Source organism: Emydura macquarii, unplaced genomic scaffold (genome assembly GCF_026122565.2).
Source record: "Emydura macquarii macquarii isolate MOO-44397 ecotype Brisbane River unplaced genomic scaffold, CSIRO-AGI_Emac_v2 contig_2636, whole genome shotgun sequence".
Lineage (NCBI taxonomy): Eukaryota > Metazoa > Chordata > Testudines > Chelidae > Emydura > Emydura macquarii.
In genome coordinates, this window is record NW_027132773.1 from 10681488 (window position 1) to 10825666 (window position 144179).

Here is a 144179-nt window from a genome sequence, read left to right on the forward strand (position 1 = left end):
AAAATGGGTGCAATTGGTGAAGCAATGTAACTTGTGCCAGTTTGGTACGCAGCGAGTATGCAAAATAAGAGCAATTCACCCACAGAGTGGCCCAAAGGGGAGGAGGTAGCAGTAAAAGCAACTAATGCAGACTGCACAATAACTTACTCCTGCTAACACATAGCTGCTCAAAGCATAAGCTCTAGACCCCACTGCCTTGCCTACAATAGGATTTAAGCACATTAGCTAACACTTTAGCTAACATTTAAAAATATACCCCTTCCTCTACCATAGGGATGGTCTAATATGATGCCACATCCTCCCCATGGCTTATAAATTCAACTCAACAGCTGAATGCCCAAGCAGTTTGGATTTATGTCAGTGCTGCACCTGGCCTTGTGGAAGCAATCGCATAGATGGGGTTACTGGCATTTGTTTGACTGTGTTGTCAGCCTGCTCAGTACAGGGCTAGTCAACACGGTGGTAAAAATGGCTAAACTAGTCCTCTACTGTTACAACCACCATGGAGCTATACTGGTGTTTAAGAGCAACTGTGTGAAAAACATTTTTAAAAAAAAGCTAGTGCAGACTTGGGATGTAAACATTTGATTAATTTTCATTCTAAAAATAGAATATTTAAACGATTAAATGTGTTGGGGGGGGGGGGGGCGGGGGAAGCCATGCTGGACTGCCAAGCGAGAGCTCCCTAGCTGTGGCTCCCCCTTGCCACCGGTGCAGTCTTAGCTGGGCAGCTCTCACTCGTGGGGAGCTGAGCTGAGCCCAGTTGCGGCTCCCCTCCCAGCCCCTCGTGCTGCGCTCTGCGCCTCCCCACAAGCAAGAGGTGCCCCGCTGCTCTCGCTTGTGAGGGGCCAAGCCCAGCTGCTGCTCCCCTCCCCTGCCCCAGTTTAAATGGTAATCAGCTGTTTAAAACGTTTATACAGCTGATTACCGTTTAAACGTTTAGGCTTTTACAACCCTAGTACAGACAAGGTCTGTGCCTGAAATGGCCAGAGAATCTTTTATCCTTCAAGCCTCCATGTTCTCCTGTGTTGGGTTAGAGAGGCATAAGAGAGTTAAGTGGCTTGAGGTTTGAATGGATGGTAGGGAGAGGAAGAGTTCATGAGTTCATTAAGATCTGTAGATTGTTTTATTTTATGTACATGCCTAGGCACATTTTTTCATAGTCAAATATATACCCCACCCTCATCCAGAGGAGTACTGGAGTAACAAACTATAATTCATAATATAGTTCCAGATAGAGGCTAAATCTGGACTAGCAGAACTCCCAAGAGGGGATCTAAAGGCTGAATTACCTGGAAGTAGGGAGCGCATTGTAGACTGATCCTGAAGAAATCAATGGGAGTTTTGGAATAAACTGAATCCCAGATTATCATAAGAGCTTAACTTGTAAAAAAAAAAAAAAGAAGCCTAAATCAGACGTTTTTCTGAAAGCATAATGATTTCCTCCATCCTTACCACAGCTCTGCTGTTGAAAAGGAGGAATTCCATCATCCAGAGAATTTAGAAATGAAGTGGATATTTCTCAATAGCAGTGACATAACTTAATGAGAAGAACGCGAAAAAGAGCTGTAATATGGAAAACAGACAATGTTGATAGTTTAAACATGGTACTTGGTGGTAGCACTATTGTTCTGCTTCTAAAAAAAGGCAACACATATGACGACACTGAATACATTTTAAAATAAACTTTATTCAAATGATAAATATAAACAAATATCTTAATGTTCAGAAACGAAGAGCAAATGTCCCTAGTAAAAAATACAAAATGTACATTCCTATGCATCAAGTCGTATCGATTTATGAAGAACAAGAATTTTTAAAATATTGGTATTGTTATGTAGTATATAAAGTTGCTCAGATAGTGTATTAGAGGGACAAGGTGGGTGGATAATATCTTACTGAACCAACTTCTGTTGGTGAAAAAGACAAGCTTTCGAGCTTACACAGAGCTCTTTGTCAGATGTGACTTCAGTGGATTTATACCAAAAATGATTCTGGCCCACAGTGGATGATGATGTCACAGTTTGTGATCTACAGCATCACAAGTGAAAAAACCTAATTATATTTTCAAGCAAATTCTAATTTTCCTTTTAAAAGGCTAGTGAAATATTCTCTGAATGATCTAATTTCTAAAAGAGTTACAAATACTGTTTTCCCCTTCCTGAATGTTTCACTCTTATGATTGTTCAAAGAGGTCTAGTAATCCCATCTTTATCAGGTGTAGACAGAATCTATGTAAGCTGCCTGGAATGTTAAGGATCTTTTTATGTAAGATATTCTTTATTAAGGCACCATACTTTTATCTTCACTCTCTGTAATTCAGAATTGTGCTTAAAATAAGACTATATATATATGTGATATAACAGGCCACTCCTGGCATAATGCTATCCTGAAGAAGGAACAATTGCCAGACGTAGATTAAAACTACTTGGCTCAGGAGAATAATGCTAGGGGCAGCAAAAGGAAGAGCTAATACATGCTCTTGGGTATACAGGGATGAGGTTCAATCCACTCTACTGTAAAAGAGTCTTTAAGATTAACATGGATTTTTTTTTAATCATGATCACTGATGAGTGTGGCACGGGGGGGGAGGGAGTGGTGGCTCAGGCTAGCCGCCAACCTCCTGATAGGTATTCACGTGGCTAGCCTGCTGTGGCCACACTGCTATTTTTAGTTTACTAGTTTGAGCAGAGCTAGCATGTGTCTGTCTTCCCATGCTGGGAATCGCACCTCCCAGCTACTGTGCTGACACATACTATTCTGTGGTGGATTGGATTTAGGGTATCACCGTAGGTCCAGCCCTACATTCCTTGCACAATGAAAACTATGACTGAAGTGAATGGAGTTTTGGTTGTGAAAGAAATATAAAAGTGAGCCCTCTGTGCGTATTGATTTAATCTGTGTCAAGAATTTAAACTCTCACTGCTGTTACAGATAAGAAGCCTCCAAGAGCATACAGGTTCAAAACAGAATGGGCAAAGTGAACTACTGAATGTACATCAACTGGGTTAAAGACACATCACCTGTTTCTCCTCTCATGCATACTGCTGTAAAAAGTCAGTGAATCGCCACTGACTTTATGCAGGTATCAATGAGAGGAGAATCAGGCTTGCAGTGCTTCCTCTCATTGTGATTCAAGTCCATTCTTATCACATTGATTGAAATATCTTGTTATCTATGTAATTCCCACTATGGATATCTTAGCTTGTATAGCACATTGCAGTGCTTATCATGGCAACAGTAATGGCTGAACAACATGTTTAGTTGTTTGTCATCTTTTCTTCTTCCATCTCCTTCTGATTTTGGCTTTTCCTCTTAGCTTAATTATATAGCCAGTGATTGAATTATCCAGTGACAGCTGCTTCGAATGATCACAATTCATTAAATGGCAGCTGTGTTGTTTTTAATACAAATGATTTGGTTCCTGAGGTTTTGTGCAAATTGAACAGCAGATAAAATAACCAATGGCTGAATTAAATAAAAGACACTCTGCTGCATTTCAGAATTAATCTGCCCCTTGTTAAGAGGCAACAGTTTACAGAAAACATGATGCATTTTTTTTCTGTCCAGCTAAAACCATTAAAGAAATAATTTCACTTTTTCTAGGTGATAGAGCTCTATTGGGTCTGATAGGTTTGTATTTTCCAGTCCTTGCCTCTCTAACCAATGATGTATCATACATAGGCAACATTTAGAAGAAACTATTTACTAAAGGGAGTTAATCCCCAACTTTTGATTAGCCAGTAGTAATATTTTGGCAGAGCTAAATTGGTTAAGTACTGTAAAATTCTTATTCTAATTTAGGTCGGAAAGTATCTGCTCCTTTCAAGATTCTGTCAGCTAATTTCCCCATATTTTTTTTCACAACTTTGAGATGATTCTCATGCAGGAGTGTCTGTGTTAAGTATTTCTCTCGCTTGATCTTGCTTTTCGTCTTTTGTGATACATCCGGGATTGCGTATGAAACAATAAACTTCACACAGTATATGACATGCTAGGGAAGGTGAAAATCAAGAATGTCAGTCATGCAGAATAGGACATTACTATTACTAACTAGGAGTTGAAAGCCCGTGCTGTCGCACAGGTGTAATGCATAAAGTCACGCATGTTGAAAAAAAAAAAAGCCAAAAATGACTGAGAACTTAAAAATTGGATTATAACAGACCACAAATCCATTGATGATTGAACCTGGTAATATTCTGAACAAAAAGATCTCCCAATCATGCTTGTAGCTGAGTTCATTGCTGCACACTGACTCAACAGATATTCTAGGCTTCAGGGTGATGTTTGGGCTAATTGTGTGTGCTGGCTGTATTGTAATGTGGGTGGCTGTGTTGATTTGCGTATAAATTGCATTGTGCTGGGAGTGTTGTGTGGATTTGTACAGAAAGCAAATGAGGGGTGGGTGCTGTGTGTGTTTGGGGTTATTGTGTATGCTGGTTGTGTTGCTGTGTGGGTAGCTGTGTTGATTTGTGTCTAGAGGAACTGTGCTGGGAAAGTGGTCTTGATTGTGTGGGTGGTCAATAAGGGTGTGTGCTGTGATGTGGCATTTGGGCCAAGTAATCCACCATCTGTGCAGTCTCTCTCTCATACAACCAACAAAATTGTTGCATGCAGATTAGCTGAGAGTAAAGGTGGTGAATGGTTGAGTTATCTCTACTATCACAATGTTTGAGGCCTCTTGGCATGGCATAGATACATGCCCTACTGTAGTTGTACACAAGCATGGGCACAATTTGTAAAGTCAAAATGGCTGAGACCTTAAAAACTGGATGGTAACAGACCACAAATTGATCATTCAACCTGGTAATGTTCGGAACATAAAGAAACCCCCAAAGATGTTTGTAGCTATTTCCACTGCTTCATGCTGATTGTACTGACATAATAGGCTTCAGAGTGACACACACAGTGACATTCTTCCAATCTTATTATGCAGAAAAAATATTACATTATCTCTAAGGATTATGACTGTATTTTGTACCACAGTAGCTAAATGTCCCAATGAAAACAGTACTCGAGAAAGGAGCAGTGTCCTATGAAGAATTAGTTGTCTGAAGACAAGACAGAGCCAGGAACTCCTAATTTCTTGGAACTTCCTGGCTCTGACAATGACTTCTCCTGTTACCTGATGACTTCCTTTCTGGGACTGACCTCTCCCCTGCATCTGAAACCATCTGGACTGAGTCTCTCTCTTCCTTAACTATTGGAGCTGGTTCAGATTTGTCCAGATGACTCCAGGACTTGGCCACATCTCTTCTGACCTCTTACTTGGACGCTGACCCCATAACCATGGAAGTCAGTCTTTCTGGTGACTTCAGTGGGCTTTGGATCAGGCCCTTGATGAATTTCATACTGAATGAATCAACTAGTGTGCTCCTCCCACAACCCTGAACTGCTTCCTAACTCTCCAGATGCTTCCTAACTAGCTGCAAAAGCCTCCACCTTTTCCCAGGTAACTTCCACCATGCAGTACTTCCAAAGCTGTATGGAAACACAAGTTTCTTATTAGTAGATTAATTAGAAATTCTGTAATGGCAGTGTGTTATTCTACTATATATGGAACCTGAGAAGGCCACCCAATTAATGTAGCTGGGGTACGCTAGGAGGCAGGTCAGTCCCAAAAAGGAAATCATCATGTAATACATTTTCCATTCTGGATCCTGCCCTCTCCCTGAGATATTTGGGATGTGATGGGCATTAAGGAAAATTAGAAGGGTGGGAGAGATAAATAGAAAATAATGTTACCTCTTCCCTAAACTTAATAATGTTAGGCTATTTTGAAGCCATTGCTTGGAACAACTTCTTTTTGAAGGATTCTTATGCAGAAAAATAAAGGCCAAACCTGTACTGCTTTGCTGAAGTGTTGATGAATGACTAGGTAGCAGCTTAACAGATCTGCTGTGGCAGCCAATGTCCTTTCTGCCCAGGATGCTATCATGGAGTGTGTTGAATGGACTCTGATCTCTTATTATTTATTATTTGTATTGTGGAAGTACCTAAAAGTATCAACATGCAAGGCACGAAGGCATGAATGCCAGAGGCATAACAAAAAAAGTTAAAAAAAACTTGCCTGGAAGTTTTACAATAAGTGAATGATGAGACAATGGGTGGATACAACAGACAGGGAGCTGGCATGCACAGAGTAGTGGGAGGACAATTATGCTTAGTGTAAGTAAGCAGCAGTCACTGCACACCAGGTGCCTATCATTGGGCAGGTGTTTTGGCAAAGACTGTAGTGAAAGGGCAGAAGGAGCCAAATCCCAGAGCTGCAAGAACCAGTCTGAATTGCCTCCAGTATCCAGGGAGGCACAGCCCAATTGTCTTGCATTGCGGTAGAGGTCAGAATCCAGAAGTCATTCAACCTCTCTGATCAGAACACCCATTTTAAAAATTGGGATAATAATGCTTACTTATCTACTATATCAGACAGCGCATTATGTGGATTAATGTCTATCTGTAAATTGCTTGGTAGATGAAACATACTCTATAAATTACTATTACTACTAATGTCTTCATTGCCTTTGCTTTTAACTCCTTATCCATCAGATTTGCAGCTCATGATTTTATCACAAGTCTCAGGATATTTATGTTTTTCTTAATCACAGAACTCCAAAAGCTGGGGATTTATGTGAGAATCTTTGCTTTCCGTCTAGTTAAAAAAAAAAAAAATTCCAGCCCTCATGATTACAGATAAAAGCTTGAAAATGTGAAACCTAAAGGCTCAAAACCCAGACAGAAAATAAAAATAACCCTATGTATATTTTTAAAAAAAATCTCATGATTTTTTTCAAGTCATTTGCATGGATTTCTGGGGGCAGGACTCATGATTTTTGAATGCCTGAGGTATGCAATGCTACATTAGCTTCACACTTGAGGACCATGCAACTTCTCTTCTGCTCCTTTCCCATCTAGAACTGAAGATGCCTGGTACAATGCAGCAGAGCAGCTCTTTTGTCCCTATTATAAATTTAGTTCTGGATTTGGGCATTTTGCTATGCTCCATGTAATGGAGGATAATGTGGCTATATTGCTTTTTACCCAACAGGGATCATTCAAAGGCTAATATTTACCACTGATTATTTTTACACAGACAATTCTGTGTGTGTGTATGTGCGTATGGGTACATACACACACTCAAGTTGATCTAACAACTATATACATACATTTATTAGAGCAATTTTTCCCCCTCTTCTGATGTACAAAATTTCTCTGAAGGTATTTTAAATTCCCAAACTAAGGAGCTACTAAATACCTAGGGTCAGATCTTCCACTAGTGTAAATTGGTATAGTTTTGTTGATTTTAAATGAAGATTTGCCGATTTAGTCTAGCTAAGGATAGGGCCCAGAATATTCAACACTGTTCACAAAACAAAATGAATAATAACTTTGAATGGAGAACATAATTAATTGCAAACTGAAGTTTTTTTTTGTCGAGAGGAAAACTCAAAACGATTAAAAAAAAAAATCAAGACCTTATATACTGACCTCCATGACAATGATGAAAGCCAACTTGGCTGCAATCACATGCCAGTAATATATGTTGTGTTCATACTGATGTTGGTGCCCAGGAGGGTATCGGAAATCACGATATCTAAAGACAGTTTAGGAAAGCCAAGAAATAATTTCAGCAACCTCTGCAGTAATGCACTATGGCCAGGGGATGGAGCAATATATGTCCCATTTAACAGCCTATAGCTGTATACAACTAAAATGGGTAAATTTTACATCTACGGAATAAGCTAAATTTATTGAAATACATTTTTCTCCACTATACCAAAAACGTGTTTAAATCACCTTTGTATTATTTTGAATAATGCATTATTAATTATTGGGGGAAACAAAATGAATCAAAGATTTAGAAAACTTGATGTTTTACTTTCTGCCTGTTCTTGAGGTTAGTTATGCCTTCAAATTATTAAAGAGATTTTTACAAACAAAATTGGGATATTTTCTTACCTTTTCCTTTCCAACAACAACAATAATTATCTCACACTTGCCTGCATGTTGTTTGGTTGCCAAACCAAGGTAATGAAACTGGCTTGCTTTCATTTTTGAAGTCCGATATATCGAAGACGGAAAGTGTACTGTTGATATACCCCTTCATGGTGTAAGTGCTGTGATCCCCATAGGGAGGGACTGAAAAGGACCAGTAATAAACCAAACGAGGAATCATGTCAGATGTAAAAGCAATTATCATTGCCTGTATTTTAGAAGAGGAAGACAAAAAGGGAGCAGTATTTAACTGGCAGCCTTAATATATATATAACTTTTCCACGTACTTTAGATTTCAAGAAATATGCATTACTGCACTAAAATCAGAGAGTTTGCACTTTTCTGTTCAGTGGTTCTCTCTGCAAATAAATATTCAGAGGCATAAAACAATCTCTCTGGAATGTGCACTCTATATAGTTTCTAAATTACACCAGTTGTGCTGGATGCCTTCAATAAGTTGTGCAGTTAATGTTTTTTTCTTATGGCCACTCTCACCAGGTCAGCAACCAAACTAAACATATAGTTCCACTTCAGTCCATGTTTCCTCTTGAGACCTGCTCTCCACATAGTAATTAAACAACAACTGCCTGATGAATTTCAAGTAAAATGACACATACTAAGAAGTCTACCATTACAAAGAAATTAAATATCACAAGGAACATAATCAAAGATAATTCAAACCTAAGATGCTATAGATCATTCACCTATAACCCCCAAAACATTCCTGAGGGAGTCATACCCAGCCCAAATTCACTTCTGTGGCTGCTGGCTCAGAAATTCCAGGTGTCAACAGATGTGGAAACTGCTTCTGATGCCAAGACAGTATTTCCCCTTTTGCTTGCTGCTGCTTAATACCAGTTCACATATTACATGGCCTCCTTTTGCTATCCTGTCTGAAGAGTACCCATACCCCACTCAGTCTGACTGCCATTAATTATATGTGGGAATCAGGCCTGGGTGTTTTTTTGCAGAGGGGGGAGGCGATGGGGTTAAATGGTGATTCACAAAGACCTCCTCTTCTGGAAGAGTCACAGATTCCAAGGCCAGAAGGGGCCATTGTGATCATCCAGTCTGACCTCCTGTTCAACACAGGCCATTGAACTTCCTAAAAATAATTCCTGTAGTGTATCTTTTAGAAAAACATCCAATCTTGATTTAAAAATGGTCAGTGATGTCGAATCCACCGCAACCCTTGGTAAATTGTTCAATGGTTAACTACCCTCACTGTCAAAAATGTACGCCTTATTTCCAGTCTGAATTTGTCTAGCTTCAACTTCTAGCTATTGGCTAGTGTTATACCTTTCTCTGCTAGATGGAAAAGCCCTTTGTTAAATACTTGTTCCCAATGTAGACACTTACAGACTCTGATCAAATCACCCATAAACTTTTCTTAGTTCAGCTAAATAGATCAAGCTCCTCGAGTGTATCACTGTAAGGCAGGTTTTCTGGTCCTTTTCTCATGCCGGTGACTCTCCTCTGAGCCCTCTTCAATTTATCAACATCCTTCTTGAATTGTGGGCACCAGAGTTGGACACAGGATTCCAGCAGAAGTCAAGTCAGTGCCAAACACAGAGGTAAAATAACCTCTCTCCTCCTACCTGAGATTCTCCTGATTCCAAAACGCCACATTTGGAGCTCATGTTCAGCTGATTATCCACCCACCACGACCCCCAAATCTTTAGCTGGTTTCATCCTAGCTAATCAGTTCTCCTCCTTGCCTGCCTGATATTCAAAGGGTTGCTCTGTGAAGGAGGATCTCCATTGTTAAACGCTGCAACTGAGTGACTAGGCACAGGGCCAGATTAACAACTGGGCACAAAAGGTTTATGCCCAGCACCTCCAGTTCTGGCTGACATCTTGTGCTCCAGAATCTAAAAGCCAAAAAAGTCGCTTGTGCTTATGGCAATGACTAAAATCTTGACAATGTGAACGGAGTAGTTGAAAGAGAATGGGGGCCAACTAGGGAGACTGAAACACAGAGTGGGAAACACAGAGAGGGTATGAAAGCCATAGGAAAAGGGGTGGAATTGAGAGACCTGGAGCAATTAAGATATAGGGGCAGAGGCAAGATTTAACAAAATCGATAAAGGGAGTGATGAAAAATGGACAGAAAAGAAATAAGGAACAGTGATTACAGAAGATGAAAAATGGAAGGAGAGAGAAGGCAATACAGCAATGGAAAGAATAAGGGAAAATGTATAACTTCAAAGTTGGTAAAACTGTATTCTACTCACATTCATGATAGCTTTCGTTTTTAGGGGTGACTTTCAGGATGCAATTATATTTAATATACATAATTCCTCACCTTTGCAGGAGGGATGCCAAAAATTCTTTACTTAGGAGCAGCAGTGCACCTAAGGGAAGTCTTGATTTGAAGACATTTGCAAGGGATGCAAAACTGTCTGTGTCTGGGGAGATAGAAGACTATGGTCATCCCTGCCGTATGTTGGGTAATACTTAGGGTGACCATGTTTCCCTAAACTGAAAACGGGACACGTGGGATTAGCCTGAGCCTCACCCCGCCCAAATGTTCCTCCACACCCCCGATTGAGCCAAGCAGCAGAGAAGGTGAAGAAGAATGGGTATGGCCTGGGATCTGGGCAGCAAAGAAGTGAGGCTGACTATTGGCAAAGCAGCCCAGGGTCCCACGGTAGTAACATCGGAATCTCTGACATTGCCAGCCAGGTGGCGGAGAGACAGTGGGGGTATTACCTTCTCCATCCGCTGCTCTCACTGAGGGTTTTGCCTAAAGTCAGGACTTCAAAAGAGGAGGAATCCCTTCCCTAATTCACAATACCTATCACTCTTTGTTGCCAGGGAGGGGGCAGGAAACTGACAGACCCCAGATCTGAATCCTCAATTACTGAGGGGCTTTGGAAGAAGGACCCCTCCCACCTGAGGTGTTAGGGGCATCTGAGAGCTGTACAGAGCTCTGAGAAATCACAAGTACCATCCCCTACCCAGGCTCCTTGCCCCTCACTAACAATATGCTCCACAGCCTCAGATGGGCAGTCCCAGGCTGAAGAGGCTCTGGTAGCTGAACACCCCTCACACCCAAGAGCTCCTGGCTCCTTTCCATCAGGAATTGTTATTATTATGGTGGGAGGCATCAGGTAGCCCTGATTGCTACACAGGCTGACAGGTTCTTTGTCTTAGCATGCGAGCAAATGTTCAGTCTTTGGCAGATGAACATGTCACTGTGAGTTCAGTGATGCACTTGTCCTGGGAGAGAAGCTGTGGCTGACAGCAGAGTTTGCAATGCTTTATTCTCTGTATACGGATGCTATTCCTGGGAACCAGGCATTGGTTTGTGCTGAGATTTCTGGAAGATGGGATTGCCCATGTGCTATTTGCCTTTGTTCTAGGACTGGCGTATTTGTGTAAATAAAGCAAATCCCATTTAGATTTAAATTACACTCTGTTCACTGATTTCTCCTTCACCGGGAAGCCCACCTACAAGACCCAGGCCATCTCTTGCTCAGCAGCTGGGCAACACTGGCATGAGGAGGATAATATAATAATCAAGGTATTGTTAGTTATTATTTTAACAGTGCACATGAGAATGTGATAAATGATGTGCTCCCTGTCTCTTAGAGAAGAGAAAATAATCACAGACATATCCCTCTGAAAGCAGGGGGAGAGCACCAATGAATTTATGAAATTATTCAGCGAGGCAAGTGCCTGGCATAAAGGAAACCCCTGTGCAAGCCCCCTTGGCGGAGAGGGGGATCTGTGATGTGTTCAGCACTGAAAATCCATGCTCACAGCACTGGAGGGATCAGCCCAAGGGTGATGCAACAAATGGAGCTGGGCAGATTTGGGAGCTGGGAATCTGTCTCCTTGAAGTTATTTCCCCTGCAGGCCTTTTTCAATGTCTCTCTGTCTCCTCTTTCCCTCTCTAACCCCTTCCCTTCTTGCTGGGAGACTTGATCCATGTCCCATTCCCATTTTTTCTGGAGCTCCTCCTAATGGGAGCGAAAACTTGCGTGTGCCAGTGAGGGCAGCAGCTCTGGGAGTCACAGACAAAGGAGGAGCAGAGATGGGCTGAGGAGGGGTCGTTTGTGCACAGTCACTTTCCTGCACATCCCCAGCACTTTCTCTGAGCTCTGTCTCGATTACTGGGAGTCCCCAGCTCAGCAGATGGTGTCAACAGAGCCCAGGGCTGCCCTAGCAGAATGAATCCCCGGGCAGCAGACCCTGCTCTCCAGCTACACGGAGGCAGCGCTGCATCTCCACTGCCGCTGGCTGACAGCGCTGCCTGCATAAGTCAGGGACAAATGCCCCATTTTGGCAAAAAAGTATGAACAGCTGGGACAGAGCTGAAAAAGGGGACTGTCCCAGCCAAAACAGGACGTATGGTCACCCCCGTAATCCTTTATTCCCCAAAAAGGCCCACTGCAAAAAAACTTGATGATCAAGGTGGCAAAATCGAGAGTCAGACCCTGGTCCCAACTGGACAAAACTCCCATTGATTTCAGTGGCAGCAAGATTTGGCCCTAAAAACCGGATTTCAAGTGTTAGTATTTTTTGATGCTTTGAAGTGTAGCTGAGAAAACTCTCATTCATTTGGCTGACAAGAAGGAAAGTGGAGGCAGCTGACAGGTAAAAGAATCTTGTTTTACGTTTTTGAGGATAAATAACTAATTAAGAAGGATTTTTGTAATGTATTCTGGCAAAAATTAAATGTCGGGTATGTCCTTTTAAAAACCATTTTCAAGAAGTAGCCACTAGTCTGCTATGAAACTGTACATTGTTTAAATTTACACTAAGATTAGTTGTTTTTAGCATACAAATTGTCTCCAAAGGGTAAAGTTAGAACAAAAATACATGATACTAACAGATTTTCTAGTTGCAGGGGGAAAAATATCTGACAGGTACATTACCCAGTTTGTAACTGAAGTAAAAGAACAGAAGTTTTAATTAAATATAATTTTATAATATTCATTAGAAAATATGGCTTAGACAGTGGAAGACCACAAACTAGCTGAAGGAAAGCATAAGGAAAGGTAAAAAAAACCCAACCCTTTTTTCCCTTTGAAGCAAACCAATTTGCTGCTTCTCCTAAGCACCAAAATATTTTGGGATACAGTATTTACATAGTTTAATGGCTCTTTTTTACTTAAATTTTTTTTGCAAGGCCCAATTTTCACATAATCATAAATCTGAAACATTCAGTTTCACTTTTCCCCCTCCTTCAGAATGATCTCCAGATGTGTTGTAGAGCACTGTAAGGGCAGAAACATGAAAGCTAATTCTATTATGTTGTCTAAAAGGAAACTCCCCTTCCCTCCTGAATTGTGAGCTGCTTTTTAGAGTATCACACTAGAAAAGTACAAACCGATAGTGTTCTCTATTTCCCAAGCTACACTGAACACAATTTTCCATTTATACCAAAACAAACTGAAATCAGTCTTCAAATCAACAACAGATGCTCTGGCATGGTACAATAACAGTTCTGCTGCTTGAACTGCAAGTCCCAAGACTGATAGTTTTATACAAAAGTTTCTTGTAGCCTTGCAGGTGCTGCAAAGATAATATATGCAGTGGAAGAATATATGATGCCTTAGGCTATAACAGCTAATCAGCAGTAGCAAAACCAACAGTTGAGCGGAGAAGAGGAGATACAGATTCTGTATATCAAGGTAAATCGATCAGGTGGGATGAAGAGATGGTGAGGGAAAGTTCACATGTGTATATGTAGGAGCCTGGACCTCAAACAACAAAACAAAAGAAAACAACAAAAAGTTCCTTCTAATATTTAGGCTATCGTGTATAGCACCATATACTGGTGCTCAGCTTTCATCCAAAATGAATCTTGAGTGCCTTGTATTATTAGAACTACAGCGGTCGGGTGAGTATGGGCCCAATCAAAACTAAATTCCCCTCCTCCCCCCCCGCTAAGGGGGCGAAGCCACTGAACCCAGGCTACTGGTGATTTCCAGGGACAACAAAAGAGAAAACAGGCTTGGTAGTGAGGTCAAAGGTTAATAATGAGGGATCCAGAGGAGGACACTGAACAGAGAACTCCCCAGATAGCACCCACTGCTCCTCAAAGGTATCTAAGGAGTCAGTGAACACTGCCTAGAAGAACTCTGCCTGGAGGCATGAATGGACAAGGGAACAGGAATAAGCCCCACTGTCGCAGGGCACTACCCCATCCAGCTTCCTCCTTCTGGAGTGATGTATGTCTTGGCCAGCGCCAGGAAAGGTTGACGAGGAGGTCTCACAACTTTGTGGGGCCACGGGCGATGTGTATGAATCAGGAGGTGTGGGGAGAAGTGCAGCCAGAACCTCAGTAGGAGGTTTTGGAGGAGCCAGAAGAAGGGTCTGCAATCTGATGCACCCTGAGTAGATGTGTGCCAGGGTCTCCCTCTCACTGCAGAAAGGACAGGGGTGGGGGGAGTTTATGAACTGTAACATGTACACACCCACACTCGTGACTCTGGGAAGGAGCCGTCAACTAATATCCCCAGTTGGTCGTGGGACCAGACTGGAGTACAGTCTAGTCCACCGGGGGTCCTCGCAGGTCCTGCCACTTGGCGTTGGGGCAGGACACGAGAGCAAGGATGTGGATGTTCTGAAGCTTGAATGAGCAGATGTTTCCTGGATGTGGTTCGGAGGCAGACTGGCTGGATATCAGGTGGCATGTTGGGGGTAACTGAGGAGGCTCACAGGGCAGGGACCTGATGATAAGATCTGGAGGGCTAAAGGTGAGAGGTGGGCAGGGAGCACCCTCCTACAGGACCTGCTTGTGGAATGCAAGAGAAGCAGGAGGCAAGGCTGTCCTCACCTCCTGGAGCACATGACGAAGGACATGTGGGATTGAAAACTACATGTGCTAGCCAAGTGCCGTGGGGACCACCCGGTCCCTCTGATCTTAGTCCAGAAGGTCTCCAACTCTGATGGTACCAGCCAGGACCATCTTCCCGGATGCCAGGGAGACTCTGCCACCCGTACATATAGATGGGGGTTGGGTAGCAGGGGTTCTGCGAGGAGGTCCTCCTCCTAGGCGGCCGCTATGGACCTTGTTGCACAGACTAGCGTCTAGATTCTAAGGCGGTCCTGGCAAAAGACCCGGCAGCTCAGAAAGGTCTCGGGGGAGACCTCTTGGGTGGAGGTAAATATGTTGTCATTTGTATTGGAGCCCTCAGACGTGGTGGAGGAAGGCATGTGCCAGTATGTTCCATGTCAGACTACCTGCACTGTAAAGGAGTCTCTGTACAACCTGAAGGCAGAAGGCGTGAACCCAGCAGTGGGAGGCTTAGGCCCCCGCAGAGACCCACTGCAGCCCCAGCTAGAAAACTTTTATGATCTTCTTCTGTAAGCTGGCCAGTGTTCCCGGGAGCAGGCTCAGGGAATTGAACTGGTGCCAGAACATGGACAGGACCATCTGGTTGAGCACGTGTGCCTTCGCTTTAAGGGAACAGCACCGAAGCAGCCTTGTCCACCTCTGCAACTGGTCAGCTGTGATGTGCAGCTTTTTCTATTTGAGCAGTTTCTTTCTTTGCTCTTATTCAAAGTTCTGCCAGTTTCTCTTCATGTTCGAATTGCTGCTTATTTTTTACTGCTAGCGTTCTCACTATTTCTGCTTCAATCCCTGTTTCAAGGGCAGGTGATGACAGATCTTTTGTCCTCTGATCGCTGGCTATTAATGGGTTTTTGGGATCTTGATCTGTGTTTTTCTTCTTAAAAGATAATGCCCTTTGTAAGCACAAGTCTTCAAGGGATTTTCTATCAAGATCTGCATATGTTCTCCTTTCACCCATTTTAACTCATTTTTAATCCTTAAGTTCTTGAATGTCAAAATCAATTTTGACAAGCGTGGGGTTATGATCCAAAACTCAGTTATGCTGTGGTAATGTGTATCCTAGCCAGACTATGCCACTATGATGTTGGCCTCCAGGGAAGCCATGCTTAGATAGCTTAAACAGGGCAAACTGCAAAGAATGAGGCAGGGAAAGCCCTAAATACTGGTGGTTTTTCTTCCATAAAATATACCAAGCCAGCAACAAACAGGTTCTGATGACCTCACTGGTCATTCAATAGACAAAACACAGTTCCCTTAAAACTATCCAGCTCTTTGGCTAGCACCCAGACAGCCAAGTCAAATATGATGGGAATTACTGAAAATCTTTATCTATCATATGTAAAAAAAGTTCTACCAATCCCAAAGGATCGGACACATTACCAAACAGGTCAATGAATAGTTCAGATCTTACCCAAATACACGCTTAAAGCCAATGCTTATTAACTAAACTAACATTTATTAAAAAAAAGACAAGAGAGTAATGGTTAAAAAGTCAGTATACGTACACAGATGAAAATAAAGCTCTTAGGTCAGTTTAAAAGTAGAGATGATAACTGAATTGCAAAGTTCTTAAATTGCAAAGTCTCTGAAATTACCCAAACAGCTTGGAGGTCATCAGTCCTTGTTTAGTTCTAGAGGGGTAGCCATGTTAGTCTGTATACAGCAAAAACAACGAGAGTTCTGTGGCACTTTAAAGACTAACAAATTTAATTTTTGTAGGCATAAGCTTTCGTGAGACTCAGCTCACTTCGTCAGATGCAGAGGTAGAATGATACAGTAAACAGGAAACACTAATATGCCATCATGTGCCAGCAATGCCCCTCTACAATGTACAGTGGCCAAACTGGACTATCACTACGCAAAAGGATAAATGGACACAAATCAGACATAAAAAATAATAATATCCATATACCAGTGGGAGAACACTTTAATCTCCCAGGGCGCACTGTCACAGACCTGAAAGTCGTCGTACTTCTCCAAAAAAACTCCAAAAACAGACTTCAAAGAGAAACTGCTGAGTTAGAAATGATCTGCAAACTTGACACATTCAAACTGGGTTTAAACAGAGATTTGGAATGGCTCTCTCATTACAAGAGGTAATTGCTTTGCTCACCCATTCTCACCTCCTACTCAATGACTGTCATTAGCCCTCAAGTACCCAGCTTTCATCCACCTCCCCCATTGTTCTCTATGCACTTGTATATCTATGTTTCCTATTTACTGTATCATTCTACCTCTGCATCTGACGAAGTGAGCTGAGTCTCACGAAAGCTTATGCCTAGAAAAATTAAATTTGTTAGTCTTTAAAGTGCCCTCGGAACTCTCGTAGTTCTTGTTTAGAGATTCTTTGTTAGTATCATCTCCTATGTCCTGTGCACACCGGTAACTAGTTACATTAGCACACGTTAATTGGCCATTTACAACCATTTACAGGTATTTTCCACTTAAACTTCAAAGAGAAATACAAACAATAGTATTGTTACATTCAAAGCTCCATCTAAATGTTCAAATGTTCCATTTGAACTCTTAATCAATAGACAGTGATAGACAGGAAAGCAGTTTATCTACATTGCTAACCTCTAACAAGAGATATGTAAACAATATCAAACAACTACCAACAATACACTTGCATATCAAAGCTCTAGTCTACTTATAAGGAATGACCCTCACTACCATTGTATTTTCCTATGATATAGCCCCCTCTTCTGAGTTGTGGAGGGAAGAGATACAGAGCAAAATTAGTTCTTTGGGTCACTCTTCTATAAAACCTAAAACCAGAATACTCTAATAACTTTTTGATAGAGTTATGCGCTAAAAGAAATCCAGACATACTAAGGTATCGAAATGCATAGTTACATCATCAAAACAACCTTAACTCTGACCTGTAGAGATACCATACAGTAGCCATAAAGATTATGATTAAGACAATTTAATGTTTGGGCTCCTAGAGCAACTTAAACAATTTTTTAAAGATGCACTAGACCTTTTTTTCCCATGATGTCATTACCGGGAAGAGTTAAAGTTGTTTGCGTGTCCTAACTGTGCGATAACATGTTTGGATTTCTTTTAGTACATAACTTTATCAGGGTCACAAGTGTTTTATTTTTAGGTATTGTAGCAGAGTGACTCAAAAGAAGTTACTAATATGTACTCAGAACTTTAACTCTAGCTTAATAGAGCTATTTTTGTCTGGGAATTTTTCTGTTTTTTATTGATGTTATTAAGAACTTTGTACATGAACACTAAACAAGTAAAAAAAAAAAGGTACCATGAAATATGTATAATGATTTGAAGATATGTACTGTCAACTTTGAATAATTTTTATGTTAACTTTTAGCACCAGTTTCACTGGTATATTCTAGCTGCTTTACACCACTCTGGAGCAGTCCAAACCAGCCAGAGTTTACTGACCACCTAGACTGGATTTACAGTTGCTTTGTATTACTTGAGCAGCACTAAGCAACTTGAGTGTTTCTCTCTATTTCCTGTCTTCCATATTCCCTCGTGAATCCCCCCTCACTCCAAATTCCCTTGCTGTTTGCACCCCACTTTATATTCCTCCATGCATGTGCATACACATGCACAGAAGTAATAACCATTTTTTGCTATTTGTCATAACTGAAAAATGTATCTGTCAGCAGAGGCTGACAAAACCTTCTCCTTTAGAGAAACTCACCACGAACTGCCCTCTTTCCAAATGGCTGCCACGTCTGATTGTTCACTCAACAGCAATGAAGCCAAGCTGCCCTCTGGGGAGATGACAGCACTATATGAAGTCAGAAGATGCAGACTAACACTGTGAGAAGCAGGTTAATGGAGAAAGGGGCTATCTTTGCTAAGGGCAGTCTGAGGACAATGGAAGATGGTGGCCATTTTGAGAAGGACATATTAACTGAGTACACTCCGTGGCTCAGTCCTACTGAGGGGGAAAAAGGCAGCCACTTTGAAAGATGGCAGTTGGTGGAAATTTCTGAAGGATAAGATTATATGTTAGCTTCTGCTACAGAACAAACTATTGTGTACTTCATAATGGCAAAAAAGACCATTAACTTTTTCCAACATAACCTATGCATAAGATTTCAGGATGATTTAACTATATGGGAAGTTTGAAGAGTCTGTACTTGATTCATAAGATCATTTGGGGGGAAAAAAAATCGGAAACCAAGTGTTAAATATCTTAATGGACTCATTTTTAAAATTAATTTTAACTCAGACCTATTAATGGATTTACTTGCAATTCTCTTTGAGGCTACATTGTATTTTTCATATCTGACAAACAAGTTGAATCTCTGCTTTAAGTGCACAGCTGCTTAGATATGGAGCCATGACTACAATAAATACAATAATAATTAATAAAGTTTAATTACACACGAATTTCTTCACAATCCATTAAATTACCTGAAAATTCTCAGAAATTTCATTCTATATACAGTGAGTGCTGTAAGATATAGGGGGATACACTGTATTCTTCGTACATAATGGAAGGCTGAGCACAGAATTTTATCAAGGATGTCACATTGTGAGAAGTGAAACTTTGTTAATTTAGGCCTAGGATTTTTGAAAGCACCTAAATGACTTTGGAGTCAAAGTCTCATTTTCATTAGAGACTTAGGATGCAAGATATTTAGGCTCCTAAAGGCCTGTGTCACTTTTAAAAATGGGATTTAAGATCCTAAATTATTTAGGTGTTTTTGAAAATGTTACCTCTAGTCAGTCCAGCGTGATACATATTAATAATGTGTCACATCCTCATTTGACTAGAACATTTAGACCCTGTCTACACTTACCTGTGAGATTCAGTGGCAGTCGATGGGAGTTATGCAAAGTACGCAAAAAACTTGCGTAACTCCCATTGACTGCTGAGCTTCTCTTCTGTGCTCTGTCTTCACTGCGCTGCGCTACTTGTGTAGCTGGTCTTAATGCGTCAATTTCTGGATCGACTGAGCAGGTCTGCACTAACTGCTCAGTTGATCCAGAGAAATCGATCTGACGGCAGTGAATTTGCCGCCGTCAGTGTAGCTGTAGCCTTAGAGTATATCATTTTTTATAATTTTATGGTCATACTTACATTGGTCACCACGGCCAGCATTGCTATTCCTTGCATAATTGGCTGCCACGCTCCTATATCTTGCGCTTTCTGTGGCACCATGCGTCTGAACTGGGTTGTAATCTTCCAGGCATCAACTCGTATTTCCAACAAATTATTAACTAGAGCCAGAAGAGGAGCCAGCGGGAATGATGCCACAAATAAAGTGACAAATCCAAACTGTATAACTGCCAATGGGAATGTAACATACATTGGTGATGTTTTAACTCTAATGTGTATATATTTACCCACACCATAAGAGAGACAGGAATGCATGTTTTAATGGTTAATCAGAGACTGTCTCTCTCAAATAGCAGACTTTGTGTGAACATACATGCAGAAAGCACGCGAGGTGCACCAAAAAAAAAAAAAAAAAAAAGCCATAACACATACATATGAACTATTCTGAATATTTAAATATCTCCTTCTTTTATATGCCTATTTACCTTGCAGGCTTGTAAATGTAATTATTAATCCAGTGCTATGGCGTAAAGCTTCAATTAAGAATCACATTGTTGATGTTTGGGTGCTGAAATAAGTACGATTACAATACTATTAAAGTATGACTGGTGGCAAAGAAATTAAAGTTTTGACAACTTCCAAAAAGCAAAAACTAGAAAAAGTGGCAGTAATTCTACAGAAAACTGGTCTAGGAACCTGATGCTGCAGTGCTGGAGTAGAAGATGACAGTGTTCTGGCCCCTGACTACGGTAAGAAGTGAAGAGGTGACATATCTATTCATACAATCCCTAGCTACAAAAGCGATGTCCTCATTGGTTGTAAACTGGGTTGTCGTTTATTTGATTTAGACTAACAAAAATTTCTACCTTTGTTCATTTCACACAAGTTTTAATCTTTATAACATGTTTACACTATCTATTAAATCATCAGACATTATTTATCTGAATACTTTTTAAAAAAAACACCTTTGGATCCAGAAAATATTTCATATGCATCAGAAATACACTGCTGACTTACCCATTTCAAGATACTCATAAAACAATCCAAGTTTTCCAACAGGTTGCAGATGGTAGTCCTGTTCCCAGCGTGGGATAACCTTTTCTGTTCTAGCAGCTGAGCAACATCTTCCGATTAGATTCTTAACCCAGCTATCAATCAGGAGAAAAGTGATGACTCATATTGTTAGTCTACCTGTCAAAGGCTGAGCTATTGCAAAGATCTTGCTCTGGTTCCATAGCCAAGTTTGAAAATTAGTTCTTGATAATAATTGAACTACTGAAACTCCTCCTTAATACAAACAATGTGTCTGATTCGCTCTTGCCCTCTACTGTTTGCAGTCATTTACAGCAATGCAAAGTGGGTGTGCAACACTAACATTCTGATTTGTTAGCATTTCACACCCACTTTGCACTGGTGTAAAGGACTGTATCAGGTGAAAAGGCAACAGAAAATCAGGCCCAATATGTTCCTCAGACTGGACAGTTTTTAATCCCTCCTTCCCAAAAGCTCTTGGTCCACATGCCACAATTTAGGAAAATTAATGTTGCAGTTATAACTATTTCCATCTGTTACCTTAGAATAAAGAGCAGCAGCAGATGAATTTTTAAGGGAAGGAAGTTATTGTTTGCACTTAACTGTCCTTCATAATAAGGGAAGAGAAACTCTTCATTTGTAATAAGAGAAATGCAAAATGAATTATCAGCCAAATGCTTTTAAAAATTTGCATGAGGCATCAGTTTTACTAAAGATGTGTTATTTCTTAAAATATATGAGAAGAATTACTTTTTCAATATTTTTCCAAATTTCTAATCAATCAGACTTCTAACGCACCCCTCACCATGGTATCTTGGCTTAAAGTAGTCCTTAAATATATCCTGAAAAATAGATGCACTGAGACTGAATCTGGAACCGTTTAATATCAAGTAAAATGTGATACTCTTTCTTTATACACTATTCATTCCCCTTTCTTATCTTACTTACAGTTTTTGGGCCCAGTCATTGTAAATAGGAGTTCAATGGAAGCACGATTTTGGCCTTTTCTCTTTTCCTCCTTTTCTAGGTCTCCTTTCCCGTATTTGTGTTTTAGGTCACTCCTTATTTCCAATCCCCTTCTCCACATTTTCCTCCAGGTCATCTCCTCTTACACTTCACTCCTGCCCACCAGCCACCTGTCATCAAGGCCCAAAATCTACACTCCCTAATAATGTTGTCAATATTTTGAGTGTTATCTTGTCAGCTTTACTTGTCAGACAGCATGCTCTCTGTCTCTTAATCTTTGTCCTTCATTGCCTTTAAGCCATGTATTGTTGTAGCCAGTGTGTATTGCTTGTGTCTGACTCAGATTGCAAGATGTCTGAGTCTGGCATAATTTTTTCCTGTATTTGTATAGCCCTGAGCAATCCATCGGTGCTCAATAAATAAGAAAAGTCTGTGATGCATATCCAATTCATTGCATACTCCACTGGCTCCTCTGAATCGCCATATGTAGACACATCTGAGTCTTGACTATTCAACTTTTCTCATCCTAAAGCATCAGTAATGCTTGTTACATTACTGTTGCAACGATTAAAAATATCAGAATTGGGTGGATCTAGTCCTTTAAGTGAAAGCAATATCAGGCCACATTAACAGTTGATCTGGGAAGGAAGCATGAATTTAGGGCATGACTACTGGTTGCAAGTGGTGATATAGTGTGCATGGTGATGGACAGACATAATAATGGGAAGAACAGATAATTAGCTAAGCAAACTGGGACAATCACTTGCATAAATAAAATCAAGTAGCACAATTAGACTTCTTGGCTGTCAGCCTGAAGCAGTAAAATCTGACTCCTGTGATAATATTTTTTAATCCACAGATGTAAATACACAAAATCAGGCCTGCTGATTTCTAAGGGACAGATTCTGCTTTTAGTTACAACAATGTATACTTGGAGTAAGTCCCCTGAAGGCAGTGGAGTTACTCTGGGTTTACACTAGTGTAAATGAGAAAAGGATTTGACCCTAGTTTCTAGAGCTCCCATCTCCAGTTTTCAAAATAATTGTTATGATTTATTATTGTGCATACTTAATAGGTGAAGAAATAGAAGTTTCCATTACAACGCCATCAGATATGTATTTAAATGAGTTTGTGCTGGTTCCCTCTCTTACACATCTTCATTCGCTATACCTTTTCCAGCTTTCTGTACCTAGATCACTCCCTGTGTCCTGACGAGCGCAATGCTATTTAATAACTTTGTGTAAGTTCCACATAAGACATACAGCCTCTGGTTTTACTGCATCATCTACATTAAACATTACCTTTTGGGAATGTCTGTCATGTGAACAGAGCTGAATATCAAAATACAACTACAAAAATATTTATAAAAAATAAAAGACATTTTAAATACTTGTTCTGTGGAAAGTCTGACATATAACAGTAAATATTAAACTGCGGTATGCTATTTTAAGAAATAATGAGTTAGGCAGAAAGTGTCAGATTAGCCTCGCTTTGGTTGACTCAGTTTTGGGCCCTCAACTTGAGACATGTTGGGCCTGATCTTCAGAAATGTTGAGCATCCACAACCTGAACTGAAGTCAGTGGGAACTGGGGATAGATAGTACCTTTGAAGAATCAGGCCCAAGGTATTTCAAACTGGCACCCAAAAACGGCATCCAAGTTGGAGACCATGGAAAATTTTGGCCTTCTTCTGTTGGTGCCTGAGCATATACTCCTACTGAAATCTAAATGCCCAAATGCCCACTTACTTCAAACACGAGAAGGAGCAGGGACTTAGCCTTCAAATATTTGACATTTTTGTTTCATTAGGTCACTTTTAAAAAACATTATGTACTTACGGAAGAAGCACTTCTTGAATGTTATTCCAAATTGCTTTACCTCCCATGATTATTGTTAGCTGAGTTGTAAGTTCAAGGAGACATCCACCCGGATCACACTAAAGGTTGGGAGAGGTATGAAAATTGCTTGAAGTTGTATAACTCTTCAGGCAAGATTAAAGTGTTTTTGATAAAACACATTCTAAATATTTTAAAATTAAGTTATTTAAACCTTAAAAATAATCCAAGAAGACAAGTAAGACAAATCCCTTTGATAATTTAGACAAAAGGTCCAATAGACCAAATCTGACACTGCTATCAGTGGGCAGGATGCCAGTGAAGTCAATGGAACAATGGTCCAGATCATACAGCCTGTTTGCATTGCACTGCCATTGCACTGCCACTCCTCTAGTGGAGGAGGATCCCATGGATGTTGCAGAGATGATGCTGTGGATGTTATGCCACCTCCTCTCTGCTGCTGATATAGGTGATGTGCATGGGAAAGTGAGTGTGGCTGGATCTTTGTTATGCCATAATGGTCTCTTGTGAGTCAATGACAACCTAAGCAACTTTATGAAACCTTGAAGCTACTCTAAATTATGCTAAGGTGCTGGCCCAGCACATAGTTGGCCTGGAACTGGGGGAGTGCAAAGACTACTTTTGAATTCCCCCTTCTGTGCTGTGCACTTCTTGGCAATAGATGAAGATCTAGGACTTGTCTACACTCAAAATGCTACAGTGGTTCTCCCGTTGGCATAGGTAATCCATCTCCCTGAGAAGCAGTAGCTATGTCGAAGGAAGAATTCTTCTGTTGACCAAGCGCTGTCTACACCAGCTATTAGATCAGCTCAATTACATTGCACAGAGGTGTGGACTTTTCACACCCCTGAGCAAAGTAGCTGGACTTGACCTACATTTTTATCATATACCAGGCCCATGGCTAATATCTCATATTGTTAATTAAGAAATAAAGATACACTATAGTGGATTCTTACCTCTTCATTTCTGTATTTTCCTAACCAATAAACTGGATCCCCAGGGAATCCTACAAATTTACCCTTAAAGAAAGCAATGTAGAAACATGAAGAATAATAGTTGACAAACTGGAATAAGAACATCTTCATGGTCAGACTGTTTTCATAATCAGTTTGCGTCCTTGGTAACTCTGTAGTTTAAAAAACCCCAAAAAAACAAAAAGAAAAAGAAAATGAATATTTGAACAGCTTTAGTGCCTCAGTCAAAATCGTGAATGTGCCTTGCATGCTTGAATAGAATTCACATCGTAGTTGAAATTGTTTAGAGTCCCCTAATACATTGTAGCCATTATGCTAATTATAAGACAGTTGTAAAGAGGAAAGAATTTGTTCTTTGACACTAAAAGAAAAAGAGCAACAAAATTCTCTATTGCTCTCATAGAAAGAAAAAAATGCTAGCAGACTCAATAAATAACAAACATAACACTTTGAACTGAAGGAAATAAACAATATTAAAATACCACTACTTTACACATCTAAAGTAGAATAACTACTTTAATGTAGATAGCCAGGATGGAAAGAATAGTAATATTCGTGAACGTTTATCTACTTACTAATGAGAGAAAAGCCTCTAGCATTGGATCAGTGACCCTATTACATTTATTTACAAAAAAAGGGCTGTTCTCTCCATAAACAATAGCTAATGTACTTGAATGTGTTATGCAGTACTGATCTGTTTTCATAAAGCCTGGATATTATAGTAATCTTCCTTGTTTTGTCTGTTTCACAAATGCAAAGCTGTAAACAATTGATCTTTCATGCTGGCTATACAAGAATTTCTTAGGCAAGAAGTAAAATATATTTCTTTGATAAAAGTGAAAATCTGTATTTGAAAAATTCTAGAAGTCATTGAATGCTATAGAAGGAAAATTCTGAAATATTTGGTATAGATATTCATTTACTGGGGTCCTTATTATAAGAATTATGTTATTTCCTCTTATAGTTTGTAGCTAAAGTTCTATTTTAGCTATAGCATAAACCTACCAAAGTCAGTAATCATGATTGCCACCTTTTCATAGATGATGTTCAGAATCATGATAATTATAAAACTGATGATTGAAGCAGTTACTGAAGTGGCTGCCTGGGGAGTCAGGTACTTCTGGATTGCTTCTCTTCCACTAATGTGCCGTGGCAGTGTTGCAGAAAACACAAGGAAAACTGAGAGTCTGTAGATGATGATTCCAATAATGGAAGCAATGATCAAAAGAATCTGAAAATAGAGTACAATATATATATAGGTATAAAATCATATGGTTTGGGAAAAACAGTGGTCTGAAATATACATTAAAAAGGGCAAAGTCAAACTGATTGGACCTTCTTTCTCCCTATTCCATAATAAGAGAGCAAGGGGATGCTCTGTGAAGATAAAGCATGGTAAATTTAGAACCCATAAAAGAGAAGACTACTATATTGCAGCATACAGTCAACCTGTGAAAAAAGGATGGAATAATTTTATGACCAGTAATAATGTTTGTAGCTATGCAAGCTAAGATAATGACAAAAAGTAATCAAATCTCATGCCTTGGGGCATATGATGGACACTTCCTGGGGTTAGGAAAGAATCTTTTCTTCCCAGCATCCCATGTAGAGCATTGCACAATTGTCAGGATGCATTCTGGAGGAAAAACACTGTACATGAGCTAGGTATTATTGTTATTAAGGATTGTGGCCAAAAAAAAGCAACTGCCCCTCAAGAGAAACAGACAATTTTAAACAGTCATATGTTCTGCATTGGTTGAAATACTACTTTCATGTTCAGTATTCTTTGCCCTTGTTTTTTGTCATCTCTGCTTCTTTTTCTATTTTTATCTCATATTAGCTTTTTATTTAGATTGTAAGTTCTTCAGGAGAGCGAGTTTCTCTTCCTACATGTCCGTAAAGTGACATTCATTCACCGCCCTCCCCACTATAGACATCATAACATAATAATAATCCAAATCATAATACATGTTACAAGATTCTCCCAGGATTCTGAAGCCAGCCAGCCAGTTATTTATTTTCTTCATTGTGCTCCAGACATGGAAACCCAGAGCATAGTCTCTTCCATGCTCGGTAGCCAGCATTCTCTACAGTCCCTTTGCTCTAGCATCACTTCCCCTTATTTGTGATGGTTTTCTGGCTACAGATGTTGTACAGCCTCTGGGAACATGCAATATATTAGAGCCCCGAGCTTTTAGAGATGGCCTCTGTGGCCTGCCCACTATGTTACGTATTGTTTCATGGATGGCTGGACTTCTTTCAATTTGAGTTTTAATTAAAATAGCAACATTGGGAAAATCAAAGAGCTTCCAGCTTTGCTCTTTTAAGTGAAATGAAAAAGTTGAAAGGGGCCCAGTCATCTATGACATGATACTGAACAGAATGGCTGGAACAACAAGCATGAAAGAAACTGGGAAGGAGGGGGGAAGTGCAACCAGGTCTGTCCCCAAACTAATCCATTGTTTCCAGCAAAATATGTGTCTGAAAATACTGATGGAGGAAACAGTGGACCACATTTTCAAACATAGCTCACAAGTTGTAGCTACAAAATATGCATAAGTATAAACTCGTATGCATGAGTATCTGTTTAGCATGTACAAATGTATGTTTGGTGTATGCAGTTATGTGTTTGGACATGCGTGCAGATGCTTTTTGGGTCCAACCTAAACATCCATATTTGAAAATTCAGACCAGCCTGTCACTTTATTGACTCATAAATAGCTTAGTTTTCATGAAGCTATTATTTGTCAAGAGAAGTACATTATATTAAAGAGTAAGACAACAGAATTTTACCCAGAATAAGACTGCACTTGTACAGAAGGCCATCCGTACACACTTTCCACAGGCAGTGTATGGCATGTGCTCTTCTTGCTGGAAAGAGAGTTGATTTAGAAGGGGATTAATCATACATTTGCTCTTCTTTTAAATATATTTTTTCATGTGATCTGTGAAGCACTTTGCTATGTTTAGGGCAGAAGAATGTGAATCGAGACTTCTGGTTTCTAGTCCCAGAGTTGACATCTTTGCCATATCCCCCTGGCAATTCATGTGGGCCCAACACTTTAAAAAAAAAAAAAAAAAAAAAGAGTCCACTGATTTTGGGTGTCTCAGTTTTCGGGTGCTCAGCTTGAGAAATGTGGGGCCTGACGATCAGAAGTGCTGAGCACCCATTGCTCTCATCAGATGGATTAGTGGGTGCTCAGCACTTCTGGAAGTCAGATCCCTATGTGCCTGAGATTTGGCATCCAAAAACTGTCCTCCAAAATTAGTGGGCACTTTGAAAATTTAGGCCTCAATCTCTTTGTCTCTTAGTTTACCTCCCTCTAAAATGGAGGTGATGACTACCTCACCCGGGTAATGAGGCTTAACTGATGTTTTAAAACAGGGGTTCTCAAACTTTTTTTGCTGGGACCCCCCTTTGAAACTATTTCAGGCTGTGATGACCCCCCCAAAAAAGTGATGACCTCCCCGCCATGCCATCCTTACTGGCATGTACGGGGGCTGATAGCTCGCAACCCCCCCATAATAACCTCATGACCCCTTGAGGGGTCACAATCCCCAGTTTGAGAGCCCCTGTTTTAAAAGATTTTTGAGACCCTCAGTTGAAAGGTCTATATAATGGCAAAAATATTTTTTAGCAAAATCTTCATCATCTAAAAATGCCTTAAGAATTGTTTAGAATTATCCTTGTGCAGCAAAGATAAATTTAAATTTTACAAGCTTATTAATAAAACCAGGTATACTACAGCACAAGATTATAATACAGAAGGGGCCACTTAGGGTAGATTTTTAACCCTATCAATCTAGTTTTGGAAGTCTTCAGTCCTCTATTATAAACATTGATATAGTATGGCTAGAACATGAAAGCAAAGCAAATGATCAGCTAAACGTTTCACATTTTAGCCTGATACAGATTGTTGCATGCTAGGCCTGTAACTTATTAGATCATCATATCGGATCAGATCCTGAGCTGGTACAAACTGATGTAGCTTCACTGACTTCAATGGAGCAATGCTGATTTATCTCAGTTGAAGATCTAGCCCATCACTTTCATGAGGTCTTTGTTTGAATTTCTCATTTTGATCGTTTTCAGTATGATCAATTCTAAAAACATTCCTTACCTGTGTGATTTCATTTGTTACTACATGAGTGCATCGCGCTTCATATTCTGGACGTACATGTTCTTCCTGCTCTAAGAATTCAACAGTGTCCCATTCATATTCCAGTTCAGCTTGCCGTCGCTTCCAAAACTCCAGAAACAAAGTCACTAACCAAAGGATAAAAAAATTGAGCTATATCACGTGTGCCCTGTGCAGCTTTTGAAATTCTATGCTGTAACATGTGGATCGTTAATTTTCTATATCATTTTTTGCAGACACGGAATAAAACCCTTACTGGCTCAGGGAGAAAATAACAGGATCTATTTCTTTACCTAATTACTGCTTTAATGATGTAGGTACTTTTATGATATCATCCTGTGGATTCTTTATACTAAAGAATGAATCAGAGTTTATTTTCCTTTCTGAAACTGTAGAGAGTATGAACAATTTGGATTTTATATTGCAGGGTGGTTTTTGAAAGCAGATTGTTTGGTTAATTGAAGAAAAATAATGTTGGAGAGTTACAGATGTTTTAAAATAAAACCTCAGTGGATAGAAAATTGCCATAGGGAAAAGGCTAATGCCCATTTATTATAAGCGATACAATTAGTGGCACAACTACTAAAGGTTTTACAGAATCAGTTATGGTCAATTCACCAAAATCAAGCATGCAATAAACAGAAAAACTCTAAGGGGCAGCTTGAGAGAGGCTGTTGCATGAGCGCAGCCATGGAAGGAAGGCTCTTATCTTTACATGACTACACAAGGGCCTCTCACACAGCCAGTCCCTGTGCTCCTTGCACCCTGGGGAGCACAGAGACTTCTTGTTCCAAGCAGGAAGCCAAAAAAGGGGTGTGCAAGGCCCTGACATTCAGCCTGCAAAGCAAGGCAGGTGGACCAAGGGAGAGCAAGCTCCTCCCTCCCAACATCTGGCCTCTGGTCTGGTCCCCAGCATAAATTAGAGCATTCTACAGGTGCTCCAATAAGCACCAGCTGCAAAAGGTTCTCAAGGACTGTTCAAGTAGCTGGGAATTATTGGAGTGCAGGGTCGTCCTGGCCTTGTGACATGCTCCTCCCCCTGCCACAATCCCTGCGCTAGGAGCCAGGAAGGGAGTGTAGCCCGGGGATGCCATGATGGCTCTGTCACTGAGGGAGCTACTTACACAGAAGGAACCCTCCAGCTGGGATAACTTTATAGCTGTTTTGTACCACGAAGGCTTAGAGAACGGCAGATTCTACTGTCTGTATTTAATTTAACTTTTCTTTCATTTATTCTAAGTAGGCATTTTCTAGTGGTTAAAACAACTGACTGGGAGTCTGGAGATCTGGGTTTTAATCCTGTCTGTAATTTAGTAGTCCATACCTACTTCTCAGGAGATATTGTGAAGCTTAATTAATTCATATTTTGTAGCGCTTTGAGATCTTTGAAAGGAACGTGCTACAGAAGTACAGTTATTAACAAGTATATCAATGGTAGCAATGCAATCATAGGGCTAAAAGTGTATAATTCCTTAAATTATTTGGACCAGTCGATCTACAAAAGTATTACAATTCAATGAAAATTACAGCTGAAATGGCATCAGGCCCATGGGTCACTTGGACTCAGTACAATTTTGATGGAATTGCTATAATACAATTCACCTCCTCATGTAGTGGGTTTATGATGAGAATATTAAATAGACCCTTGTAGGCATTATTGTAACTATGCAGTTTAACTTTCTATTTATCATTTTTGGAACAATGCTTCACAACAGAAAATCACAATTTTTAATTAAGAGGCAAATTATAAATAAGTTAACTATTGGGACAGCAGAAAAAAAGATCAAATTAACATCAAACTGTTCTAATCTTTGATTTAGGGAATTTCCTGCTGGTATCTGGAGTATAGTATACCTTTGAAAGTTCTTAAAAGAATCATATTTAACTTAATTATTTTAAAGAAATAGTTACTTTAAAGCACTTTATATTGAGTTAATTATCCAAAGATCAAGGTACAACATGTTTTATAATAACAAGCATATTAACCTTTCCTTATCAACCTGACATAGTGCTCTAAAACGTTACAGTAGTTGTCTTCTGTACATTACCCTTCATGCAGCACTACCAATAACATAAAACTTACTTCTGTGACTTTGTTGACTAACTTCCTAGTCAATTACTTTTTAATCACCAACAAGTTACTACTCTCGTTAAGTGATATAGTTAAATCCAATTAGCTACCTTGCTAATATGGACAATCCAGCAAAGGCTCAAAATGGGGGGAGGGGATTCCTCAGGTCCCTCCCTCAGGTCCCTCCCTCAGCCATTGACCAATGTTGATACTACTAATTCACAGTCCCCATCTCTCTGGTGGGAGGGGAAGTGGGAGGAGTCCCGGACCTGGCTCTCCACTTCCCTGAATCGTGGGCTCCCATTTCACACTGCCTTCTCCATCACATCCATTTCCAGACTTGCTCTGGAAGAAGAGATGTTGGCTTGGTGATGACATGGTTGGCATTGTGAAGTGGGGGGATAGGGGAATGGGAGGGGAACCCCATAAACATGTGCACACCTCCTGGAAAGCAACACATGTGTAAAGCAGAATCCTGCCAATGAGGAAATTGGGAATGTAGCAAATACTGTGATCTTTGCTACTTGGCAGGTAACCTGGGCTCCCTTCTTAAGAAAATTCTGATTGTGCCCCTACTGTCCAGTGAAACAAGACACTTGCTAGAAAAATAAACTTTGCCTTGTCCATTGAATCCAGTACAGAATAGAATCAGTCAATGATTAAAGTGACATTTACTCTCCCATGAGATGTCCCTAGTGATTATAACTGCTGCATGTTTAGCAAATCAATTACATAAATGAAGAAGGAAAGAAATAATTACTAAAGTGTATAATAAATGGCTCTATTTTTCCCATGACCTCCTCAGTCACACAGCTGTTGGAATAGACAGCTCCAAGATTCCTTGGAGAAAAACATTTCCTTTGCCAGACATGCTTAAGAACATGGCTCCTGCTGGCTTAACATTGGGCAGTCTAATCCCTTCTTCTTACTTTTCTCCAAGTCTGAAAGGATGAAGCAAACACTGAAAAGCAACTTTCCTATCTGCTCTTGGAAATTCTAAAATCTGTCCCCTAATAATGCTAAAAAGAATTACTGTACATGCTTAATTTTGTGTGTATGACTTCTCTACTATAATATTGCTGAAGACTAGAAATGGAAATAATAGTACATTTAGATACACTTTTTCGCTGATGCCTTAAGTTTAGCCAAAATTAGATGACAAAACTGTAGACAAAATGCAAAATCTTGAAATCAACTTACCCCATATTCCCATAAATACGGCAAATACTAGCGTTCCGAAGCTATCAAATATACACAGTTTCTGTAAAGAATTAAAAAATAAAGGCTTTAGCGATAATGGATCAGTAATTTTTCTACATGGGACAAGAACAGAAGTTGATTGTTGCTCATTTTGATTTTAGTTTTGAGCTTTTATGTGGTTTAATAAACAATCTCTACCTTTTCTCCTAGTACAGGAAAAGGGTACACAAATGCTGTAGTATCAATGTTCCACCAATTTACTGTACTGGAAGAGGAGAGCCAGTATGTGAGTGTGAGGAATTTCAGTTGACATGACACACATACATTGTATTTCTCTCTCTCTCTCTCTCTCTCTCTCTCTCTCTCTCTCTCTCTCACACACACACACACACACACACACACAGAGCAAATGAACACGTAATTCTGATGAACAAGAAGTGACATGAAAAACATCAACCTATTTAATAAGAGAACAGTTCTGATATGGTAACTATGCCATTTCCTTTTTCACATGTTTCTCTCTTGTGCCCTTCATACTGTTGTGCTGAAGAAATAGTAATCTTGCCTGGCTGTCGTCGTGGGGGACCTGTGGAGATCGCTGATTATGGCTGCCATCGCCTCGAAGCGAGGTTGTGGGAGGAAGGCTCTGGCCTGGATGGTGTCCAGGGTGGCCCTGATAAAGTCTATGCGCTGCACTGGGGTGAGGGTGAACTTCTGCTCGTTTATGAGCAGCCCCAGTCTGGTGCATGTCGTGCAGGTGAGTGCCAGGCTGTTCCTCACGCTGGCCCTGGACCTGCCCCGGATCAGCCAATCATCCAGGTAGGGGAAGATCTGGACCCCTCTGCAGCGCAGGTGAGCCGCCACTACCGCCATGCATTTTGTGAACACCCTGGGGGCGGACGAGAGGCCAAAGGGCAGGGCTGAGAACTGGTAATGGGAACCAGCTACCATGAACCTGAGGAACTGTCTGTGACCGGGAAGGATAGAAATATGAAAATAAGCATCCTTTAAGTCGAGGGCAGCGTACCAGTCCTCTGGATCTAGAGCAGGAATGATGGAGGCTCGGGAAACCATACGGAACCTGAGGTATCTAATGAATTTGTTCAGACGGCGGAGGTCTAATATGGGTCTCAGGCCCCCCTTTGCCTTGGGGATGAGGAAATAATGTGAGTAAAAACCCTTTCCCCTTTCCCGTGGAGGAACCTCTTCCACGGCTCCAAGGCGGAGGAGGGAATCCACCTCCTGTACACTGGTGGCGGAATAACACTGCTGTTACTTTACCCCATGGATGGTGTAGAAGAAAATACAAAGGCTATTGCAAATGAACTTAGAAAAACCCACTTCTGTAGAATGTAAATGGCACGTTACCTTTGAGGATTCACAGGTAATAGTGAGGTTCCAGTATGTACATTCCTGATCACACTGAGGGCACATTATGATGTTGCCGCCTATGTTGGGATCACACACTTCTTGGCTAAAAATAAAATCAATCAATCAATCATACAAGCACGAAACTCAAGCTATCTTTAATGCTTGTAGAGGGTGTGATAACTCAGTGAAATAAGGAATAAGTTGCTAAGTGCACAGCTTTCAGACAATGTGCACTTCCACTCTTAGTCTTCAATATACTGCAAATTAGATTATGTGGAATGGAAGGAATTATATCCCATTGCTCTTGGTGCTATTCTCTAAAACAAATCATATTAAGAACAAGATTTATAAAATCCCACTCTTCACATTTTAAGGGTTTCAGGATAACTCTTTTACCTGATATACGATAGGCAAATCCACCCCACAGTGTTCAGTTTGAGCATGGTAGTAGGGGAGGTCTGAGGGTGGAAAAGGGAGGAATTCTCTTCAGGCCATGGAATGGCTGCAGCCAAAATGGAGCAGAACGGAGCAGCCAAAATGACTGAAGGGGTTCGGATCTGCATAAGTGCAGATCCAGTAACCCCTTCCCCACCACTGTCTCTCTGCAGGGTGTAAAGGGGGAGCAGAAGTTTCCCCTGTGCTGCTGTTCTGCCTGTTCTCCTATAGAAGAAGGGGAACGAAGGGCTTGAGTTCCAAGCAGGGCCTTTTAACAGGCCCTCCACGCATATGTGAACTTCACCCTATGATAAAGTTTTTGCTCTCCCTTAGGGAGTAACAAACATAAATGGACATGTTATAGTAACTTGTGCTGAAGTTTTGATTTTTTACTGCTTTCTTTATATTTTTACATTATATGTAGATTCACATAGAAATGTCAAATTATAAAGAATGAAAAAGCAAAATTTTAAATACAAGTCATTGTAATATTTCATGTCAGTCTATTACTTTTTTGCCCTGTACATTATTACATCTTTAACTTCAGATCCAAGCCAGTTGCTATTCTTAGTCTCTGTATTTGTTTTTCCATTAACTTGGTTTTGTTCGCACAGGGATTGATCTACCACTCAGTAAAGTCAATGGGAATCATTTAATTGATTGACTAAGTATTGGATCAGGTCCTTAGCAAGCCCTTTCCATCCATGGTAGTTGAGTTTCCAAAAATATAATAACGATTTGATTCTGTGTCAGATACCATGCTGTATTCTTTATTTTCTCCCCAGGATTTATTGTCATTTTCTTTCTCTATTTTTAATTTCCTTTTATGTATTCTTTATTTTGAAAACAGAAAACTGATTTATATTTTGGGTGCCCTTTTAATGTTCTAGTTGCTTTAATCATTTTGCTCATCTGCCCTTTTTGTTCCATGTACTTTTTATTTGACATAAATGTGGACATTGTGATTTGTAAAGCCTTTGGGCCACAATATGCCATGAGTTTTATAGCAGAACTCCCCACTGATTTCAATAGGGAGTTGTGCTTAAAAGCTGATGGTATGATATGGCTCTTTGTTTGCTTACAATATGTCAGGGAGGAGAGGAAGGACAGTGAGTAGAGGAGGGAACATGCACAACGAGAAAGGAGAATGCAAGGGAAGTAGAAGCAATAAGGGAGCTTAGGAGGATTTTCATGTCCCTTGGGCTAGAAGGCCCAGTAATGTTCTTGTAGCCCTGATATATGCTTGTCATTTCCTTTTTCAGTGTTCATTCACTAATACCATGAATTAAAACATGGGATTACTATCAAGATTCACATTTTTTATGCCTAGCAAACTCTACGCTCTTTGTGAGTATTCAGAACTGTGTCTATATGAAAATACATTTGAACTGTCCATTCGGTACCTCCACGTGCAGTTGTCCTTTGTTATGTATCCATACAAAAAACAGGCAAGTCCTACTATTGCTGCTATGATCAGCATCTGAGTGTAAAAACCAAGCCAAGCAAAATATATCCCAATTTTCTCTCCATAATATTTCCTGTGGGGAGAAAAATATTTGAAAATGCAAAGAAATCCACATTTCTTTCTCAGACTGCTGTCTATTCCAAATAATTAGGGCTAGACTCTATCTTCATATTTTTATGGCTTACACTGTGTGACAGCAGAAGTACAACAGCTAACCGTTTCTGTGAATTTGCACAATTTTATACGTTTGCATGTGATGACTGCTTCTCACTGAAGCACAGTTTTGATTGATTACATAGGCATGTGCCTGTATCTTATAAAGTCAAAACCAGAGCCTGCTCAAATGTGTGTGCAGATATGGGCATACGTATCTACAATTAGAATCAAGCCATGAATCTTCAATGTACCAAAAAGTGAAAATGTTATGTGAATTCCTAGGTCCTTCAGAATTGTACTGATCACATGCGTACCCCACCTGACAAGATCCAATGGCTGCAGTTTGTAAATACTTCGAGGGTGAGCCCATTCCTTGTAAAGAAGATACCGTTCATTAGGGCAGTTGAGGTCCTCTGACCTGTGGTTGAATCTAGACTGCAAAAGAGAATGAATATGGAAACACTGTCCCATTAAAATAACCACTTACAGTACCCAATCTTTATGGGCAGCTGAACCAGTTAACATGAGTAGACTGTAACTGTACCAACCAGTGCCACTGTGGCCCCATTGGCAGTGTGAAATCTGATCCCTGAGGAGCTACATTTGTGAGATTAGTGTCCGGAGTAATCTATTAGCCCAAGCTCCATTGCAGTTTACAAAAAGGAGTAGGAAGCAAGCAAGCAGTGACAGCACAGAGGCTTATCATTAAGGCCCCAATCTTGCAAATAGTTATGAACACACACAACTTTAATTATGTGAGTCATCTCATTGAAAATAATGGGGCTTAGTCATGTGCTGAAAGTTAAACATGCATGTAAGTATTTGCAGGCGTGGGGCCTAGGATTGGGAGAATAAATAGAAAAGGATCAATTCTAATTAAAGAAAGAGACTAAATTAAAATAGACTTTAAGTACCTCTAATATACTATCAAGTGCTTTGCTTCAGGACAATGGTGTAGTACAATGAAGGCTGAAAACTCTGGAGAATAAATTCAGAACTTCTAGCATCTGTTTTAGATTTAAAAGAAGGTACAGAAGGAGATAACCCTTCATTTCTTTGCTAGTTTGGTTGAAAACTTATTTGGTGAAAATGTGAACCTATATTAAGAATGTAATGGATTTTTCCAGTCTCATTTTATAGGGCAACAAGAAAGGCAAGGAGAAAGAACATTTGGTTTTCCCTTTTGGAGAGTGGAAGTGGTGCATCCTGGGAGTTTCTGGCCAGGGTACATCATAGAAGATATAGTCTGGCTGGGGCACCTGGCCTATTGAAGAGAATAAAGATGTGAAGCAACTGAACTACATTCAACTCCCATCAGGCACCTCGGCTGCATTTCCAGATCAAAATATTTCAGTTTCTGGGTGTTTGGTTTTTCAAAGAAAAATGGAAATCTTCTGTGAAAAGACACTTTTTGTGAAAAATTCTGTTTACTCAAAAAATCAATAGTCCTCTGAAAAAGAGTATTGAAGGAAAATTTTCTTCCAGCCGTTCTTTCCAGATATGGCAGTCAGTGAACAAATATAATCAATGCCCACACATATTTTGCTATAGGAATCATACATAAGTCTTCAATCAGCATGCAAATTTATTCCCAACTAAGATACCTGTTCCAAGCATTGAACTTACATCGTGAAGAGGAAATGCTGCCCTGTAAATCCCTGAGTCCAGGAGTTTGTTAATACCAAACTTTTTCACATTGTCTCTTATTGCATATTCCACACGGGAAAGAATAAAGTAAACCTGAAAAATACAAAACGTCCTGGATCTCTTGCAATTTGTAAATAAGCAATGTAAACTCTAAGTTTGTCACCACAGAATCATAAAAGTTAAAGAGGGATAAGTTCTCTGAGTGAAATTCACTGTACAAAGCCACTGCCCTATTTAAGTCCCACTTAATTTCTATTTTGGGGCATAAGTGGAACCCAAATTGGACAAAGATTTGGAATTTCACCCTATTAGATTATCCAGTCAATCTCCACTCAATGGAGGATTGTTCCCTACAGTACATTTCTAATGTTTTAGGATGGTTGTTTGTTATTGGGGATGGTGATTGTGTTGCTGTGATCGAAAAAAGAGAAATAAATAAATTTCTTTGTGTGGGTTTAAAGACAGAAAAATAGACTAAATCTTCATATTGACTTACAATTCGGCTTCTGGTTGCAGGGTTGAAGAAGATATCTTTATCTTGAGTGTAAAAATCAGCCAAACGGGCCTTTTCAAATGGGGCAGTGAAAAATTCTTGCTCTGGTTTGATGATATTTTCATCCACTCGGAAGAATCTACTAAACCAGCTGAAAGCTGAATCTCGGGTTTTCAGGTCATTGGGTTGCAGAGGCAATTTGATGTGCATAACCTCGGCATATGTGCATAACACTTCCCAAGGTGCGTGCACTTTTACAAAAATAATTTTTTCATCTAAGACCTAAAGTGAAAGAATATTAAAAAAATGAATGCATAAAAAATGAAAGCTCTTCATAATACTTTTAAGCAACACAGATTTTCCCTTCTCTTTAAAACCCTTAGAAGACCAATTCTTTATCCATTTTAGTGAACATCTCATTAACTTCTTTAAAGGCACCGAAGGGAGGTGAGAACTCTCTGGAGAGAATGGCATTTTAAAAAGATCACTGAACTGTTGCTTTCATGGTAATGCCTCTGCAAAATATTTTACAAAGCAATTTAAGTTTTAAAACATCTTACCTATATGGGTTTCTTAGTGCTGTTTATAAATCTGGTCTTAAGAAGCTCATTTAGAAAAATTTTGAACCATGAGCATTGGAGGATTACCAAAACCTGCACAAATTTACAATGTACAATTTGCAAGTGGCAATATATCCATGTTGGATTTCCACCTAACAGTTCTTCTTGTTGCATGCTGAGGTGCATGCTATGGTCAGAGGGCCAAATCATGTGCTGGGATGCACAAGCAGAGCTTCCACTGCAGATTTCTATCTAATCAAAAGCTGAAAGATGTGGATTTTGAACCCAATATGGGAGGAAGTGGCAGAGAGCCTCCCTGTTCTGGAGCTCATTACATTACAAAATAATAATACAAATACGTTGGGCTAGATTCTGTGCTGCATCTCCTGGGAGCCACAGCACAGAAAATGCAGCCCAGGAAGAAAGGAGGGGAAGATCCATCTTTGTGCTGGCTAGATTCTGGGCTACTGTGAGGGCTAATGTGGCCCCTAGTGTAAATGAGAACAACTCCAGGGGGTACTTCATCTTGTAGCAGCCTGTCCAGGGTTGACTACAGGCTGGTCTGTAGCCCAAAATCTCCATAGTGCTGAGTGCTACAGCTACTTCTGCTATGCTGGGGCTTGCAAGGGGCATCAGCTTCAGGTCACTTATGTCAGCTCTATGGCTGCTCTTTCATTAGGTGAATTCTTCCAAACCCCTGGTGTCTCATTTACAATTCCTATATGCCCTGGGGAAGAAGTGGCCCTTTGGAATGTTTATAGGGCTTCATGTTTTCAAAGTGCTGAACAAACTTTAACTATTTAATCTTCCCAACCCCTCTGTGAAGTACGGAAGTGCTACCTCCACTTTGCAGAGGAAGAAACAGACACAAAGCTTAAGTGGCTTTGCCCAAGGCCACAGAGTATGACTACAACACAGAGATTCCTGGCTCCCAGACAAAGAGTAGGGAAAGAAGCAGCAGGGGGAACTTTTCTTGACCCCAAAATCCTGATCTCATAGGACAAAATAGGGGGAAGAAGCTTACAGTGCATTCCTGGACTTCATTTCCTTTTCCATATGGAGCCAAAGTCTGCCTCCAGATACAACAATTCACACAAAGGAAAGGATACTCACCGATCTTGTTGCTTCCAGTTGCAAGCCATTGCTTATCAGATTAGACTCATATGCTAGCCTCTTCCTCTGTTAAAATCAATTGCAAATAGTACATCTTTGTTTGCTGATTTGTGTCATTTATATAAAGCGGCGCACATAAAATAAAGGAATAGGTTTGTCCAACAAAAGTGAAGAATCACCCAGCTGATGAGACGTTATCCTCAATAGCTGCATTATAGTTGCTATGGCAGCCAGTGTTCTATTAATCATTAATCTTATCATTTTTTCTAAAAGGAATAACACTTTAAAATGCAGTTATGTGGAATACCTGCTCTCTTGGATTGCTGAAGGCACTTGATCTTTAGCCCATGTTTTACAATTACAGGTGGGCTGAGCCATGAGTTCAGGTCTTTATCTGTCTCTAGCATTTTAGTCTGATGCATTACAAAGATGAGTCAGCCCCAAATTTTGTCTCTGTGACAACAATCATCAACTTTGGTGTTCTCCTCCTCCTTTTCTCATCTAATTTAACCACTGAGGGAATCCTTCCAGTAGCTTGTGATACCCACTGGCAAATATTCTTCACCTCCAAAATCTTGCCATGGCAACCTATATCCACTTCCCTGCTAATAGTCTGCAATTCATCTCTCTATCACAATAATCATATAAACTTACTTTATGATTCTAACTAAATCCTCACCCACCTCACAATCCATAAATGCACCATACTAAAAATAAAAAGCTGAAGACAGGAGCCGCTGTTGGGTTTGTGATGTTGTCCCAGCAGTCCTCAGTGTTCCTAAGTGGGGGGTAAAGCCTGATTTCATAGCCTTCCCTCATGTAACAAAAGAGTTGGAGGACGGGGCAGCCACAGACCCCAGGACGTGTACAGTGACAGCAATTTGTTGAAGTCCATGAGTAATGTTAACTTCACTCACACAGTGTATCTCACTTGGCAATCTATCCAGAGGTTCAAAAATCTGAAATCTGTCTCTGATGCTCAACTCTCCTCTCTAGCCCTCCTAAAAATAGGCTGACTTTAATTTGGTCTACCTCACATCAACAAATCTCTTTGTGAGTTTTGTATTTTTACTAGATAGTTTAAAAGTTGATGTGAAGTAGACCAAATTAAAGCTACTTGAAGCCCACTAGATAACTCTTCTATGAGCAGTTTGTTCATCTAATTGATCACACATTCTAAGTGAAGATCCATATTTAGTTTTCCAGGTTATTAAGTGCAAAAGGCTGTTTTCATACTCTGGACCATTGTGTTAGTTGTTTGTATTCCTCTGTGTTTAAGGACTTCAATCTCAAAGCCACATGAGCATGGAATTCTCATACAAGAACAGCCTAGATCCACCTACTCAGATACCCTGCACCCAGCTCCGTACTTAAGGTCCAGTCCTGCTCCAACCATCATTGGCAAAACTCTCATTGACTAAAGTGGAAGCAGAATCAGCACCTTGATAAGAACATGGGAGGGAATTGACATGCTAGCTCAGACCCAACATCCACCAGGTATCTTGTCTCTGACGGGGGCAGTACCAGATACTTCAGAGGAAGGCCTCAGAACCCCACAGTGGTTTGATGTAGGGATAATCTGCATTCAGTTTAGGTCTCATCCTAATCTCTAATACTTAGAGATAGGCTTAAACCTTGAAGTTTAAAATCCCTTCCAAACTGTTTGTTAGCATTAACTGTGATAACTCCAGATATTCTTGACAGCTCTATAAATAGCCAATCCTTTTTAAGAACTTGTTAAATTCTTGACCTCAACAATTTCTTGTGGTAACACATTCTACAGTTTAATCACACATGTGAAAAAAGGATTTCCTTTTATTGGTTTCGAATTTCCCACTTTTTAAAATTTAATTGAATATTCAGTCCTTTGTTCTTGTGTTATGAGACAAGGAGCACAGAAGAAGAACTATGGTCTTTATGCAATTTATTATTTTAATCTTTTTATCATGTCTCATCTTAGTCATATTTCTTCTTGATGCCTGCTGTCATTCACTTAATACATGAGGCACATAGACAGACAGCCTTTTAATTTTTTTCTAGATAATGTAAATGTTGATACTGTGCTTATTTCCATGTGCCTAATTCTTTTTAAAAAAATCTTGGTAAGCAGTTTTCTTCAATAATAATAATAATAATATCATGGCAATGAGGTCCACAAGTTAATTTGGTCCTCAGAACACTAGAGGGAGATCTCAATCAGTCAGCAAAAAACCATGGGCTCATCAAGCCTAAGAGTCCCTCCTGGTAGTCGGGTGGAGGGGAATAGAAGAGACAACCTTCCAATCCCAGTATTGCCCAGTATCATGATTTTATTAGGAGTCATGCGATATTTGGGGCTTTTCTTAAAGCTGCTGCTTCTGGCATCAAGAAAGTCTCTACTTCTATTTTTTTCTTTAAAAAATTAAGTTTCTATTGCTCATGGTTGCTCATAAACCTGAAGGCAAGAAAGAAAAAGAAAAAAGAAAAAAAGAAACCATATATTTGTATATATATATAGAGAGAGTAAGTTTTAAGCCAATCTCATGATTTCTTCAGGCCTGACTCATGATTTTTGAACACTTGGGATTGGCAACACTGTGACCACCCTGCCTTTCAATGATGGCTGTTAATAATTGTACTTGGAAAGAAACTAGTTCTGGACCCACCTTCCCATAAAGCTTATAATTCCTGATTTCTCTCCTGCCCTAGTACAAATCGGGCTGCCACATTAATAGAGACCTTATTTCCATGAGTTCCTCTCTACCCTCAGCCCTGCCAAACAAATCTCTCCAGCAATCTGCAGGGCAGGTGTGGTTACCCTCCTCCCTTAACTTAATGGGCTCTTTCATCTTTCTTACCTCACTGCAAGATAGGTTACCTTGGCACACAACCAGTTTATGTAGCTTGCTGTCTTTTGCAGACTCAAGTAATGGCATAAAATATCCTATTTGTTTTCAGTGTTTATTTTAATAACACAGATATTCTTTTTATTCAGGCATGACACATTCAAAAACAATAGAAGTAGTGTTGGTTTTTCAAATTGTTCAAACCAGTTTTCTGTTTGTTAGGTAGCTAAATGAAATTAGATTAGTTATATTTGATTAGTAGGAACAACTCAGAAAAAGATTGTTTAATTATGAAAACAAACCTCTCATATCCTGCTAATCTAAAGTTCTCTGTAAACCTTTCTGTAGAAATTGCTGAGTACCAAATATTTTCTGTGGGTTCTTTCTTTTTGTCTGGCTAAAGATTTAAAAAAAAAATTTTTTTTTACCAAGTATGGATTGTTTTATCTTCATTGGCTATCATGTTCAGAAACTAACTCCCACTGAAGTCAATGAGAATATTTCAGTGTAATTCAATAGATGCTAGAGTGGGACTAAAACCACATTACCTGTTAATTTATTCTGAATTTACCTTTCTATTGCTGCTTCATTAATTTTCAACTACAAGCTATTTAAGGATCCCAGCTGCGGAAAAAAAATGGCATATTGGAACATTTACTGAAAGTCTAGTGACTTGTATCTAACCTCTATAGTGACAATAGCCCATTGGGACTAAATTGAGCACATCAGTTGTGAAGATTTAAATTCATACTTCATGGGAGAAATTTTAATTTCAGACATGGTTAGCACACCCTCCGATACCTTGTAAAATTTATTTGAAATGCACTCCTCGCATTGGAGTTTGGAATCTAGCCCTAAATTGTTTTGATTTTCCAAAGTACATGCAATGTTAGCTTTGGTAAACTTCAAAGGACTCAGAGTTCAAGGTCAGATGCTTATATGAAGTTTCTCAATCCCTTCTGAGTCTGATAAATTTGTATGGAAATCTTATGAGAACAGGCTTCTTTCACAATATTTCAGCATTTCTGGCCTTTGTCTCAACTTATACCACAAAGACAGATGCCGCTTAGGAAGGTGAACTGTGATGGGGCAATCACCCCACATTAGCTATGTAGAGGTTAATATAGGCAAGAGAGACCAATTAGCTATAGGCTGCACCTGGAGGGGAGCTAGAATGCAATAAGGCTTAACTGGGGAAGAATTTCACTGGGCAGAAACAAGCATGGCTTCTATAAAGCCAGGGAGCTGGCAACACTTCCATTCCCTGATACCGGATGGTAGGAGCCTGGAATAGGCAAGGTAGGAAACAGTCTAGGGAAGATGCAGCAAGGGCTGGGAGAATAAAGACCTGAGCTGTTGGATTGAGAGTTCCTGGATTGGAACCTGCTGTAGATGGTGGGTCCAGGTTTCCCCCAAGTCAGTGCAGGAGTGGCATGTTCCTGGGTTAGTGTTCTTCTTATATTGTATCTGGTTGCTACTACAGGACAGACCCAACAAAGGAAACAACAGAACACCACTGGCCATTACATACAGCCCCCAGCTAAAATCTCTCCAACACATCATTAAGGATCTACAACCTATCTGAGCAGATGATTCCTCACTCGTTCAAGCCATGGGAGGCAGACCTATCCTTGCCTCCAGACAGCCCCCAACCTGAAGCAAATACTCACCAGCAACCGTACACCATACAACAAGAACACTAACCCAGGAACCTATCCCTGCAACAAACCCCGTTGCCAGCTCTGCCTGCACATCAACTCTAGTGACACCATCACAGGTCCTAACCACATCAGCCACACCATAAGGAGCTCATTCACCTGCACATCTACTAATGTAATATATGTCATCATGTGCCAGCAATGCCCCTCTGCCATGTACATTGGCCAAACCGAACTGTCACTACGCAAAAGAATAAATGGACACAAATCAGACATAAAAAATGGTAACATCCATAAACCAGTCGGAGAGCACTTCAATCTCCCAGGACACTCTGTAGCTGACTTGAAAGTTGCCATACTTAAACAAAAAAACTTCAAAAACAGACTGCAGCGAGAAACTGCAGAGCTGGAACTCGTATGCAAACTTGACACAATCAAACTGCGTCTGAATAGGGACTTGGAATGGTTATCTCATTACAAGAAGTAATTGTCACTGTTCACACATTCTCACCTTCTAATCAATGGTTGTGGATAGGCCTCATCTACTCTAACTGAATGGACTTTGCTAACTCCTACCCTTCCCCATTGTTGTTCCTTACCCTTGGATGTATATATATACCACTTTTCTGATTTCTATTTCTTGCATCTGATGAAGTGGGTTGCAGCCCACGAAAGCTTATGTCTGCAGAAATTAAATTTGTTAGTCTTTAAAGTGCTACAGGACTCCTGTTGTTTCTGCTGTATACAGACTAACATGGCTACCCCTCTGTATCTTAAGTATGTCACTCAGGGGTGTAGATTTTTTAATTTTCTAGTGTAGACCAGTCCTTAGTGAGAGTTTATTGGGCCCAGCCGAGCTCATTGGGTTACTAGGTGCCCATGCCCAGAGCCAGCTGACTTCCTGAAAAAACTCTGCTTTTCCAATTAACTGAATCCCACTCCGTGGTGTAGCCAGATTTTGCAACCGGGGAGCAATGGGTCTTAGGTGATGACTCCATCTGCCCTCTTGTCCCCTCCATGTTGAGTGAAAGTTTCTGGGTATCACTCCAAAAGTCATGCTAGGGTGTAAGAGAAGCTGACCCAGCCTGTGGGGGGGAGATGTCCCCAACATGAGGCTGAGGGGGTATGCAGTACAAGGATGGAAAAATGTGGGAGGGATATTACAGGGGAACTGAGTCTGGATACGGAGTGGGGATGGGGCTAGAACCCAGGGGGAGATACAGGAAAAATGGGACATGGGGTTCAAGATGCAGTGGGGGATAAATGAGTTGGGGGAAACCAGGACATGGGGGGAGATGGGACTGCAGGGGTTTGGGACTGAATCACCCCTGTATTCATTCACTACACACTATTGTAGTAGTCTTTATATAAAATATGCTTTGTGAGGTATCATCTGAAAACCAATAACTTATTGATCATGAATATTCTCGTGTGATGTATGTACATGACAGGTATTAAGAGTTATGAATATATGCCGGAATTATAACTAAAGTGTGTGTGTGAACCAGGTACATCAGGAGGAGTTGTTAAACAGGCCTATACTAAACAAAGGAATGTGTTTACCTCAATTTACATATAAGCAGTAAACAGGGTCAGCAAGACAACAGCGGTAGGAGACAGCAGGAGACAGAACAATTTGCTTTTCAGAAAACACAGCCTATGAGGAGAGAGCATGGAGCTTCCTTCATCACCAAAATCCATGTCACCTTCCTTCCTGTTTGAATAAACTTTCTTTTGAGGTGTAACCTTCAGAAGAATCTACTTCAAAGGTTCACTGGATTATAAATGAATTTGGAGTCTCTGCACCTTTCTCTCTCTTTCAACTCAGAAAACAGAGGCACCAGCACCTGTGGGCCCATGGGAGAGACCCTGACAAAGAAAAGAGTCAGTTATCATCTTGCTGGACAACTGTGGTTGAGAAAGGCCTTTTTGAACAAAAGCCTTGAACCAAAATTTGCTAGATTAAGTTTTAGACTTGTGGATGTGTGTTTTCACTTTTATTGGCTTGTAACCATTTCCAACTTCATCTCATATACTTGAATTCTCTTAAAAATCTTATCTTCCTTTGTTAATAAACGTGTTTTGTCTTTAATCTAAAACAATCCAGTGCTGTGTTTAAACTGAACTGTTTGGTAACTCCAGTTAAAATAACAAACTGTTGAATACTGACTCTTTACAGGAGCATTGAACCTTAATATCTGAACTGTACAGGAGCAGGCTGGATATTACAGCACAAATGTTTTGGGAAAATCCTGGACTGGAAGTGTGTTGGGGTCACCCTGCAAGTGGTAACCAAGACTGGTAGAAACTGTGAGGCTGTAGCCAGGCTGCTGGCGTCAGAGTTGCTGAACCTGGACTGACTAGCATATAGATATGCAGGGTGTGACCTGCAGGCCGTTTGACGGGTTGTGAAGGCCCCAGGTTGGGAACTATATCAGCACAGCATTGAGGCACCCAAGGTTACAGGGCAGGCAGTGACAACTCCTCACTGGTCTGAATTGCACCCCACAATGTAACAGGAGGATTAGGAAAACAGGAGGCAGGGAACAGGTCACAGGACAGATGGGGTGGGGGAATAGGACACGGGACAGATGGGGCAGGATGCTAGAGAAGGGGGCCAGATATAGTGGGGCAGGACCCTGGGGGTTTGGAGGACTGGGGAAGGGAACAGATGAAGTGGGAGATAGGATGGGGAGGGCAGAGCCCTGGGTGGCAGATGGGCTAGGACATCAGGGGGAAGGGAGATGGAAGGGTGAGGGTTAGGATCCTGGGGGAACAGGACATAGGGGTCGGAGAGGGGCTGGAGGATGAGGGCAGGGTGTGCCACTTATCTGGTCATCCTCTCATGCTTGGGTTCCTCCATGGAGAGGCTGACAGGGGCCAGGCCAGGCTGTGGGCTACCCCCAGGCTGCTCCCACTGGCCCAGGCCTTCCAGCTGTATGGTCTATGCTGGAGGCCTCTGTATGTGTGTGTTAACATATGCTTGCCTATGCCTAGAGTGACCTCTGGTACCCCTCCTTTTGTCAACTGCATAATACACTTGAAAAGGTGCCAGAGATACACAAAGGCTGCTGCGGGGCAGGGGGCCTCATTAGCACTGCTACTAATCCTATGCCTGCAATTCTAGCTGCCTTTCAACACCTTTGATTCACAACTCAAACCTCCCCTCCTCCTGCCTCCACCTCTTTCTCTGCACAGGATCTTGCTGATTTATTACAAGAGAAAATTAACAAAATGTGACATGATCTTCTCCCTCCCTTTGGCTTGCCAGACATTTCCCCTTACAATTCTCTCCTCCTCCTCCCTGGTCATAGCTGCAGAAGTTTCTCATATGTTTTCCTCCTGTAACACCTCCACTTGCCCCAGTGATCCCACCCCATCTCATCCAATCCACTGATCTCCCTTGCATCAGGCACTGTAAAAACACAGAGCAAAACACTGGTCCCTGCTCAAATGAGCAGAAACAACAGATGGATCCAGAGACTGACGGGGAAGTACAAGGAAACAATGAGACAATATTGGTCGGTAGGATGGACAGTGATCTGAGCACACCAGCAGCCTACTTATTAAGTTTTTTGTAGGATTCATGGTAAAGAAGAGTTTTAAGGAGGGTTTCAAAAGAAGATAATGAATTCATTTTGTGGATGTTTACGAGGCGCTTCTGCCAGGCATGAGGGGCAGCCTGGGAGAAAGCATAAAGGTATTTGTTTGAAATGGGCAATGGAGGGTGTTATAAGACAAGAGAACTATTATTTAAATTGTAAGCTCTTTGGGTCGGGGCTGTCTCTTTCTTCTATTTTTTTACAAGGTGGTCCGTGACTGGGACTCCTAGGTGCTACAATAATATAAATAATTAATAATAAATTAATGTAATGGTGGTCCTGGAAATCAATTTCCTCTCACTGAACAGGAATTTATGCTCCGACACTCACATTTTTAGAAGTGTCCACTAATTTTGGTACCCAACCTGAGACACCTATGGTCTGATTTTCCAAAGTCAATAGCGATTGAGTGCTCCACACCTCTGAATATCAGGTTGAAGTAGTCAAGATGGACACTCAAAATCAGTGGGCACTTCTGAATATTTGGATCCTAACTCTCATTAATTGTAATGAGTCAATGGCCTAATTTCTGCCCTGACTTACATGTCACACAGTAGGGTTGTATGGAGTGCAATTCTGGCCAGAATTTGTCCCAATAGGTATTATCTTTACCTATCAAGGAGGAAATCCTGTTTCCTCTGAAGTCAATAGGAGTTTTGCCATTGTCTTCAATGAGACCAGAATACACCTCTTTGGATCTATTACTCTTCAATAAACCAGAGTTCTAAAGTTCTGTGCACAATAAACCTCTGGCTAATAGGTATATAAAACTGCCAGGAGAGTCAAAGAAAGAGTGGTACAAACAAGGAAACTTTCAGTTTTAAGCACCTTGAATTACACAATGTGTTGGATATAAAGTTTGGCTTTTTTCAGTTTATTATTGATCAGGGACAGACAGTGAAGTATGCAGTTTTTAAAGTTGATTGTAAATGACAACATTTCCCATTTTGGTTACTTGTAATAGTATTTCATAATAAAAGTGGTAGTCAATTTGCCCCAAAAGAAAATATAGCCAAATAAGCAATAGTGCCTGTAAAAGACAACATAAAGATTAGAGATTACTCCAAGGCAAATAAAATCTTTACACAAAGTACTTCCACACCTTCCCGGGAATTCTGATAGGCCAAAATGTTAATTCTGTCATTACATTTTCTATTTATTAGTATTTTTCAAGGCTGAAAAATTGCAAAACAAATATATGTCACCTTCCTTTCCACCTCTTAATTACAGGAGGTTTTGTTTTATTTTTCCCCTTTCTCTTATCATTTACTCTAACTACCTTTATTTCTTTGCTTCTTCTCTATCTCTCTTCTCTTCCTAGTAGCAGGGTGCAGTAAGACCCAGAGCAAATCCAGTGCATTACTTGGAAGGAAACACAGGAAGTTTTACATATCTATACATCATTTGCTTATAAAATGAAGTGGTGAAACAGGCTTTGGCCTCAATAGTCTGCATTAAGCAGGTGCCCTGAAATGAAAACAAGCATCTATGCACTGGAGAAACTTTTGAAAACTGGGTTTTAATAGTGCACATTTCAGCAGAGATTTTTTTATAATAACCCTAAAACCATCTAATAAACAAGTGAGGTCTAATTGCAAAGCGTGAACAGCAAAGTTGATGAGGGAGGGACAACACAAGCAAATCCTGCCTTTATCTAAGGAGCAAATGTACTTGGAGCTGGCCCTCATCTACTCTATCATCAAAAAGGCAGAAAACTCACATCTTCAATGCTCCCAGAATCCTGTTTCTTGATTAACAGATAAGGAAAGTGAATTATTAAATCCATGACAGCAGTATTTGAAGTGTCTTTCAATATTTAGGGAAAGGAATCAATATTTCTGAATTTTACTACAGGATTCGGGTCACATTGAATGACTCACTTCCTCTGACTCAATGGTACAAAAACCTTCCAGATTAAAAGGGAGACATTAGCCCATTTTTCTGTACCCTCTTCCTTAACCTTTCACTGTCCTCTGGCTCTTTCCTTTCACTTGTCCATCATTTTGTACGTATCACCCCCATCTTTGAATCCCTTTACTGGTTCTCCATCCACAACTACATCAAATGCTTATTTTTATCAAATTCAAGCTCTTTGTTCTGGCTTTCAAGACCCTGCAGAATTCTGGCTCTCCCTACTTCTTCATCCTTGTCTCTTTTTGTGTCACCACGCATCTCCTCACCTCTACTGATAATGCCCATCTCCACATGTTTGTCCTCACCTCATATAACATCTCTGGGCCTTCACACTGTCCCTATTCAAAGACCACTACACTCTCCACATTCAAATCTCTCCTGGACACCCACTTCTGCTGAGACTCCTGCAAAAACCTAGCAGACTTATATTGGCAGAGTTGATAAGTAATTGGAAATAGTTTATATATGTCATGGAAAATACACCCTCCACACGCCCTTGTATTATTGCATCATAAAATTATCAAAAGATGGTTAGTCTCTACCTTGGCCACTTGTATCCCACTACCCTCTCTGTATCCCACTACCCTCTCTGTATCCCACTACCCTCTCCTATGGATCCTGGTCCTGCAATTCATAGTATGTCAGTTGGGCTCCACGGGGGCACAGCAGTCTGTACACAAGCAACAAATGACAGGATACAGGCCTTAGGTTGTAAGCCATTGGGGACAGGGACAGCACCTTCTCCTATGGATGGAAAGCACCTAGCATAATACTGATAACCTTACTGGTCTCATAATGCAAGGGTTATTTTTATCCACATAATTAAATAATAATAATGTATTGCACACATTTAACTTTCATCATTATTTGGAAAAGACACTCACTTTAAGAAAATACATTGGGGCTATGATAAAAAATTACAGACATAATCATAAAAATATAATTGATACAACAGTGTTTCCAAAAGGGCAGCTTTTTGTTTTTAATTACCTCTCCATTTCATTTTATTTTTGGTACTTGTGACCACGTGTGAAGCTATATCCACTCACTGTTGTACTCTATTAAACACCACTAATGACATTCCTTATGGCTGCCTCAGCGATGCCAACTACAATACTGTGCAATGAATATTAACCCATCTAGCTACAAGGCATTTTACTCCCACTCCTCGTTTCCCCTTAGGCAAGTCATTATTCATAAACCTGCTGCTTTTGGTATCGTGTTGTATCCTTGCCCATCTCCAACAAAGTCTTTTGGAACTCAAAGATTTAAGAGAGAAATGTTGCTGAGACACAAGAGTGAAGTACTGTGTTCAAGTGCAAGTTTAGGGATGTCTACATAATCCTAAAATTAAAGTGACAATATCAAGGAGTCCAGGATTAAAATGTGACCTACAATGCCTATGCACTGTAATAATATGGCTGAGAACGTTTTCTTGGTTCTTGATATCTTTATCAACAAAATCTGCAGTTCAAAATACTGAAGTAATTAAATAGCAATGTTTGACCTTTCTCTGTAGCAATTCAATAGGCCTATTCCTACTGTAGCACTAACAAGAAACCGATGTGAATAAGAAGCTGACATATTGCAGGGAATCTTGGTGGAGGAAGCTGTTGGGGGTACATGGGAGAAGAAAGTACGGGGGAAATAGTATTGCTGGAGGAGGGATCCAGAGAGAAATGAGTGGGGAAGATATGGTGTCACTGGAGAGAGAGAGAGAGAGTGTGTGTGTGTGTGTGTCTGAGAAACAGGTGTTCTGGAAAAGGCATGTGGAGGGGGAGCAGGGTATATAAAAATGAATGGAACAGATGAGAGCAGGGGATTGAAGGCAAAATGGGAGGAGGGTGATGACCCCTCCACACTTCATCCTTAGCACCTTTGTATTCTGCCTAATCCCTTTCTTATGTGCATAAATGAAATGCCGAAAACTTTATCTATATTAAGGTCATACACCTTAAAAATAGGTCGATGTTGGAGTTCATTGAAAAATAGGATGAATTTTTCAATTAATGTTTTAATGAAAAATTTGTTCTTTTTTTCCTGTTGAAAACTTTTGGAATTTGAAACTCTGACCAGCTCTTGCTGGGGCAAAGGACTGTGAGGGGAGAAGATGTAGGTTGTAGCAATCTGCTCTCTTTCTTCAAGCCCCTATTCTAGTCAAGATTATTCTTTTTAACACCCTATTTCTCCCTGGTGCAGAAAAGAGCAACAAGGATGATTAAGGGCCAGGAAAAGCTCTCATATAAAGAAAGTTTAAAAAGATTGGGGTTATTACCTTAGAAAGGAGATGAATAAGAGGATCATTATATATGTATATTAAATGATATCAAGAAGGAACTTCTGTTCTCCTTGTCTCATAACACAAGAAGAAGGGGAAATTAAATGATGGGAAATTCAGAATTGATAAAAGGAAATACTTTTTCCACACGAGGTGTAATTGGACTGTGGGATTCAGTGCCAAAGGAAGTCATTGAGGCCAAGAAACTGACAAGATTCAAATAGGGTTGGGGTATTTATATAGTTATCAAGAACACATACAGTTGTTATAATTATTTAAAAAAACTTTGGGAGGGATATTAAACCTTGTGCTCTAGGGTTTAAGCCAGTCTCTAACTCTCAGAAACCAAGCTTAGACCTATATTGGGAGGAGATTATTCCACAACTGCTTACTGCAGGGTTCTTATACCTTCCTCTGACACGTAGTTCTGGCCACTGTCAGAGGCAGGATACTGGACCAGATGGACCTTGGGTCTGATCCAGTCTGGCAATTGCTATGTTTCTATGTTCCTCCTCCCACCCACTCTGAACACTCATGTTTTTCCTACAGCTCTCAGCAATAATCTCTTTCTTTCCCACTCTTCTCCATACTCCCTAAACTGCACTCAAAATTATCCCCTCCTCCATAACCCTCCAAATCCTGGTCCCCCTACTATGGAACTTCAGAACACCCCAGTTCCCTGCCAATCATCTACTATCCCCAGTGATCCTTCCTATGTATCGAGTCAGTGATGATGCCCCAGAGCATTCCAGGTGCTGATGCTTTCCTCCTAGAAATCTAATCCCGTGAAGCGCACAGAAGGATCATCAACTGCAAGCGTGGCCCCAAGCTCTGAACCACCTGGAAGCTGAATGCCTTGAAACTCACCACTAAGCTCACAGTTTATGATCATCCTCCACACTGAAGGCCAGATCCTTGGCCCCACGTCTGGTTGCTTTGTGCTAAAGCTGCCCTACTGTGGCAGATGGGGATTCCCCTTGCATAGGCACAATCCTGAATGACTTAAACCCCAGCACAGCCAGCTCTATGCTCTCTATTCCCTGCACCTTCCTTCCACAGTATGAAGGGGCATGTCAGGGGCAGAAAGGAGCATGACCAGAGTATGCTATGCCATCCTGAGCTACTGAAATGGCCCTAAGAGGACATTTCAGCTGGTGCAAGTTGGAGTAGTCCTGACTGTTACAGCTTGTGCCAGCAGAAATCTTTACCAGACAGGGGGAGTGGAAACACGGTGGAAAATCATTCCCTTCAGGTGTGCAATGCAGGGCTCAACAGCACCTGAGGATCTGGTCCTCTCTGTCTACAGGTTTCCACAGTGAAGGCCTGGAGTGCTCTGGTACTCACTTGGGTGTCTAGGTCAACACACTGACACTTCTGGCTTTGGTATATTTCCAGCACTGGCTAACTCGCAGAGGAGTCAGCTCTCAACAATAACGATTAAGGATACAATTTAGTCACGGAGGTCACAGATTCCATGACTTTCCGTGACTTCTGGGGCAGGGCTGGAGTAGCTGTCAGCCCTGGGGCTGCCGCCGAACAAGCTGATCTGCAGGCTGGCCAGCACCGGGGACATGGACTGGCCAGCCAGCCCCCAGGGCAGCAGAGCAGCTGACGGGGGGACCAGCCCAGGGCTGCAGACCAGTTAACTGGCAGCGGGCCTGCTGGAGCAGTGGGCTGGAGCAGCTGCAAGCCCACGCAGGTCTGTTTTCCCCCCTTCCCCAGTGTATTTTTAGTAAAAGTCAGGGACAGGTTGCGACTTCTGTGAATTTTTGTTTATAACCTGCAACCTGTCCCTGACTTTTACTAAAAATACCCATGATAGAATCTTAACCTTAGTTATGACTGTAGGTGCTGGGAGGTGATTGATGGCGGGTGAGATCCAAACCCCCTCTGGGGGACGGAACCCAGAAGTCCATCCCCACCTGACCGGAAGCAAAGAGGCGGGACAGGCAGGGGAAGTATAAAGGGCGGGCCTTCCAGCTCAGTGGGGAGAAGGATGTCTCTCTCCCTTGATACTGGGCTTGACTGTCACCCTGAGGAGAGGCTGCCAAAGCTGCCTACTGGCTGGGGCCCTGAGGACCTGCTGGAGCTACCTGAGCCCTGCAAGCCAGAGGAGACCCCTGAGCCTTGCGACCTGGAGGTACCTGGCCCTTGTGACCTGGAGGAGCTGCCCTCTGCAGATGGCCCTTAGGAGCTGCTGGACCTGTCACCAATTGACGAGGCCAAACGGTTCTGGAACCTCCCCCTTGCGGAGTACCTTGAGGTGACTGAGGGTGACTCAGGGGACAAGGTACTCCAGGGAAAGGGGGGAAGGAAGGAGCCCAGGGAAGCCAGACATCTGTCCGGCTGTGTTATGGCCCATAGTCAAGTCAGCATGTTTTGGCTAGAGCCCCGCTGACTCAGTGATGGGACAACCTATTACTGCCAAGGCCCTGGGCTGGGATGCAGTGGAGTCGAGTGGGCCTGCATCCCCCACCTCCCTCTTCCTACCCTGACTTTGGGGTGATTGTCCCATCTAACGCTAGAGACTCATGGCTCTGATGTCCGGGGTTGTAAACTGTTTGTGTGCCCTGCCAAGGGCTATAGACTACTGGCCTTGTCTGCCCACCCTGCCTAAGGGCCTGGACTTTAGACTATTTGCTTGCCCTTCCTAGGGCTACCGCCCATGTACCCCGTTGGGCCCTGACCCGTCTAAGAGACTGGGCAGTGAACAGTTTGCTTGCCCTACCAAGGGCTTGTGACTGCTCCCTTTTGCCTGCCCCGCCCTGTCTAAGGGGCTGGGCAGAGAGCTGTTTGCTTGCCTGCAGAGAGCTAGAGACTATTCCACTTTATGAGCCCAACCCTGCGTAAGGGCCTGGGCTTTGAATGGTTTGCTTGCCCGGTCGAGGGTGAAAGACTGCTCCACTTTGCCCTGAGGGCCTGGGCTTTGAACTGTGTGCTCGCCCTGTAGAGGGCTAGAAGCCTCCTACCTGGCCTGCCCAGCCCCGACTGCGGGTCCGGCTCCCAACTTACTGGATCGCCCCGCCTGAAAGTTGGGGGAGGCCCAGGATGGTGGGATTGCTGAGCTGGGCCGAAGAGGCCTGGAACTGCTAAGTTCCCACCTTTTAGCTAGAACTCCCCACGGGACATAGGGGCCGGGAGGTGTGGCCTCCCTCAGAGATTGATGGTGAGGGAGGGCCACCACTTCCACCTACATCAGTGAACATTTACAATGACCAATGTCTCTATGAAATAGAAAATGAAAAACATCTTACCCTTTGCTTTTTATTCACGCTCCTCTTGTGATTCTCATTTTTGCTCTCATCTTCATACACCAAAACAAAGTCAATTCTTCGTTGGCCATCATTAAAGAACAAGGAGTCAGGTTTTTGATCAAACTCTGCCTGTAATGTGTAGAACATTTTTTAATTTGAAGCTCTTTACAAGCCAGTATTTTTTGCTAACTGACTGCATACAGAAGTTGAGGAGTAAAAACACTCAATGCACATTACACTCATGTCAAATTGTTAGAGTAGCAACAAAATTCAGGATCCTACTCTTCCCTTTTTTAAGATTCAAGCCTTTGTATGATACAAGGACAGCAGAACTTCTATCTAATTTTGTCTTTCAAAAATTGCAGATTAATTTTTGCAAATACAGCAATGAAAAGGACTTAGAAGGCCGTACCATTACCAAATAAGGCATCTGTCAAGTAATTTACATACCATCGCTACAAATCCTTGTTATAAGACATTTTGGTTCCTGCAGGGATTCTCAGAATAACTGGCTTCCCATCTTTCGCAGAAACTTTGCCAGAAGTCTGAGCTTCTAAACAAGTGATAAAACCTTTCATGGCATTATACACACTAATATCGATAAGAACCAGTGCCACATGCATGACCCTGAACCAGAGAAGGACATGGCCATTGTGCAAATGCATTCATAACGCATCTCATGTGGATACACTTCTTATTTTTATCAGCAAAATCTCAGCAGGCACAGAACATTGTTATGCGCACACATCCATCATGCTATAATATATGCCAAAATCAAAAAGATTAATATATCCATAAACCATCACCCAGTCCCCAGAGGAAAATAGGACAGATTGTCATATCCACTAATAACATCTTCACGCGTTAATTCATGTGTATGACATTTTAGTCACAACTGATGATGGGATTGATGGAAAAATTCGAATGCTAGAGTTAAGATTTTTGCAGTTAGTTTGTGGGCATCACCACATTTAATAATGATTATCCCCACATCCTTTTAGTTAACAACTAGACCTTAATGTCATCAGAATTCAGTTTGAAGGAGACATGGGGACCAGTGTGGCTTCGGCTAACCTGGAAGATGTCCATGATATTGGCCCAGATCCTCAGCTGGTGTAAACTGATGTAGCTCCACTGAAGTCAATGGAACTATGTTGATTTATTCCAGTTTAGGATCTGGCCTGAAGTTGTATGAGAGAAGATATGTATTCCTAGAGGCTAGCAAACTGCTGAAAACAAGGACCCTTTTCCCCCTCTTTCCTAAACTGACCCCCATCAAAGTAATGATTTGTGTGATGTGATGTAAGATTATATTCTTCCTCCTTGAGCAAAATAAATACCTCTAAACAACAAACAGGGCCACAAAGGTATCTGATGACTTTACTCACTGTTTGAATGGTAATGTTAACTATTATTACTAACATGATTAGATACAACTGTTATAAATTACTCCAGGCTTTAAAGGTTTGGGAAAATTAATGTTTAAAACTTCTTGCCATCCAGCGTATTTAGATTATTGCAATGAGTATCTGCCTGAATCAAATGGATCAGCAGTTGTTAGTTCTTAGAATTATAGGAGTTAGAGCTGGAAGAGACCTATTTGATCATCCCACTTGTCCACTCCGGGATTGTCTGCAACAGCCGTAGTTTTAAATGTAAAATGTAGCACTGCTAGTGTGATCTCCAAACTAGTTCTAAATGGCTCATGTAATTGGTCTTAGTTGCATATTAACTACATTCTAGGTTGGAGTTAAAGTATCAAATTACTGTAAAATAGTTTTTTGTTTTTTAATTAGCATTCTCTTTTCCATTGAAGCAGAACCTGATAATACTTTTAGAGCTCATTATGTTTCTTGGAACGAAAATAAACACTGGAGTGAAGTTAGATGCTGGATTTGTATTTTTATCATACTGATTCTACCTTGACAACTACACTATCATTTGCATTTTAAAAAACTAAACAATATCAACTTGGGAAAGAGTAAAATGATTAAAATAAAGTCATAAACCAGGTGTTCTAAATATAACAATTATACTAAAGGGTTTATACAATTCCTGTTACTTAAGGGACAAAGACAGTGAATACTAAGTGGGCTAATCTTTATGCTCATAATTACAGTAGACCCTCGTGTATCTTACGTCTGTAATAAAAAGGGCAAGATAGTAGTGACCTCTACATTTCCATTATAAAGATTCTTGCAACCTTTTTATGAGATGTTCTAATACCTCTATTGTTTGCAGAAGGCCGTGGACATTCAACAGGGAGAAAGCCCTTGGTTTTAGAGAAGAGCCTTTCTTTGTTCCATGAAATTCTATTCAGGTTTTACTGAGATTTAAACTATTGAATATCTCTCTTCCTTTTTCTCCCTTGCACTCCTCAGGAAAATGCTGGCAGTCTGTCAAAATAAATGAACATAAACTTTCTAAAGCGTTGAGCCATCACCCCCACCAAAGCAGCAGAAGACACTACACTGAAAATACAAGTGAAGTGAGCTGCTGTAGCAGCTATTGCAGGGGAGTGGGGGAAAGGGAAGAAAGTTAGGCTTCTGCCACTCATTTCTCTCTTCTTCCCCTCTGGACCCAACACACGGCCCCAGCAGGCTATATTATGCCCTCCTCTGGGCAAAAAGCTTTCTCAAGTTGCTGGCTAATATAGTTAGTCCTATAGCTCAAGTGGTAAAAGTCCTATGTTGCAATGCTGAATATACAGTGTTCAAACTCTTATGATGATGAATAATGGGGGGAGGGGGATTGTTACAGTTACAACAGTATTTTTGTTTTTGTTTCAATATGAAAAATCCTATCTTAATATAAAGTAATTTTGGTTGCAAAGTTAAGCACTCAAAATTATGAAATGCAGATTTAAGTTGGCCCTCTTGTGCACATGCATTATGATGCAGACTTGAATTATATGATCACATACTACTTTTTTCCACAGGACCCATGCCTCATTTAGTAAGCAGGATAGATTTATAAAGGGGCCAAATCAAGGTTGCATGGGCTACCTTAAATCTGTCATTTCCTAACTTCTGAGTGCTTGACTTTGCAACCTAACTAATTTTATTTTAATAATGTAGAGGTTTTTTGTATGTAACAATGTACAGATTATCATAATGAGGGGGGGGGGGGGCAATAACACTACATGCCTCCAAAGGCTGGCCATTCCCCAGCATCCTATATTTCAATACCATGGATATGTGCTACCTTTTATGCTCAAAGATTGAGCAATTTTATTGCAACTTCATGAAGCCAGGTCCACAGAGTATTCACGGTTACGAAAATATAGCTGGAAGCCAATTTTTTTTTTTAAATTTAATCTCTCTGGAGAAGCCTTTGTTTAACATGTGTTTTTAGTTACTGTAAATAGTGTTCACATTTTCCCCACATTACACACTTTATAAAGCATTAATGTAAAATAACAGATTGTATAATGTATACACATGGATATTATAATTTTGTTGTTAGATCAAAATTATGAAATACATTAATGTAGTTTTGCAACATTAAGTGTTGCAAAGTTAAAATATCTAAAATCAGGAAATGCAAAAACAAAGGTTCCCATACTCACATTAACTCAATTGTGCTGTATATCCCATAGCTTTTGTAACATAGTAATATATTAAGCAGCACATTTAATTGAAAAAAGAGGAGGAAATAGAAAATATCTGTGCAATGCAGCTAAGTTAACAATTCTGTTGGAAACTCATTTTTTATTTAATCTATTCAACCATAATGTTATATTATTATACTCTTACTCTTCATTTTTAGGTTTAAAATTGTTAAGAAGATGCTTAAAAATGCTATTATTAAAATGAGTCGAACTGGGCTGCAAATTCAATGAAGAGTTCTGCTTAAAAATCAATGGCTCAATATAGCCCAAAGATTGTAGACGGGCCCTTTGTATCTGAAAGCCCTTTGTTTGGGAAGAAATAATCATGGGTCCACTTTTCAAAGTCTTAGCTCAATCAGCTAATACATTTTAAGTACTGATACAGCTATCATTCTGCCGGTCTGATGCTATCATAATATCCTAATACACAGCAGACTGATATTGATCAATATCATTAAACAGTATGAAACATTACATTTACTTGTTGAATAATTACATTTAGCACATATGTAGTGTTTCTGAAGCCTCAAAGCACTATACAGTACAATCCAATCAATTACCACACCACTTGTGAGGTAGATACCTGTTATCCTCATTTTATTCATAAGGAATCTGAATGACAGGTAACGGGCTAGACAGTGGATAAACTTTTCAAATGCACTTAAGTAATTTAGGAACCTAAGTTTCATTTTCAAAAGTGATTTAGACACTTAAGTCACTTTGGTGCTTTTGGAAATTGTACCATGTAATTATAATTGCCTTAAGCAAAGGGTGGTATAAAACCTCTATTCCCTACAAGCTAAAGGAACAAATTGTGAGTCAGTTACAGTCCTCTGTCTGCCCTTCCCTGGCTCTGTATTTAGTAAATAACTGCCTCTGTAGGCCTAACCAGCTACTAGGGCAAGTAAACAGAGGAGCTGAGACAGGGCTCTGCCCTCTCCCCATCTCTCTCCACTTCCTTCCCATCTACTTCCTAATATGAGAAAGTATCAGATGAGCAGCCCCTGCTCTCTCACTGCCTGGACAAAGCTGCAATCTGAGCAGGGAAACAAAAGGGAGTTTACTCTGAACTGCCCTGTAAGGTCTGGGATAATCTGGCTGGCAGTGTCTGGTCCAAGGCCACATGGCAAATCAGTGAGAACATGTAGTGGAACTGAGGACATTCTTGACTTTTGGTCCTGTGCTCATTCCTCTAGCTCAGAGTGTCTTTCTGGAGCAGGATGCTATTTGAATCTTTGGTTATATATATGTCAAGAAGAAGCTGCTGGTGTCTTACCCCTGTGAACTACAATCTGTGCTGCACGAGACTCTCCTGCAAAAGATGAAAGGATAACATTCTAGCAATGAGTGCTCGTCAGCAACAGCTTATGCCTATACTCCTCTTTCATGGAAACAGTACCACATGGCATTAGCCAGAGTGAAATGTGTCTACATTTATACCAGTTTCTCAGGACACTCAAATGGTCTGTGGTGGAGGCATAGAAGATGAGAGTGGGGGAGGCGGGGAGGGGGAAGATGAGAATAAAAAAAATGAGAACCAATAAAAGCCAATAATGTTGTTTGTTTATTTTTTACTACACATGAACAAGCCCAATATTTTAAGAGAAGTTGATTATTTAAGTGACAGAACCCTCTGCAGGAGTGACTTGTCCAACTGGAATTTATATGGGAGAAAACCCAAGTTCTTACTATCTTTAAAATTACAGAGGGCAACTTTCATGAGAATAATTGCTCTTCAGTAATTTCACTGCAGTAAAAACATGCCTGCCATGAACATCAGGTTATCTATAGTGGGCCTTATCTGCAGCTGGTGTAAACCCCTAGCGAGGTGACCAGATGTCCGGCTATTAAGGGCTTTGTCTTATATAGGCAACTATGACTCCCCCAAGAAAAAGTGTCCCGACTTTTCACATTTGCTATCTGGTTACCCTAATCCCTATAGCACTAGAGAAGTCAATAGGACGGTATCATTTTACACCACCTGAGAGTCTGACCTATTGTTTTGCTTTATCTTTAGATTATTTCCCCCTTACATATAGAATAACATAACCATAACACAACACCACAGAAGCTCCTTTGCACTAATGTAGGCTGCTTGTTCATTGATATTCAAGTGCCAAACTCACGATACATATTATGACTCAGACAGTTCTATTAAGAATCAAAAGATCTATAGTGCCTTGCTGGATTTCCTTTTCTTGCCAGATGCCATAAGATTGATGTGGAATTAAATTCTTGTTCCCTGGTGTCAGCATTAGTCAGGAAACAAGATACTCTTCTATCATGCCTTGAGCTTAACTACTCTACTTGGGAAGAGAAAGAGAGGCTGTCTGAAAAGAACTCAAAAAGACTAAAACAAAATAATTTCCATAGTGCTTGACGTGGTGGATTGGGACATCTTCAGGCCAGAGATTTTCTTCATTTGTGAGAATTACACAGAGCCAAATACACTGCTGGCACTTGAAATAATAATCATTTAGGCTTCTAGTTCTGCCACTCTTACTTGCACTGAGTAGCACTTCACTGTGGAATACTCCTTTGTGCCTTGGTCTTGAAGGCATTTTAACCTGACACAGGAGGTGATGTGAAGCCAGTGAAGGCATTCACAAAACACATGAGATGGTCAGAACAGCAGGAGAGGAAGCAGCATTTTTGAAAGACTGAAGAGATGCAAACAGTTGGGTAGGCCAGACTGTAGGAAGTTGCTGTAAGGCTGGTCTACACAGCATGGCAATGTGCACTACAGGGATGAGGTTTCTAAGGTACCCCAACATGGGCTCACCAACTGGCCTGTGTAAACCCTGCTGGTGCACACTAAAGGTCCCTAGCGCACATTAATGTAGTGCTGGGGAAAGGGCAGATTTTGGGAAGGATTTTATAAAACTACAGAATTCGCACTACTAAAGTTGTAGTACACTTTTTGAAAGAGTTAGACATGTCAAATCTTTCACAAGTCTGTGCTTGAATAAGTGACCTGTTGTGCGTTCAACCAGAGACCTGTGTGCATGACAAAGCATTCAGCATTTAATGGGAATGTTTTCTGAAATATGCTTAGCATCCCACATGACAAGATAAATGCTGCTAGTACTGCAAGCGGTAGTGCAGGAACAAGATAAAAGAGCAGGTGTTGGGCCTAATGGGTATAGTGAGTTTACCCGGCAAGCAGAACGGGCAAAAAGTGTTGCAGAGGATGGAGCAGATGTCTTCACTCTGGAGGTAATGTCCCCTATTATAGCCTGGTACCGACAACGCTCCCAATAAGCTTCTGCTGCCCAAGAACAACAGCTGCAGGGCCAAAGCCCCAAAAAAGTAAATACAGCAGGTGGTGTAAGCCGGCAAACTGATGCCACAAAGAAAAAAATGCAAAGACCAGTGGAACAGATAAAAAGACAGTTAAACACCTGGCAGCAATTCAGGAAACAAATTGTGCTTTCTACTTCTCCTTATTACAACCAAAGCGAAGAGCTGCCCTCACCCATCCGAGCATTTTGTCCCTTTATGATGTCTCGCATGCTTCACTTTAATCCAGGATCATACAGTGTTCTTTAACAACAGAAGCTGTGAGCAAGGACATTAGTGGGACGTGGCCTTTTAAGGCACAGGAGTTCTAGGAGTTGTAGTTCCCTCGCCCTCAGGTGTAGAACATGACCAGGAAAGCTCATGTGGTGATATCAGGTGATAATCATGTGATAGTCATGAGGTCAGACTTAGAGGGTGGCTCTCGATTTAGGGATCTGTCTCCCTTACAGCCACTTCTGGGCCAGTATAGGAAGTGGCCCTAAGACACAAACAGGCTAGCTGTGAGGAGAGGGTAGACAGTCTAAGGTGTTAGGGCTCCAGGACTAAAGGAAGGGTGTGGGTCCTCCCTGTGACACGATTTGCTGTAGTGGTGTGAAAACATCCTGGGTCAACAGTGTAAAACTGGAGAAGGGAAAAGAACTGTTAAAATCCAGAAGGGCTGAAAAGACTCAAACTGGAGAAGGGTCAAGCAACTTAGAAAGCTCATGAGGGCTGGCTAAGGACTGCTTGTTCCTTTTTGTGCTCAGAAGAGTGTTTTGTTTAGTTGGATGATTATTTCATCCGTGGAAAAGGCAGACTTCTAGTGAGAGGATCAAAAATGTGAACAGTGGCCTACCAGTCTGCAGCAGACTGTCAGGGATGAGAGGTAAGCCACTTGCTTACACCTAGCAGTCTTGAGGTAGACCCAGCATAGCTTTCTGCTGCATGCCAGGGGCTCAGCAGAAACTCCAAGTGTAGGGAAACTCTGGGTAACAAGTGGATAGAGCAGTGGCTAAATACCATAGGTATACCTAAAGGTGTTTTCTATAAAGACTGAAGGCTGAATGCACAGCTGGTGCCCATGCACCAGGACAGTATAGGCAACCTGAGATGTAACTGCATTTCCAAGATTGTATCCTCTCCCACTCTTGGCTTTATACAATTCAAGAACTTCAAGAGTGCAAAGTTATGAACACTCCTCTTGCTGCACTCTCCAGGTCCCCTCTCTGGAAATCTCCATGTTTTTCTTCCCCTCCCCCCCACTCTCCAACCCACCCCCACCATATAAAATAAAAATAACTAACAGAGAGCTTTTGTGAAGCTTAATTGTTTGTGAAGTGTTTTGTGATCATATGATGAAATGTGCTATAGAAGTGTAAAGTTTTTTGGATCATAAAATTAAGATATCTTGGTCTTTTATATTCGTATTGATTAATGCATACTGAAACTTGGCTGACATTAGGACCCCCGAAGTCCTTGTTTCTGGAATCTGCGAATTCATTATGTACCATAGGAAAATGGTGTGTGTGTCATACAGCAATAAAACTATAATGCAGTTTACTGTTTTCCTTCTGACTCATGTGTTGTAATAAAGTGTAATGAAGTGCTAAATCAGAGGTATGTTTTTAGTTGTTTGTAGCAACAATGAAATTAGCAAGCATCAGTCAACAGGAAAACTTTCATATACAGTTTCAATATCCTAACATGTAAAAGGAGAAAGCTGTTTTCTGCATATTTATTGAATGAAGCTGAATACTAAAACCAAAGCTTTTGCAGCAGTTAGAACAGAGAAATATATTGGGAGTCATTAGTGCCACATCGACTTAAGAAAAGTGAGGGTAACTGCTGGCATAGGATGACGTCAAAGGCCTTTGACTGCGCTGTGCTAACTTCAGGTTAGACTCCAAGTTGACTTCCTCTTATATTTTTCATGTAACTTTTGCAGGAATTTGTTAAGCTTTATTAGAAAGAGGCCAGAAGTCTTCACATTTACATAAGGCTGAAGCCAGCGTTCTCCTGTAGGACTGTTTTTCAGTCCCCATATAAAGGAGGGGGTGGGGAAATTAAAACTTTCAGGATTTTTTGGTGCCCTCTAAGGCTACCTCTGCACTCCACTAGTGGCAGCACATAGGGTATGTGTAGCTACATGACGCAGTGGAAAGTAAGCTGTGGAAAGAAAGTAAGTGGAAAGAAAAGACATCCACATGGTGCTGTGTAGCTACGCGTGTCAATGAAAGGCTCTGGGCAGGGGGGAGGCAGCAGGACTTTCCCTGCTGCTTCTCCCCCTGCTAGAGTTTTCCCCTGTGGTGGGGAAAGCCTCCAGCAGAGGGACACTACACTGTTAAAAGTAGCAATGTAGACTGGGAAGCACGGCTTGGGTGGGGAGAGAGATGTGTAGGGTATGCAATTGGGTACATACTCACACCCTTGAGGCATGTCTTTACTCACCTAAGCCATGCTTCACAGTCTACACTGCTATTTATACTGTACTTGTGGGCTACCCACGTACAGTAGACCCTTGCTATAATGCCCTTTGAAATAGTGAACCTTGGGCTATAGTGAACATAGTCCCTGGATCCCACCTCCAGCCCCACCTGCTGTGGAGGGGGCTGAGAGGACCTCCGACTTGGGGTCACAGTGCTTCTCTGACCCGGGGCCGGGGCAGGAGCTGACAGCATTCCTCTGGCCCTGGGGCCATAGTGAAGGGGTGGAGTGCTCCTGCCACCCCAGGGCCACAGCGGGGGAGCAGAGAGCTCCTCCAATCCTGGGGCTGCAGCGGGGAGAGGGAGTTTTCTGCCCCCCAAGTGCTGTCTTCTCACTGCAGATTTTTAAAAACAGGCTAGAAAAACACCTGTGAGGGACGGTCTATATTTACTTGGTCCTGCCACACCATAGGGGGCTGAACTTGATAACTTTTTGAGGTTCCTTCCAGTCCTACATTTCTATGAGTCTAAATTATGGCTACTATCTCATCCAAAACAAACTACATTAAAGACCATTAAGGTTGAAAAGTCAAGCACTGGAGTTGGAAAATACTTTAACTAAGACTGCCTGTGCAACCTTCATTTGGCCCCTCTGTGTATATACATTATGATAGACTTTAATTACATGACCATGTACTATTTTTGTCCAAAGGATCCCTGCCTCATTCAATGAACAGGTAGTTATTGACTTTTTTTTATCATTTTCATTATTCAATGTTTGGCCCCAGGCTTTATTTACTACACACCATCCAACCTGTGCACTGAACACAATATTATTTTCCTCCTGTGTGTTTCTATCGTATCCGGGTACTTCACAAACAATATTGAATTTATCTTCATAATACCCCTCTGAGATAAAGTGTATAGACTTGCGTAGGTGTGTGGGAATGAGGCACACAGTGATTCAGGCCAAAACTGACAAGCATCCACTAATTTTGGGTGCCCAACTTCAGATACCTGGGGCCTCATTTCTTCCAACACTTTATTTATTCAAAGCATAGTTCTAATCTACTTCAATTGCAGTTGTGAATGCTCAGCACTTCTGCAAATCTGGCCCCACATGTCTTGCCTGGTACACCCATAAAAAAAAGGAATGCACAGTTAGTGGTCACCTTTGAAAAGCTTGGTTTAAGTGACTTGCCTACCATCAGACAGGAACTCTGTGGCAGAGGCAGGGATAACATCCAATTCTCCAAGGCAGCATTTAGCTTCCTTAACCATAAGGCCAGCCTTTCTCTTCTTCAAGCCCCTTGCCTCATTCACTATACACCTCCCAGTTTTCCCAAATGATGGGGGAGAAATCCTACAGACAATAGCCTCCATCACTACACAACCTTGATTCATTCCCAGAGGACTGTCCAACCTTTGTACTGAACAGGGCAGGGATCCTATGGAAAAAATAGTGTAGCATCAGGTCATTAGACTGTATCATAACTAGGCCCTATCAAATCCAAGGTCTCTTTTAGTAAATTTCATGGTCATCGCATTTTAAAAATCTTGAGTTTCATGGTTTCAGGTATTTAAATCTTAAATTTCACGGTGTTGTCACAAATCATAAATATGTATTTAAAAATATAAACATGCAAAGCTCTTAAGTCAGCGTTTCCCAAACTGTGGGTCCTGAGCCAAAAGGAGGTCGCCAGGTTGTTGTGGAGGGGTTTGTGGCATTGCCACCCTTCCTTCTATGCTGCCTTCACAGCTGGGCTGCTGGAGAGCAGCAGCTACTGACCAAGCACCCAGCTTTGAAGGCGGCGCTGCTGCTGGCAGCAGCACAGAAGTAAGGGTGGCATGGCATGGTATTATCACCCTTACTTCTGCACCACTGCAGAAGGGTGACAATGCCATTCCAGACTTCTACCACTTGAGCTAATAGAGTAACTGGTAGTAATAGTAGGCTGTTATCCTCTGTGGGCCATCCATTAGAAGGACATGACCCACACACTTTGCTAGTGGATTCCACCTCTTAAAACAGGAAAGTGTTAAGCAACTTCACTATAGGCAGCTTCCAGCTCCCACTATGATTACTTAATATATTTATTTCTTGAACTGATTCCTGTGTTATTTGGGATGAAGTCAAGAATCCTCGTGTGTTCTAGTTATTGCGAGAAGCGATCCTCTACGTTGTTTTTAAAAATTGCTCCTCTAAATTTGTCATGTTGTAACATTTGACCAACATATGTATGTCCAACATTCAACAGTCCAACATTCAAGAGTACTACACATTCTCAGTAGAGTAATGAAACACAGAACACTTCTTCCTAGCTCATTTCAAACTGCAGATATCCTAGAGATTAAGGGAGTATGTTTTCAGACTAGGTTGACACCTAGCCTCCATATTTATGTGTGTAAATGGAGATCACTTTTTGCATCCTATGATGAAGTTTTAGTACAAATCTGAGTAGCTGCAACTCCAACTTACATGAATTGTGGCAACAGTCTAGCTAGAGGTACAGCTATTCAGACTCCGTGCCTGCAGTTTAGATTCATGCATAACTTCAGCTGCAAAAGAAAAGCCATTCTTCTGGAAGTCTGCCCTTCAGTTGTATAAAACACTTTAATTTCATTGGAAATCTAAAGGTAAACTTAAAGTGAAAGAAGTACCCACCCACTCTGGAGTATGAAGCTTTTGCTGGTCTGGCGCTGTTCCATAGCTGGGAACAATAGTCTGCTCCAGTTCTTCCAAGACTAAAAAACAAACATACAAAAGTATAACATTATATAACATGTGTTTGTAGCTTGGGGGCAAAGTGCTTTTTACTGCACTTCACATTTTCAGGAGTTGCTTAGCTTTTGTCCTTCCACACTTTGAAATACAGTCAGACTTGGTTAATCAACAAACATTGATACTGTCAAGGTGATTCTCCATTCCTTTAGACAGATTTTATTTGTCTACAGAGTTACACTAACAAAACAGAATAAAGAATAACGCCCTCAATTTTTATTTGGAGTAGAAGACTTCCTACTAGCACCTTATTGTTCCATATAGTACAGTGGAAGAAAGGTTATCATTAAGGTCTAGATTCTATCACCTTTACTCACATACTAAATAGTACCTTATTCTGCAAGTAGACTCATTCACGTAATATAACTGAAAAGTCAATGGGGGTATTTGCCAACTAAGGTACTGCTCAAGGCTTGTCTACGTGAGAGATTTTTTTTTGGTGGTGGTGGTGGGGAGGTTGGGCAGAGATCTAGGTGCACCAGTGCAAACTCGTAGCATAGATAGGTTGCATCGGAGTAATAAGTGGCTTTCACCAGAGCAACATCTCTACACTAGGAGTTTGTAATAGTGCAGCTACACTGGTGCAAAAAATCCCAGTGTCGACATTATCTCATTGAGAGTCAGCGTGTCACAATCTGGCTTCATGTGTACCAAGCACCAATAAACCATGACTGAGGCTGACTTTTCTTGTTAGGCAATAAGTCACCAATGCCAGGGAATTCTTTATTTCAGGTCAAGTGTAGCATAGTAGACAGTGACACTATAACACTTACTCATGCCATTATGTAAATGACTTCCATGTAACCTGAAGGGATAACTTCCTAGGTCTCACCAGCATATAATATTAATATACTGCCCTGAGCAATATCTTCCTCTCTTCTCTAGAATGGTATCCTGCAAAAGAATCTATCTCCTGGTTCCAGCAATGTGAGACTTCTCTTCTAAAATTACAGTACAAAAATCAAGATGATTTAATGAAAGACACCACTCTGCATCTGTCAACACCATAATCTAATATCAACAGTATCAATTGCTTAGAGGTGGTAAAATTGATGATTTATCAACTAATTAGCAACCCCAAGAAAACTGTTAGAGGATGGTGATGCTGGCTGGATTAAGGGGACCATTTATGATATTATTTAACATCCATATATCAAAATTATAATAATTCATAAGAGTTAGGCCATGTCAGGTACCATTAGAAAGGTTATAATTTGCTAAGTATGATGATATTGTTTATATGTATATGTCATATTTGTATTGGGAGTTATGGATATGTTTGATGTATCTGTAAGTTCAACTTGTGCTGTGTTTCTGGGCAACACCCCAGACAGGATGGCTGCAGCACTAGCCTGATTAATGGCCCATTAAGGAAACTCACTGATACAATGGGCTCAGGGGGAGAAGCCAGGGATACACCTCATGAGTCACCTGGATGTACTCATGTGACCCTGGACTCTATCTTATTTCTCTAAATTTCCACAAGCAGCATGGAAAAGGTCAAGGGCCATAAAAGGCAGCTGCACCACATCCATTTTGTCTTCAATCAGTCTTTAGTCTTCACCTATCTCTGGATCAACTTATCTACAACTGAAGCTGTGAAACAAAGACTGAGACCCATCCAGGTACTGGATGTACACCAGAGAGGGACTATACAAGCCTGCAAACTCCACAATTCTACTGGAAACCTGATGTATATGGACTTTCAAATCATTTATATGTATTTGATTGCTTTAATCATTTAACATTTCTCTTATAGTTTGTTTATTTTCTTTTATAATAAATATTGTTTTAGGCTACGGCTACACTGATGGCAGCAAAGTCGCCGTCGTCAGATTAACTTCTCTGGATCGACTGAGTGGTCAGTGAAGACCCGCTCAGTCGATCCAGAAATCGATGTATTAAGACCACCTTCTCAAGTGGCGTAGCGCTCTGTTGATGGGAACGCAGTTCCCGTCGGTGCAGTGCAGTGAAGACGGTGTGCAGAAGAGAAGCAGAGAAGTCGACGGGAGTTATGCAAGTTTTTTGCGTAGCTTGCGTAACTCTGCTCAAATGCTGCTGAATCTCAGAGGTAAGTGTAGACAAGCCCTTAGTTACTAAAGGATTGGCTGGCAGCATGGTATTTTGGATAAGAGCCAAACTTATATTGATCTGGTACTGTAGCTGACCCTTTGGAGTCAGGAGAACCTTTTTGGTAAAGAGCATAGAGTTTTAAATCACTTATCTGTTTACTAGACCTAGTGGCTGATTGGGAGCCAGAGACTGAAATGCAGTAAAGGGGGCTGTGTGTATTTTGTTTTAGCTTCTTGATAACCAGTGTGGGGAATCAGAAGCACTGTTTCTGACTGGTTGGGAAGTCTGACTTCAGTGTCACCCACCAGTGCTGGGAGAATCTGCTCTCCTTTTGCAGCCTGCCCTGACCTTGGCATTTTCAGGTGGCTACCCTAGGCACAGACGGGTCACAAGGCTAATTACCAGAATTATTTATGAAAGATGAATCATCATGAGCCATCAGGATTGTTACCTTCCCTAAGCTTTTTAATATGAATTTCACATTATTCCCTTTTTGGGTTATAAAAAGAAAAGTATTAAACGACACACAAATTTGAGTTTAGAGAAAAGCGGGTGAGGAGAGAAAGTTACTGTTCTCCCCCATGTGGACTAGCTACTTTGGCTCTTTGTGCTATTTTTCATTCTCTACATGCCTTAAAAATGGAAGGGATGCTGTGGAAAGGATCACTGGTGCACCTGCTCACAAGTACTGATGGGGGAATCTGGGCCCCAACATCGATACTCACAACAGTATTAGGCAACTGGATTAGATGGTGCTTGTAGAAGGCTATTTAAAAGAGTATCAGATAAACAGGGTAGACTCACCAATACCACTAGGACTTAAATTAATGATATATGCCCAGATCCTCAGGAGGAATAAATAGGTGTTGCTCCATTGACCATGTTGACTTACAGCAGCTACAGATCTGGCCCTATAGTGTTTGCTGATACAAGATGTAAAAACACCTGGAATATGGAGTATACCACAAAGGATTATCGTTAAAGCTGTCACTATAGCTCAATAGAATAATGTTCATGGTTCCAACACTGCACATTGTTAAAGTCCCTGGTTTAAGTTCTGTTGCTTATAGTTTGGTTGGGACTTTGTACTGTGTGTTGAGCCATCAGTTTCCCGAGCTCTAGTGTGCTGATGGTATTTACTCGAGGAAGTAAAACAAAAACAACTCCATGAATTTTGCATCAGCATAAGCCTCAGAAACATTTGAATCATAATGTAAATGTTGGTCCAGTTGGAAAATCAGAGTTGGTCAGCTCTCAAAATAACCATTTCTGAAGTTGATGGGGGAATTACAGAAAAATCTTAAACAATGGCAGTTGAAATATCAGACATGTAGTGAATCCTATTACGGGTGATCAGATAACAATGATACAATTCAGCATTTACTGTAAGGTTACCACATATTCACATCATTATTCTTTTTGTATGTGTGTGGGAATGGCAATTATGTATCTCCTATATAAAGCTAGTGTACCTCACTTATATTCCTAAACATTGGTGCTGCATTGAGTTAAAGGCCACTGTGTATTCTATACCTGTCAATGGGATATGTCTGAAATCCTATGGAGGAGAAGAGAGGGGTTATCGCCTGTACTGCAAAAGGGGTAGAGATTAGTACAGTCATCCACTCAAAAATTTGCATTCCATTACAGTGAGCAAGCAGATGTGCAAACTGGAAGCTCATGACAAGAAAATTTGCTCCAGCCACTAAACTGAAGTAACGAGAACCATGCGTTAAAAGTGGGCCTTGTAGTGGGTATTTGTTATGTGTAATTGCACAGCCCACCTCAACACTGTCTAGAAATCACGTCAGTCACAATGGGAGAGAGAGGAAAGCATAGCATTCCTGGGGGAAAGGGTCACACTTTCTCACAGGTATTAAGTCTGGAACTCATCAGCAATAACCATCAGAGGCAGCAAGACACAGGTTCACACAGCAAGTGCAGTTACACGTATTTGGGCTGTGCTATCTTTCCCACAGTAGACAGGGTTTCAGGGATCCTCTACACACACACACAGAATATCACTGTATAAATATGTATAATCCTACACACCTTTGGTGGGAACATTGACCAATACAATGCCTGGGCCACTGGTAGAATGCAAGGCCTCATGTGAAGGGCACCTGACCGCTCCCACCAGCTGGGACGCTAGCCCATATCCCTCTCACTTCAATTTAAACAAGCATTTTATTGCTGGCACAAAACCAAATATCAGAGAACCCATACTGCTCTTTATTGTGTACTTAGTGTCATCTCACCTTCAGGAATGCAAGTTCATTGCACTTAGTAATTTAACATTTTTACCCATTTATTACTTCAGTAGCATACCAACTAGTTAATGGCTGGGTTAGAGTTTGTCAGATACAGACATATGTAATTTGTGATTTGTTCAGCTAAGTAAGTCTCAGAAAGGAAACACCAGAAATCTAATAGATTTGTATGCCTTGTGACTCTGCTTTGTTCTAATTTTTGAAGTGGCCAATCTACCAATTCTTCTAGTTTTGTGTGGTCCTTTTTAGCAATATAAGCTTTTGTGTTTTTACATGACAAAACTTCATCTGAATTTTCTCATTTTAATCCTAGTTTGAGTTCATTGGTCACTGACACTCATTGCTCTTTGTTATATTCCTTCCAACAGATACTACATCTCACCCAAATGATAGTTCCTAGATTTGTATACTTTACTATACAAGATATCTGAACAGTACCTTACAAGGAAGCATGACCTACAAGTTAAAGACCAGGGAGTCAGATTCTGTGCTGCATCTCCTGAAAGATGCAACTTGGAAGACACAGTCCAAGATGAGTGGGGGACAGAAGTCCCTTTATGGCACCTTTGTTTTGTCAAGATGCTGGGAGACTGTGGGAGTGAAACAACTGCAGAGTAAAGTAGAGCAGACACAGGAGTTGGTCTAACTCTCAGTCTCCTCACAGCTTTTTATAGGTTACTCTGCAGCCAACATTAGCCAGGGTGCAGATTGCACTGACCATATCCCTGTCCTTGACATGCCCTTAAACCAGTATAAGCCACTGATGTTGGCCCCTTGATGATCTTTTACAGTCAATATGCTGCTGTCTACAGGCCATGGAAAGGATCAGAATTTGGCCTCAGCAGTGAATCCAGAGACCTTGGTTCTGTTGTTGGCTCTGGAACAGATTTGCTATGTAACCTCAGGGAAGTTTCACAGCCTTAGTTTTCCCATCTGTAAAATGTGGACATTTGCCTGTGTATGGGGAGTTTTTGATGGACCAGTAAAAGGGTATTTAAAATTGATTTTTTTTCTTTATAATACGTTATCTTATGTAATGCAGTATTTACAGTTAACAAGGTATATAATTTTTAATATTAAAACTTTGTTCTCTCCTTATGGTCACTTACAACACCTTATACGGTAGGTAAGAAACAGAGAGTAATTAGCAATGACACAATGGCTTTTAAACTATTGGTAAATTATGTTGTTAGCAGAGGCTATGTTCAGACTGACGGTGGCAAAATCACCGCTGCCAGATCGATCTTTCTTGATCGATTGAGCGGTCAGTGAGACCTGCTCAATTGATCAGGAAGTCGACTGAGTAAGTCCACCCCCTCAAGTAGTATAGCGCTGAGCCGACGGGAACAGCTCAGCGCAGTGAGAACAGCACGCAGAAGGGAAGCAGAGCATTCAACGTCAGTTATGCAAACGACTCTGCATAGTCTGCATAACTCCTGTCGACTGCCGCCGAATCGCGTGGTCAGTGTGAACCAGCCCATAGTCACACACGGCATGTGTGTAGGTATTTTTAAAACAAAGACTAATCTACATCACCTAATAAACATTTATTTTAATTTCAGAATATGCAACCCGAATGTAGTTATACATTACTGAATCTTGAAGGAAGTGCGAAAGTTGTTTGGAAGATTTACTATTAAGGGTTGGTTTTTATTTTTCCTTACAGCTGTACAAACAGAGCACTCAGATGATTAGAAAACCAAAAATAAAATATCTGCTAAGATTAGCCATAAAGACAAAGACAGTTTTATGTCAGAAATAAAAATAAAAAGAATGCCTCCAATATAAAGCCCTGTTGCCTAAAACTGGTCAGAGCCAAGCTAAATGTTAAGAAAAGGAATGTGCAACTCGCATATTGTTATAAACTGACAGACTAGCACTAAGGGGAAATGATTATGCTAACTGTAGTGATTGTACATTAAAAAGGCATTAGACTGGAACGTTTTGGGGTTCAGTAACAATTGCTGCTCAATTCTTGTGTCCAAACCTTGAATTTGAAAGTTGGCCACTTGCCCAGAGGCTGGGAAGGGCTCTTAACTGCCTGTTTGTAGACAACGCTGACTCATCAGAAAAACAGACAAAGGAGCTGACCAATGAAGTCCATGGCAAAACTCCCATTCATTTTAATAAGAGTTGGATTGGGCCCAATGCTAGTTTATATAATGGACAATAGACCAGAGTCTGATTAGTTATGCAGCTATAAATACAGAGTAACAGCAGTGAAATCCAAAAGGTGACACCAGATCTTCATTGGGGTAATTCAGACCAGAGTTGACACTTCAGAGTAATTTCTACTGATTTATACACCATACAATAAGTCAATGGGGTGCACAATGTGTACATTAATGGACCAATTTCTGCTTTAGTTTGGCAATGGTAAAGACCCGTTTTAAAGGCCAAGCAGTTATCCCTCCTGCAACATGGTTAAGAATTATTACAACTTCCATGCATCACTAAGGCCAAATCTAGATGAGGAAAACAGGTTGCGTTTGAAAACCTGTTTAACACTATTCAAAACCTGTTACAAGGAACAATGCAAGTAATGTTTAAAAAGACGTTAGCTGGTGTGGCCAAACCTAGGGAATAAAGAAACAAAACAGATGTTCTCCTTTCATTTGTGTGTGAGCTCCACCACCTCTGTGCCATGGTCCTCTTGTTTCCACCGAGAGCTTCTGCAGGGCTGGGGATGTGGACTGGAGGAGGCAGCATAGCCATGTTACCTGACTTCTTTCCCCTGAATACCAGAGGGGGTCTGCTGCAATGGAAACCTAGTCTTCTCTTCTCCAAATCACGGTCTGCATCATGGAAGCCACCTCCATTTTTAAAGAGGTATATCTGAGATATATTTGGGCTGCCAGGAAGCTGGGGGATTAAAGACGTGAAGAAAGGTGCCAGAGCTAGTACAGAGGGCTATGAGCTTTTGGGCTAATGGACTCATGAAATTTGGAATCTGAATCAAGCATCAGTGTGTGATTTCCAACTCCAAGAATAAATTTCTTAAGGGGAAGAACTCTTCAGGTCTGGCCTTTCAGGGATTGGATTTCATTTCTTTCAGTCAGCTATTTCGAGAGGAATGGGGGGGCATGATTTAAACTTCAAGCAGTACAGAACAGGGTGAAATCCAGAATCCATTGAAGTCAATAGCAAAACTTCCATTGACTTCTTTGGGTCAGAATTTCACTCTACATTGCCAGATTAGACAGTGATTGGGTTGCTAGACTTCCATATTATACGTGGTGCATGTACCAATGCCTGTAGTTAAGGTTGCCTGACACTTCCCATTATAGGACCATGTTTATAACTTTACCACAATTATGCTAGGCAGGCTGAAATTTTTCATACTGAGTGTCTGCAGCTATAAGTCTAGCCATTTCTGAAAACAGAAGGGAAAGGAAAACCTCAAACAAAACATATCAAAATGAACAAAGAAAAAGGGCAAAAAAATGGAGGACAGGACCTGCCACAAGCTGGAATTAGGGAAACAACAACACACAAAAAGAGCTGCTGTTAGTAGAATGGACTCCAGGCAGCAGAGGGGGAGCCCAGTTACAGCAACAGCCACAATCAACGCAACATCCCACCACCAGCACCTGGAAGAGCAGTATGAGCAGAGCAGCCATACACTGTGCTCTAGCTACAGTAACAGGAGCAGCAGCAATGGCAGTCCCACCCAGCAAGGAAGTGCACAGGATGCACCTCCTCTGGGAACTAATCTGGGTTGTGTAGTAAAAGAGGCCGTTGCCTGTAGGGCCCTGCCTCATTTGTGCAAGAAACTGAAAAGTACCTATTGTGGTTACCAGGAGATAGCAGGCCTAAGTCTGCCCAAAGCTAAAGGCCCGCCCCTTCAACCAAGGGGGAGGAGCCACTGAACTTAGGCCTCAAGTAAATACTGGGGACAACAAATGAAAAAACAGGAACGGGAGTGAGGTCAAAGGTTGAAAATCAGGGATCTGACAGGGGACATCAAGCAGAGAACCCCCAACAGTGTCCACTGCTCCTCAAAGGTGTCTAAGAAGTCAGTGGACACTGCCTGGAAAGTATGTAGTGAAGAGGCAGAAGATTGCAGAAGAGAAAGGATGGTCTCATTATGGTTAGCACGGTTTGGATGCTGCCTTGGAGAATTCGATTCTACCCTGGCCTCTGCCAAAGATACTATGAGATGCAAGGCAAGTCACTTAAATAAAATTTGTCACAGGTAGTTACTAATTGTGTTTCTTGTTTTCTAGGTACTCTGAGGCAGTTGAGGCCAGATATGCAGAAGTGCTGAGCACTCACAACTGAAACTTGTTCTCTGCTCCAATAAAATAATAACAAAATGTTATGTACTCTGAAAAAAATCAGACAGTAGGTATCAAGTCAGATACCCAAAAGTACTGGACACATGATAATTCTGGCCTCAAACTCTGTGTCTCAGTTCCCAAGCTGTGAAATGGGGATGACGATGTCATCTAATTTCACAGAGGTATTGCAAAGTTAAATTCACTCTTTGTGAAGCACTCAGATACTATAGTGAGAGGACTATAAAAACATCCTTGAGGAAACAACTATTCAGTGGAGGATTTAGATAATGGGCATTAAATAAGGGCGGGGAGGCATGCACACATTTTATGAGGGTAAAAAACTCTATAACAACTACCAATTTATTGAATGAAGCAGCAGACCAGTAGGAAATAAATAGCGTGATTACGTAGTTAAAGACTGTATCATAATGTATACGCACAAAGGAGGCTGAATTAAGATTGTACAGACTGCCTTAACTCTGGCACTGTCTAATTTTTGTGTGCTGACTTTGCAACTCTGATATTTCGATGTAATCATAGAATCAAAGAAGATTAGGGTTGGAAGGGACCTCAGGAGGTCATCTAGTCCAACCCCCGGCTCAAAGCAGGACTAACCTCAGCTAAATCATCCCAGTCAAGGCTTTGTCAAGCCGCAGCTTAAAAACCTCTAAAGATGGAGATTCCACCACCTCCCTAGGTAACCCATTCCAGTGGTTCACCATCCTCCTAGTGAAAAACTTTTTCCTAATAGCCAGCCTAGACCTCCCCCACTGCAACTTGAGACCATTGCTCCTTGTTCTGTCATCTACTACAACTGAGAACAGCTTAGCTCAATCCTCCCTGGAACCCCCTTTCAGGTAGTTAAAGGGTGCTATCAAATCCCCCCTCATTCTTCTCTTTTGCAGACTAAACAAGCCTAGTTCCCTCAGCCTCTCCTCATAGTTCTTGTGCTCCAGCCCCCTAATCATTTTTGTTGCCCTCCACTGGACTCTCTCCAACTTGTCCACATCATTTTTATAGTGGGGGGCCCAAAACTGGACACAATACTCCAAATGTGGCCTCACCAATGCCGAATAGAGGGGAATAATCACATCCCTCGATCTGCTGGCAATGCTCTTACTAATGCAGCCCAATATGCTATTAGCCTTCTTGGCAACCAGCGCATACTGCTGACTCATATCCAGCTTCTTATCTACTGTAACCCCCAGGTCCTTTTCTGCAGAACTGCTGCCTAGTCAGTCAGTCCCCAGTCTGTAGCTGTGCATGGGATTCTTCCGTCCTAAGTGCAGGAATCTGCACTTGTCCTTGTTGAACCTCATCAGATTTCTTTTGGCCCAATCCTCCAATTTGTCTAGGTCACTCTGTATCCTATCCCTACCTTCCAAGGTATCTACCACTCCCCCTAGCTTAGTGTCATCTGCAAACGTGCTGAGTGTGCAATCTACCCCATCCTCCAAATCATTAATGAAGCTGTTGAACAAAACCAGCCCCAGAACCAACCCCTGGGGCACTCTGCTTGTGACCGGCTGCCAGCTAGACATGGAGCCATTGATCACTACCCATTGAGATTGATGATCTAGCCAGCTCTCTATCCATTTTATAGTCCATTCATCCAACCCATATTTCTTTAATTTGCTGATAAGAATGCTGTGGGAGACTGTATCAAAAGCTTTGCTAAAGTCTAGGTATATCACATCCACCGTTTTCCTCACATCCACAGAGCCCATCACCTCTTCATAGAAGGCAATCAGGTTGGTCAGGCATGACTTGTCCTTGGTGAATCCATGTTGACTGTTCCTGATCACCTTCCTCTATTCCAAGTGCCTTAAAATGGATTCCTTGAGGACCTGCTCCATGATTTTTCCAGGGATTGAGGTGAAGCTGACAGTCTGTAGTGTAATGTATGATTGTGTTAGCTGTTGCAATAAAGAACCAATGGCAGCTGCATTAAACCAACAGAAACTGGTCCAATAAAAGATATTACCTCAGCCACCTAGCACTTTTAAACATGGAGAAAGATAACTGCTGGCTACACATTATGTAGTTAAACAGCCAGTTACCAAAAATGACATTTGAAACATTATAGAGGTACACCTGACTAGAAGAGCGGTGCCAAGTCAGCTGATTATAAACTGAATTGGGCCTCTTTGCAACCCAAGCTCTTGTTGCCAGCTGAGCAGCATGGATCGCTTTTATTGGGCCTGTTCCCAGCAGCCTTGCTGCGGCCCCACATCCAGGTCATTTCACTGAGTCTTGGGCCCAGTTGCTTCTGGAATTTCAGTTTCTAGTGCCATGTGACCGGAACCAGAAATGCATAATCCACCATTTTTTCAGGGAGCACTGGAACTTGAAATGCATAATCCGCCATCTTTGTTGTGGTAAAAAAATTGGGCGGGGTTGGTTGTGTTTTTGCCAGACCTGCTTCGCTCTCTCTTAGGCCAGGGAATGGCAACTTTTGTTCCTTGGGGTAGGAGAAACTTTGTTAAGATAGAATTTTACCTAATGAAGCAATTTGGTTAATGGAGTACATGTAGAAGATATAAAATACACTTCTAACTGTTCGATCATCTTAAAGTGTGGGTATTATGAGAAAAGTGACTGACACTACCCTTCAGCAACTTGCATATATGATTTGCTAACTTTTCAGTCAGTATGAAGTCCCTAATTTAATGGAAATTCAACTTAATATCAGAAAACCAAGCTTTATTTTGGCTTTGCACAGTCACTATTAATAAAAGATTTTGAATCCTGTTGACAATTCATGAAGCTCAATGACTACAGTTTGTTCCTAGTTATGTTTTGATAACTTAATGCTAAACAGCTGTGACTTTAAAGTCAGTGCAAGTAAACTACTTTTTTGTTGGAATGAGGCAAGGAAGGACCAACAGGAAGGATAAACATTTGCTCACAGCCTTCCATTAATGTTCAAACCAGTACGACAATAACGGTAATTTACCTTTGTCCACAGCCAGAGTGCTGGGTTCACTGTACAACAGAATAAGAACAAGTAAACACAATACTAACTTAACATGCAAAAACAAATCTGGAAAACGTGAAAGCAATCAACACAGGGCTAAGAGTGATTTAAAAAAATCCCATCCTGAAGGCATGGGGGTAAAAGAAGCAGGATGATAAATGGTAGGGCTTTTATAAAGCAGGGATGGACCAATGCAATGGATGTCTGTGGAGAGAGAGTTTCACACTATAGGCCCCTCCACCTTCTGCCTGATCATCTGAGGACTTCAGTCAATGGTGGAAACCATAAACTTTGGGTGATATGTGAATGTAGTGATCGGTCAATACTCTGCTAAAGGAGCAAGCTTGGAATATAGACAGGGTCAATAATGTGTAACAATTGTAACATTGCCAAACCAGTGAACAATTGTGCTGCTGCAAGAGATGCCATAACCCTTCCAAGAGCCATGAAGTGAGGGGATGACAACAAATGAGTCTCATGGTCACAAGGCCAAGTGTGCCATTGCAAGGACAGCACAGTATAAATAAAGACATCTGTCAAGTTACATAACTAGAGAAAATTCCAGGACACATCACATACAGCTTTCCTTGGAAAGGCTATCATATTTTGTCCTGCCCATCTCAGTGCTCTTATATTTGCTGTATGTGAACAATTCTCATCCTGAGCAGATTTAAAGAAGTGAGCTTCCTCTATGGACAACCTTTACCCAACAGCAAGACAACAGTCTTCTCAGGGTTGAGGACAAAATAGCTGCAGTGAATCCAGCTGGCAACATTCATTTGTCCAGTGCAGAGCCTCAATTTACAGGGTCCACCGCCCAAGAGGTACGTACGGAGCTGGATCATTGCAGGCCTTGCATATTTACAGAGTTAGCATGAACCCACTGTCTGCAAATGTATAACAGCCTCAGACAATGGCAGTCCCCGTGCTCATCAGCACAGGGTCTGCTTCCTCCTCCTCCCACTGGACTCCTGGAGGCTGGGGAAGGATATGGAAGGGAGAGCATCATGCTTTGCTACTCCTCCCCACTGAGTGAGGCTGGTGCACTAGGAGGAGCGATATACTCCATCCTAATGGGTGAGCACATTGCACTTCATGCTCAAGAAGAGCATGGGCAGAGGCTATATCCCTAGTGCTCCTCCTGGGGACAGTGCAGCATCTCAAGGCCTCTATGCACAGATAGGTATAAGTGCCACACTCTAACCCACAGCTGTGTATAATACTGATGATACTCCTTAGAAATCTCCTCAGGAGGCTTCTTATGTACGCCAAACAACACATGCACATTTCATATTCCACAGTGATGAGATGACTGACTTCTGTCTTCTAGGGCTGGAACCAGTGAGGCAGTTTTTGACACACCAAAGCACATGAGAAATACAGTCCAAATGCGTAATTTGTAGTAATGTAATGTAGTAATTTGTAGGTGTAATCCAGCAGTAACTGAACCCTCTCATAGGACTGGGTGGAAGGAGGGTCAGAAGACAATGTAAGACCTTATGTAAAAAGTAAGACCTTATGTAAAAAGAATATGCGTGAACATGAGTCTGTAGTTGGTTAAAATATTTATAACATGTACACTTGGAAAATTCATACATTAGGCATAAGAGGGGAAGATAGCCAGATTCATACATTGACTCTTGGTAGTGGGGAGGGTGTGTGTGTGTGTGAATTTGGCCTTTGACCCTGCTTGCCACTCAGCTGTAAGAAAACCAAAAAATCCTCTAGGCTTCAAAGTAATGATGGATCCAGTTAAATCACAGTGCAATACTATGAAATTAAAAAAAATACAGAAATGGGACAAGCCAACTTTGCTCTGGATTCAGTTTTGACTTTGACTGAAGATAAGATACATATTGTGGTGTTATGAAAATATTAGTTAACAGTGTAAAAATAATCTGAAATGTGTTGATGAAAAGATCAAAACCAAGTGTTAGGGAGATGTTCAAATAATTATATTTGTCCCTGGGACAGCAAAAATGCTTTTCTTTCCAAAGGTATTTCTGTTGATATTATAATCCATTCATTAAAAATTGTGGAAGTGGGAAGGCTGTTAAAAGTCAGACTTTCAAGCTCCAGGCTCCACAGATTTGTTTCTCTTCTAAATAAGAGGGTCTTTTATTTAATCACTATTTTATTTGCACATCATATTACTACAAGTTTGAGGTAAAGCAGTAGTGATGGGATAAAATGTCAGGTAGCAGAAGATGAGCTGATATGGCTCATATCACACCATCAGATGTTTTCATGCAAAACATCTTAGTGATTTCAATGCAAATTCTATTGCATTTTTGAGGGAGATAAAATCAACTAGCTGAAGGGCGTGACTCTTGCTCATAGATTTTTAATGGCAGAAGAGGTGACTTTGATCATCCAGTCAGACCTCCTTTGTACCACAACATAGAATTTCACCTAGTAATTCCTGCATCAAGCCCAGTGACTTGTAGTTGAATGAGAACATATCTCTGAGTTCCAAAATTTTTAACAAAAGGATTGTGGCTTGGTTATAGACTGATTTCAAGAGGGAGTTCTTATTACACTGATAGCAAAATAGGGTCCAGTAAATTAATCTAACAAATATTTGGCTTACTTCTTTCAAAGTATGGAATTTGTAAAGAAAGAGCATGACTTGATAAGAATGTACTCGGAAGCTATGGGAAGCCACATAAGCCCCAAGAAAGCAGCGTGGGAGCCAGACATACAACTTTTCATATATGGACAGAAGTGCCCGTGGCAAACGAACGTCCTTTTTCTCTTAGTTTGACTATGATTAAATTTATAAATCAAAACCTTTAGTGGCACTAGATTTGCGGTTCTGTCTAAATTTCCACTGAAAACTTCATTTTGAAGAATTTATCATTCAGCCTTTTTAACTTACATTGGGCTGAAAGTTGTCTTAAATTCTTAGAACCAACAGAGGTATTATTGGATGGTGGTTGTTATAGAGTCAAATAATGCACTTTCACTTTCTTTTATTAGAGTGGTTAAAATATTTTAGTGTCTTGTCCCATTATCTCATCTTGTACTACTGGAAAATTCTGCCTAGCCCATACCTCAGAAGCACAGTTGCAGGGAGCGGGTAAGAAGCTTGGGCAGAATTGCAGGTCAAAGGAATGCACTGACCACTCCTTAATTACTGCCCCAGGAAAAGTTAGTGCCTCAAAAGGGGCATAGAGTAGGTGGAGGCACATGTCCACTATATGCCGGCAGCAGAGTTGTCCCACTGCACAGTATGTAGTATGCTATATTCTTTAATGTACTTATGTACTAAGGATCTTAGGGCGGCACTTCTGAGACACACTGCCTCCTCCAGTGCTCCTAACACAGGGCTGTGCTTACAAGGAACAATCTAGCTCTGAATGAAAAACAAAAATACTGCACACTTGGTAAATATTTTGGGAGAAGGGAGGAAGAGAGAAACCAAACCTAAAATCACACAAGATTGGAAAGCAAAGGTTTATGTTTAGAATGAATAATACAACTATGTCCCATCGATTTCCATAGTACTCAGTATTACATCTTAATAAGCCTTGACGATGCAACCTTATGCAAGGATGCTGTTGAGTGTGACTATTCTTACACTATCCCTTATCAAAGGTAATAGATTAGCATGTTGATGCACACTGCCTGTAGATAGGAAACATGCTACATTTAAGAAAGCATTGCATATTCTTTTTCATTGTGTTTAAGAAATGAAATACAGATGTTCAGTCAGAAGTGGAAAACTGTGCTGAAACATTCACAGATAATGGGAAAAGATGCAGAGTTGTTCTCTAGATGCAGGTACATATACTATTTCAACTACCCTCAAACTAAATTACTCCCTAAACTGCAAGATACTTTTGTAATGTCAAACATACATATTTCTACTTTTGCTAACTTTAGTCTTTTTTAGCACAGTTAAAAACGTAGGCTCTTTTACCAATGCTTTTCAGTTGTAGCTGGATTTTTGTTCATGATCATACTACTTATGACCTGATCCCATCTTCCCTACATAGGGAAAACTCTCCTCTAGGAGTTTTCTTTACAGAATATAGTATCATTGCCTTGTTAAACTTATTACAGATGAGATGTATTTATGCTGAATTTACATTAGTAAAATGTTAATGATCACCCTCACTCCAATCACTTGGCTGACAGACTGTGGTGCACCTGATGACTTAGTTCAGTAGGAGAAATGTAGGGTTGCCTTTGAGGTCCAGAAGTAGGTCCGATTTCAGGACTGAGCTCTGTCTTTTTCTGCAGGTTGGCATGTGGTATGTGCATCTCGATACTGAGTGCACCACGTGTCACTCTTGACTAATTTTCTTCTGGTTGCTATTTTGCATAGCACTGATCAACTCTACAGGGAATTACATTCAGCCCGCCTACGGTCAGGGGAGTTATTGTGGGGGACATTTGAAGGGGTGGAACAAAAAGGGAGAAAGTGCAGGGGACGGTAAAGAATGGAGCAGGATCCTCCTGAGAGTTAAACAATGAGCTTTTTGCTCAGGAGTCTACTGTTGTATGCAGGAAATTCAAAAGAACCCCCCCCCCCCCAAGTGGGATGATCAGAGTTTATTTGTTTCAGTGAACTGCATATGTTGAAATGTACAGAAAACCTGTGTAGTTGCCACATGCATTTGGTCTTTGGTCTTATCTTTAAAATATAGGATGTACATATACTTCCAAAACATTTAATTAAATTCTTTCTCCATTCAAAGAAAGCAGCCATAACATTGGAATCTTCTGAGAGAGACCAGAGCACAACTGATAGGTCCATGTAATACCATCATTAAAATCTCTTCAAATGGGGTTTCTCTAATGACCCCAATGTAGATAATGTAGATGCAGTCAACTTCATACTCTATTGCACATCCTTGATGAGTGCCCTCTGACTTATTTTGACGGCAGACTAACAGCTCTTCACCTGGCTGATGACAATGCTATTAAATGGGTGTGCACACTGTGCATACGCTGAGAGATTAACAATGATACTCTTGTCCACACCTAAATCTGGAATAGTTTGTGCTTTGTAAGATTAACCACGGAAGAGAATGCAATGAATAACACTCATGGGACCTGACCCTGTAAACATACATGTGAATAAATTTACTCATGAGGGTAGTTCTGTTTCCAGGATTGCATCAGTGAGTGAAATTATTCACAGCTAAGTGTTTGTGTAATAAGCTTGTAAAATGTGTGGAGTGTCTTACTGTAGTGGCTGATACACAGAAGATAACAGCCTGATGCTGCTGCTGGCTACTCATGTCAAATTACATAGATTGTGATTGCTTTTTCCAGTGTGCTTTCCTGGGAAATTTCAAAGGTGATAGTAATTATTGAGATCTGAAATATCCTAGCCACAAAATCACAATTCTTCTGTTCTGAGGATTGCAAAGGAAACAGCAGCAAGAGCTGTTTGTCATTTGGTGAGCCTTTCTATTATAATCAAGAGGATGCCCAGAACCTTACCTAATTAAAAAATACGTATAGTGAATGTGTGACTTACTGAATCATTGCTGTCTCAACTTTTAAAATGACTGCAAAAAGACTTAATCTTATGGTCAAATGTTTGGCAAGTTGCTTCTTCAGTTATTATCTGCTTTGACAAGAGCAAGGCATGGAACTATTCTTGAAAAAGCAATGCTAAGCCAGCCCTAAAAAAGCAAGAGTTAAGACCTCTCAGGAGCAAACCCAGACGCTGCCCTCTGCCCGACCTTAGGCCAGAGGAGGAAGTGCCTTGGGGTCTGGAGCATCCTGAGACGACCACAGACATTTGCTAATGCTTGATAAGCTAAAAGGTCTCTATTTTAGTAATAATAAAGGAGAAGTAAGACTATGGCTGAGCTCTCTTTGAAGTAAACAACTAACGTCACCTTATTCCAGAAGGTCCCTAGCTAACTACCAATAAACTAATAGCAACTAAGTGTTAAGGCCCAATCCCTACTGGGATTGAGATATACGTCATGTATTACTGGGTAAAGCTTGCTGCAAGGTGAGGGGGGAGAAGGGTATATCAATCCCCCGAGAGCCTTCCCAAGCGGAGACTCTCCGTGGATCCGTGGAGGCGCTAGCGGATGCCTCGGGCAGGCGGTTCCCGTACGTCACCCGCTTATCAGAACGAAGTATGGGTCTCCCTCGTTCTTGGTGATAAGCGTCCCTGCACACGCTTAAATAAGGCTAGCTTCTTACATCGATGGGCCCCCAGGAGTATATTGCTGTAGGTATCCTCTTGGCAGGTCTCTTCCTTGCTTAAGGTTCACTTCTCTGTTCGTTAACTGCAGCTGCTGCTGCGGTTGCTCAGCTTATGATAATAATAAGTCCTGTGCCTATAAGTTGCTACTTTATATCCTTGTGGTTAATTGTACTTTCATTGTACTTTTCATCTTAAGGCTTGTGCCGGAGCTGCAGTTCCTGTATGGTACAGGACTCCCGCTCCTGTCTGTCTTTTTTATGCTATCTCAGGTAATAAATAAGCACTTTGACATCCTTTTGCCAGTGTGCTCCATTCCGCCACCGAGATAAAAATACCCAACACTACAATTGGCGCAGCGAGCAGGGTCTCGGTGTGGCGGAAGGCACACTTAAGGCAGAATGAATAAGGGAACCGATAGTAGCCGCATCCCGGGGTGGAGCAACTTGGTGTTGTGGTCCACCGTAGCGGCTACACTGAACCGGCTGGTGGCGCCGGTAGCATGGCCCGAGTTACAGGAGAAGGTTACGCCCATTGGGTTGGTAAAGGTGTTGACTGAACTCGGGCTGGAAGATAGGGGGCGGTCGGAGCAGAAAGCTGCGGGAGAGGTGGGATGGCTCTTCTTGGCAGCGCTCCGAGTCCTGGACGATGAAAGGCAAGCGGAACAGGCGCGTCGTGTCAAATGCGAAAGAGCTCTCGCTGCTGCTAAAGACGCGCAGGTAGCCGCCCGCGAAGTCATGGAATCGGCGGCAAGGCGTGCCGCGGAGTTTGAAGATAAGTGCACAGCCCCGGCGGTCCAGCAAGTCAACACCCAAAGACGCAGGAATGGCTGGAGACTGGTAAAATCATGCCGAGTACGGGCTGTTGTACGGGCGGGGGATTGGGACCCAGTGATCTGGAAGGGGGACTTGGATGGCTCGTCGTCCGATGAATCGGATTGGGAAGTGGCTCCCGAAGATGATGCTAGTACCCCTGGGTCTTCCATGATTCATCCCCAACCCCCGCCATATAATCCTGAGGTTTTAGGACCTGAGGCAAGTGCTCGGCCAGTTATGATAGATAAAATGGTCACAGCCCCTGATGGGCAGGGTGGTGATGCCCAAATTAAAAGTAAAGTGGAAAAAACCTTCACCACCACTGATATCATGGATCTGGTTAAAAACTTTAAACAGAGCCTGGGGAAGGGGCTGATCCCTTGGCTGGTTCATCTTTTTAATTCAGGAGGGGGTCCAAGCTAACGTGGTACCCTTAGAAATAAACCAATTGGTCACCTTAACCCACAATCCGGGGGTACGACAAGGCTTAAAACAAGCCCTAAACGATGAGGGGCGGGCAGAACAGGTGGATCGGGTGCAGTTGCAGCAGGATCTGGCCGCGGCTCGAGACGCACAGATAGTAGCCCGCGAGGTTGTAAAATCGGCAACCGCATGGGCCGCCGAACAGGAAGATAAATGCACAGACCTATCAGTGCAAATGGTTAACCCCCAAAGGAAAAGGTTGATGGTCTCCCCACCGAAGCCCTCCTGGGAGAAATATAAAGCGCACAAGAGGAAGTCACAAGCCCCAAAAGGGGGGGGCCAGTGCAGCCCTCGGCGCCGCCGGCACTGACAACCGGAGGGAGCAGAAAGAGGCAGTCGGTGCAATAATCCGACCTCTCCCGATGAAACCTCCTTACCTTAAGGGGACAATCCCAAAACCCACTCCCTGCCCTTTGTCAGAAATATTTCCCCTTTGTATAATCCCTCGAAAACAAGCCAAAAAGTTGCAACAGCAATTTAGCTTTTGTGGAAAACCTGTGATTCAACTCCATGCAAGTTGCACTTACTCAGGAGTTAAGCACCTCATTGACAGAAAAGGGAAAATCCTTAAATAATGTTTTGAACCAATATAAACGTGATACTAAAAGGGAATAGTTAAAAAACTGAACTGGAGGCAGGGCAAAGTACCTAATAATCATAGCTGTTGTGAATCAAGCTGTTAAAAAACGTGTTGCTGTCTGCCTGTAACTTAAAATGATCCTATAGGGTTAAAAGGCTGCCCCTCCACCCCTCTCACACACTTGCACTTCTGTTCTTTTAAAATGTTTAACAAAAAAAGATTTTAAATACAGTTTAAATGCTAAAAGTTTTGGGCAGCCAAAAATAATGCAATAAAGTTTAAATGTGGTAAGTAAAAGGCAACGGGGGGGGGGGGGGTGTTAAAGTAGCTTTGGTAAAAATACTACACAAATTAAAGGGAATTAAACAGTTAAACAATTAAATGCTTAAAAAACCCAGTGTTGTAAAGAGGAAGTTTGTGGTTTAATAATTTGGTTTTGTTAGTAAAGTAACCCTTTGGGTACTTTCATGTTTTATAAAATTAAGCAATAATCTGCCACCCCCACGAGGGGTAGAAAAATGTTTTTTTGTGTGTTTCAGAACTTCAAACAAGTAAACATCAGCAAAGCAGCTGAGGAAAAACACCATTATTGTAAAAAGAAGTTTGCGTTTTGTGTTTTATGTTATTTTGTCTTGTTACTCATATTGTGTGGTAACAGGCACTTGTAACTGTATACCAAGCATTGTTGGCAGTGAAGCGGCTCACGGAACCTGAGCAAGTTGCCGTGCACCCTCCATTGCCAATGGGGGGAGTGGATTGGGTTCAATAGCCCCCAAAGCAAAACTAAAGTGGCCTAGACACCCACACTAATGAAATGGAAGTGGTATCTACAAAAGAGAGCCAACCTGAAAAACTTACTCCAACAGGCTCCCTAAAGGGTTGGACCAGAGTCCTCGATCAAGCCCTTCTGAGCCTAAACACCCGCTCTCTGGGTGGGGCCAGTCCTTATAAAAAAATGATAAACACAGCCGTGACTGCAACCCCCACGACTACTCGAGTCTGAAAACTGACTCCTAGGGCATTCTTGCCGCTGCTAGCAACTGAAAAAAAAAAAAAAGGTGTGGGTCTGGACTTGAGAACACCAGAACGTGCAGAAATCCCACCTGGGACACAAGGTTGTATTCCCCTGGGTTTGGGCTGGAACCTCCCCCGTGGTACGTATGAATGCATAGCAGCCCGCTCAAGCATTGCATGTAAGGAGGGCAGGCAATGGGGGGAGTGATTGACCCAGACTACCAGGGTGAGGTCAAAGTCCTTTTGCACAACCATGGGCCTAACCTTCTTGTGTTTGAACCTAAGAATAGGGTCGCGCAGCTAATCTGTAAAAAGGCTGCCTTCCCACAGGCAACTGAGACCGAGCCACCAACAGAAGTTACAGCCAGGGGCACGGAAGGGTTGGGCAGCACAGGCAAGGCTGTGTGGGTGCATACCTCAGAAAAGTCACCAAAGCCTGAAAAAATCCTAACTGCTGGTCCCAGTGACAAGTCACTTGTTTGGGTCCGGGGGGCAATTAACCCTGTTTATGTACCAAATACTAGATTGTCTTCGCGAACCCAGATGCCCTGACCGCCTGGGAGCAATGGAACCCATGCCGTGAGGGATGGATGGTCATCCCGGACACTGCGATTAATTGCCACACTCTTAGGGGCACAGTAAACAATTCTAATGCGCGAGTTGGTTATAAGTGGGTGCTCGAGCCAAACAATACTGGGTTGTGTCTAATCCCTACCCGGGAAATAAATGTTTCACGTATTCAGTATAAACATAAAATGGAAGGAGGGCTATGTATGTTTGTTACAAGGAAGGAAGGCCAACCCCTGTTTGCACCCGGTAACAAGCGAATGCGTATGGCATTGCTATGTATTAAATGGCACCAATGTCTATCAGGATGGGCCCAGCAGTGCCTGTGTCGTGACAACAGGCTACGGGTCCTGGAATGATGGCACCGTGGTGCAGGGACCAGGCGTCAGTTGCACTCTGCATATCACTGCCTTTTATGACTACACTACATCCCAACGTTATAATTTTACATTGTTGCTTCATTCCTCTCAGGCCTATTCGTTGTTGGCTCCAAGTTACTGTAAGCTACTCTGTTAAGAAATAAGGAAGAGAAAGCACACTGCCTTTTCCGCCAAGCAGCCGATGCTACACACCGTGTTGCGGTCAAAATGTCCATCAATGCCCAGGATGTGGTACAGGTCGCCAGTGACATTGCAGACGTCGTTCACCACGACTGGTGAAACATCTTTGCAAGATGGTCCCCTGGGGCCTCACACTTTCTAAATATTATGATGCATCCGCTCGTTGTGCTGCTTGTTGCTTTGTCTTTCCTGGAACTTGTTACGTTTGTTTTGTGGTGCAAGTTAAAGAACATTATTAACACGTGTGTTTCGCTTGGGGCAAATGCTTAAGGATTTTATGAACAGGGGCATTATAAGCGCCTGCGTTTAAACCCCACAAATGCTAGTCTGTATAAGTTATGTGTATGAGATATGAGGAAAGCTCCAGCTAACACTACTGCTATCATTTCCCCCTTAACTAACATTGAATGTAAGGCCAGTGCTAAAAAACTGTCATTTGGTGCCTTGCCTTGTCAAGGGGTGGAGTGTTAGGGCGCGCAAGACTTTGTAACGCGAAATCAGTATAGTTTGACAAGAGCAAGGCCCTAAAAGCAATGCTAAGCCAGAAAAGCAAGAGTTAAGACCTCTCAGGAGCAAAACCCAGACGCTGCCCTCTGCCCGACCTTAGGCCAGAGGAGGAAGTGCCTTGGGGTCTGGAGCATCCTGAGACGACCACAGACATTTGCTAATGCTTGATAAGCTAAAAGGTCTCTATTTTAGTAATAATAAAGGAGAAGTAAGACTATGGCTGAGCTCTCTTTGAAGTAAACAACTAACGTCACCTTATTCCAGAAGGTCCCTAGCTAACTACCAATAAACTAATAGCAACTAAGTGTTAAGGCCCAATCCCTACTGGGATTGAGATATACGTCATGTATTACTGGGTAAAGCTTGCTGCAAGGTGAGGGGGGAGAAGGGTATATCAATCCCCCGAGAGCCTTCCCAAGCGGAGACTCTCCGTGGATCCGTGGAGGCGCTAGCGGATGCCTCGGGCAGGCGGTTCCCGTACGTCACCCGCTTATCAGAACGAAGTATGGGTCTCCCTCGTTCTTGGTGATAAGCGTCCCTGCACACGCTTAAATAAGGCTAGCTTCTTACATCGATGGGCCCCCAGGAGTATATTGCTGTAGGTAGCCTCTTGGCAGGTCTCTTCCTTGCTTAAGGTTCACTTCTCTGTTCGTTAACTGCAGCTGCTGCTGCGGTTGCTCAGCTTATGATAATAATAAGTCCTGTGCCTATAAGTTGCTACTTTATATCCTTGTGGTTAATTGTACTTTCATTGTACTTTTCATCTTAAGGCTTGTGCCGGAGCTGCAGTTCCTGTATGGTACAGGACTCCCGCTCCTGTCTGTCTTTTTTATGCTATCTCAGGTAATAAATAAGCACTTTGACATCCTTTTGCCAGTGTGCTCCATTCCGCCACCGAGATAAAAATACCCAATAACATTCATGTTTGACTAGGCCATACTAAGTCTTACCAAACACTTAGAGGAAGTTTTTTGGTTTTTTATGTACCAAAATGTCCATATGTGCAGCTTCTTATTTATCTTTTTATAGACTGGAGTTCTTTTGATGGGTATAGTAAAAGAGATTTGATTTTTATTCAGATTAACTGTCCCTTGGTAAAGTACACAGAATATTATTGTACAGTATTAAGATAAAAGGCTTTATGAAGATAATATCTTCTTTAAGATACTGGTTCTGCAAACCTGATAACAAGCAGCACTTACTCACAAGAGCAGTCCTATTCTTTTTGATGTCAATGGGACTACTCATATGAGTAAGGTTTGTGGAGTCAGACCCTAAGTTAGACCTTATTCTTTCAACCTGATCCTTACTCATTAACACCTTTAAGAATTCTGCCAATTATTCCACTTACAAAGACAAAGAAAAAGAGAAAAAGACACAGAAACAGATCATAATGTTAGTAATATATTAATAAACTAATAAAATGCTAACAATATTACAGCACTCTTAATTGTCATAATTTTGCTGGATTAAATGTTATCTCTATCGCCACAAGTAAACTTAAAGCAATTCATATTTCTTGCAAATTATTTATGCTATGACTATAGCCTTCTTTCTGTTGAATTATCCACTGATTTTTACTGTGCATTACAAACATGATTGTAATTGGCTCATTAGAAATATTTGTATTCACTATGCACACTGTGGTTTCCCCTAAGTATGAGGTGTTGTTTCTGTTCCCTGACTAATGATGTAACTTTTATAAGCGGGAAGAGTCATCTTGGCCCATGAATTACACATGAGCAAGTTGCCATTTTTATGAATTCATTCACTATTTGTAATTATTTGAGCCTTCTATGTGAATAAAAAAGTGCTCTGACAGCATGTAGCTGGGAAGGGTAGTCCTCCTCTGAGAAAGACCCAGAGGGGGAGCCAGACCCACCCTGGCTGATAGAACCCCAATGGAAAATCCCTGGCCAGAAGCAGGTGGGCAGGTCCAGGCCTTTAAAAGCCCCAGGGACACCACCTGACTGGAAGCAGGGGGGCGGAGCCAGGCCTTTAAAGCCCAGGCCTGTAAGCCCAGTCAAGAGAGGATAGCTGAAGGAGAAGGATGTCTCTCCTCTAGGGCTGCCAGGCCAGGCCAGGCCAGGCCAGGCCAGGCCAGGCCAGGCCAGGCCAGAGAGCCATGCTGAAAGGGAGCGGCTGGTCTTACCTGTGGCTTGGGAGCCAGAGGAGGCCCCACCTGGGAGCTGGAGGAGGGCCAACCCGAGCAGTACAGGGCCTGAGAACTTACCAGCCCTGTCCGCTGCCTGGGGGCTAGAGGACCTGGAAGAGCTGCCCTCCAAGGACGAACCCATGGAGCTGCCAGAGCTGCCACCCGTGGACGAGGAGGGCCTCATCGGACTACCACGCCCCAGCGACCCGAAGGAAGCAGGTACCAGGGGTTTTGGGGAGGAAGAAGCTCAGGGGAAACCACAAGCTTGTGGCTGAGTTCGGGGCAACCCGGGTGGCGTGTTGCGGCAGGAGCCCTGCCGACCCAGTGGCAAGCGCATTTTGCCACTGCAAGGGCCCTGGGCTGGGACGCAGTGGAGACGGGTGGGCCTGCGTCCCCCTCCCCCCTTCCCTAGCAACCCCGAGAGAGAGAGCCTCACCCTTCATACCGCTCGAGAGAGCGGGCCTGCTTACTTGCCCGCCCTGCCTGAGGGCCCGGCGTTAGACTGTGCATGGGCCAGCCCTGCCTATGGGCCGAGCAATAGATTGCTTGCCCGAAAAGGGGGCTTGAGACTGCTCCCGGCAGGAGAGAGCCGGGAGGGGTGGTCCCACTCTGAGAAGGACCCAGAGGGAGGGGCCTGGACGCTGGCCCCGGCTTCCAGGAGCCAGTCCACACAGCACTTCTGCTGCTGCTGCTCTTTATTCCGTTAGCATTTACAATACTTTTGAGTTCCATTAATATTTTTGTGAACAAGAAAATGCCCATTTACTCATGAAACCATGAACAGAAGGGGGTATGAATGGCAGTGAGTATTTTTTTTTTTAAACTGTTTGACTAGCTGTATCTGAATCTTTGTCCATCCGTCATATCTTTCTACTGAAGCCCCCTCTTCAGCCTCCCTGCATATCTTTAGCTCTTCCCATCTCACCAAACTCTTTAGTCTGGCCCATACTGTGGCTTCTTTGCATTGCCTAAGCCCAGGGTTCTACTCTCTAGTTCAAATGCAGGGCTTCTATGGATGTCAACAACACTCCCCAGCTTGTATTTGAGGACAGAAGTGGCCCTTCTCTGCATAATTCCAGGAGATCACTTGGTCAAATCCTGAAAGCCTCACTCTGTTTTTACTCATACATTCTAACAGGTGGTGTCCCAGTGCTGTACTGCCATAACTTAAACAAGCGGCTCCAGCAAAATTTCCACGTCACACTGATGCATGTGATATTCCCTGAGTAAAATACTCTACTCCTCCTACAAAAAAATCCATCAGTTCCACATTCTTTCATCTCTCCCCACAAATACATCAACTCCATACCCTCTCCCTGCCCAAACCATCAGTCTCCTTGCCATCAAACCAGGAGAGGCCGGTGCCATTTAACAACCCTCCTTCCTCCTCCTTAGAGCCTCATTAAGGCTCCTCTGGATGGCTCCTTTTCTGGGCAACCATTCCCTTCAGCGGTTGTGGCTGAAGGATTGTCCTGTGGCTTCTGTCAGCAGCAGAGTCTTGTTTACAAGGCCCACAGACTGCCTTTCTTAACAAGGGGCTTCCCTTGAGCCCTGTCCAGATCACCAGTGAGCTCGCCCTGTGAAAGGACTGAGGAGAAACTGAGTGAGGTTCTCTGAATTTGACACTTAATTTTCATCTGTAACTTGATCTTTCCATTCACTCCACAGAATGGAAAGAGCATTGAACACCCAAACTGTCATACATTTAACCCACTGTATTATCCATCATCTGCAAGCGCACTTCTCAAATAGTGCTTGTGTAGAAAAGGGACGCCTACAGTTTTTAATACAAAGAGAATGGTGGAGTGAGTTTGTTCTGAATTAAGGACTGTATTATGTAAATATTTAATGTCCCATAGTGAATCACATTTAAAAAAATCCTGAAGAACCTGACTGACCAGATTAACATGGTGGGGGTGGGTGGGAGAGGGAAATCTCTCCACAAGAAATTGAAAGGGACAGAAACTGTAAAAGAAAAAACAAACTCCACAACTGGTGGCAGTCACTACAAACCTTGATTTTTCAGTTATTTCAAAAGAAGAATAGAAATTAATGGTTTAGGTGTTAAGTATTTAATGTAAATGCTAAATAAAAGGGTTTGTTCTTATTCAGTCTTTTTACAATATTTTGAAAGTGAGCTGCAATTTCAACCACATGAGGCATGAAATCAATTAAAGAAGGTTTATGCTTCAATAGGCTTGTAACTACACTGTTTAAAGTTGTCAATTTACACTAATACATTTTTGTTAATTTCCCAATCTGGATGTGTAATAACTGAAGATATGAACACACAGCATAAACTTGTCTCTCAAACCATTTATTCTTCCTATTTTTTCCTGACAAAAGGCCAATTTAACTAGTTTGAATTTTACCCCTCTACAAACATGACATGCAAATTTAACTAATACAGCTATCACAGACAAAACAACTAGTCTCTGGCCTTTTCATGACCCTCTTCTGATTAAATAGTATTATGCAATTTAATAGTTTCACTGCTGCACAAAGACTGTTGTACAGTGAATGGGATGTTTATATCAAGAAGGTTTAGAACTGACAGCATTATAAAGGAGAAACTTTACATGAGCTGTCCTCTCCATTGTTGGGCATAGTATTACTGTAGGTCCAGAGCCAGACAAGGGGAAAAATCATAGTTCCTGATCCATACGTGGGAGGTACTCCACCCACAGAACGGAGACAAGGGCAGCTGTCTCCACAGCACCATTTCTGCCATTATCTTGGACTCTGCGGAGGAGGGACCATTCCTTGAGCCCTGGAATGAAATCCTGGCGTTACTGACATTAATGGGAGTTTTGTAATTGATTTGAGTGAGGCCAACATTTCACTCCTGAACTCCAAGTGGGCAGCAGGAAGGCATATTGTTCTCTCTACCAGCTGTGCAGTGCTCAGGACTGAAAGAAAGCACAGCTCAATGCTATGCTATCTTAGCAAGCAGAAATATATTTCAGTTGTACATATCTCCAAGAAAACACGAATATACCTATCTTTTGTTGAAGCAGAATCACATGGAAATGTGAGATGCTTGGGCAAAGCATGAAGGGTGAACCCAATGAAGGATTCTATAGACAAATCTTTGTTTTACCTAGGGCTTGTCTGCATGGAGCAGCAGTGCGCACTACAAGGATGTGATTTCTAATGTGCCCATAATACTGCACATTAATTGATCCATGTAGACCCTGCCAGTGCACACTAAAGGTTCCCTAACACACTTTAACATGGTATTGTTTGAAATAGCACTACATTAAAGCACACTAAGGAATCTTTAGAGCACACCAGCAGGGTCTACACGGACCAATTCATCCACAACACGTCAGTGTGCTTTAGAAATCACTCTCTGTAGAGTATATCACCCTGCTATTTAAACAAGCCCTTGTATTAGTGGGCAAACAAACTATATTTAGTGACTGTTAAGTTTGTGGGAGGACACACCCCATCCACACAAATTGTTAAAAGCACGACCACAAGAAGTTGAGAGGAGAGGCTCCTTTCCACTTTCAGATGGCCTCTACAAGACTATCAATAAAACACTCAAGTGTGCCATAATGCTTTCATTTCCATCTCCAACAGACACCCAAAAGCAACACGTATCCCAGCTTCATCAAACTTGCACTCCGATACAAAACCTTAATAGTGACCTCATATTTATATATTAGTGATAGCAACAGATCTGCACACTGAGACCTGGTCTACACTGCCAATAGAGGTTGACGTAATGCGGCTTATGAGGACCACCTTATGACCCTTCCGTGCCTAGGGTAGCCACCTGAAAATGCCAAGGTCAGGGCAGACTGCAAAAGGAGAGCAGTTTCTCCCAGCATTGGTGGGTGACACTGAAGTCCCAACCAGCCACAAACCATGCTTCTGATTCCCCACACTAGTTATCAAGAAGCTAGTACACAAATACACAGCTCCCTTTACTGCATTTCAGTCTCTGGCTCCCAATCAGCCACCAGGTCCAGTAAAGAGACCAGTTATTTAACTCTATGCTCTTTACCAAAAAGGTTCTTTCTGACCCCAAAGGGTCAGCCACAGTACCAGATCAATATAAATTTGGATCTTACCCAAAATACCACACTGCTAGTCAATCCTTTAGTAAATAAAACTAAAGTTTATTATAAAAAGAGAGAAACAAACTATAAGAGAAATGTTAAAGGATTAAAGCAATCAGATATATACAAATGATTTGAAAGTCCATATATATCAGGTTTCTAGAAGAATTGTGGAGTTTGCGGGCTTGTATAATCCCTCCGGTATACATCCAGTACCTGGATGGGTCTCAGTCCTTTGTTTCACAGTTTCAGTTCAGTTGTAGATGAATTGGTCCAGAGCCAGGCTGAAAGACTGAATGAGTGAAAGACAAACTGAAGACAAAATGGATCCCAGGCCTCTGCCTTTTATATCCTCTGGCCTTTGCCATGCTGCTTGTGGAATTTCACAGGAACCAAAATGGAGTCCAGAGTCACATGAGCAAGTCCTGGTGACTCATCAGGTATATCCCTGGCTTCTCCCCTTGAACCTGTGAATGTCTTAATGGGCCATTAAGCAAGCTATTGTTATAGCCATCCTCTCTGAGGTGTTACCCAGGCACAGCACAATTTGAAATACAGATATATCAACCATATCCATAACTTCTATTACACATATAACACATGAACATGATCATTATCATCTTACTTAGCACATTATAGCCTTTCTAACAGTACCTGACATGGAATATCACATGAATTATTATGATTTTGACATACTGATGTCGAACAATATAACAAATGCCCCCCTCCCCCAAATCCAGCGAGCGTGACACCCCCAACGCAAGATTGGTGTAGAAGTGAGTAATCGGAGCTCCTGAATACACCTCAAGGTTCCCCCTAAGCCAGCCAGCGTCACACACCTAAAATATGCATCTCCATTGGCATGTCAGTTCCGCCAACCTAAATCATGGTAAAATTCAAATTAATAAAACCACCTCCGCAAGTGGCATAGCGCTGAAGTCGAATTCTATGGATCGAACGAGCGTCAGTGTAGGCAGAGCGCAACATAAATCAATGTTATTGGGTCTCTGGGAGGTATCTCATAATGCTCTGTTGTGACTGCTCTGCAGATTCGTACTCTGCTGCACCATGGCCACATAAACAGGAAATAGCTCCTCCCCTCAAGCCCTGGGAAATTTTGAATTCCCATTTCCTGTTTGTTCAGCGTGGAGAGAGCTTCATAGCTGAACTGTTCATGGCGACTGCACGCCCCAAACATGCTCAGCATGGAGTCGACCTGAGGTCTTGGATCTCATCAGTCTGTGGGGCAAAGAGTCTGTTCTGGCTCCTCTCGACAGCAAAAGAAATTTAGATATCTACGAGAAGATATCACGTGGTATGGTGGAGAACGAGAATGACTGTTCACCTCCCCTAGTTTTCTGATGTGCTTGCCTCAGATCTTGTGGCCTTCCACAACAGGGATGCACAGCAGTGCTGTGTTAAAATCAAAGATCTGAGGCAGGCGCATCAGAAAACTAGGGAGGTGAACAGTCGTTCTGGCTCGTCACCGAAGACGTGCCACTTTTATGAGGAGCTGCATGCAATTCTCAGCGGTGACCCCATCACTGTGCCACCATTCAGCACTGATACCTCCAAAGAATCCCAGTCCAGGATGAATGGAGGACTCTGTGGATGAGGAGGAGGAGAACAGGGGACAGGAGAGCAGGTATCCATTCTCCCAGAGAGCCAGGACGTGTTCGTTACCCCAGAGCAGCACACCAGGGCACAGGACAGCATTATAGACTGAGATGCCGGGGAAGGCACATCTGGTGAGTGTGTATAGCAAATCGTATTTCTGTGGTTATGTCTCCAGTGCAGCTTCTTATTTTTGGGAAAAAAGGAGTTTGTGGTTTTGTGGGGATGGGCTTCCTGGGGGTTGGTAAACTTCAGCAGATGGTTACCCTCTGAACAGACTATTTATATGAACAGGGATGCTCCAAGAATCCTCTATGGATATCTCCAGGAAACTTTCATTTAGGTACTCTGCAATCCTTTGCAGAAGGTTTCTGGGGACAGCAGTCTTATTTCTTCTGCCATGGTAGGACACTTTTCCCTGCCACTCTGCTATTAAATGAGCAGGCTTCATTGCAGAACACAGCACAGCAGCATAAGGGTGAGGCCTGTACCCAGATGCTTGCAGCAAATTTTCCCTCTCTGCCTGCGTTACCCTCAGGAGACTGATATCACACATGGCCACCTAGAGAAGATGGCACAAGTTCATAGTACCCGATCAATATAGTCACTGTGTCTTATTACCCTGCTGTCAACAGTGTCCCTGGGCCCCTACACAGACAATTTCTAGCCAGGATATCGTTGGCATGAGCATTATTGGTCTGGGAACTGGTGCCCCCTTTTTTTCCCCTTCAGCACACTTCACCCACACCCTCCTCCAATCCTTTTTGACCACCTCCTCCCAAACCGGCCTTTGAGATGATAAAGGGGAGCCCAATGATCCTTCTCCTTGTTTATGTGTGGATTGGAGAATTTAGTGCTATACAGACTTCCCTGTAATGGATGCAAGGGCCCCTTACTTACCATGTCTGGAACACTACTCCGACCCGTGCGATAGGTACAGATTGGTATGCAGGTCTGGGGTTGCCTTGTGAATATGAAGGAACATTCTTTTTACATTGTAACGTTTCTTTTACTCTATGGGTTCAGCTAACAATGGCAACTTTGTGCTTTGCTTGCCTTCAGTGGACACCTCAGCCTTCACTCCATCTTCTACTCCTACAGAGCGCCTTTCCCAGATTAGGAAGTGGGGAAAATAAATTTGGGATGATATGTTCAACGAATTAATGAACACCTCCATAACTGATGACACAGAGCTCAGAACCTGGAGGATGTCCTTGTCAGAAAAACTAATCATGGACACGGAACACAGAAAATCAGCACAGGAGCATGCAGCACACCAGGAGATGCTGCGTATTATGAGGGATCAGTCTGACATGCTGAGGTGTCTGGTAGAGCTCTAGGAAGAGCAGTGGCAGGACAGACTCCCTCTGCAGCCCCTCCAAAACACTCAATCAACAAGCACTTTCTTACCAGCCCCCATCCCCAAGCGCTCTAGAAGGAGGTTGAGCAGGGTGTAATACGTGCTCCACTCCATGCCGGTAGAGGAGAGCAGAAAGAGATGACGGCCCCTTTAAAAACTGGGAATGTGCGTGCTTTGCTGTTTGCACTGTCACAGTTTGCTCTGGATGGCCAAGCAGCCTGATGAGTGTTAAATTATCTTCCTTTCCCCACACTGAAATAGGTCACGAATAAAACTGTACTGCTTTAAAAAACATTTCTCTTTATTCATTGAGAGTTTGGGGATTGTTGGAGGGCAAAGAATGGGAGGGGGCTGATGGTGTGAAGGTGGGAGATGGGAGGGGAAGGCACACCACTGACAGAGACATACATTACTGCAGTTCATTCAAAAAATGGGTTTTCAATGCTTCCCTGAGGTGCAGCACTCCACGGTTGACTCTTAGCATAGCACTGGAATCTGGCTACTCAAAATTAGCTTCCAGCCTATCAGCCAGCCCTGGGGGAACTTTCCCCCTTTGTTTTACAAATGTCATGAAGCACACAATTGGCAGAGATAACAGTTGGGATGTTGCATTCACTGAGGTCTAACCTAGTGAGCAAGCTGCACCATCTTGCCATTAAGCAGCCAAATGCACATTCTACCACCATTCTGTACTTGCTGAGCCTATTATTAAAATGCCCCTTCTTGCTGTCCAGGTGCCCAGTGTATAGCTTCATTAGCCAGGGAAGCTAGGGTAGGCAGGATCCCCCAGGATCACTATTGGCATTTCAACATCATCAATATTTATTTTTTAGTCAGGGAAGAAAGTGCTTGCCTGCATCTTTTTTAACAGACCTGAGTTTCTAAAGAGGCATGCATCATGCACCTTTCCAGACCATCTCACACTGATGTTGGTGAAACGTCCCGTAGAATCTACAAGGGCCTCCAACACCATTGAGAAGTATCCCTTCTTGTTTACGTACTCTCTCGCAAGATGGTCCGGTGCTAAGATAGCGATATGTGTGCCATCTATCACCTCCCCACAGTTTGGGAACCCCATTGCAGCAAACCTGTCCACTATGTCATGCATGTTTCCCAAAGTCACTACTCTTCTTAGCAGAAGTCTATTAATGGCCTGGCACACTTGCATCACAACAGCTCCCAAGGTGGATTCACTGACTTCGAATTGATTCCCAACTGACCGGTAGCAGTCTGGGGTTGCTAGCTTCCACAGAGCGATGGCCACTCGCTTCTCTACTGTCAAAGCAGGTCTCAATCAAGTATTTATGTGCTTCAGGGCTGGGGACAGCTCTGCGCAAAGTTCAAGGAAAATGGCCTTTTGCATACGAAAGTTCTGCAGCCACTGGTCATCTTCCCACACCTTCATAACAATGTGGTTCCCATCAGTCAGTGCTTGTGTCCCAGGACCAGAACCAGATGCTGCATGACAGCCTGAAGCAAACGGAAATTGTTTCACTCTATGGCTTGTAGTAGGGCAGCCTCAGTAACATTGAATTTTCCACTCTGCAGCTCCTGTCTCAGCCTTGAAAGTACTGCAGGATAAGTCTTGAGGTGTTTGTGATGCTCACAATGATAGTGCAGAGCTAAGCAGGCTCTGTGCCTCTCCAGCAATGGAGTGTATGTGGCAGAGACTGAAGGGCTTAGAAAAACGGTGCTAAAAAGTGTTTGTCCATTTGTTTGGGACAAAAAGGGAGGGGGAGGGAGCACATTGCATTATGGGAGGATGACAACCTTCCCAAAAGCCTCTGTGTCTAGTTGCACTGTGGGATAGGTACCCACGGTGCACTGCTTTGATTGTCGACCCAAGCACGGCTAGTGGGGACGCAATATCCCGACGCAATGAGCGTGGCGTGATCACGCTCCTGTGACTTATAAAATTCAGCGGGTGAAAGTTGATTTAAAATAAATCGACTTCACTCTGCAGTGTAGACATACCCTGACTGTCACACATTCCATTCATTGTGGCAAATTCTTTTAATTCTACACTGCTGAGTGCTGAGTTTGCATAGCAAACCTGCCAGAATATAATGATTGAAGGTACAAGTGATCTCAGGGGCATTACCACAGGAACTATTTCTCATTTTAGATCCATTAAATGCTTGTGGGTCAAGAATGTGTTTAATAATGTTTTATACTATAGACCAAACACTTCAGAGCTGTTCCAAAGGACTATGCCAAAGACACGTACTGAGGCAGAAAAGGAAGTTCTGTTTTTCTTTACTTTCGGTTACAAAGCTCAGCAATTGCATTGAGCCTCCCACATTTTTTCTCTCCTGATCCCTGCACTCCCAATACAAAAACAACAAACATAAACCGTATGTGCTTCCTATTATTGCTCACACGCTATTAAATTCATGTCTTGTTAAAATACACACTTGCAGAGTCTTTATAGTCTCAATACCTTCTACACTGTTGGGAAAAATGTTTTTTCTTATATCAAGTACAACATGCTAAGTTTCGTTAGCTTACACTTAACCATTTCACAGTGGAAAAGACAACCCTTTTCCTGACCCACTCCTGCTAGGCTAGGCTTGTCTAATGTTGCTTTCCCCCCCCCAGCTGAATACAGAGTAAGTCATCTCAAACTGCCAAATCCATATAACCAAAGAAAAAATATTCCAGCTGTCTATGCAAGGGAAAAACAGGAAATCAGTACAAGGCAAATCCTCTTACATACAGCTCAAGGGTTAGCTCTTGTTTTTTAAATGTGGTAATGGAAACCTCAGGTTTGGTGTCAGTTACCCTCTGGGGCCTGGCACATCTCTAGTTGCAAACCAGACCATTTGAATCCACAGTATCCAAGCCATCATTTTCTATGAAATTACAAGGCCCAGGTGCCAAGAAATGCTAGAATGAAGTGGTTTAAAGGATACGGTAAGATGTACTTTAACAAGAATGGTATCCTTTAAAAAAAAAATTTTTTTTTTAGTCATTAACATACATGACCTTTCTATGCATGTATTAACAAACCTTATTCATAACTTGTATTTGTTACTTTTAAAACATCCATTGGCATTTGGTCAACCTCTTATCATTATCTGTGTATATATTTTGTTCAAATTCTAAAAATGGTCACCACACATTATAAAATCTATTTGAGCCTGATATAAGGCTGCCATTTTTCCATTGAATGGGTTTCCCATACTTTATTTCTCCATGCCACTGATGTTAGGGGGATCTATCCTTTTCCAAAAACAAGCTATCCCACACTTGGTAATTGTGTTATCAATGGGTCCTTCCTCAAATCAATAATCTCCTCTGGACCGTAAAATAATAGAGCCACTGTGGATTTTGTGGGTAGCTTAACTTCAGTTATCTTGAAAGTTCTATTCATTATTTTCCTCCAAAATACTATTTCCTTAAGGAGTTCCCACCATAATGTAGAAAGGTCCCTGGTTTTCCACATCCTTTACAGCACTTATTAGAACTGAGAGAATAATGGTTTTTTTGGTTCAAGAACCAAACTGAAAAATCCAAAAGAAAATCTGGTTTGATTCAAACCAAACCAATTAAAAAAGATTTTTTTGTTGACTCTGGTTTTGATTTGGTTGTTTTTCACCCTTTGTGGTTTTTTAAAATTGGCTAAATTTTAAATGAAAACACTGTTTTGATTTAAAAAATTGAACCATTGGGTTTTAACTCCCTCTCTCTTCCCAGCCAAAATTATTAGACAAATTCAACCCAAACTCAGTCAATAGTTTCTGGCCCTGAAAAATGCATTTTTTGGTGAAAAAACGTGTTAATGTTAATTAATGTTAATGCTGAGCTCTAGCTAAGAAGAGCTGGGAAAGCTGGCTGAGAGAACAGAGTGGGACAGAAAAAAAGTTCTGGTTATAAGATGTCATAGCTATGCATGCACTTCAGTGTTCTGGTTTTGTGGATGCTTTGGGACTCTGAAGATTGTTTTGAACTGTTACTGTTATTAAACCAGCTCCAAGCAAGGGCGGTATTAACCCAGAGGGAAGCCTTTATGCAGTTCCTAAGGAGCCACGGAGAGCGGAAAACAGAGACTGGGTGCTGTAGAGTGACCTCTGGGCACGAGAGAGCACTCAGGACACGGCTGCCCTGTTACAGTCAAATTTTGCTCAGCTCTATTAATACATTTTATACATTTTTATCTGGAGTAAGGTACCATTTATAAAGTATTTATAATAATTTTTCTTAATGGCTACACAACTAGCTGAGGCCTTCCTCCAGATATTTTCCCAGTGTTCTAGAGTGATTTCTTATTTCAGATTCTTTCCCCATTTTTCTATAAAGGTATTCTTATAGTCTAGATACATCAGTAACATTTTGTTATAGCTGTGTTTCTTAAGCTTTTGCGGTTTGTGACCCCTTATTCAAAGTGAAAATTTTTCACAGCCCTTATATTTAGTATAAAAGATACTCTTTAGTACCTTTAAAGAGTACACTATAAAGAGTATAAAAGATAAATGTATCAAAGACTTGCCTATATAATTTGTGTATTTTTTCTTCAAGAGGTTGACAGACTACTTGGTAAGGGCATGCAGGGAGTGGGGGAAGTGAGATTTCCTTTGTTTTAGATTGTACTAAAATTTTCAACAGCTCACAACCCCCATGATTGCCTTTTCTGACCCCTTTTGGGTCATGACCCACTGGTTTAGAAACACTATTATACCAAGTAGCAATCAGGTCCTTTGAGGTGGTCTTTTTTTGCAATTAGGGTTTTATCCTTGTTAATAGTCTCTTGAAACCTGAGCTTTTTACATGGGATTTGATAACACTTTTTAGTTGCAAAATAGCCGATACTAGTGTATTAATACACAGCGTGAGTTCTTTGATGTTAATTTACATAATTAAATCATTATGGAATATCTGGCCAATGGCTGTATATCTTTCCTCTCGTACATTATATATTCTATTAAACAGGCCTGGTTGTCTTTAGCTGCCTATTATGGTATGTTTTCTTTATGAATCAGAGCTGAGAAAAGCTTGGTTATTTTATTTCAGTTCTGTTTTAGCCAATTAAGTGCTTGGGGCAAGTAGTGAAACTGGAAACTTTTTTGTGAATAATGATGGAAGAAAAATATTCTACTGCTTCTGGCATATTCAGCAGCAAATTCTGAGAGATATTTGGTCTTTAAAAACCCCTCATGCATTATGTTAAAATAGTTACACTGTTAAGGAATCCATTGTGATATATATTAAATTATTATCATTGGCACATCAGAAAACAAAATAATTGGTGGTAAAAGTTTGCAAATAACACAAATTAGTGGAATGGTAAATAATGACAGATCAGTTCTAAAGAATGATCTGGATTGCATGGTAAATGGGGTTCATCTGAACAGCATATATTTTAATACTGCTGAATGCAAAGTGATACACACAGGACCCAAGAATGTAATTTCACCTGAAGAATTGGGGACTGCATTTTGGAGAGCAAGTACTTAAGGGGTTATGGTGAATAACCAGCTGAACATGAGCTCCCCGTACAACCTGGTGACTAAGAGAGCAAATGCTACTCTTGGATATTTAAGGAGGTGTTATTTTAACTGTGTACAACATTAGTAAGGCCATTACTGGAATGCAGTATTCAGTTTTTGTGTATACTTCAGAAAGAATGTTTACAAATAGGAGAAGTTTCAGAAAAGAGCTACAAGAATGGTTTTGAGATCTGGAACATCAATTTAAGAGTGGGAAAAACTAAAGAAACTTGATCTACTGAATTTTTCCAAGAGAAGGTTAAGAGATGACTCATCATTGTCTGTAAATATACATGAAGAGATGATATTTGATAGAGGGCTCTGATCTGGCAGACAGTCAAATAACAGGATTCAATTATTGGAAGTTGAAGCTAGACAAATTCAGACTAGAAATGTGGTGTAAATTTTGAACAATGAGGGTTACTATTGGAATAATTTATCTAGGGAAATGGTGGATTCTCCATTACTTGAAATCTTTAAGACTCGAGATACACTATAGATCAAAGGAAGTTATGGGCTTGATGTAGAAGTCACCTGGTGAAATTCTATGGCATATGTTATACAGGTGGTCAGTCTATATTATAATAGTCCCCTCTGGAAACCTATGAATATATGTGAAAGATCTTTTCTTTTCAATTGTTTTTTTTATAGAATACAAATTTTTTAGGGTCCTGATCTGTACCAAGAGTTTAAACAGGTGCAGAACCGCCAAAATCCTTCCTACTCTTTCATTTATTTAAGTAGGAGAATCTTAAAGAATCACACTCAACACTTTACTATTTCTCAGTAATGTTTTCTCTGAGGACTAACACTCCATGAAACTAGGACTAGCCAGCATCTAATTACTGGTATGTATGTATATGTATATATGAGTGACTAATATTAAAACACTGCCAAGATCAGGCAAGCGTTCCAAACCTATCATAGATTCAATGCACAATTTCATCCAAATATTAAATGTGTAACATAAAGCCTTGTATTAACTGGGTTAACTATTTCATGGCTACTAACCACTCCTATCCATCTTAAGGTTTTATACTGCTTTCCCTCTCCAGAGTATCCGATAGCCTTCCATGAGACATATACTGGGAATAGTGAGGTCCTTAATGGATCTCATAGAATATATTCTGTTTAGAGTAGGGATTATTTTTTGTTTGGTTGATTTTTGGGTTTGTTTAGTCTGTTGATTTTATTTGTTTCTAGTTTTTGTGTAGATACAGGGGTGTAGCCTGGAGGGGTAGTCCCCCTCTGAGGAGGACCCAGAGAGGGAGCCAGACCCACCCTGGCTGACAGAGGCCTGCCCCAGGGAAACCCCTGACCGGAAGCAAGGGGGTGGGCCTAGGCCTTTAAAGGCCCCAGTGGCCCCACCTGACCGGAAGCAGGGGGGGCGGAGCTAGGCCTTTAAGAGCCAGGCCGGTAAGCTCAGTTGGTGGGAGATGGCTGAAGGGGAAGGATGTGTCTCCTCTGGAGCCCCTAGTGAAGGCTGGGCTGGGGAGCTGTGCTGAGAGAGAGTGGCCAGCCTTAAACCCAGCCTGGGGATTGACTGAGGCCTCCCCCAGGTACCCTATGGCCTGGGAGTTGGAGGGCCCACCAGAGACCCCCACGGCCTGGGAGCCAGAAGAAGGCCCGTTGGGGCTCCCCGTGGACTACGAGCCTGAGGAGAACCCCCTGGAGACACCCAGGGCTTGGGAGCTGGAAGCGGACCTGCCAGAGCAGTGCCGAGCCTAGGACCCTGAGAACCTACCGGCCCTGCCCGAGGCCTGGGGACCGTAGGACCTGGAGGAGCTACCCTCCGAAGATGAGCCGATGGAGCTACCTGAGCTGCCGCCTGTGGACGAGGAGGGCCTAGCAGGTCTACCAAATCTCAGCGACCCAGAGGAGGCAGGTACCAGGGGTTTCGGGGAGGAAGAAGCCCAGGGATCGCCACACGTTAGTGGCTGAGTCAGGGGCAACCCGGGCGGTGTGTTGCAGCCGGAGCCCCGCCGACCCAGTGGCAAACGCCGTTGCCACTGCAAGGGCCCTGGGCTGGGATGCAGTGGAGACGGGCGGGCCTGCGTCCCCCTCCCCCCTTTCCTATCCTCCGTGAGGAAGCCTTCCCCGCCGTGCCGTTCCAGAGAGTGGCCTGCTTACCTGCCAGCCCGGCCTGGGGGCCTGGCCTTAGACTGCTTGCCCTGAAAAGGGCACAAGACTCCTGGTGGGACGTAGCCAGGAGGGGTGGCCCCCCTCTGAGGAGGACCCAGAGAGGGGAAAACCCGGATGCTGCTCCCCGGTTCCAGGGGTATGTCCACAAGGGGTGTTGCTGTTATTAATGTCAGAGAGGGAATGTCATTCTTCTGGAAGTGTGGAAGGGCTTTGTCATTGAGAAAGATCTTGAAAATTCCTAAAATTTGCTAGACTCTAGATTCCTTTTTGTTTCTTAAATGTTCGGCTACCCTGCAGAGATTGTAAATTACAACTACTACAAAGCAGTAATATGTTGTAGTTACATATGTATATTCCCACCCGTATGTGTTTTAGAAGATTTGTGAGGAAAAATAATAGACTATTTAAAAAAAAAATAGTGAGGTAGCATCCATGGGGGAGTTCAGGCATGATCACACTTGATTCTATTTTGTTGTTGGATGCTGGGTAGTAAGTGAAAGTAAAATGGGGAAAGAGCAAGAGAGTAAGATGGTAGAAGGAAGAGGGGAAGAAGAGATGCATGTAAACCAAAGGATAAGATACGTAGAAGGAGAAGCGGGCAGAGAACACGACCAGTTTGTTGGGTATTAGAGGGATGATCATTGTCCTGTGTTTGCACAGCGCCTAGCACAATGAGGTCCTGGTCGATGACTAGGGCTTGTAGGTGCTATGCTAATACAGTAATAAATAAAAACGGCACTCCAAAATTTCTGAGTTCCCACCATATTTGTCTGTGTATGTGAAAGAAATTCCACTCTACAATGTGTATATATAAAAAAATGAAATTCAACTCCTGTCTGTCTTCATGTGCTAGAGAGGCAGCACAGTGCAGTGAAATGAGCATGGAAATGGAGACTAGAAACTCATGAGTTCTAAATCCACCTCTGCCACTTACTATGTGGCACTGGGCAAGGCCCTTCACCTCTCTGTTCCCTAGTTTCCCCATCTGCAGCCAGGGCCCCCACATAGGGGGAGGGAGGGGAAGGGTATACTTTACCGGGGCCTGAAGGCCCTGGGGGGCCCAGCCCAGGCTGCAACCCCCCGTGGGTATGTATGTGGGAGGGGGCCCATGTTACAAGTTTGTACTGGGCCTGAAAAAATTATGCTTGGAGCCTGTCTGTAGAGCAGAGATTATACTTAACCATCTGAGAGATTCTCACATGAAAGATGCTAGATAAGTGCAAAGTATGTAAATTAAATCTAAAACTAAACTAAGAATTTGTATGTTTCAGATTAAGTCCCTGTCAACACATTTCTCTCAATCTTTTCACAAAGTTAGGAGAAAAACTGCCTGTGGAAACAACAACAAAAACTGTTGTTGTCATACTGAATGGTTCCTGCATCATGTCCAGAGTCTGGTTTTCCCAAATATTGAAAGAGTACCAAAGCGGCAATAAAAATATTAAATAAATATGAAAGGAAAAAAAAAGAAATATGAAATTTTTGTAGCTGCAGAGCAAAATGGATTTTTCTTCTATTTGCGGGGTTTTTTGGCCGTTATCATTGCTTTGTGCCAGCCATTCACTTCAATTAGTATTCCAGCATGAGCCAAGTACAGCAATAAATAGGATAGCAGAGCAAGATGCATATTAACCCTTCTGTGCATATGCTCAGTCTAATATGTTTTGGCTGAACAGCAAACCAAATTACTCTGCTGGTCCATCTCCAATTATTCTGCAACAGACATTCATCCTGTAATGCGTTTCAAGATGAGGGCTGACTGAGCTGTAACTTAATTAATATTTAGTTAGATTACTAAACAGAGAAATAAAACTGAAGAAAAACAGAAGTGACAGGAGTGGCACAGAACAGACAATATTTTGTATTGTAGTGATTCATCTCTCATATGTAAACCACAGAGGGAAAATATCTCCATGTGAAAATAAAATTGAAAATGATGTTGACTTTGTTAAAGGGCTGATGCACTATTAGGTCACTGAGTCCATTACCAGCACATAGTGCAGAGCAGACCAATTTTAAATCTTCCACAACTGTGCAGCTTGCAGTGAACTACAGCAGAAAGTTAGTTATGTTTTGGCAGGTCAGGAAATCTGACAATTGACATTTTCCTTTGCTGATTGGACAGTCTTGCACACTCACATATATGATTCACCTTTCTAGAGTCAGGCCCAAGTATCAGAGTGATTTACAGAACATCATAGCATGGACACAATATTCTATCGAAGTATACTATTTAGAACACAATATATAGAGCAAGAATCATAGATGCTAGTTGGTCTAATGTATTGTGCTCTAAATGTACTTGCTTACATAGAGTATTGTGGGACTTTGAATGACAAGTGAAGAAAAATGAGAATGGGTGGGAAATGGGAAGCTCTGAATGGGCAGTATGAGAAAATAATTAATGCACACTGGGGAGAACACAATTAAAAGCAAAGGTAATGAGGTGAAGAATCACCATAATTATTCTTCTATATTTGTACTGCAGTAACACTCAGATGCCCAGTCACAATAGGAGCCACTGTGCTTGATGCTGAACAAAACACAGGAAAAAGTGAGGATCTACAGGGGATCTTAAAGACTAGGAGAGAAATGGGTTGGATTCAGAAATGGGCAGGAAGCTGCTGAAGATTTGTGACGAGTGTGAGGCATCACTATTAAGGATGAACGGGAAGAACTGTTCAGGATGGGTCAGGGAGAACTAACTAGAAGCAGAGGATTAAGAGGTAGGAAAAATTTAAGACAAACAGGTCAAATAAGAAATCCTTTTAAAAAAAGAAGAGGTAGAATCCCCATCAGCGTGGTAGCTGGCAGGCACGAGGAGAAAAAGGTGAGGACTGGTTCATCTGTAGTTGGTATCACATGAACGATGCAAAGTAGCACCATGCAAAAGATGTTTCTGTGGTTATAGCAGCACATTTTCAAGACCAAAAAGATGAGAGGCCAGAGTTCAGATTCAAATAATACACCTAGGTTCTTGAACAGAGGGCAAGTAATTTGAGTCGGAGGGAGATGAGATGTTGGAATTTGGGCCAGTAATGCTTTCCTTGCTGATTGGATATCAATTTTGACTAGGATGAGCCTAATGTTGTTATGGCAGATTTGAGAGTTGATGAGATTGAGGTAGGAAGAAAGGGCTGAACAGTGAATTAATTGGGTATATCTGCAGAGAAATGACACCCAAATCAAAATTCAGAAAGATCAGCATGAAGGAGACAGAGGGCCTAAAGCAGGGGTGTCAAAATTATCTGGTCACAAGGGCCATTTAAGACAAAATTGTTCACTTGGCAGGCCGCGCTGTTTTTATAAAAAAAAAAAAAAAAAAAAAAGGGGGGGGGGGGCAGCACAAGGGTGCAACAGGTAGCGCTCTCACCTCACAGCTTCAGCATCCGGGATTCAAACCCTGATCCCAGCTCTGTCTGTGTGCAGTTTTAGCCTCTCCGCTGACGCAGGTGGGGGCTGGGATACAAGCAGCCACCCAGCTGGGGCAGACTGGTCAGCCCGGCTGCCACTCCAACAGTGGGGTGGGGCTAGCCAGGCAGGTGGCCCTCTGGGGGCTGGGAGTGGAGTGCTCGGGCTGGCGGCGCTCTGGGACTAGCTGGGGTGGATTGGCCAGCCTGAGGTGGGGCGGGCCGGCGCGCCACGCAGGCCAGCAGCGCTCCAGGGGCTGGAAGTGCTCAGGCTGGCAGCGCTCTAGGAGCTGGGGCGGTCTGGTCGACCTGGGGCCAGGTTGGGTCCACACTGGTTCTGGGGCAGGCCGGGCTGGCCGTTGGGGGGGTGCTGCTGGGGCACAGGACGCCAACCTGCAGCCAGGGTGGGTTGGGATGGGGCAGCACTGGGGTGTGGGTTCCGGGGGCATTCAGGTTGCCCGGCACTGGGGCTACCCAGCCGGCTTGGCTGGTACTCGGCCGCCTGGGGCGGGGCTCTGACAGGAGAAGGGTGGGGCTTCGGGCAGAAGGGGCAGGGCTAGGGGCTAGCCTCCCCGAACAGGCAGCTCACGAGTCACCCATGATGTATGTCATTTGTTAAAATGACTGCTTAGAGTGCACGGGTCACAAAAATTAACCATGTGGGCCACATGTTTGACACCCCTGGGCTAAAGAGTGATTAGTTAAAGGCATTATCATGGAGAAGACTCATTCATTGCTGATCATACACAAGTACCCTAGGATAGAGCAAAACCAAGAAAACAAAGTGCCTGAGACTCCAGCATACTATCCCAAGCAAGTGACAAGGATGCTGTGTTGAATGGCTCCTAGTCTGTGAAAATTGCCTTTATAGTAAATTCCTCTAGGGAGAACCTGAGGAATTCAGGAAATCCCCATACAAATACAAACTAATTTATATGTAATATGATGTAACACTAGCAAAAAAACATTACATTTCCCAGAGCTGTCCACAGTAAATTATTTAAGGTGGTCTCTAGAGAGAAAATTGTTTTTGGAATTTTAGCTCCTGCAATAACCACACCTCAACTCTCATTCCATCACTTATGCCTAATATTGAGATGCATCAGAAACAAACTGAAGTAACAAATATAATTCTCCCTTTGAAAACAGCTTGCCTCTAAAATCAAGACAGATGTCCATGCACTGGAAAAATATATCCTTCCAACTTACTAAAAACTCAACCAGAGGGTTAGACCCTGCAATTCTTACTCAGCAGAAATGCTCACTGAATCAATGTGAGTATTGCATGAGTAAGAATGTCAAGAGAAGGCTCATTTAATACTACTATATAGCAGGGGCTGTTTTTTTGGTAAACACACATGTACACTTGTGTGATATGGTTGGAGGCAAACGTGATCTGCTAGCTTCTCAGACTAGCAGTGATATTTCATGGCAAACATCTCTACATAGTTAGCTCTACAGTTACTGTAAAAAAACCTCAAACGTTACCTGAATATTCTTGTATTAAGAGAAGATGCACTTTACAAGGCTAAATAACAGTTTCAGCAGAACTCTGTGGTGAAATTTCTCTGTGGAACAACTTATTAAATCACCACTGCCCACTTTGTAGTTCAATTTCCAAAATATCCTTGCTATTCCAAACTGGTGTATCCTGCAAATACGTAATCCATGCTAGCTGGCTTTGGAAGCTGAACCCAGCCCAGATCCAGAGCTGATATACAACTCTGAACAGAAAACACTTTAGTTGCTTTCTGAGGGACAGGATGGAAAGAAAAAGGCATGAAGTGATTATAAAACTCCAGTGCTGATCCACCCTTTAAAGGGGGGTGTGGAGTAAAACTTTGTTACTGAGTCACACCAAGTGGAAAACTGGTTTTGCATTCTTTCCTTTAGTATTATGCAAATACTCCCTAAGGGCCTGATTTCATGAAGTCAGTGGAGAGATTCCCACTGATCTGAATGGACTTTGGATCCGGACCAAAATCTGTGCAATTCTGTACTGAACTCATAATAAAAAACCCCAGCAAGCTAGTAACATGCTTTAGTTTTAGAGGCACTTAACAAGAGTTAACGTTCAGAGACAACTATGACTTCATGAGTATCAAATAGTGCCAATGTCTCCATTTTCTCTGGTTTTCTACAAATACAGAAATTCAATCCCAATATTCTGAAACTATCAAAATTGTGTAGATAGCATAAGAACTATTCATTAGCTTTTGAATATTAGTAAACAGAAATCCTATTTATTTGTTAAAACTTAACATATGGAAATCTATTCACTTTCCCTTTGATGAATCCAGGACAATATCTGATATTCACTCTCTTCTACTTGCATGTACCGCAGTCAAAAATAACACATCAGCTGTCTGCATTTCTTGTTCATTTTGTTTTTTTTATCAACTTATGTAGAAACAAAAGGCTTTTGGATGCTATGGCTATTAACCAGAAACACAGGACCAGATCCTCAGCTGGTGTAAATCAGTGTGTTGCCATTGAAGTGAATGGAACCATATCAGTTCACATTAGCAGAGGATATAGCCCATTATGTTTATGATCTGGAAGGAAAATACTTTGACAGAATTTACTCCGATATTAAATACAGTCAGAAGCAATGATTTTGGCAAGTTGCTGTTGGTGTAGAGACTAGTATATAATCCTAATGAACATAACATTCTCCAGTCATTTTACTATCTGCAGTCTACATGTTCCAGTAGAAAGTCATTCTGTGTTGGGCCAGTCATCTCCGTACTTTGCTAATCACTTCCTTTTTTGTGTTTTCCCTCCTTCCCCATCTTGTGGCTGTCAAATTAAGGCACATAAGCCTGGCAAGGCAAGTGAACAAGCTGCTCTCTCATGACAGCTATGCCAATATTATGGTCCAGATCAGCTTCCAGGGATCCAGTGTGAGTGATAGAAATTAATTCTTTTCATTTTCCAAAGGTACTAGGCCAATCTCACGCCCACCTTCCTCCAAAAAAGATCCTAGGAGCTAACTACAATCTCATGGTTCCTGCTAAGTGCTTCCTCTGTGCCATCAAACTCGTTTTCTTATTCTCTTAAAAATAGGGAAGTTTATGGTTAAAGTTTTGTTCTATATTCACGCACACTAAAATATCTCAATACTGTCTCTCATACGAAAGGGAAGATTGTTTTAAGGCTGTCGAAGCAACCAGTTTCTGCATCCATCAGGTGTACTGACAAATTCATAGTGTTTTCTGTCTCTCCGTTATCTGGAGAAGTCCCAGACCTTGCACTTGAAACTTGCAGAACAAAATAAGATCATAAAGCTAAGCATGGCATATCACTAGCAACTGTGCACATAAACTAGGCATCTCTCTGTCCCTCACCCCCATTCACACACTTACTTCCTGGGCCGCTTCATTCATTCTTGTCCAACCTCAGGCCAGCATTTGCAAACGTGGGCGTCTAAATGTAAGCCCCTTAACTCCATCCTTAGGCACTTCTTTGGGCTCAGCTCTTCGCACGGCTCATGGCAAAAGCGGTATGTCACGGGGCTGGCTCGTAGCCTGAGCTGCACAAACTCGGGGAGAAACTTTCCCAGGCGTGCGGCGGCTGGGCTGGCAAACGGGGAGTTTCAAAGCAGTGAGATCAAAACCCGCCAGTGCGACGGAAGCACCCGTGACACAGGACAAGCCTCGCTGCCCCTCCTCCTCCCCAGGAGGAGACTCGGAAACACGCTCCTAACATTAAGCCAAGGTGGGTAAGAGACGCTTGCAGCTTCCTGCGTGACGGAGGTGTGGGGCCAGGTCTATCACGCCCCACGTGTGTGCATGCAGCTCTAGGCGATCCCCGCTTCTAGTCCTGGGGTACCGGCTAGAGATCGCGCTCCCAGCCACCCGTGCCCAAACTCTCACTTACCAACCTCCCCATCCTCCTCCTCCTCCTCCTCCTCCATTTCCAGCAGCACGTCCTGGGGCTCCGCTGTCATCCTCCCGAAAGTTTCGCCCCCCCTTCGGGAGCGTTGGGTCCTTTCCCTGGAGCAGGGGCTCGCCCGAAGCCTTCCGCGGAGCCCAGCCTGCTGGCTGCCCGCGGCGCGCCCTGACTCTGAGCAAGCTCGGGTGCGCTGCGGCTGGGCTGGGCGGGGCCGGGGCAGGAAGCGGCAGGACACCGCCTGAGGCGGCTAGAGACACGAGAGCCAGGGGCGGGCGGGGCTGCAGCCTCCTGGCGAGCGTCGGGCAACGGGAGAGTGACTAGCCAAGCCTCCCCTTTATGTGCATGGGCAGCCAGAGCCTGGCTGGCCCCTTCTCCCTTCCCACAGGCACCTCCCTGCTTCCAGAGCCTGAGCCCCGAGTCCCACCGGGGTATTGCTCACACCGCTGGCGGAGGAGGCAGGGAAGGTCTCCCGTTGAAGCTGGGATGGGCCACGCTGACTCCTGCCCTTTCCTGCATTCTGTGCCCAGCAGCAGAAGAGAAGTTACCCGGTGCCCAGGCAGTGGCAGGCTTCTTCCTCCCCCTGCCGGATATTTACAGGCAGGTGGAAGGGGTGTTTTCAAAGTGGAGGCCAGGACAAGGGGCTGGGGTGTTTGCAATTCCAGGCCCCGCTGTGAAAACATAAGAGCAAAGGGGCCAATTTCTAACTAGTAGCAAATTGCGCGCCAGGTGGACATAAAACAAAAGCGTGGGGTAACAAATGCAGTCACACACATGCCGACCCTTCAGCCATGGTCATTGTATTACACGAGCACTGAAGACAGGTTTTTACCGACTGTGGCCTGTGCTGAAATTGGTCAGATTCCCATTAGGTATCAGTATTCCTTATTTCTATTGAAGTAGCACACAGAGGTCCAGGTCAGAATCGGGATCCTGTTGTGCTAGGTGCTATGAAAATGAAAACACGGTAGGTTCCCACCCCAAAGAAAGATTATTGGCCTTGTCTTCACTGCATTGTTAGCTCAAGCCAGAACTCAAGTTTTGCCCCTAACCCAGTTCCTGTCCACTCACACAGATCTCTGATTTAAGTGGTGCTTTAAACTTGAACTAACTGGCCTGTCAGTGCTGCAGCTCCAACGCTGCTGTTGCTGATGCTGATGCTGGAGCAAGTAAATGCTGTTGGGGTACAAAAGCTCGAGTTACAATAGCTCAGCTGCTAATCCAATTACTCTTTAGAGTTGTTTTGAAATGTGGTCAGTCTAAGGACTTGGCTACACAGAGACAGTGTGTGGTAAGTAAGGGTGTGATTGCCATACACTAACTGGCTATGTGGACCCTGCGACTGCACACTAATAGTTCTGCAGCACACCTACTCTTAGTGCGGACTAGCAGGGCCTACACAGTTAGTGCATAGCAAGCTAGTCCACAGTGGATTTGTTGGCCCAATCCTGTTTTCATGAAATACATGAAAGAACAGAGCCACAAACATCACCCCCCTCTCTTCCTACCAAAAGGCACTTCAGCCTGACACATTGTAATTTTAATCAAAAGTTAAAACCTCAAGTAACTCTTATCGTTTTACCCTTTGAAATGTTCACTTACTTTCTATAAGTCTATCTGTTTTAAGACCATTTTATCTGTTAATTTTACTCACTTTCAATATATTTGTAAAAACCCTATTTTAAGTATAAGAAGCCACACTGTGAAATGTAATATAAACGCTTTCAATTGTAAAAGACACTTTCAAAAATGAAATAACGTTTGCTTTAAAAATAATATGTGAATTCTTCAGCTAGGAGTTGGCACTGAGTGATTGAAGTGTGAATGGCTGAGCAACTGAGGGGGGTGTAGACAGGGAGAGTAATTGAACAATTGGTCTGAGTAAGGGATGTCAAAATAGATGAAGAAAACACCAGCCTCACCTAAAACATTTGAGGAAAGAAGAAAGGAGCAAAGATAATCAACTGGCCGAAGAGGAGTCCACACTGATAACCTTGGAGCCAGCCCACTTCAAAGGACAAAATCTGATCAGGCTTGCAACAATGTGAGTGATTAAGGATCACACCAAACATGCAGATGCAGCATGACAGAGCAAAAACCCATAGATTTACATGGGGTCTTTTCCCTATAAAATGGGACAGAAAGATGAAGGCTGGAGGTTCAGGTCTACATAACCACAACATCCAGGAGTACCGATGCGCATCAACAGAACCTTGCTCCTCACCCTCATGCTACAGTTACCTGGCCAGTGACTACCACAAGCACCAAGAGGCTGGTAACTATAACATCTGTGAGACCCTTATGTATGTATGTTTGTTTGTCTCCCTGTCTGTGTATGCCTGTCAGTATGTGTGTGTGTGAATGAAAGTACCAATTAAAACATGTGTCTCTGTAATTGTAGTATTGATACAATGTTAATACTGTTTTCCTAGTGTTTGCATTGTTGATACTATTTCACTAGGTAAAGAACAGTATTGATGTTGTTACAGTGTTGATACTTTTTTTTTTTAATTAATACTATTTACTAAATTTCTGTATTCACAATAAATGTGGCTTGTTGCCTTATCCCCTGAAAAAGATCCTGTGATATCTGTTATTTGAATAACAGATTCATACCGTGGCTTGTTGTGCACTAGGGGTATGTATACACTGCAATTAGACACCTGCAGCTGGCCCATGCCAGCTGGCTCAGGCTGCAGGGCTGTTTAATTGTGGCATAGTTATAGGAGGAAAAGGGCCTTTTGCCAATATAGCTTATATTGTTCAAAGAGGTGGTCTGACATACCAGCAAAAAAATTCCTGTAAGTATAACCTGCGTCTCCACTAGGGGGTGTTACGAGCATAGCTATTGATACAGCTAAACTGGCAAAGCACTTTAGATAATCCCTCCTGCATGGAGTAATTTGAGTGTACTAAACTGAGCTAACTGTTGCAGTGAAGACAAGCCCTATATAGAAGTCACACATTTCTCTAGCCCTTAGATCATTCTTTCCATGTAATTTATAAGCTGCCAGCTGCAGTCAGACTTGTTCAGCTCACTAACTTGGGGAAGGCTGTGACTTTGGAAGCAGTTTAAAGCTGGGACACCTTCACAAAATCACACATTGTTAATAACGATGTATTTATTTTACTAGTAGTATCAGTTTATTAAAAGGTAAATTATTATAAAATAGCTATTTACTTGGCACTATGCCCGTTCACTCTTTGTATTTCCACTTGTACCTTTCGTTTTTGCTTGTAGCCACTTTCATACTATTAGTGCTGCTGTGATTAGGTTTCATGCACTGCAAGGAACTTTCATTTGCTTAAACCCAACTGTTTCATTATGGAATTTGTTTTTCTTTTCGAAGCATTTCTACTGGTCTTAAGTTAATAAAAGCAGCTTTTATTAACTTTTTTCTTTGTTTTTACAAAATTAAGCTTTGGGCCAAATTTAAGTTGATTGTGTCCTTTTAGAATTGCAACAAGTTCATAACCACCTTAGATTCCATGGTTGTCACAGATCTGTATACTGCTTCCATTCATATCTTCATGCCAACAGCAGACCGAGAGAGAGTTCAGATTTTTTTTTGTTCCAAAAGCAAAACCCCCAAATGCTAGAGCTAAAGGAGAATCTCAGTTTGATGTTTGTGTCACAGACCATATACTACAATCAGTCAGTTCTAGTTCTCTTCACTAGACTGCAGTGTTACACACACACTAGCAAATTCATTGCAATATCTCATCCTTATGACAAACAATTTTTTGTGTGTGTTTGACTGAGCCATTTAAAATCTCACTTTTTCTAAAATTTAATTATTTGTATAGTCTCAGCTGGCAATCCCTGATCTGTTGTTTATTTTAAAGCTCTTTAGTTCTAAAAACAAACAGATTCATTTGGGGGCCTAATATAATGATGTAAGGACAGATGTGGTATGAAAGATACATATTTTTAGCAGGAACCATGGCAAAGATTTTAAAAACTGACTGGTGATTTTAGGTGCCTCTATTTTTGTTGAGCAGCCACCCTTTTGAAAATCAGGTAAGGTAAAGTTTAAACTGTCTCAGACAGGTTATCCAAAAATGGAAGCACCCAAAATCTCTCCACGCTGAAAATGTTGGCCCTATGTATGTAAGGAGGGCCAGCAGGTGTGAAAAAGGAAACCTATGCAAAAGAGGTGTGTTAATTTAAATGGAATAAATGCATCAAAGGTATTAACATAACACAGTCACTGCAACATTAAACTGAGTTAAGCAAGGTTTGGTGCACAGAGCCTTCAGTCTGTTTAGTACCATTACAAACACGGCATTAAAATCCTTTTAATCTGTTATTAAAGATAAAGAAAATAAGGAAAAACAATTAAAGCATTTGAAATGTAAAGTATTAAATAAAACTTTAATTTTAACACTTTTTGTTCCCAATCTTAGCTGAAGAGAGTTGAGAGAAAGTTTGGTGTTTCAAACCTTGCATCTGGTAGTTTTGAGATTTAATTCATAGTCAATGCAGTAGCAACCCTGAATTAAACTGGTATTCTGTCAATAAAGGGTGGGAGTTACCCCAGATGTTGTTTCAGTAAAAGTTTGCTTTAGCAACTTAACCTACAACAATTTAAAACAAACTTCATTTTACCACTTTTGCTTTTTCTTTTTCTTACAAACACCTTTTAAGTAAGCCTTCAGAATTATTATCAATCGCAGAAACTACAAACCTCATTATAAAAGAAAAAAATGAAACAAAGCATTTGTTAAAATATTTTTAAAATTAATCTTTTTTTAAAGCAAAAACGTTTGTTTGCTTTGCATGCTTATTTCAAATAAGCTCAACACATGTAAGAATTTTTAAAACAAACTTTGTTTTAAAATTCTAACTTTGAAAATAATTGTTTGTTTGTCAGCCTGTGAGACAGTATAATTAACCTTTTAATCCCATTTGGTCTGTCTAAAATTTATTAATTTTTTAGATGGAATAAATGGTGTTAATATAACCCAGTCATTGTCCAACCATAAACAGTATTAAACAAGTATTAAACAAAGTTCAGGGTTTACAGGTATATGGAGACCTCAGCCTGCTTAGTATCATGGTAAACACACCATTAAAAAACCTGTTATTTTTTATTGAAGGTAGAGAAAAGAAGGTTAAAACAGTTAAAATATTTGAATTCTAAAGTAAGGCTTTTATTTTAAACTACATTTTTTTGTTCCCTTTCCCTTTAACAGTAGATGGTTTTAGAGGGGGAAAAACCCTCTTGTTCAGCAGTCTCTTTGATGGTATCAAAGATGTGATAAATGTCCCGGGGGAGGGAGGGAGGAAGAAAAGTTAGTTGAGATGGGCTGGAACTGTCGTTACTGCTGTTAAGTTCAATTCTGTTAAATCTCAGGTGGTATCTGGAGCTGATAGGGTGGTGATATTATCTGGATCACGCTGTCTGGCCTGATCTGGTCAGGACATCCCTCAGGATTAGGATGAAGATCTGGGGAACCAGGAGATGATCGAGGGTCACAGCCATGATGGTGAAGTTTGCTCCAGTAGCCTCCATCTGTTCCATCCTTTCTCCCCCCCCCCTTTCTTAAGTACCCTGTGATGGGGTGTATCTGGCCCCAGAAAAGGAGCAGTGAAGGTGAATCCTCCAGGCCTGCCTAGAGAGGCTGCAGGGAAGCAGCCAATCAGAGTGCAGCAGGCCCAGTTAAAAGGAGCTGTAGGGCTTGACAACATAATAGTTGCTATTTGGGACCAGAAGAATGAAGATGGACTAAAAGGCTGCGATACTCCAAGGTAAAGAGAGGGGGGAGAAACCTTGTTTAAGCAGGGTATTACTGGGACACTCTCCAGGCACAGAGGCCCACCTGGGAGAGAGAACCTTGATTAAAAAGGGGGCTGAGACTGTTACAAGCTTGTCAGGCAAAGAGGTCTGAGAGAAGACCCTGGGAAATCAGGACATAGACTTAGAAACTCTCCAGGCGAGGAAGTAGGGGAGAGACCCTGCTCAAGCAGGGGACAGAGAACCCAGGCAGAGGAAGGGGCTATATGTGAAGTGGCCTAAGAAATAGTTGCACCAGCAGCAGCTATTACAGGAAGCAGCACATGGCTGCTATTTATAAGGTTCTTGGGTTGGGAGCCCAGACTCAAAGTAGTGGGTGAGTCTAGGTCCCCCCATCAGCCACTGGGGAAGTGGCCTAAGCTCTGAGACAGGGACAAGTTTCTTTTAGAAACCCAAACACAGGTCTGGAGTTTAAAGGGGTCTAGGATGGGGCTGAAGATGCTGTGGAGGGCCAGCCATTTGTTGAACTTTGTTTGTTTACCCCCCCCCCCCCCAGGGGACTGAAGTTAGAGTGATCTGGCTGGAGAGCAAGGACACCACAGATTAGCTAATGGCCAAGAGTCTCCAGGGAGACAGGCCTGGAAGGTGCTGCTCTATAACAGACTTAAAGCCAGCCCTGAAGGGTCTGAGAACTGAGCCCAGAGACAGGGCCTCTGATACCAACAAGGGCAAAGTTATAGCCCTTGCTGACAAAGGCTCAACCCAGGCGGAGTTCCTTCATAAGACCTGCCTGATGAGGGCAACAGCCAACAGAGGGTGCTGGAAAAGGAAAGTGAAGTTCTGCACCTGGCTGACAGGAGGTGCTTATGTGAGGTCAGTGTCCCTTCACAGACCCACAAAGGGAATGGTGGGTGGAATAGCCATCCACTCATTATTTTGTCCACTGATTAGGCCTAATATCTAACACAGTACATTTGGTTTATTAATTTCCAATTCCACATCTTCTGTTTTTACCAAGCATGAGTTTAACATAGTCCTAAACCATCTCAGTAGGCCCTTTTTGTTTAGACTAATTTAGTGTTTGTCTCCTCTTCATACCTTTTCTTGTCAACATTTATTATTATAAGTTATTGTGACATTGTATGAACTTGCACGTTTCACAATTGATCTGAAATTAGAGTAAATTTATAGGCTCCATTATTACAACAGAGGAATGCAGAATTGTCACTGTATGCTCCTCGCTCTGCACATATATTCCACCTGGGCAGAAGTCAGTGGTTAAAGTGGTCTGAAAAAAGTTTGTGTGTGGGATTATCATAATCTGGGAAGTGCAGCTTTGGTAAAATAGTTCTTAAAGTGCACCCCTCAGTGACCCAGCTCAACTAAAACATTTTTGCCAGGTCTGTGACCTCTTGAGCCACCCCTCCCTGTCTGTGACATACTGCACCCTCATGTTCACCCTTATGGTGTGATTGTGTATTCTTCATGTCTAACTTTGCATTAAACAAAACACTATGTCATGTAAGATGTTTTTGGAATGCTCGTGGCACACTGAACGTTATTGTTATAGTAAATATTTGTTGCAATGTCAAGAGTATGGTTGAGGCTTCACATGTAATATTCCCAAATATACGTGTCATGGCTTAAGATAGAGCTAGGCAAAACGCTACAGAGCTGAAGGGCAGTTTGTACCTCATTAGGACTTGTATCACACAACCCAGCTCAGCATTCCAGGAACAAATGACTGGCCCAGACATCAACAAACGAATCCACAAAGAACCACAGTGACTGGGTTCCCTCCATGCCCCAGGCACGGATACTATTTACTACCTGACCCTGAAGGGGTGGGGATAAGGTCCAACAGGGGGGCAAAGGAACATGTTAGAAAGGAGAGACACTTAGCAATCTCACATGCTTTCTCCTATCTCCACTGACAAACACTACCAAGCAACTGAAATGCTGACCGAGGGGGGAGCCTGGCTGTGAAGGAATCCAGCAAGCCTGGGGTGAGAATCATCTAAGGCTGTAAGGTTGCTTGAAAGTGTCAAGCTTAGGTTAAAAGTTCCAGAGGAGTAGCCGTGTTAGTCTGTAGAGAGCAAAAACAATGAGAGTCCTGTAGCACTTTAAAGACTAACAAATTTCTGCAGGCATAAGCTTTCATGGGCTGCAACCCACTTAACTTGTGAACACCTCAATGTTACCTCATTTCTCAGATGAGAGAACTGAAGCCAGCGTGGACTAAGTATAGGCTTGGCCTAATTAGGGTTTTTTGGCCAATATTGGTAGAAGTCGACTGCACTGTGTACGCGCGCACGTGCGCACACACACACTGATTGCATCTGATCTGCATCCGCCAGAATCAGCACGTATCCGACCTGCAATTTGCAAGCCCTGTTATTTGTATCCGCACCACATCTGGAGCAGCAGATCCTCACACAGTGTCTCTCAGGAGGAGCATCTGTGGACATGCCTGTGTACTGTATAAGAAAGCTATCTGGCTTAATGTGAACATCAATGGTGTTCACAATAAAAACAATCTTATGCAACAGTCATCAGAACAAAAACCTCTTACATTAAAAAAGTCTCAAGTCAATAACTAAGGATAGGGCAGTCCGCCGCCGTGGCCTCTGTGCTTTCTTCTGGTGTAGCTGTGTCAGCCCCTGGACTGCTAGAGCAGGGGCTACCCCCCAGCAGCTGATCCTCTGCTGCTTCTGGGCTGCTGAACAGCTCCCTAATCTTCCCCTGCTTGCTTAGCTGTTGGGCAGCAAGCCCACAGCCTGTGTTGATCAGCTGCTTGATGGCCAGCTGATGTGGGAGGGGCCAACTCCCCTCCACAGCTGGTGATGTCCCAGCTGTTGAATGAACAGCTGATCTGTAGGGGCCAGGGGCAGAGCTAGTCACTTTTCCTCCCCTAGAGCTGTGGGATGGACGGGAGGGGGGATAGAGGAGCAACCACAGCAGGGCTCCCTGACTTTAGTTTCCTCACATTGGCGCAGGAGGGGGGTACAAGGGTTAGGGGTGAAGGGGAGGTGCAGGGGTGAGGGACACAGTAGGGGGTGAAGGTGCTCTCTGACTGCCTAGCCAGTGCTTTTTTTCAATCACTGCAGGGCTATTACCTGTCTTGAATTGCAGGACTTGGTCTTAGATGTCTTCCTCGGGACAGCTGATTTTTCTTTGAGACATTACTGTGTAAAAACATTAAATCATCCATGCTTTCTGGCTTAAGTGAAGTATGAGTCTCATTAATTGTGCGACCAGAGACTGAGAAGGCTAAAGTGAGGGCACACTGGATGCAGGGATGGAATGCACAAACTGTGCAACTCGACTGAGAATGGGAAAGTTGTGCTTGTATTGTCTCCACCACTCGAGCAGTTGCACATCTTCATTCTTTGTCAGCTTCAGGCTGATATACTTTGATACTTCATCATCACTTCCACACTCGCCATCTGACTCCACAAATTCTGTATGTGACCATTTTGTCTCCTTTGGTGATGGTGTCTGTGTAGCTGACAAACAAAGCATAAGATTTATTGCAGGAATATTTTTCTACTGCAATGAGAGAAGCTGCTTGGTCTCGTGATAAACTTCCTGTCTCTCCTCTTCAGTGACCACTTTCATCCCCTTCATTCATGGGTGCAGGAAAACCACTACTTTGTGCATAGGTTTGATTTCAAACTTTTTGATGTGACATTGCAAGGCTTTGGGTTTGAGTTGACTGTGGGTATGTTTTCACTGACGGCAGCAAATTTGCTGCTGTCACATTGATCTATCTGGATCGATTGAGCGGTCAGTGAAGACCCGCTCAATTAATCCGGAAGTCCATACGTTAAAACCACCCCCTCAAGTGGCGCAGCACAGTGAAGACACCACGTAGAAAAGGAGTTATGAAGTCGATGTGAATTACGCAAGCTACTGAGTGTAGAGCAGGCCTTAGAAGGATGGAGATGTTTTTTCAGCCTTTTATATCAAATTGGCACCAAGTGGAGAGTGGGCTGTGTTGACTGCTCTAGCACATCTGATGTTCCTTAAAGGGCTGCTGGAGCTCTACTAAGATGCTCAAGATCTTATGGTCAATGCTATCAATGAGCTGAGTATCCTCCTCTTCTGTCAAAATTTCATATGTCTGTCCCATTGCTCCTTGATTGTCTTAAACATGGGTAGTCTGCTGTTCTGTTGTGTTTCTACATCTCCTTTCAGAGACTTTTGCAGTCTGCTTTGAAGTCCAGATCTCCTGAAGTAAGTAACAAGACTTCAGCATGCCTGGATCAGTTCGGTTACTGTTCTCTTTCTGGTTTCCAGATTTGGTAGTGCACTCAAGTACGTTATTTATAATGTGCGCTGAGCAGCTTATTTGCACATAGGACTCGAGGACTGCAACCACGTTCGCTCCCCGGCCCATAACGAAAACCATCTCGTTGGTAATGCTATGCATCCCAAATCTTCTTCTGAGTGCCTGAATAAGAGCCAGATGAATGTTCTCTGCAGGTTTTAGTTTCCCGCTCTCAAACTTAATCACACAAAGCACCATTCCAAACTGTTGTGGCTCCATATAATGAACAGTTACTCCTAAATAGGCAACTTTTCTGTGATTATCCATCCACAGATCAAGGGTAACCCCTTCATCTAATGTGCCAAAAATGGTTTTCAGCTCAGTGGAGAATTTTTTTTTTTTTTTTCCTTCTGCCACAAACGCAGTATGTGGGGCTAGTGTTGCGGACTGTGGTATTAGCACACATGCATCCATTTCACCATGTTTGGAACCCGTGTTAATCAAACATTGAGAATATGCAAGGAATCCCTCGCTGCTGACTACCTCAAAAGGTCTTGTGTCTGTTGCCCCAAACCTCAGTAAACCCTGAGTCACAAAAGTCTTCATGTCTCGTGTGACAGTGACACATTTCTTGGTGAATATCTTCAGCAAACTGGATCCCGATGCTGGTCTACATTTATGTTTAAGTAAGTTTGAAGTACCAATTTTATGGCTGCTAAAAGTACAGACTTTTTTCTCATTTCCCTTCCAACGTATGCATCATCACTTAATTTCTTTTCAATTTCCTTCTCCATTGACCAGTCCATTGGGTTTTCAAATAGAGTTTGGAAACTTTTCTGGTGGCAACTGGCAAGGAAGTGCAGAGGGGTTGATGCAGTGACTACTTCATTTTGTACTGACAATGTGATTAAAAAAAAAAAAAAGTGAACTTTCACTCATATTAGCAAAACTGGGTTGCATAATACACTGTCCTGTGATGGTAGAGATGATGGGGCTGACTCAACCCAGCTGCTGCTGGGTGCTTGGGTGGCCCAGGGGCTGCCTGCCAATCAGCTGTTTGATGGCCCCCTCCATCAGATGATTGGCAGCCAGCTCCTCCTCCCTCTACTGCCAAACAGCTGATAATGGGCTGGGTTTTGCTGTGTAACAGCTGTTTGGGGGAAAGAGGGACTCAGCTGCCGATCAGCTCTTCAGTGCCTCTGCTGGCCCCGGTTAGCTGTTCCCCTGCCTTGGGCTGGCCCCCAGAAAGCAGTGCTGCAGATCAGCTGTTTGAGGTGGAGTAGCCCCAGCGCTGTTGTCAGTAGAGCCCTGGGCAGATACAAAACTTGTATCTGTAGCCAATCTACAATCCACAAAAATGAGTCTGCAGATATCTGTAGAATTACAGGGCTCTACACACACAAACCAGTGACAAATATTTCCTTCGATAATCAAAATGTACAGAGAGGCAAAGTAAGAAAAATGCTGCTTGAGAACTTATTAGAGTTTGTTTTAAGGATATTTACTTTGTATGTTATAACATATGTTGACACATTGTGTGTTAATGGTTATAAAGCTTTAACTTTTTGAATCTGAATGTCTACTGTAACTGTCTGACTACCCCTATAATTTTCTGCAACTGTGGAAAATTTAAGTCCATTTCAATTTAAATTTTAAAAGGAGCTTAAAAATAAACATCTATATTATCTGTTGAAATTATACAAAGAAAATTGAATTATGCCAAGCCTAATTAAGAGAATTGACTAGGGCAAAGAGGAAGTCTGTAGGTGATTCGAGCACAGCACGCATGTCTCCTGAGGCCAAGTCTCATACTCTGGCCACTGTCCCATTCTTCTCCATCATAGCTCTTATTTGGAGGAAATTAGCTCTGATTTGACAAAGCTATGACTATCTGAAAACTACATGCTAGCCATCTAATATAAGCTCAATGGCAGTGAAATACACACCTTTGAACCACTGAAGCTGCACATTCAGGCTTTTGAAGTGAATTGGCAATAACAGTTAATAATAAAATGTGAGTTACAGTCGGTAAAGAGAGGATATAAATAATGGATTTCTGATTAGGGGTGTGTATAATTACTGTGTGTAGGAAACTTCTTGAGCACTGCCAAATCTTCTATTGGCTGTACCTACATGTTCATTTAACTCCTTCTCTAGCTGTCCTTATTGCAGGACATGGACATGGTAATCCTATGGCAACCTTTTTCATTTTATACTTTTGAAAGTGTTTACTACAAAGTTTAGTGATTAAATTGGTCATTATTTTTGATAAACCCTGGAATGGTAGATTCAGAGTTTAATAGCCTCAACAAGAAAATCCAAACTTTAATGACTCAAGATATTTGAATTTCAATGACTTAATGGGGTTTTGTTCATATTTACTACAACTAGTAAGATATAATCTCATGTACAGCTTCCTATCTTAGTTTGTTTTATTACTCTTCAGTTCTACTTAAGATCACTCAATATCTGTATATCCTTAACACAGGCTTCCCAAAGTAACTCCATTAAATCTAACTGGCTACTTAAAGTAACAGCCCTCGGTTACACTACTGAAATCCAGTGAGACTGTTTGTCTCTTTTCAAAACACTGGGCCGAAAATCCATTTTCAGTTACACAAACTGCCAAATTCAGTGCTGACTTGAACCTATGTAATTCTACTGAGTAATTTGGGTTTCCTGTGTGAGTCAGTAGTAGATACCACAATGCCGCTTAACATATACATGTACAATTCACTTCCTTTTACTTCAATGGGAGTTCATAAATTTTTAAGGTTAGAAGAGGTCTTTGCTATGCAGGAGGTCATGTTTGATTATGACACAGACCCCAGAACCTCCTCCTGTGATTTCTGCACCAAGCCTATAAACTTCAGTTTGAGCTATCTTCTGTTTGAGATCTTGGTAAAATATCCAGTCTTGATTTAAAGATTTCAAGTGATGGAGAATCCCCCCACAACCCTTCATAGGTTGTTCCAATGGTTGGTCCAATAAAAGATATCACCCTTAAAAAAAAAAAAAAATTGCACCTTATTTCAAGTTGAATTTATTTAGCTTCAGTTGCTATCAAGAGGATCCTGTACCTCTTATTGCTAGATCAAAGAGCTGTCTACTATCAGAAATATCTTCCCATGTAGGCACTTGTGGACTGTGTTCAAATCACCTGTTAACCTTCTTTTGCATAAAGTAAATGATTAAGCTTCTTTAGTCTCTCACTAGGATGTGTTTCAAATCATGTAGCTCTTTTCTTAACCCAGCCTGGCTGTGTGGAGTTGTATTGGGCGTATCTAAGGGAAGAACTGGTTCCAAAGACTCCGAGGGCTAAATTCATGAAGGAATTTAGATGTGGGAATGCTGGCTTTTAGGTGCCTAGAAATCTCTGGGATTTGGAGATCTTGGGTTCAGTGCCTACGCTCTCTATACAATGAATAGGGATTGATCGGACCTAAGAATGGGATTCACTAAAGCCAGCATTCTAGGCAGCTCCCTGCCTAAACTAACCAATGGGAGATACTGAGGGAAACCCTGCCTCTCTTGGAGTTCACTGCCTAAGTTCAGCTGGGCTGTAGCGAGATACCTTCCTCTCTTGGGGCTAATGTCTACACCATTTGTCCACAGTGGAGCAGTTTCAACAGTAGAGACTGAGAACACCATATGAGGATATCCTTTAGCCCAGTAGTTAGAGCACTCTCCTGAGAGGTGGCAGGTTCCTACTGAAATCCCTTCATCCTCCTCAGACAGAGGGGGGAATTGAAGCAGGGATCTTCCACATTCCAGGTAAGTACTCTAATCCCTGGGGGAAAAATGTTATGATGGAGCCCCTTTATCTTCTCCCCCATTTTGTGGGAGCTCACTTATGGGGTCCCAATCTGATAGGTGAGCTCTGAGCACACCTATAGGATTGGATTCCGTAGGAGAATTAGGTGGAGGAATGCCTATCTTCCCCCAGTTCCTGCATAGCTCTGAGGTGTAGCTGTCTGAGTGCCTAGGGGGAAACAGCAGTGTGCATGTACAGATTAAGAAACTTTTGCAGACAAATTTCCTAGGTGCAAAAATTTAGGCACCAGCAAATTTAGGTGCCTACAGGCTTTGGGGGCACCTGAGCAGGGATTTTGTGAATCCCACTGGGGCCTGATTCTAGAGTGCTTAGAGTGGCAGCTAGTGGCCTAAGTCCTTTTATTAATCCAGCCCTTAGTTATTTACTCAAAGGTAAAAATTCTGGGTTGGATCCTATGATCCTTGTACAAGTAAAATTTTTATTGAAGTCAATGAGAGTTTTGTCTAAACAAAGACTGTAGGGCTAGGCCTTCCATTTGGATATTATATTCCCAAATAAATGCAGTAATTGGTCTCTTGTTCAGAAAATTTCCAAAGTAAGCACCAGAGTCTGGCTGCCCTGCAAGCTTGTGTAAAGGGCTTCAGGGCTTTCTCCATATCTAGCTGATTCATCCAGGAACCCAGGACTCCTTGAGTGTAATGTACAAAGGAATAATAAAACAATCAGAGATGGTGCAAACGCATAGGGTACAGAGTGGGGGTGTGGCCAGAACCCTCTGTTTCTTGATAGTGGGTGATTGTCCATGCTGGGTCTGTTAACTTGAACTGCAATAACAAAAATGATGTGCAAGTGGTACTTCTGAGCTCCCTCTCGAAGCATTTTACCTGCTTCAGCAAGCAAAATGCCTTTGGTAACTGCAGCTGTGCACCTTCCTCTGCCTCTGCTTGGCATGTGTCTGATTTGAAAAGATTGGGAAGAGAGGAGAGTTAACTTTAAAACTATGTACTTTGAAATTAACTTGGTTCTACCCTACGGCCATGAAACAGGAGCTTCAAATAACTCATCAATAACTGTAGGTGGAGATGGAGGAAAATTTTTCAACCAAAACATTTTTTTTACAAGAAAAATGTAAATTTGGTGACACTGAAACAGTGTCACGAATTTGTGCCAATGTAGCCTAACTGTTTCAGTAGGAAAAAACCCTTAAATCCTGGTTTTGTTTTGACACTTTTGAAAAAATGAAACTAACAGGGTAGCTTGGCTGTTTAAGGGCAAGAGGCCTGGGGCCAGCTCACCCTAGCTGATAAGTAGGCCCAGGGGAGAGGGATCAGGTGATTTCCCCTATAAAAGAGTAGCAGAGAGCACCAAAGATAGAGAGGCCTGAGAATGACTCTGAACAAACAAACAAACAAAGGAAGGAAGGAATTACAATGCTTTTTAGGCAGGGAAGGGCCTGAGGCCTTCCAGAAGAAGCTGCTGGACCCAAGAGACTTTGGTTTTAGGGCTTTCTTGCCTGGGCTCTAAGATAAGAGGCTGTAAACGGGTAAGTATTTTTCCAGAAGACTCTATTAAAGAGAGAAACACTCTCCTAGATGTAAGGTGTCTATTAGCCCCTTACTGAAGCTTAGTGGGTCTTTTTGGTTAGTATCTCTTGAATAAGTGCGATCCTGAAGCAGACACAGCCCCCAGGGCCAGTGGAGAGAGGCCAACTCAGGTCAGCCTGATTGACAGGGCAGGCAGGCCAATGAGGGAGCAAGGAGAGTGGGGGGAGCCCTGCCCTTTGTGTGAGCTGGAGCTGCCTGCCTGGGCATCGCTGGGCAGAGCGGGCTGAGCTAAGGACAAAGCAGCCTGCAGCTGGGAGGCCAGAAGAGGAGCACAGAAAGCTGAGCTGACCTGACCCACAGCAGCAGAACCAGAGGGACTTCCCAGAGAGCTGAGCTAAGCAGAGCTGAGCACAGCTACCCTGAGCAGAGCAGGAGCTGGGGCTGGAGCCGTCTGGAGCCGGGTGCGGTGAGCAGCTGGGGAGAGCAAGGGGAACCCTGGGAGTGTGTGGCTACTGCCAGAGCAAGCGTCTGACTCTCTGCATCCCTGCAGCATAGCCAGGGCCTGGACAGTGGGCCTGCGATGTGTGCCACAGACTGTGAACCTTCCCTACACCCGGCAACACTGTTTGTGTTGTCCTCATGCCAGGGGGCAGAGTTAGGTTGAAGGAAAACACCCTTCTCCTCTTTTCTTATTTTTTATTTGATTTTTTTTATCACTGTTTGTTTGCAAACAATGCAAAGCAATACAATTTATTAATGATTAATGGGGTCAGGGAAGCGCCCAGTGCAGAGTTAGTACCCCGGAGTGGGGAAACCCTAGCCCCTGCCCTAAGGGACCACGGCAAAATTGGGCATTGAGCCCCAGGAATCCTGGGCCCAGCCTTGTCGGGGTTACAGGGACCCCACCACACAGGAGAGTGGGAGGGGAGCCCTGGAGGTCAGGTGGGCCTCTGGGTAAAGAGAGTGGGAGCAGGGACTCAGATCCTTTTGCTAGCCAACTCTGCCGGGGTAGTGTATAAGCAAGGAAAGTTCCCCACAATAGCGGGCCCATTCCCCCGCTTATGTAGAGTAGAGTTTTTGGCTTCTATCTGTGGACTGTTTAAAATGAACTCACTCTTACCTCACTGAGCAGGAAACAGAGGCAGGATGCTGCAGAGCGATCCCCTGGCCATGCGGGGGCACTCGGGAGGCAGTTTCCCTACTATGGAAACGTCAATGTTTTGACTGGAAATAACTTTTCATGTCAAAATACCTTTCAATTTTATTTTTTTTAAACTTAATGTTAAATGCTCAAAACTGAAATGAAATGTTTCACCCAGAATTGTCAGTAAACCAAAAAAATCTGTTTGCTCAACTCTAACTTTATTCTGCAGGGATGGAATGGGGGTCCCTCTGACTTTAATGCAAAACTTGGCAATCAAGCTTCATCGAGCACTGCTTGCAGCTGAAAGCGTGAAAATAAAATTAAGTAAATACTTGGCAACAGTAGCAAAAATCTTAAATATGAATGAATGGTTTGATACTCAATAGTTCCTTGCAAAAGGTGCAGAAAATGGCCCTTTGTACAATGCGTCCTCAAAGGAAACTGCTTACTGTTATTTCCGGATCAGTCTTTTTATAGTCTCAAGACGCACTGTGGTTGTGACAGTCTTCTCATTGGTTCATAGCAGTCCATGATGTGGCTCTTATTAACCCAACTGTCACCAGGATTACTCCAATAGCTGGATATTGACCTTTGGTCCTGTACTTGTTTGTCCAGTCACATCAGTTCTCTGCAGAGTGTGGAGACCATGTGATTCTTTGTGTGAAGGGAAAATCTGACCGTATCTTTTATGTTTGTAAAAGACTTGAAGGGGGTGTGTGTGTGTGTGTGTGTGTGTGGGGGTGGGGGTGTGTGTGTGTGTGTGTGTGTGTGTGTGTACACACACCTTCTCCTGCCCTATTAAGAGGGAGAGGTTACTGATCCCAGACCGTATGAGTTCTTGGGTACCTCCTCCTCACTGCCAGAGAAGAGTAGGGTGAAGACTTCCCCATCTTCACTGGCCAGCAGACCTAACTGGGGGAGAAGCATGCAGTACCGTCTTCGTGGGCCATGCTTCTGTGCACTGCCTGGGAGCACCAGGAGGAAATCTGGCAGACTTGGCCAGAATGGAATGCCCACTGGGAATTCCAGCCACTGCATAGCTGAGCTCCTGTACCATCCTTGATGGAAGGTTGGGGAAAAATCTACCGCTTGCTTAATAGTACAGAGTGTTAAAACAGTGCTCATATAGCTTATATCTTTCATTTACTGTTATGAAGCATTTACAAATTTTAGTAGGCTTCTTGACTTCAACCTATTAATCAGTTTTAAACTACCTACTTTCTTTCCTTTTGGGCCTTTTCTATTATAGCATATTTATAGAAATCTTCTGCTATTAAGTTTGACAAGATTTGTCACCCACTGGGGTAGCAGATGTAGGGAGGGAGACGCTCACAGTTTATCAGTTTCACAAAGATTGAAATATGTTTAATTGGACTCTGTCCGATGTTTGACACTTATTCAAAACTCCCAGACTTAAAAAATATGAGTGTTAGTTGCTCTAGTTTGTCACTTCAGTATAATATTATTACCCTGAAGCAGCACTTTTCACCAAGGAATCCCATGTGTTTCCTGCGCCTTGGATCCTACTTGGTTACAGTTCCCTCCTTTTGGCTGTCTGCCAGTGAAATCGCCTAGGAAACCCAAGAACTGGTTACCATGGCCACTTACATGAGCATATGTTCCCTTCCATTGCACAGTGTATCAATATGAAGAAATCAATGGGAGTTTTGCCTGAGGTAAGGTCTGCAGGTTGAGTTGCTAAGGACTAGATCCTGGCCAATCTTAGGATATGTACATGGGAGTTAGGGGTGTGATTGCAGCATGTATAGACATATTTGATCTAGCTAGTTTGACTGGCAATAACAGAGAAGCAGCACAGGCCAGCCACTTGAGTACATACTAAGGGTCCTGGATGGGTTTGTACAGCCTGTGCTGCTGAAGCTTCACTGCTGTTGTTACTCGAGCAAGCTTTGATCCATGTTTACATCTGCTGCAGTCACACCTGTGATGGCAGTGTAGATGCATCTTTACTCCATGCAACCTCCTGTGTGTTTGCTGGTGCTTCACAAAGTGTAAGCAAGGGCAGAATGTGGCCCTTTGTGGATATGCTTGTAACTGAACTTGAAATTACACCGTGTAAGTAACATGGGTTTGAGCTCCTACAAACCAAGAGAGAGCCAGAATGAGTCAAAGAGAAGTAAAATGGAGCCTTGTTCTCCTTCAGCCTCAGCTGCATAAGACTCCACACAAGAAATAAAAAACATTTGAATGCATCCACCCGAACTGTGAGGTGAAAGACACACAAAACCGAAGTCCAAAGATTGACAATCCAACTGAAGAACCAGTTGACTTCGTCAAGCAAGCAACGGAACTTCTGTTCAGCAGGGTGCTAGAAACCACTGGTTCACTCTTCCTGGCAACCTTAATTTCAGTGCCAGAGACACCATAGCATATGATCTCATCGCCTGCCTAGAATCTGTATGTTACTCACAGGCTATCTCCAGGCACACACTCAACCTGACTTTCTGCTTAAGGATGGATATTGGGGATATAGTAACCTTTTTTCCTAGATGAGGCAGTAGTGAAAGTAGATTCTGTGTCATCAGTTGGCTTTGAGGATTGGACAGACTGTCATGCTTTTAAGTGGAGTCAAGAGATTCCCTTCTCTGAAGCACTGATTGATAGTTTCTAATAGCAGTGAACAGAGTGGTTATTCACATCCAGGAAAGGCATGAGTTTCTTCCAAAAGTAGTTTCCATTTTTCTTTGCAAATATAAGGGGTTTCCTTTGTGTTTGTATAGTGCCTAGCACAATGAGGGGCCCTGATCCCTAAGTGGGGTTCCTAAGCACTACGGCAAAACACAGTTAATAGTTAAATTTATACTACTTCGCTCCTCAGCACAGCAGACCACTTATGTGACATAGCAGGAATAGCTGGCACATCACGACAACTGCTTCAGGCATTTGTCTCCTACAGGACCCAGAGAATGTGGATGAGCAATTACTGTCTGCCCCAAGTAGTCTAATCCATAGAATCCCCCAGGGATCTATCCTATCCCTCCACCTTCTTAAACAGCTACATGAGCCCATGTGATGGAATGCTATGGAGTGCAACTCCATCCCTTCTCTGCTATTAACACCATTCAAAGACTTGTTTGGGATTTTTTTTGTCACAAGACACGCTTTCAGATGTTTTTCAATTCGTATTTAAGAACTGTTTTCTGACAGCTAACACAAGTGCACAAACTAAGCATGAAGTGTAGCATGTGTGTACCACAGTGATAAGCATGGTAAAAATGCTTAGCTAGCTTGCAATAGATGGCATATCATATGCAGCTTCACATGAAGCTCACACAGTGGGGGCGCTAGGGTCTTTCTAGCAGTGCTCTGTCCTTCAGTGCTCTCCTTGGCAGCCAGAGACCTGCTATCTCTGCTGGATCCAATTTAAGAGCAGTACCACCTACCTGCCTGGGCCTGCCCCCTTTCTTCTAACCTTCCTCTGGCCTGGATAGCCACCAGTGGTTGAGGCAGGCTGTGGTGTGTTGCCTGCCCTTAAATCCATCTTGCTGATGTTCAGCAAAAGTCCAATTGTGTCTAAACCTATAACATCACAGAACGCTGCTTTGTGAGCAGAGCAAGCCTTTGCAAATAAAAGGGCTGTTTACAGTGGAAGAGTGGACTCGTCAGTCCAAAGACTATAAGGTCTGGGGCCATTTCTCTAGAGCCAGGAGGCTGGGATGTGTTTGTATAGTGCCTAGCACCCTGGGGACTTGATCCATGACTGGAGCCCATAGGTGTGACTATCGTACAAGTAAATAACACTAATCTGTTGCTGCGACCTAGCTACCTGCTTTTGAACTGAGCCTCTAATTAATTGTCTGAGAGAGGACAAAGACAAGAGAAGGCAGGAGCTGGAAATCAGAGGGAACCTGGAACAGGTAGTCAGGTCAAGAGGACACAGGGAAGGGAGTAAATGTTGTACCAGTTTTACTGAGTGTGTTGTCAGGCACCCTCATCTAGATTCATCCAGCTAACAAAACCATCCTTATACCCCAGTGATAAGTGTCCCTCCCCTCATCTTAGGGAGGTCTTGTCTATAGAAATGTTAAGGCTATCTCCGTCTCTTAAATAACTGACCAATAGTCTTATTGTCACTTAAATGGACACTGTTAAATAGCTTGGGGATCAAAACACCACAGTTCTTCTTCTCATTAGAAAATGCACAAGTGGTACAATAAAGATGGAAAAAAGTTCAAAATATAAATTCTAAAGTAGAGATAGAAAATAGTGATGTACAAGTCAAAAACAAAATGTCCAAAGGGCTTAGGTAGCCATCACAGTTTTAGCCCTGGGATCAGCTGTGTGGAGCCTGGAAAGTCCTCTTGATAGAGCAGCACATGATAAACAGTCGTCTAGTAAGAGCGTGGAATCCTCAACCACTCTGCAGCCAAGCCAAGCAATGACACCTACTTGCTTTGTGGTCTTGAGCAAAATACTTAACTCCTTTGCCTTAGTTTCCCATGTGTAAAATGGGAATATGATAAATTCTCTTACCTGATTGGGTGGCTGTGAGTCTTCATTTGCTAATGTTTGTAATTGAAAGTGCTATTAGTATGAGGGATTCTTCAAACCTTTTTGTATTCAGAGGTGCATATTGTTGTTTGATACCAGCAAATGTATGTTCATTTTAACACTGTAGACTGCGAATGTGGCCTGGACTAGTCTATTAATTTTAAGGAGCTGATACTTAAAACTGCCAAAGGCAGTCTTTTGGAGCTATAGCCTTGGACAAAATAGTAACATGAACAAATTCAGACTACACCATGTTGTTTGTTCTTTTGGAGAGAAAGTCAGGTTTTCAAAAATAGACACTTCAGTTACACTCTCAAAACTTACATTTGTATGGACAAACAGATATTTTAGTGTGTAAAACTGGTAACTAATTCCACATGCAAACTGGCACACACAGGTGTGCCTGTAGACTTTTGCAGGGACAGTTTAATTTCCTAAGCCCAGGGGGCTTCAGTTTGGTTGACAGTCTTCAAAAACTGACCGATGCCTTTTTGTATTAAAGAATGCAGGAACTAGGGACAATGACAACTCCCACGCTGTGACACTTTCAAAAATAAAATTTTAAATCAATCAAGCCATGGAACTGCTTTACATTTTCACATTCAACTCATTCTGGACACCTGTCCATGTTTGGTAGCCCACTCAGTCACCCTAACACTCTCTCAATTCATCGAGATTCCTTTAGTGATTGATGATACCCCATTCTGTGCCAGGCCTCCTGTGTTGCTATTGCCATCAGCAAAATTGTTTTTCTCCTAAAAGCACATGAGGGTTGTAAGTAACTGCACCTCGACCGAAGAATTAACTTGTCCAGTGATCAATTTTTTGTGCAAACCCTGTGGAGTCTTTTTGATACAGAACTTTATTGTTTAAAAAATAAGAAAACTCAGGTGATTTTTCATTATTCCTAAGTTTACTCCAAAAAAGCTACCTGCCATATCTAGTTTTTTGCTGCTTCACCAGCATTTTCAGTATCATGTAAATTATGAAAGTAGGGGCTGTCCTTAGCAAATTCTCTGGAAATATAATAATAATATAGCTTTGATCATGCACAGTGTGGTGTCCTGTGAAAAAGCTGAACCTGTCTCTGAACTCCAAAGGATGAACAAGAACTTGCAAATCTCTTATTCATTTTCAGTGCTTTTTTTTTTTTTTTTTTAAAGAAATGAACTATGTACTGTGTTTGCCCTGTATGTTTATTATTCCACCACAAGCTAATACTTGACCTGGCTCACTAGCCTTAGATTGCTTATTTTAAGAGAGGATCCATTTTCTAGTGACTCATCCCCATACTGTCTGCAAACATCACCCATCCCATAACTTCTCTTTCTACTTTGACTGACCCTGATTAATACTAATGTTCTTAAGATGTGATCGTCAATCTATTGTGTACTGAGTGGTCATTTAGCAGTGAGGAACTCTCCTTGGTCACCATCTACTCTTCCTAGCCTAGTGATACCAGCATTTTGTTCTTCCCTGTTTGCCAGTGTAAGTAGTATTACTCTGAAAAATTCCATTAAAGGAATGGTGGTAGGCTGTGAAGTCAAGCACTCAAAAGTTAGGAAATGCAAGAATTAAGGTTGTCTTTGCCTTGTACATGTGAATTATGATAGTCTTTAAGCATATGGTCACATGCTCTTCTCCCCAAGGAACCCCTGCATCATTCAATGCACAGGAGAGACAGTGGCTTGGGGCTAAATCAGGGTTGTGTAGTGAAGGAGAAAGTTGTTTGTAGGATCCTTGCACAAGTAGCAAGAGTGTAGTGAATGAGGCAGGTGGTAGGATGAGAAAAGTTGGTCTTATGATTAAAGGCAGTTGAAGACTGTATTGGACAATGGGATTCTATCCCTGCCTCTGCCAGAGTTCCTGTGTGTTGCTGGGCAAGCTACTTAAACCAGACTTTTCACTGGTGGTCACGAATGTGCCTCATTTGTTTGGGTGCCTGACTTGAGATCCTAGTGCTGAGCACTCACAGCAGTAACTGAAGCCACTGGGTGCTGTGCTTTGAATATATAATTCTAAGCACTTTGGGAAAAAACCAGGCCCTAGCTGTCTCAAATTGGGTGCCTGAAATTAATGGGCATGTTAGATATTAGCTGTGCCACTATTCCCCATCAGTAAAATGGGCATATTACCATCTTGTCACAGGGCTACTGTGAAGATAAATTCATTAATGTTTCTGAAAAGTTAAAGTTCCGTGGGTGCACACCCTAATGAAAGTTCCTTGGGTGCACACCCAACGCAATTATAATGTCTGTCCGGGGTGCAAGAATGGCTCGAGCTAGCCCTGCAGGCTGCCATATGAATTCAGTTTGCCTTACAAATGAATGTCCTCCCAAATCCCACATGTTCCTCTGATTGTTCTATGCCAAGTGAAAGTTGTTTTTGTTTTTTGTTTTTCTCTGGGTTGTGGAAGAATTTAGCGACTATCTTTGGCACCAGTTGCACTGTTGCAACAATGTTTAACTTAGAAACATACACATGCAAGTATAATCCAGCAAAGACCAGGTCAGGGCAGAACACAACATTCCTTCACACAGCTGAAATGGAGAAGCACCACTCTGGTGCCACCAAGTGGTAAATTCTAAGCTATACCAGGAGGTATCATAAGTTCTTCTTCGAGTGCTTGCTCATGTCCATTCCACTATAGGTATGTGCACGCTTCCGTGCATGGTTCCCGGAACTTTTTTCCCCTTAGCAGATCCTATAGGGCCTGCTCCAGCGCCCCCTGGAGCCCCGCGCACATGCTGTGATATATGAGGGGCTGCTGGCCCTACGCCCCCTCAGTTCCTTCTTTCCGCCTGTGACGGTTGCTGGAACTAGCCTTGCTCTCAGCTAGTACTATTCCCCTTGTTTGAACTTGTTTGATATTCTAAGTTAGTTTTAGTTAATTAAATAGTTAAGTGTTGTTTAGAGATAAGGCAAGTCCTTGCGGGGACTTAGAGTGGCCGGGCTATGCCCTGGTTGCCGGGATTCAAGCTGTGTGCCTCCTGCAGGAAGGCCTTCCCGCTCAGCGACCCCCATGACTGCTGCCTTAAGTGCTTGGGGAAGCGCACAGAAAGGATAAGTGCAAGATCTGCAGGGCTTTTAAACCGAGGACTCAAAAGGATTGAGAAATTCAGTTGAAAGCCCTGCTGATGGAGGCAGCGCTCCGCCCAGTGTCTGGCACCGAAGAGGAAGAAGCAGTATGTGGCACCGAAGAGGAAGAAGCAGTACGTGGAGCACGGACACTCCCCTGCACCGTCGGTACAGGCAGGGTCAAGTACGGAGATGCACCAGACCCAGCCCGTCGAATCTTCTCCGGTGCTGCATCTCTGGTCAGGGAGCCTCCCCTGACTTCTGGGTGTGGGAGAGTGCCCCTGCTGACGCCGTTGACACCGGAGGCTTTTCAGGTGGCAAGAGCCTTGTTGGCCTTGCCTACGCCACCTCCGCCACCCCCTCCGCCGAGGGAGAAGAGGCTGGTGTCATGCGGGAAACCCGTGTTGGGTCCCGCTGAGGATGGTGGAGATCCCTGGTACAGGGAGGAAGATCTCCTGCCGGATGGCCTCTGAGGGTAGAGCAGAGCCGCTCCCCTAGCAGTCGCTCTAGGTCGGCGGCATCGAGCCGATCTGCTCCGACACAGGACGTGGAGGTTTCCCCCTCGGTGCCAACATCGATCCCCGGCACCAGAGGTAGCGCATGCCAGGAGGCGGCGCCGGTTGAGGTCTGCCAGGCGGCGCTCAGACAGCTCCCGTTCCAGATCCCCGGCACTGAGGAGTTCACCCGAACCCAGACGGCACAGAACACAATTGCCATCGGAGGACCCGGCACCGAGGAGTTTGCCCGCACCGAGGCAGCGCAGAACTGGTTGCCATCGGAGGACCTGGCAGTGTGCAGTTCACAATGCGGAACCTGGTTGCTGGAGTCCGGCTCGGCACCGAGGGTTTGGAGCAGTGCTGACCTCGGTCACCGAAGGTGTCCGCAGGGCCGCACGGCAAGTGGCACCGGAAATCATCGGTACTGAGAGGACGCTCCGGTACCTCTATCTCTTTGGAACACACTGCTGTTCATTGGCACCGCTCATGGCAATGGAGGCAGTCCTCCTCGTCCTCCAGGTCGGAGGCGTTGAGAGGGCGGTCCCCGGTTCAGAAGGGTTCCCAGGGCCGAGGACATGCATGGCACCGCCGGTCCAGTGACTCGGGGTCTCCCGGGGGGACAGTCATCAGGAGAGCCGACACCCTCACAAGGCGTCACAGCCCGTGGCGCAGTCAGCCCCAGGTTGGCCCCGGGGTCAATGACCACAAGAATGGCCTTATTGGGTCCCATGGGTATCTAGATGGGGCCCCAATCCATTTTGTCAGTCTGTGCCTCTGGCACAGGGGAAGGCCCATAGACACCACCCCTTGGACAAGGAGTCAGACCCCATGGAGGGACCCTCAACGGGTGCCACCCTTCACCAGGAGGGGGCGCACCCACAGGACGTGCCTCGGCAGTCCTCTTCCTCCTCACCGGACGAGGCAGTCTCCCTGGACCCCTCGGCACCACTGGAGGATTTCAAGATGCACCAGGAGCTGCTCATGAGGGTGGCCTCCAACTTGGGGCTGGAGGTGAAGGAGTTAAGAAGCCAAAGATAGCCTCTTTAATGTGCTGGCGTCAGCTGGCCCAGGAAGAGCGGCCCTCCCAGTCCACGAAAGGGTCCTTAAAATTGTAAAGGCCCTGTTGCAAACCCCTTTCTCAGTCGCCCCTATGCCAAAGGTGGCCAAGAAAGTATCATGTCCCGGCCAAAGGGTTTGAGTATTTGTTCACTCACCCCACCCTGGGAACCTTGGTGGTAGACGCGGCTAACCAGAGAGACAGGCAAGGTCAGCCAGGGTCCATTCCCAAGAACAAAGACAATAAAAAGCTGGATTTATTTGGGAGAAAGGTTTATTCCACAGCAAGCCTGCAGTTCAGGATTGCCAACCATCAGGTAGATATAATTTCAACCTGTGGGACTCCCTCAGGCAGTTTGCTGAAGTCCTGTCCCAGGACCAGGCTGCAGACTTTAGCACCATTGTGGAGGAAGGAACCACGGTAGCTAGGGCAGCACTCCAGATGTCCTATGATGCTGCCGACTCAGTGGGCAGGGCCATAGCCTCCACCATCTGTATGAGAAGGTGCTCATGGTTGCAATCCTCAGGCCTGTCCCAGGAGCTGCAGCAGTCTATTCTGGACCTCCCCTTTGATGGGTTGGCCCTATTCTCCGACCAGACTGATGTGAAGTTACACGGTCTGAAGGACTCCAGGGCCACGCTTCGCTCCCTGGGACTGTACACGCCCCAGTTTTCCAGGCGTCAGTCATGGCCCCAGGCGCAGCAGAAGCCAAGGCCTCCGCCCAGGCCTTCTCAACCCTATAGGGATAGGAACAGGGGGTTTAGAAGGAGAAATCAACCCTCCAGCTCGTCCTCAGCTACCCAGCAGGGGTCCCCCAGGAGGTCGGGCAACCAGAGGAGACAATTTTGATGGTGCGCCCGAGGGCGGCGCCCTGACTACTCTCCTGGATCTGCCCCGCCTCTTCCTAAACAGATTAAGGCCTTTCTATCCCGAATGGGTAAAGATCACTTTGGACCGTTGGGTCCTTGGGATAGTCTCAGGGGGCTATGCCCTACAGTTTACATCTACCCCCCCCAACAACCCTCCCCCTCCGTCCCTCTTCAGGGACCCCTCTCATGAGCAACTCCTCTTGCAGGAGGTGGACACCCTCCTCAACATAGGAGCAGTGGAAATGGTTCCTCAAGGCAAAAGGGGGAAGGGGTTCTATTTGAGGTACTTCCTCATCCCCAAGGCGAAGGGGGGTCTGAGACCCATATTAGACCTGCATCGTCTAAACAAGTATGTCAAACGACTCAGGTTTTGCATGGTCTCCTTAGCCTCCATAATCCCTTCCCTGGATCCAGGAGACTGGTATGCCGCCCTCGACCTCAAGGACTCATCCTTTCATGTGTCTATCCTCCCCCAGCCACAGGCGTTTTCTCTATTTCACGGTGGATGGCTCCCACTACCAGTTCACAGCCCTGCCCTTTGGTCTATCTTCGGCTCCAAGGGTGTTCACCAAGTGCATGGTGGTAGTGGCTGCTCACCTGAGCCGAAAGGGTGTACAAATTTTTCCTTACCTGGACAATTGGCTGATCAGGGGCAGGTCCAGGTCCCAAGTGCAGGAGAGCGTGACCCTTGCTTGCTCCACATGCAGCAGGCTGGGACTGCTCATAAACAAACAGAAGTCCACTCTAACCCCAGTGCAATGCATAGAATTCATTAGGGCCATCCTGGACGCTTTCCACGCCAGAGCCTTCCTGCCTCAGCCACATTTTGAGGCGATGGTCTTTATCATCTCCCAGCTGCACCGATGCCCCACGGCAACAGCCAGGCACTGCCTACAGCTGTTAGGCCACATGGCGGCGTGCACATACGTAGTGAGACTAGCTCGCCTGAGGCTCAGACCACTTCAAGCATGGTTAGCCTCGGTATATGGGCTGAGCAGACACCCATTGGACTGGGTGGTCACAGTTCCCGTGCCCGTCTTAGCCTCCCTAAACTGGTGGCGGACTCCCAGGGCAGTGATGAAGGGCGTTCCGTTCAGGGAACTGGTCCCGTCAGTCACCCTAATTTCCAACGCGTTGGACATAGGATGGGGAGCCCACATCAGCATCAACCTAGGCACTCAGGGGCTCTGGTCGGGGGAGGAGAGGCTCCTGCACATCAACATCAAGGAGCTGAGGGACATCACCGAAAACTCCTCTGCTCTTGCTTAGTTATGCAAAGGTTGCACAGGCCTGTCAAAGAGGCCTACGGATTTTGGCTGCTCTTAGCAACAAATGATAGTCAATATTACACTATCAGGTGGTCCCTAGCCCTTTTACTGGTCTATCAAAATCTCCCCAAACAACAGGTAATACATGTCTTCCTCAAGACAAGGAGAATAGTCACTCTAGCTTTTGTGCCTGTGGCATAGGATGACTTGACATCCTGATATTATTGAGACTGACCCAATATTTAGGGGCTTTTCTCTTACATTCGTAACTATACCTCCCCACCCCTGAAAAAAGTGTCCCAATTTTTTCACACTTGCTATCTGATCACCATATTGTGGCACCTCCTATGAAGGATCCTTTTGATTGGATCAACCAAGGCTTGAAATGGGTCAGTAATCCACCGTGCAGAAAAGGGAAATGGTTGTAGGAGCAAGAGGCCATCAGGGGCTCTGAGCAAGGAAAAAGAGAAATGTAGGAGAAGGAATCCATAAGGGAATCTCTGCACTGAAGGCTCTTCAGAAGCAAAAATAGGAAGGAAACTCAAGCCTGGAAGCAGGGACCAACAACTCCTGTGTAATTTTTTTTCTGCATGTGTTAGGCTGATCCTTATGGTGCTAGTTAATCCTTTAGTTAGTTTTGAAACTTTCTGTAGTTATTCTCATTAAAAAACTATTGAAGATTGAAGTCCTACTTAGTATTTTAAATGTGTTTTGATTTATCTGGACTACGGAAGAGGGTGCTGGCACCAAAATGGTAGAAAACAAAGCAATATTACAATTTTCTAAACACATACATTCATTAAGAGTGAATTCCAGATGGTTCTGGTTGTTTTAGTTGCAGATAATGGTACAAAGCACTCAGCAATTCAAAGGAGATTGGCTATCTCTTGTGAATAGGAGAATAACAGATTAGTAGATGAAATCTGACCAAAATAAACAATACTATTAGAGAAGGGGGGAAAGTCCATCCTTCTGCCGGCTTCGAATAAAGTTAGAAAATAGTTGATGGTTTAAATAAGAGTAAATCGTGATTTAGCCACCCCATCTCGAATACAGCATTTCGAAACTACACACCACTTGCATATTTAAATAATTATGGCCCAAGCCATCCCCTATGAGGGTTATTGGTTTCGAAGGGATTGGAAATTCAAAACTTGCTCCCTGGCTCCAGCCAGAGCATGGAGGGAGGTGGGGGGAGGAGAGACGGGCTCAGCTTTAGCCCATTAAACTAGCAGATCTATGTGGCTCTTAGGAGGTTTACTGGCAGCCAGAACAATCCAGGCTCACTATCACTGTATGGTTGCCATAATGCAGATGTCTCCATATTTTGCTACCACGCCAACCTCCCCACATAGAGAGGAGAAGCTGATGTAAGTTAGCACTGAGGGGGTTGGTTTAACATACCGTGTATTGTGGATCCCTATGTGTTTGGAGGGTGGGATGGAGAAACTATCCTTTCTAGGCACTACTGAGGATTGTCCATGTCTTCTCCTCCTCCCCCTCCCCGACCTCCCCGTCTTGTCCAGCCCACAGAGTACCTGTAGCAGATCTTCCATGGAATTGTGGGTAATATTGAATAGTTATCATTGGGATCTATAAAACGTCCTAGTCATTACTAGCTGTAAACTGATTTATCCCTTCACAAATCCCTGGTTGGGATGATTTAGTTGGGGTTGGACCTGCTTTGAGCAGGGGAGTTGGACTAGATGACCTCCTGAGGTCCCTTCCAACCCTAATCTTCAATGATTCTTCTATGATTATCCCCATAATGTTACTTTTGTTTGAAATGAACCATTACTAGAAAGGCTAATCAGATGTTTTAATTACTGTAGGAAAACATGGCTATTGTGTGTTTATTTTAAATTATTTTAAAATTCATAGAGATACTAATTCCTCATACTTATATAGCCACTTTTAATCTTTGGATCTCAGGGCATTAAATAACTTCCCCCACGGTCACCTGTCAAGCCAGTGACAGACCCAGGAATTAGAAAGGAAAGAGGATCCCCCACTCTCAACACTAGACAATACTGCAAGTGTGTTTTTTGGTTTTGTTTTTAAACAAAGCACTGGTGTTTTTCTATAAAACTTGATCTATATTTTCTGGGGAAAGCTGGATTGGGTGATCCAGAGGATTCCAAATGGGGGGGTGGGGAGGGAAGGGACTCCTTAACTTTTTTAGCAAAATTTTGCTTTTGGAGCTGTATGGCTGTGAGAGCAGCAGGTTATGGGGCAGATCCTCAGCTGGTATATAGTGTCATATTTCCACTGACTTCAAAGGTGTTACGTCAATATACACCTGCTGAGGATCTAGCCCCATATATAGACATAAGTAACTGGTTAGGTTCTATTACTTTGAACAATGTCCCAATGTAAATACATGTTTTAATAATGAGATTAACAAATTAATTGTCTTAATCATATAAGAAGAAATACATAATTATATGGGCACTTCCTACTTCCCTAATCCAGTTTGGGAGGAGTCATGGCTAAGATGGAATGATTATTTTTCATTGCTCTAATTAACAATGTGGCAGCCATGTTAGTGCAACACTCACTCATGCATGCCTAATACAGGCGTTAACAGTCACTAACGAATGTAACTTTTAGCTATAATTTATATACTGCCCTAGGTTAGCTCATTAGTTCTCGCCCATTGCTATTTATATCCCCAGTAGCTTTATGAAAGGCTCTAAGATTGTTTATAGATACTTGTGAAGCAGAAGTCAGACCAATGTAGTGAAACACAAACATGTAATTCAGAGTGGCCTTGTGGTGGCAGCGGTGTCTCAATTTACAATCGAAATCAACAGCTGTGGCAAAGAGGGAGCTATTACTCCTGGATATTCTCTGCAACTGACAAAGAAGTGGCAGCATTTATCTGAGCAAAAAAAGAGTTCTCTAGTTTTAGTACTAAAACTCACAGCATTTTAGTCAACTTAATTAAATGTCCCAGGTCATATTTCCTTTCTCCCTTAAGATATATTTTAGTTACATTTTTAAGGCAACCAGAAATCTTTGAAGACAGGATACCCTCTAAATAGAAATGCA

The 144179-nt window shown here is 42.6% G+C and overlaps 1 protein-coding gene across 1 annotated transcript; it reads right to left on the reverse strand.

The window, feature by feature from the left end:
- Positions 1–1704: 1704 nt before the first annotated feature.
- ANO6 (anoctamin 6) lies at positions 1705–113850 on the reverse strand. Its single transcript, XM_067564163.1, has 20 exons — positions 113365–113850; positions 66834–66913; positions 54857–54985; positions 39326–39391; positions 37656–37934; positions 37139–37252; positions 35832–35947; positions 35295–35429; positions 33454–33559; positions 32086–32146; positions 28797–28942; positions 27469–27546; positions 25681–25906; positions 24658–24827; positions 23684–23781; positions 20865–20995; positions 19869–20074; positions 7998–8200; positions 7486–7591; positions 1705–3994 (listed from the first exon to the last, which is right to left on the reverse strand). The coding sequence occupies exons 1-20, from the start codon at positions 113432–113434 to the stop codon at positions 3791–3793; spliced, it is 2724 nt and encodes a 907-aa protein (XP_067420264.1). The 5' UTR covers positions 113435–113850; the 3' UTR covers positions 1705–3790.
- Between the last annotated feature and the right edge of the window lie 30329 nt (positions 113851–144179).

Coding starts and splice junctions, on each gene's coding strand:
- ANO6 (XM_067564163.1), bottom strand. CDS start 113,434: ATGACAGCGGAGCCCCAGGACGTGCTGCTGGAAATGGAGGAGGAGGAG. Junction 8,201..19,868: donor TGCTGGCCGTGGTGACCAAT/GTAAGTATGACC, acceptor TCTAAAATACAG/GCAATGATAATTGCTTTTAC. Junction 3,995..7,485: donor CTTTCATCATTGTCATGGAG/GTCAGTATATAA, acceptor CACCTTCCCTAG/CATGTCATATACTGTGTGAA.